The 144,179-nt window shown below is 37.9% G+C and overlaps 2 protein-coding genes across 6 annotated transcripts in view; both read left to right on the top strand.

Moving 5' to 3' along the window:
- Positions 1 to 42,305, top strand: part of DAB2 (DAB adaptor protein 2) — a 52,378-nt gene extending 10,073 nt beyond the window's left edge. For 2 of the 5 annotated variants that reach the window (XM_009240646.4, XM_024246607.3), the window contains 14 exons: positions 20,870 to 21,061; positions 21,898 to 22,037; positions 22,821 to 22,919; positions 24,727 to 24,858; positions 25,372 to 25,452; positions 26,185 to 26,211; positions 26,456 to 26,509; positions 26,944 to 27,006; positions 32,060 to 32,713; positions 33,704 to 33,866; positions 38,051 to 38,683; positions 39,226 to 39,335; positions 40,244 to 40,314; positions 41,909 to 42,305. In XM_009240646.4, the coding sequence (XP_009238921.1) occupies positions 20,971 to 21,061; positions 21,898 to 22,037; positions 22,821 to 22,919; positions 24,727 to 24,858; positions 25,372 to 25,452; positions 26,185 to 26,211; positions 26,456 to 26,509; positions 26,944 to 27,006; positions 32,060 to 32,713; positions 33,704 to 33,866; positions 38,051 to 38,683; positions 39,226 to 39,335; positions 40,244 to 40,309 (2,313 nt within the window). In that variant the 5' untranslated portion in view covers positions 20,870 to 20,970 and the 3' untranslated portion in view covers positions 40,310 to 40,314; positions 41,909 to 42,305. 5 annotated transcript variants of the gene reach the window in all.
- Positions 42,306 to 51,621: 9,316 nt separating this feature from the next.
- On the top strand, positions 51,622 to 130,380 carry C9 (complement C9). Its single transcript, XM_002815511.4, has 11 exons — positions 51,622 to 51,729; positions 73,861 to 73,966; positions 74,357 to 74,501; positions 74,764 to 74,911; positions 82,726 to 82,864; positions 98,508 to 98,765; positions 103,153 to 103,393; positions 106,169 to 106,297; positions 107,729 to 107,904; positions 125,565 to 125,793; positions 129,294 to 130,380. Exons 1-11 carry the CDS (start codon positions 51,653 to 51,655, stop codon positions 129,326 to 129,328), a joined length of 1,683 nt encoding a protein of 560 aa, XP_002815557.1. The 5' UTR covers positions 51,622 to 51,652; the 3' UTR covers positions 129,329 to 130,380.
- Positions 130,381 to 144,179: the final 13,799 nt, after the last annotated feature.

The following is a 144,179-nucleotide window of genomic DNA, read 5'->3' as shown; positions in this document are numbered from 1 at the left end:
CAATACCCTCAGGTATAACAGAATTGCTTCCTTCTGGTACTGCCATACAGATGGTCCTTCAGATTGTAATGTGGTTATAGGAGACTCACAAATATTAAATGTAAATATCCCCTCAATTTGTGTCATAATTTAAAAACTGTTGAAGAGGGTTATTAACCCTTCAGACAACATTTGCATCTTTCCATAATTGATATCAATACAGCAATTTATATATAATTCCTTGATGTAGTACTACTTTTTCTTCCTTTTATGAAGTATTATTAACAGCAATGAAGCTTTCTACCCTAATCAGAAACAATTCCTCCAAAACACATAGCATCAGTTATAACTGTGACCTGCTTGTTCTTTCTCCCCTACCTATCCTCTAAGCCCCTTGAGAGTAGAGACCATGTCTATTTTGTCACTCTATACATAGGATAATGCAGTGCTTGGCATATAGTAGGTGTTTAATAAACAATAACCAGATGGCCACGTGAGTGAGTAACTCAAGCCACTTTCATTTGCAACATCAATTGCAATTTATTACAGAGTGAGCAAAATGGAAAACTTTAGCTTGCCTTATCATCTGTTGGTATAAGTAAAACAGTTCTGACCCCCCCCCTTTTTTTTTTAACTTTAAGGTTATTTATAATGAGCAATATCCATATGTTCTTCTAGTTTATATCTGCTCAGGGCCTGAGGAAGGCAGACAAGCTGTTACTGAAATTCTCCAGATGGTGTGGTCTTTCCAAGTTGCTAGTTTAACTTCTACCAATGGAATATTCATCGTTGCTCATATATCTGTCTGACCTGATGGATGTAATCACCTGGCTAATAAGAATTGTGGTGAATAGATTTCAGCCTGATATTTTATCCACAGACAACTTCTTATTCTCCTTCTGTTTCTCCTTTTAAAAGTGTCCACCAAATTGTTTATAAAATTACTAATAAAATTTGAGAAAGTAGATGAGACCTTTGGCTTAGCACTGGATAATTAAGGCTATTGTTTTGACTTAACACAATTTCCGCCCAAATCAAAGAAACTTGTTTTGTTTTGTTTCTTATTTCCCTGTGCAGCTGTATTGTGAATTAAGATATCCATTAGGCTCTTTAAGATGCTAAAATTAGGTCACAAACTCATTACTGTCTGCACAGACCCCAGCATTTCCAAGAACCCCAGGCTGGAAACCAACTATAGGCCATCCACTGACCAACTTTCAAAATCCTAGCATAAGAGTTTTTTGACTTCTACTTATCATTTGACTGAAAACTTACTGTTGAATTTTTAATATGTCAGGAGCTTTCCCCAACAACTCTGCCTAGGTATCATTTAATGATGCCTAAGATGAAACTATTGACAGCTGACTGTGGGCAGTATTCTATGTGATTTCAGATATACTCATGTTCTATGTGTGGTTTCCCTTCACTTTTGAGTTTAATTGAAAGTGACTGAATCCTAGAGCATCTTCATGATTCTGTCTTTAGCCCAAGTTAGACTATAGACTTATGCCTACATTTTAAACTTTGCTGTCTACCAAATTAGCACATCTTTAAGGAATTTAATTTTTAAAATACAGAAAAGCACATCGCCCCAATGTCACTTATTCTAAATGTATAAGAAGCAGAAATCTGTCTTTACCTTTCCTACTGCCCTTCTTAACGAGCATTTTCTTGGCACTGGTCTTTCCAGACTTTCAACAGTTTTATGAAAAAACATATATAAATTGGGAAAAATCATATTAATACATTCTGCTTCATACAAGAGGCTATAAATGCATGACTATCTTAGTAAATAGCTGCCATTTACAAAAGATGCTCTTTTTTTGTTTTTAGGGAGCTCACATTTCAAAATATCATTTCACTTCATATACATTTCTATAAAGCAGACATTAGGGGAGCCCTTTTGTATGATGAAATCGATCTTAGAATGTAGGGTGTAAGACATAATGGCCTTTGACCTTTTAAAAAGCCACCTTTAAGACATTATATTTATTTGAAGTTTGAGGGTCACTAAGCATCAGAGCTTGGCAAGATGGGATAACCTTGACTCTAATGTTTGAGATTGTTAGTCCTTAACCTTTCAATTAAAAGCCTTTGTTTCCAGAAGATTATCCAAATATTTGAAAGAAACCGGCAATGTTGAATCACTCCAAAGGGCAAGTCTGTGCAACTGTCATACTGCAGAGCTCTCTGACTCTTTGATGCTGTGTCCCTGTACTCGGATTTGTCACCACCCCAACCTCCACACCATCACTCAAAACCGGAAAGTCCTCCCAGTCCCATCTAGACAAAACAGAGTGCTATCGCCCACCCTAATCCAGTTTGACCCAACTTTTAACCTTTCCCTGGTATAACCTAGCACAGGCCGTATATTATAGCCAAGCAGACATGAATATCTTTTACACCTTGCTATTAGTTCCTCTTTCCTGAAAGTACTTTCTGGCTATGCACGTTGCCCCAGTCTTTGAAATTAATTATCTCTTTTGTTGTAAAGCAAAGACATTAAAGCATATGTATTAGGCTGGTGTGACTTGCAGGTTGTTGCTTCACTCCTGTGCTTCAGCCTCCTCTCCTGTCAAATAGGGATGATACTGTCCAGGATTAAATGAAAATGTCTTAGCATCACATCTGGTATATAATAAACATTCGGTAAATTTAACTTTTAAAAATCTAATATTCTGTGTTTCTAAGGAAGATGTCTGGGACATTCTCAGTCCTGGATTCCCAGATCTACTTTCCTCTACTCTCCTTTTTCCCGAGAGCATTTTTCATCTCTGAAAGTCTGTACTCCACTTACGTTTTGCTCCCTGTTAGACCCTATAAGGGAACAAATCTTTATTTTGCTCACTGGTATATCCCAAGCTCTAGAAGAATGCCTGGCACTTAGTAGGGATGCAGGTTTGATTACATGAATTAACTTGCTGGTAAGGATCACTGAAATTCAGGGGCAAACTTGGTTTCCAGTCTCTAAATTGTAATGGCTTTGAGTTGGGATCAATCACCAGACCCCCATGTGCTCTAAACAACAACAACAACAAAAAAGGCTGTCAGTGTCTGCAGGCTTTTCAAGTTTTGTCATAATCATGGTTTCACAGCAAAATCTAGGGTAGCTAGTGGCCTACCATTTGCGTCATCTCTCTGGCCATGCATAATATAAGCGAAATGACATACTCTTAAGAGTCAAAAGACATTTGTTTTTTCCCCCTTAAGGGAATGTTTTGGACCCAGGTGCAAATATAAAATAGCATTTAGGGTAGGAAACCACCTCAGCTCCGAGAGCAAATGACAGACTCGGAGAAGGGAACTTTATTCACATGTCACCTCTGATAATTAACTCTAAAAGTAGAACTTTGCTTATTTTGGAGGGACTATGCAAACTTGGTAGTGTTGTTTCTCTCACTGTTTTCCTTGGTGGAATTAATCGTTTATATGCTTCTGTAGTATGTTAATTAAGGAACACATTGCTAGTTAAAGAAACATTGCAACTGTAAATGTTTTTCTAATTTCACATTTTGCTTTACTAAAAGGCTTCTGTGGAGAATGGAAGGGCTTGGTCCTTACTTTTGGAGGATTTGTCTTAACTTCCTTGTCTGCAATATTGAGTCTTTTTAATAAAGATTGGATTAGGAACTTAATAGTGGCTTTCAAAGAAGACTTGTCTTTGCACAGGGCTATAGAGTTCAGCTAAGGAAACAAATGATCGAATTGCATTCTCTGATGCTAAAAATGCCTATGTAGGAGGACTAGAAAAAGCATATGCTACCATGGAGTGGATCTTCTAAGGCTTCAAGGACCAAATCAAGTTACTTTTATTTAATGACCATAGTAAGAAGCATACAGAGAGGCTACAAATGGAGCCTCTATCTAATCACTTGTGTCCATCCCACATTTCCCTTAAGTATTAAAATGGCAATTGCTAATAGGTACAGAGTTTTGCAACAGGTCATTAGTGGTTCAGAGAACAGAAGAGACTGCTCTGAAAGAAAATAAAAGCTAATGAAACATCTTGCTTAAGTATTACATTTTTTATGAACCAAGGAAACTTCCTTTATTATGACTCATTGATGTTGACATTCCCGGGTAGACTAACCAGAAACCTTTTTTTAGTTCAATATAAATATGAGTATTTCATAAAGGGCCAAGAGGTCTCAGCTGACACTCAGCTAAGTGTCATTTGATAAAGAACCATTCCTATTAGTTCACTTCATGCTAGAACTATAAACCAGAGTGGTACCCCCATGATTAGTTATCTTAAAGACTGGTGTGCATTCAACAGGCCTGGAGAAAGAAGAACCCTCATCCCATCTGCTTGCTCTGGGAAAGTCTCCCAGTGGTAAGTCAGATTTTTTAACCAACCTTTTGCCCTAAAGTCAAACCTGGACCATTAATGTGATGATATGTGTGACACTGAGGGCTAGGCAGGTATGTAAATGATAAATTTTAGTGAAAAGGAAAAATACTCAATACAATTTCTAGCCAATACTCTGCAAACTAGAAAACAATACAATTCATAGGTTTTTTTTTTTTTTTTAAGCAGGATAGTTAGACGATACAGTAATCTCACCATTAACATAAACCAAACTCATTTAATGTGGAAGGAGTAAAGAGCTGGCCAGTACTAGATACACTGTAAAATTATCTACAGCTGGAGATGATTTTGAAAAACACATATTAAAAGATACACACATAGATCTAATAAATGAGTCTTTATAGCTTAGAAAACCAGAAAAACTAAATTGTCCTAGTATATAAATTTTTCATGTCAAATAAGTTCAGCCCTTAGGGAAGTAGCAGTGTATTTGGTACCCTATGATTTGATGATTTGTTTAACTAATGCATTGCCTTTTAAAATATCCCAACAGAGTTGTTTATCAGGCCAGTAGCATAAGGTTTATAAGAAACAACATCTTGCATGGGCTATTATCTCATATTAATATAAAGTTAAGATACTAATTACTTCAATCTTACAGATTATGTCCAGATCAAAAGTAAGAAGAATATGATGTTGCCTTTGGGAAAGAAAACTAGATTTTTCTACGATCCTCAAAATTTGTTAATACCAAAATGGTTAATACCATCTCAAGAGCTTATCTTAAAAAATGTAAATGGAGTAGTCAAGACTTGAGCTTTTGAAACTGTTGCCTGATGACATAACCAGGTAGCTTTTCTAGGATATCTTGTTTTTATGCAACTCATACAAAGTTTATTTTTTCCCCTTCCCCACCCTGGATTAATTAGAGGTGGACTAAAATAGATGACTAAAGAAAACAATCCAGTGGAGTATACATATTAGAAAATCTTCAAAGTCCCGCTATAAATCCTAGAATAAACTTTCTGAAATCTATACAGATTAAGGTGAAACTTGAGATCTGTCCTTGTATTCTTGGAGTATTACAACCAAGAAAGAAGATGTGTGAGCTATTTAATATATATTCATTCCTAAGAAGTCTTAGTTCTCCAAAACACTATCATTCACTTTAATCTTATCTGTAGAGGTCATCTAAATGACTTGTGAAAAATGGTACAGAAATTGAATTCCTGAGGTGTTCTCTGGATTAGGAACAATGTTTAATGGTTGGGGTCACCAAGAGGTGGTTCTTTTCTGAAATCTCTACTAGACACAAGGTTCCTTGAATTATGCTTCCAAACTTGCTGAGTGTGCTTCCTGATCCCAAAGATAGATGTCTAGCCATGTTTGTGAAAGGGTAGACCAGTCAATGGTGATTACTTACATGATCCTAACAGGTGTGATTTTAGGTATGTAAGCTTGGATTTATATAAAGAATTCATGAAACAAAACCTGTCTCACTTACAGACTTTATAAGCAAAATTCTGGTATTAAGTCATAGGTATTTTGTTGTATTAATAAGTGAACCTTTCTATGCTCATCTATTTCTGCAGTTACTGAACTATACACAGATATTTCAATACATTAGAACACTTTGTTGTTCAATGTAATTGCTCCAATTGTGCAACAACTAATCTGTTTAATTCAGTATAAACTAGAATACTGTCATTTGGAACTTTTACATCCCTCAGTTTAAAAGTGCATTTATTTATTCCCACAAAACATATTTGTTCCAATACTGTTTCCCAACAGATGAGAGAATAATGACAGATGTGAACTTTAACTCAAGAATACTTGTGCATTTCTGCCAATTTTGTTCATCTTGTACTCAATCTGCAGCAGCTTTTTAGAGTTTTTTTTTTTTAATAATCATAAGCACAATTTCAAGCAGGTAGGCTAACTATTGGGAGGCCTTCTTTTGGATCTGGAATTCGACTCATGTGGTATTATTATATGATCACAAAAAGCAAGACACCAATTTGACAGATGCACCTCTCTCCCTTGTATACAAAAACCAAAAATTACCCAGGGGGGTTTCTTATCCATTAACCTATTTAATTTGTCCAGTAACCAAGAAATAAGCAAATGAGAAATATATTCTTACTTGTAGAAGAGCTCTCCTGGTCTTTTAGGAAGCACAGTCTGATGTTGTATATGCTAGGAAACAAACTGCCAAGATTCTGACCTTCAGCCTGCTTGAACACTGGTATCAAGAGGAGAGATGGCTGGTTGTCAGGCTGCTGGTTCTCTGCAAACCTGAAATTTGACAAATAAATACCAAGTCACTTTTTGTTTTTAAATGACTCCTTTTTCCTTCATCTAATTTGAAAGCAACCACTTCTTGTCTAAAGGAAATTAACTAAATCATGAAGAACCATTTTTTAAATGATAATATTTTGAGCACACCAGATAACAGTAAATAGTAAGCAGTTTCAGATCAAAACAAACATAGCTATTCATAGCCACTGGGATTAGCAAGGCCACCAATATTCCTGGGGATGAAGCCTAACTGCCTGTTGGTTGTGGATGTCTTCCCCAACTCGAATAGATCGTGTCAGATGTGGAAATGTGACCCAATGGCAAGTCTCTCATGGAAGGTTAATGCCAACTCTATGGGTAGGTTGAACATCAAAACAAAGGACATGCCACCTAGAACCTAGAAACAACATATTCGAATTAGATTAGTTAAACTGATCTTGTTTTGAGTCTGCATAACTATAAGAAGTGTTTTCATGGTTTTGCTCTCTATACAGAAATGCAACAAAAAATACTTTCCACCTGTCTGTATACAATCACTATGTACATCCTAGTTTGCTCTGTGCTGATTTACAAGGCAGCTGGATTCTTCTTCCTTCAAACTCTTTAAACAGTGTGTCCTTGAAACATGAGTTACAGGAAAGGGTACAGCAACACTCAAGCAATGGCTTTGAGGATTATATAAATGTGGGGCTTTGCCTGGAAAGGGAAACCACATTGGGATTTTATATAATTTAGCCAGGCTATTAAAGAAGAAACCAAATATCAGGCAGTATTTCTTGCACTGGTTTTTGGAAGAGGAGAAGTTTAAGATTACCTGCTTGTTTTAAAGTGCCCTGGTGTGGTATATGTCATAAAATAATTCTACTAGTGTATGTGGCCCTTCATTTATAGCTTAATGTTTATAGCACAGATGCTTCTAAATAACATGCTTTTTAAAAACTCTTCTAACATCCGCATAGACTTTCAAGCTGACTACTGTCATGGCACTTGAATAGAAAGTGGTAAGTATTTAACAATTAGGATTTATATGCATATGCATCATAGGTGAAGTAACAGAGGGATGTGGATGAAGAAATGATTATATCCTGAAGTCCACAAGTGAGGTATGCTGCACATATTCAGGATTATTTCATACGGGGATGAGAATGCACAACCTAATGTTGTATATTCTAGGAACAAACTGCCAAGATTATTTGTGTTATTCATTTTAAAACTAGCATGGTGGGCCGGGCATGGTGGCTCACGCCTGTAATCCCAGCACTTTGGGAGGCTGAGGCAGGAGTTTGAGACCAGCCTGTCCAAAATGGTGAAACCCTGTCTCTACTAAAAATACAAAAATTAGCCAGGCGTGGTGGCAAGCACCTGTAGTCCTGACTTCTCAGGAGGCTGAGGCAGGAAAATCGCTTGAACCTGGGAGGCGGAGGTTGCAGTGAGCTGAGATCGCGCCACTGCACTCCAGCGTGGGCAACAGAGCGAGACTCCATCACAAACAGAACAAACAAACAAAAAACCTAGCATGGAAATAGGAAGAGGAGTTATTTTTGGTAGAAATATCTAACCTAGCTTAGAAAGGACAGACATGAAAACAGTAAAACATTTGCCTGGGTCAGTTTGGGTAAGTATATGATGAGGGAGGATTGTAGTAAAAGCTATGAATGGTGTGAGTGCGTTGCCTCTGAGTCTTAACTTTTTGACTACCTTTTCCTGCCAGGATCAAGCATAATACATTGTATATTTAGATGCCAAATTTAAAGTAAAACTCATGCATTTACTGTGTTTTGTATCAGTTCCAGAGTGCTTCTCTTCAAGTCACTGCCCCAAAGACACTGCAATAGAAAAATTCTAGAGATTTCTATGTCAGTAGTATTTTTTTTTAACATTAAAACTCTAATATTTTTCATGTAAGTTGTTCGTTCTTTAGAATATTGTATGCCCTTGGATTTAGGGTGGGAGGGAAGCAGAATGAAATATAATATCCTACTTTACCATCTAATGATACAAAATAAAGTTCTTCTAAATTCAAATTTTAAAATGAGTTTATTCTATTGACCCATTCCAGTTGCCTATGAACACTTTAGCTTTCTAAAGTCTTCTTCCAAAAGTGCTTTCTTGGTATATGTTCTGATTAATATCACTTCAAAACTAGAAATACGAAGCCCTCCTCGTCTTGGGGTCTCCTATGAGGGTCCCTTCCTGCTGTTGTCACCATGGTGTGATGTCTTCAGCCTCATCACAGTCACCTAGTGCAAGTGACTGGGCTACCACCAAAACCTGGTGGGTTTTAGCCACTGAAGAAAGTGCTCTGGTGACCGGGGCAGGTTTGGCCATCTCTGGTCCTGCAGTAGTGTCTCCATGTATGGGAAGTGCTCAGTAGAGTTCCGCCATGTGCCTACAGGCCCTCTGGTCACACGGCTCTTTCAGTGTGATAATGCATGCCACCCACCAGCCACTGCACCAAGGCATGCCCATGCTGCCCGAGTCTGCTTGGCTGGGTCAGATTGGACACCTAATGCTTGTGCCAGGTCTTTAGTTAAGACTACCCACCTTCCTGTTATGGGAATTCTTCCCTTGGGCCCTCCCCACTGTGTCAGACCACTTCAGCCCATTGACCATTTCCCAGAAGTGCCTCAGCTTACTCTGTAGACTTGTTCACCAGCTTCCCAGATACTTTTGAGCTCTAAAGCCTAAAGTATATGGGAAAGAGTAGCCTTTGCCAAACTCCTCCAACCCCATAATAAAGCCATATTATCCTTTTCCCCAGAACAATGGTTTCATAATAGCTTTTCCTCAGAAGTAATGGGAATCACTCATGGCTTCTTCCATAGGTGACTTGATATTTCTCTAAGTAGAAAGAGAAGCAGCTAGTGAGGTGGTTCGAGATGACATTTAATATCACAACTCTGGGCTCAAGGATGTAGTCATTACCTTGCCAGTCTCTCTTCCCTACATCACTTCCCAGGGACAAGTACAAAAGTGAGAACAGCATATAAGGAAAGACATACCATATAAGGAAAGAATTATGCAGGGGCATAGGTGCCTAGCAACCTCCAAATACAGAGCTCTGCAAAAGCTATGTTGCAGCATGCTGTGCACTAGACTGTAATTCCCCATTGTTTTTCCATGTCAAGTTGTGCCCACAACATTGTCCTACCCAGCTCGCTTGAGATATATGAAACTCACGTACCAAATGGTCCCTGATGTAAAGCAGATCATAGCCCAAATGATTCAGTGCCAGCAATGTAAAGCAATGACAGAAATGCGATTTTTAACCTCTGTAGTTTCCCTGAAGTTTCAATGTCACTTCCTTTCCTTTGTAGAAGTGAGTTAAAGGAGAAAGTTGGATTCCTGTTCTGTGTAGTCTAAGCCAGAGGAGGTTATACTTGAGAACTGGGGTGGAATATGTTTCTTCTCCCACATTAAGGCTGAAATGGGACATTAAAGCTGAAATGGGTGTATACTCTCTAATGCCAATTAATTCAACTTCAAGCCTCATATATGTCCATATTCACAAAAATTCCACGTGATCAAAAGACCAAAAGGACATTCTGACACTGCTCTCTTTCTTAGAAGCTGAATAAGTGTAAAGAGGGATTCTAGAATCAATCGTCTCTGCATGTCTGTGTTCATACAAGCATATTAACTTACACCCAGCTTTGCCGAGAGGCCAGAACATGTTCTCACTGTGAAGACTACACTTTCTATTTTTTCCAACTCTAGTGCAGTTAAGTGTTCAAACTAATAGCCCTTGTGCTGAAACAACAAAGCAAAAATACAATTGCAAAATTGATCATAACCTTAATACTTCTGTTCAACTTGTGAACACTTTCAGACACTTGCCGTGAATTGGGTGGCACTGCCCAGTCTAAAGGCCGAGTGTGGTGGCTCACGCCTGTAATCCCAGCACTTTGGGAGGCCGAGGCAGGTGAATTGCCTGAGGCCAGGAGTTCGAGACCAGCCTGGCCAACATAGTGAGACCCTGTCTCTACTAAAAATGCAAAAATTAGCTGGGCCTAGTGGTGGGTGCCTGTAGTCCCAACTACTTGGGAGGTTGAGGCAGGAGAATCGCTTGAACCCGGGCGGTGGAGGTTGCAGTGATCTGAGATCATGCCACCGCACTCCAGCCTGGGAGACAGAGCAAGACTCTCTCAAAAAACAAAAAACAAAAAACAAAGAATGTGCCCTTATTTGGATGCATAAAGCTTCTTTAAAGTTTAAACTCTTTTAAACATTCTTTATAGAGAGGACTGTTTTTTATTTTTTAAGATAATAAAATGTGCATTTATTTTTTATTTATTTTTTAAATTTTACTTTTTCTTTTTTTATTATACTTTAAGTTTTAGGGTACATGTGCACAACGTGCAGGTTAGTTACATATGTATACATGTGCCATGTTGGTGTGCTGCACCCATCAACTCTTCATTTAACATTAGGTATATCTCCTAATGCTATCCCTCCCCTCTCCCCCGACCCCTCAACAGGCCCTGGTGTATGATGTTCCCCTTCCTGTGTCCATGTGTTCTCATTGTTCAATTCCCACCTATGAGTGAGAACATTGACCCAGCAATCCCATTACTGGGTATATACCCAAAGGATTATAAATCATGCTGCTATAAAGACACATGCACATGTATGTTTATTGTGGCACTATTCACAATAGCAAAGACTTGGAGCCAAGTCAAATGTCCAACAATGATAGACTGGATTAAGAAAATGTGGCACATACACCACGGAATACTATGCAGCCATAAAAAATGATGAGTTCATGTCCTTTGTAGGGACATGGATAAAGCTGGAAACCATCATTCTTAGAAAACTATCACAAGGAGAGGACTGTTTCTTATGCCCCAATAAGAGACATTCCTAATAACAAGTTATTAAAAAAAAACAAAATGGGTAGAGGTGGGTACAAAATTAGGATGGGTTATAATGAGTCCAGAGTATTGAAAGTTGCCAATTCAAGAGCTTAGACTTCCTATCATGCTCAAAAAAAAAAAAAAAAAATTACAAAAAAACTAAAACTAAAAGGCCAAACCCTGAATAGTAGAGAATGTACCGAAATAAATTTAAATGCTTTGATCTGCAAGTCTCAGACCTAGGCAAAGCAGCCAAATCAATATTAATGAGACAGTTTGACCAAGTAACTCCTGCTACCTAGGCAAAAAGGAATCTAGTGACAATGTATAATGAGACCATGTAAAATCCTTTTTCTATTTTGATTCAGAAAACATCTATTAAATACTATGTTCAAATTACCCTGCTAAGCTATCTTCTTGTTCTTTTGCTTCGTATATCTGCTAAATGGAAGGCATTCTTGGTTCAGTCTCCATGTAATGGGCTTTGTACATCCTGTTTTTAAAAAATGGTTTCTAAAAACAGACACATGTGATCTCTAGGAATAAGGCATTACAGTCTCATGCTAGATCTTTCCTGGTGCCAGCTTTGTCCCCTCCAGCTCTTTCACAATTAGACATGTCAAACTCTCTTTCTTACTTTCAGTTTTCTAATCATTATAATAAAATGATATGGCCAAATTATTCTCTAGTTTTCTTCCAGCTCAAGTCTAACCCACTTGGTATTTCTTTAAGCAGACAAAGCGTTGTTAAAGTAAACCATCGGACCTCACATAGGTCAGTATATTGAAATGATCTAGGAATCTTTAAAATATATTGATACCTGGGTCTCTATGCCCAGAGACTGTGATCTAATTTATCTGGGAATGCCATGAATATCAATGTTTTAAGAGTTCCACAGTAAAATTTTCCCAGATGATGTGAAGCAGAGCTTCTAAACTGTCCGTGATAATGATGTAGGCATGAATTTTGACTCAGGATTCATTGGAACAGGCATTTCTGGGTAACTTAGAGTAGATTTTGTTCCCAGAGTCTGTTCCTATCAGAACCCAACTTTTGTAGGCTCAGAAGGCAGAGCTGGGCAGGCGGTGGCTCTTACACTGGCAAACCATCTCACTTTTCCACCTGGGCTTTACTAGTTAAAATACTAGGCTGGATGCAGTGGGTCATGCCTGTAATTACAAGATTTTGAGAGGCCAAGGCAGGTGGATCACCTGAGGTCAGGAGTTTAAGACCAGCCTGGACAACATGGTGAAACCCTGTCTCTACTAAAAATACAAAAAATTGGCCAGGTGTGGTGGCTGGCTGATGCCTGTAATCCCAGCTATTTGGGAGGGTGAGGCAGGAGAATCACTTGAACCCAGGAGGTGGAGGTTGTAGTGAGCTGAGATTGCACCACTGCACTCCAGCCTGGGCAACAAGAGCAAAACTCTGTCTCAGAATAAATAAATAAATAATTACACCATTCCACCTTTCCACTTATTAGTCATTTGAGTATAGGTTCTTATTGTTCTAAAAGTGTTTAAACACTTACTGTGGAAATGCAGTGTTGGGAAGAGCACAAGACTACACAACACATAGCTTCTGTGACATAGCTTTGGTTTAATAGTAGCTACTGATATGGTTTGACTTTGTCTCCACCCAAATCTTATCTTGAATTGTGGCTCCCATAATTCCCATGTATTGTGGGAGGGACCTGGTGGGAGGTAATTGAATCATGGGGGCAGTTTCCCCCATACTGTTCTCTTGGTAGTGAATAAGTCTCATGAGGTCTGATGGTTTTAAAAGGGGTTTCCCTTTTCGATTGGCTGTCTTTCTTGTCTGCCACCATGTAAGACGTGACTTTCACCTTCTACCATGATTGTGAGGCCTCCCCAGCTACGTGGAACTGTGAGTCCATTAAACCTCTTTTTCTTTCTAAATTACCGAGTCTCAAAAATACAAAAAATTAGCCAGGCATGGTGGCAGGCGCCTGTAGTCCCAGCTACTTGGGAGGCTGAGGCAGGGGAATGGCGTGAACCCGGGAGGTGGAGCTTGCAGTGAGCTGAGATTGCACCACCGCACTCCAGCCTGGGCGACAGAGCAAGACTCCGTCTCAAAAATAAATAAATAAATAAATAAATAAATAAATAACCCAGTCTCAGGTATGTCTTTAACAGCAGTGTGAGAACAGACTAATACAGCTACCATTTGTTAAGCACTTTCTAAGCCAGGTGCAGCTGTCGCTATGTAAGTTCTTACTGATTTTTTTTCTAACAGCTCAGCAAACTATATTCTCATTTTACCGATGAAGAAATGAACATTAGATAAATTGCCTCAAGCCACAGAGCAAGGAAATGATGAATCCTGGGTGGGTGGGACTCACAAGCCTGAGCTATTAGCTGCTATGCTATCCTACCTCTACCCAAAGTTAACTGTTTGATAGAATCTTAACTCTGGTCTGACTTGGTTCCAAAAACAGGGAAAGCATCTTGGTTCAAGGTTTAATAAGTCCTCTGAGTCCTGCCATATTATTTTCAAAGGTTAAAGGAAATGATACCTCCTCGCTGTAAATGCATAACTTGTGGATAGCTCATTGACTTGGGCTTGTTCTGTTAGTGAGGCCCCTACAGCAGTGTCAGCATTTACAAGAAAATCTTCTAAGGACTCCTTTTCAGTATGCATTAGCATAGTCTCGTTCCTCAGTGAAACAGGCTGTAAAAATCTTACTGTCTGCTCAGTTTGGTCTTTGCGGAGCAGAAGAGCCTTCCTAAAAGCATAAGAATCCAAACAAGCAGTTAAAGGAAGGATTTGCATAAAGTATCAGAAACAGTCTAACTTTGCTACAGCATCACTGGTAATGACCCCTATTCTTAAACAGCTACTTTGAAGATAGCAGTGAAGGCTGTTTGCTGCCCTCTTGGACCCCGAGGTCTGTCTTAGAGGTTAATATTTCACATGTTGTCCTAATTCCGCACTTTAGCTGAGGCAGGCAGAAAGTTCAAAGAAACAAGGAAGCACATTCTCTGTCCAGTACAAAGTACTGGACATTCTAAACAAATATGTTTATGTTGCTTTCTTCTTGAGTCTCCTTAATTCCTTTCCCTGTGTCTACTATATGTGGCTTCTTCTGAAAAATTAATGATGTGTTAATGTCAGTGGGATGATGACTTTTTGACAGTAGTTTATAAAATCCAGGTTAAAATCAGTGGGATTCAAGAAAAGACAAGAGAGACGGTATATATAAGAGAAGAGGAAACACATACTATGCTCACTTTGAACCCAACGGCTTATGAGGGATTGATTTTCTGTTGCTGTGTCCATTTCTTATTCAGAAAATAGAGACACATTCAGCCGGGTGTGGTGGCTCACACCTGTAATCCCAGCACTCTGGGAGGCCGAGGCAGGTGGATTACCTGAAGTCAGGAGCTCGAGACCAGCCTGGCCAACATGGTGAAACCCTGTCTCTACTAAAAATACAAAAAGTTAGCCAGGCATGGTGGTGAGTGGCTGTAATCCCAGCTACTCGGGAGGCTGAGGAAGGAGAATGGCTTGAACCTGGGAGAAAGAGGTTGCAGTAAGCCAAGATTGCACCACTGCACTCCAGCCTGGGCATCAAGAGTGAAACTCTGTCTCAAGAAAAAAAAAAAAAAAAAGAGAGACACATTCTGTTTCATAGGCCTTTCGGAATAAGTGTTCTTAGTGGTTGGCATGCTAGGTGTTTGTCCCATTCCCCTTAATGTTAAAAATAAATTCCCTACCATCTGTCGAATGGGGCTACCACTAAGTCCTTAACTCAAGTTATTCCTTTCACCAGCATTTTGAGATTGACAAAGCACTTTTCCTGCCTGCTCTGTATAATTAGGGCAAGAAGGTAGGCTTGAGAGTCACAGGGGAGGATGGTTGATACTTGTATTATGATATTGCTTCAAAACCTTGGAATCATTAAGTAGTACCATTGCTGATGCCAACACATTCCTACTGGTAGAAAGGGTAAGGATATATAAGAAGTGCCAGCCAACTTTACCCCTACAAAGCCTAGACTAATCATTGTCCACCATGCTGGCAATTGAAGGATTCAAAACACTAGACATTTTATATGAATCACTAAGGACTAAGCAATAGCTGATTTTTATTATTGCAAAGCCCATAGTCATTCTAAGATGACTCAAGCAGTCTTCCAGAATAAATTTCTCAGAGCCTTCTCAGAAACCAGGAGAGATGTTGCAAGCTCCAGAATCTCTCGCAGTCATCTGATGCTAGTACCACAGAAGGGGGAAGTCTCTGCATTCTTTCAGGGAGATTTGTATTAAGTCCAAAATCCAAGTTAGAGATCTTCACTCAAATGGAAGGTAATTTTATTAATATAGTAGAGTTTCCTTTACAGCTTTGTGTTCTGAGGCCTTAAAAAGGAGTCAGGACTATAAGATAACTTTAGATCCTCCTTTGTTTTTACATGTGTCATCTTACTTCTCTTTTCAATCTTCTAATGAAGGAAACAGCCTGTCCCTGAGAACCAGGATAACAAACTAGCTATTTTTACATGGGGAACTGTGCTTGTGAGCCTTTTTATATGTTTTTGAGCTTTAATTTGTAATCCTTGCCTTGTGATAACACCCCTTGGGTGTATTTCCTGACTAATTTTGCACTTTTTGAACTGAAGGGACCTGAGACTACACCCAACAAGTGAGAAAATTGTATACTTCCTCCTTGTGCTACACTCACTTGCTTCCCTTCCTAAGAAATTTTTACCATCCTAGAGCTTTCAAACAGACCCCATTGCTTAACATAAGCTAGACACTTTTCTTCAACAGAGCCCCAGTTTGGAAAGGTAATCAAAGGAATTAACTAGGGGTCTTTTGGTCCTCAGATCCCTTTTCCAGGCCCAATCCCTTTTTTAAATTCAACTCAATAAAAACCCTGCTAAAAGTTTTATGGATGAAATTGACAATATTCAAATGCATTACATTTGAATATTGAATATTAAGTTTAAACCAATTATTCTCTACAGAAGGATCTAAGTCTGTAAGTGAGCCACCTTCTATCCACTGCATGTTAAATGATAACTTGCCTATTTGACAAGTCTGTGATGGGGACTTGCTCTTTAAACCTTGGGAGAAATGTGAATTATCACTCTGGTATATGCATAACTGGATGTACACTTTTGTTAAAATCTTGCAATAAGTCTTGAACATTTTTTTTGTAAAGGGGTTTGTAGTCTTGGGGCCTATAGGCAGAATCTACCTTCTGATCATTTCAGGAAGTAGAGATAGATACATTTTCAATTGTATGGCCTGCAATGGAGACTTACCCTTGGCTATTGCAACTCAACATACACATCCATTTTCTTCAGGGAATTTGTATTACAGAAACTTCTCCTCCTTATTTTTTTCTTCCTTGTCCCTTGGAATTGCTCTTACCCAAATGGCAAAAGGATATAGTCAAAGGAAATCAAATACCTTTAAAGCAATACCAATGCTATGAAAAGCTGTATTTAAATATCTGAACAGAGAAATTTTTGCTATAAAAACTTACAGCAGGGTAATGCCACTCACCTTTGAATCCTTCCACTTGGCCCAGTCTGCCAATGCTAGATTCAATACCTGGTCTTGAGCTATGTCTTGTATTACTTTTATGACTAAACCCAGATGCCACCGTTCCCTCCCCCAAAACCCCTCAAAGTGCTTTGTGGCACTTCTCAAATTCTTTTAAAATAGTCTCATGTAAGAATACAAATTGCCAAATTTAATGAGCTAAGTCTTTTCATGTTAGAAATAATACTCTGCAGTAAAGTATGATATCTGGCTTCAATGATGGGCAACAAACTCTTAAGCCCAGGTCACTTTTTCAGCCAGTGGTTCTAACCCAGTTCTGGGCCATCTTGCTGCTGCTATCAACACATGCATTGATGAACTCAACATAATACTGACCTAAGCAAGACAGATCTGAAGGTATAGTCACACACACTTCAATTGCCTCCCATGAAGAAAATAGAATGTATTCTGTTTTGGAATATATTGTTGCAGTTCTTGTTCTGGGCCTAGGAAGTTAAAAGTAGATATCGAAGTATATACATATAGCCTTGAAAGCCAAAATAATATGGTTTTCAAAAGCATATAAGGATTAATATTCAAGTGAAACACTTGAATCTGCCACATTTAGGGTAACCTTAAAGAATAGTTTTTTGATCTGGAAAATCAAAACAGAGTAGCCTTACCATTGTGTCAGTTGGAGTTCAGTCCACACCAGTTATTTTAAAAGATTTTAATGTTAAGCATTAATTCCCATTCGAATACTAACCAGGCCTGACCCTGCTTAGCTTCCAAAATCAGGCTTGTTCATGGGTTGTATGGCCACAGATATTAAGTGTTAACTAGGTATAAGTTGTTAGCTAGAAAACTGAGAGAGTAAGAAGAGAAGATCAAGTCATCACTGGGTAAGTAAACTACAGAAAGCAGCTACAACCTCTAGGGCTGAGGGGACAAAGTTAAGACATTGGAACCATCGAAGTTTATAAAGCTTGCAGGAGGGGGTCTCATGGTGCTGCTACTGAGGCCTCTGAGAAGGGAGTACTGCTTAGCTAGGACTGGGGTCCCTGTGCTCTGAGGGCCTGGGACCTGTTGGCCTGGAGAGAGTACGCCAGAGGGCTGATGCTGGTGTCTCCAAGACAGGCGTGATGATACTAGTTCTGCAAGTGTTAAAACTGGATTCCGGGGCTGTTTTAGGAAGAAATTCTTGCTGCTGGAGTGAAGAAGTTCTACTAGAGTCACACTCCCAGGAGCCTCAAGTCATAAGGAAGTCCATGTGGAGCAAGCAGACATGTCCGAGTCCCTTCACCAGCTTGGCAGTTTCCCTCCAGCGCACCTTACTGGCAGAGCCAACATGCAGCCAGCAGGCAAAGCAGGAACGTTTGCACAGTCTAGCTCTGGCTTCACTAACCGGGGATAGAGGTGGTTCTGAAGCCGAGACAACTTAAATGGCACAGGTCACCCCTCTAGCTACTCAGCATCCACATACACCCTTCCACACCTTTCAACTTTTCCTCCGACAGCCACACAAGTGTTTCCATCTAAAAAGGTGCAACTGTCTTTCATTCAGAGAAAGATGTTCTCACCCTCTCCCCAAACTGGGAAGCTGCAAAGACCCCATAGGCATCACATTCATTTCTGGAAAACGATTACTGTCTTTGGGCTACATTTACCACCCCTAGACTTCAGTTGCAGTCCCATCTGAATAATTCACTGCCTAAAGACAAAATTGTACATTTAACTTCAAAAATACTTGCATTAAAAGAGAAGATAGAGAGATAAGAAAATAGGTAATACATACCAGTGTATACACATAACAAGCAAGGAAGAAAATACACATAGCTACGACTGTCTTCATTACCATCTACATGAATCCCGTCTCTATCCCAGACATTGAGAAATGAGTCTCCTACCTTCAAGGAGATTATAGTCCAGTGTGTGGGCAGACAAGCAAATAGACTTGTGTGTAAACCATGCAATGGGCATGTGTATTTCAAGAGGACTACATGAAGCTGTGCTGGAATACAGCTTCTCAGCTGAGATTTGTCACTGCAGTGTTGAGGAACTCTGGTTTGGGGCCAGACAGTCTGGGTTACAAACCTGGTTCTACCACTTAGCAGGTATGTCGTTTTAAATATCTTTGCCTTCACTTTGGGAGGCCGAGTCAGGCAGATCACGAGGTCAGGAGCTTGAGACCAGCCTTACCAACATGGTGAAACTCCGTCTCTACTGAAAATACAAAACTTAGCCAGGCGTAGTGCCCCACACCTGTAATCCCAATCCCAGCTACTCAGGAAGCTGAGGCAGGAGAATCGCTTGAACCCGGGAGGTGGAGGTTGCAGTGAGCTGAAATCACGCCACTGCACTCCAGCGTGGGTGACAGAGCAAGACTCCGTCTCAAAAAAAAAGAATATCTGTGCCTTGGCCTTCCGTCTGGAAAATGAAATATCATGATATAGTAATACTCACAGGACTACTATGAATCTTTTAGAGTTATACAATTAAAAGGTTAATAGTGCCTGGTTCCCACCTAAGTCCTGAGTTAAGAACGGCTCTGAGTCTCCTACTGTGTAAGACTTTCATCTGTAAACAGACTGTCTCCCTGGTTGCCAACCAGCCGGGTGTTTTTGAGCAAAATTAACTACTAAATCTCCAAATGAAGCAATTCAGATAACATTACTCATACATAGATTGCATGAATGTATGTATTTAAAGACTGTTCAGATTATAAAGACTTTTAAAACTCACAGTGGGAGAAATTAAGTACTGACCCCTATGAAAACATGTTGACATTTGTAAGCAAGCTAAGTGCAATTTAAATTGAGTAAAAACTTGAGACTTACTTTTTATTTAGATACTCTTTAAGTATCTAACAAATGACAGTTATTCTCATGTGGTGGGCTTGGTCCTTCAATTAAAATGTTCACTTAAATGGGTGGTTTAGGCACGGAATGAAGAGGGCTTTTGGTGAAGGCGGGGTTGTGGAGGAGTTAGTGTGCCAACCCACAGGTTGTCTTAATACGATTACAAAACAATGAATGGCTTTTCTTTGCCTTTGGTCATCAGTCAATGTAGAAAGTTAAACTACTCGCTCTAGCTCTCTCTACAGCTATATAGAAACATTGGTTCCTGGGAAGTGAGAGAACCTTTTGGAAAGTTAGCTCACTTCTGTGTGGTTACAATGACTGCGTTTTCCTGTTTCTCCTACTATGATACATTGTGGGTAGGGCAGAGGTTGTGAGAGCACATGACAGACTGTTTGGAGTATGGTGATGCTGAATAATAGCATAAAAATGTACCAGATGAATTGCACAATTGCCCCCCCCAATCCATTATATCCCTGATACAAATAAGTGTTAATGGCAAAAAAGGATGTCTTTTATAGTGCTTGGATAGCCCTGGGTATCATATGCAGAATCCTAATACTTAAAACCAATTTATCAATGTGAATAAGATACAGTTCATAACTCTACTCTAGTCGCTGCCTTTACAGTTAAGCAATTTTGTGAAGAACTGAAATTTATAATGCCCAATCTCAAATGGCATTTGCAATCTTACCAGGCTTAGCATTCAGTTTATTTCTGTTTTGCAATAATACCTAGCAAGTTTTCGATCCCTATCTTTAATACTTGATTTTTATGCCAAAGTTCTAATAAAAACTGCTTAGCTAGATAATCATTAAATGTTACTAGATATCAAGTGCTTAAAGAAAAACCTAATAGGCACACATGTTCCATTTTGGAAACTACAAAGCAAACAGTCCTACCCACTCCCCTGCTTTCAGTCTTCAGTCTAATACAGAAGGAGAAGGAACAAAATGAGTCCAAAGAACTACAAAAGAAAGTCACTAGTTGTAAGCCTATTCTGGCATAAAGTCTGGGTCTGCTGTGTTCTGATCTCAATATGCCTCTAAACTCTGCCTACAGGTGTCTGTGGGAGGTTATGTTTATTTGAGACTTCTCCATCGGGATCACCTGGTGTCACCAAGTGTCCACTGGTACTGGGGTTTGCTGCCTACCTTCTTGCCATGTCTAACGAAGTGGAAACAAGTGCAACCAATGGTCAGCCCGACCAACAGGCCGCACCAAAAGCACCCTCAAAGAAGGAAAAAAAGAAAGGTATGGAGAAATCCACTTGAAGCCAAGGAAGGGAGCTAGAGGTGGTTACCCCTGGAGAAACGTGAGATTCAGAATAAAGTAAGGGCTGGCTCTTATCTTCCTTCAACCTCAGCTTAGTCTCAAGTTCTCCTAATAGGAAAGTTGTACCTTGGGAGAAGAGACTGGTTCATCTCACATGTAATAAGACATCTCTGGAAACCTGCGATTATACCCACTTAGGTCCAGTTGGGAAATACTCATAGCATCTTGTTCAGTTAATAATGTAGTCGTTAATTATTATATGGTTATCATTCAGTTATTTATTTACCATTTGATTTTACTGAACTCATTGGGAATGGGACTACACAGACCTTGTAAAAGGAGCAAAAGACATTATAAAGATGGGATAATTATCTTAATAATTTTCAAGAGAACTTAGGCATAATTCCTTTCTGTTTTATTGATAATTTAAAATGTTGGTAAATTGCTTGGCAGCTTATTTTTCTTATGTTAAAAATACATATATTATCATCTTTATATTCCTTTAAAGACTTAAAAAAAGCTATGATGAAAAATGTCCCCAACTCCCACCTCCCATATTCCCATAAGTTTCCCATAACACTGTCAATTTTGTACTTCTAACAGTTGATTTTCTCCCCACTCCAACTCCATATACAGTTGATTGTGGAACATGATTTTGCTCAAAGGAAGTAAGAATAAGACAGGATAGAATATTACATACATGATCAGTTGTAGTATAATCAGGATTTATACTACTTAAATTTTGGAGAGTCTAAAGCATATTTGGTCATAATTAGAACTGGCATTCTTTATCCTGTATTCCTTTCCTTTCTCAGGCCCTGAAAAGACAGATGAATATCTCTTAGCAAGGTTCAAAGGTGATGGTGTAAAATATAAGGCCAAGCTGATTGGCATTGATGATGTGCCAGATGCAAGAGGGGATAAAATGAGCCAAGACTCTATGATGAAACTAAAGGTAAAAGGGAAATGAATGCTTTATCTGTATATTAAGCAAAAGTCCAAAAGAGGGAATTATATTAGAAGCTGTTGTTGACCTATTGTTCAATTACTTGAAAACCCCTTTTAATCACATTATCCATCAATAGTGCCCCATTTTCTGAGAAATGTTTGCGTATTTGGAGGGATGTCCTAGATACCTAATTTTATCAAGTATAATAGGACTCTAGATGCCTTTTCCTTCTGGCAAACTCAACATTAGGACGAACCAAGCGTATTCCTATTTCTATTCCTATAAAAGCTGTGTGCAAATATGTGCATTGTTTGTCTTACTATATGTGGAGAGCATGGAATATCCTGTTTTAGACCTGGGAATTGTTCTGATAAAATTTAGGATTCTACTTAGACATTGGTGTTCCTTAGTGTTAGCCTTTCCGTTTTTTGAATTTAAAAATTTAGTACTATGGCACTATGTGAAACTGACTGAATAAATAATACTTGTTCAATAGTTCAAAGCCTAGAAGAAACATCTCTAAAGATCTACTAGTTGATCTTTACCAGTGACTATTCTGATGCCAAGATAATTAGAGTGACTTGTCCGAGTTCGCACAGCTAACTAAGGGATGCCCTGGTTCAACGTCTTCTATGCCGTCCTTCTGTCCCTGATGAAAAGTGCCGAATCCTTTCATCGATGGCAAACCAAGTTGAAAACAAAGCTGACTGACTTTGAAAATGTTAATATTAAAAGCATTGTAGAACGTTTTTAAAAATTCAACTTCTCTTGTTTTTCCACCCTCATCAGGGAATGGCGGCAGCTGGTCGGTCTCAGGGACAACACAAACAAAGGATCTGGGTCAACATTTCCCTTTCTGGGATAAAAATAATTGATGAGAAAACTGGGGTAAGAATTCACATTTGCTGATATCTCTCTGACCACCTGAGTCTGACCAACAATTTGCTGCTTGAATTTCAGCTCCCCTTCTTCTTTCTCAAAGTTCTGTAGGGAACAAATATAGCATATATTACATCTCCAGAAGTAACAGGCAGAAAACAGAATAGGAGGTAAAAGTCAAGATACTTTATTTTGAATTTGTGTTCTATAATAAATGTGAATCTAAGTCTGTTATGTCTGTTAATAGGCTTAGATTCACATTATGTCTGTAATATATAAATATATATATTAAATTAAATAAATATATATATAATTTATATACTATATAAATATTTAAATATATACTAAAATATAAATAAATATATAATTTATAAAGTAAAACTTCTATATTTATATATATTTTTTGACCTCAGGTATACAGAACTAGATTAATTTTGACCCTAGTTTGTGACACTTTTATGTATTGCTTACATGTGAACTTACCGGCTAACCTAAAGCTAGAACCTCACCCTTAACACATCTACCTCTTTTTCATTTCCTTTTTCCCTGCCTTCTCACCTCACAGATGTAACCTTGTTTTTGTTGGTTCCTGTTGTTCTATCACTTATGAACAGTCTTACTTATTTTGCCTTGTTTTTAAGCCTTATCAGAAAGCTATTTATCATACGTCAAGTCTTCTGTGATTTTTTTTCTGTACTCAATGTAACATCATAAGACTCATGTATTTTAAAATGTTGTGTGTGGCTCATTTTCATTGCTATAAAATACTCTCTTGCATCATGACCCTGTGGGGAGACCTCTAGTTACTATTCATCCCTTTCTAGAGTGCCCATTATCTACTATGCAAACCTAGGGCCCTGGCACCCTAGTGCGCCCCACTCAGCCTGCTGGTGCTGGGGTCCTCAGGCACCACTCTCTTTATCAGTCGCCTTTATCTCTCAACTCTTATTTTCCCAAGCCCATCAGAGAAAGGTGGCATGTTTCTCTCACCCTTCTGTCTCTCCTCAAACTTTCTAAGATACTCTAAGATACCTTAGACATTCAGGACAAAAAGCCAAGACACACTCTGCCACCTATCCCTATATGCCTATATGCCACAAATATCCCTAAAGTGTTGAACCTTATTAACTGCTTGAAAGGATCAAGAAAAAGGAGGGAAAAATAGAAGAAAAGACACTAAGCCAATAAAGTCCCCACCCCTTATAATTCCTGGTTAATGACGTAGTCATTATGTCATTAACAAAGTGTAGTTATTACTACATTATGTTACTATGTATTAGGCTGTCTAGGTGAGGCTGAGAAACACTTGATGACAGTATTTGGTATCCTCCAGAATATACTGGGAATACGGTTCCAATAACACATAGGATGGTTCCTTGGCCACTCTGAGTCATCGTCAATGAATCCCTGTGAACTCTCCTCTAGCTTAGTTATGCTGTTCTTTTAAGTTTGTCTTTGAGTTGGGAAAGTAGACCTATTTGGCTTGGCTTAAGGGCTAAATGTCTCCTCTTCACTTGGTCTTCTAATCCTCAGTCCTTCCTGGCTATGTGGCATCATGTCTTTAAAGCAGGGAGAGTAAAGTATCAATATTTTAAGAAGGAACATTCTTCCCACTTTTGTTTTCTATTCTTCTTTCTTTTGGAGCCCTTTCTAGAAAGAGGGATGCTCTAGCCTTCAACCAGAAATGAAAAGTCTTTCTTCAAATGGTTTAACCTTTTCATATATGCCTTCATATATGTGTCTGAGGCTTAGGTGTGCTAGCCTGCAAATAGATTCTAGTTTTCTTAATAAATTACTCTTTATGTTCTTTTTTAAGGTAATAGAGCATGAACATCCAGTAAATAAGATTTCTTTCATTGCCCGTGATGTGACAGACAACCGGGCATTTGGTTATGTGTGTGGAGGAGAAGGCCAGCATCAGTTTTTTGCCATAAAAACCGGGCAACAGGTGAGCTCTAAGTCTTGACATAGACCTGGGGACTTGTCCTCTTTTGACATTGGAGTGTCTGTCACTCAACTAAAAGATTTACTGGAAATAATTGGATGTAAGAGGGCTAAATAATGATTCCGAGAATGACTATTTTTATTGGCCTATGGAATCTTTTAAAAATGTCATTGATAGCCATGTACTGCTGTGTGCCATAGGATTGTGAGAATGGACCTTCTTATAAAGTGAATACTGACTTCAGAACAATGGTGAATTATTCTCAGAAACCTTAAAGGACTTCGAAAATGATCGTGATACCTTTTATTTTGTCTAAATACTTATTAACCCTGTTGTCCTTTATATACCTAAGGGTGAGGATTGGGTTGGTGGTGATCCCCTACAAGCCAGGGGAGGGTAGTAAGGAGTTTTAAGGTTAAAAAAAAAAAATCCCAGTATGAATTATAATTGATAGGAGACAAAGGAAATAAAATACTAAAATCAAAATGCTGATAACAGTGCTTTCCCTTACTGCAGGCTGAACCATTAGTTGTTGATCTTAAAGACCTTTTTCAAGTTATCTATAATGTAAAGAAAAAGGAAGAAGAAAAGAAAAAGGCAAGTACTACCTGATTAAGGCTCTATTAAATTTAAAACTGGCCGGGCATGGTGGCTCACACCTGTAATCCCAGCACTTCAGGAGGTGGAGGTGGGTGGATCGCCTGAGGTCAGGAGTTCAAGACCAGCCTGGCCAATGTGGTGAAACCTCATCACTACTAAAACTACAAAAATTAGCCAGGGGTGGTTGCGGGCACCTGTAATCCCAGCTACTCAGGCATCGGAAGCAAGGAGAATTGCTTGAACCCGGGAGGCAGAGGTTGCAGTCAGCCGAGATGGTGCCACTGCACTCCGGCCTGGACGACAGAGTGAGACTCTGTCTCAAACAAACAAACAAACTTAAAATTGTACTCAGGACTATGTTTAATATTATGTATAAATATGGTCTATCTGAAAATTTGGCTTCTATATGTATTGCCTATTCTTCCCAATAGGGCAATGGATACATTTTTATGGTTAGGCACTTCTAATCTGCACTCCCTGGCTTTTATTTTTTTTCTCTCTACGAGATTCATATTAATTCTAGGAAATATACAGGACAACCAAGTTTAAATCCAGTAATTCTACTCAAACCTTATATTGATATGAAAGGAGGAGGGGAACGGAGGGCAGAAATAATATACAAGACTTATTCTTGCCTTAAGCCTGTGAACCATAGGCATACTTGTTTGTGTATTTAACTCCCTTTCACTATAAATATGAAGATCGCTGAATGTGTATCTTTCTTTTTAGATAGAGGAAGCCAACAAAGCAGTTGAGGTAAAATTGCATCTTTACTTCTTGTTAATCATGTGTGTGACATGTGTAAGCCCCTGTTTGCTACCTGCCCAACCACTCTCGCTACCTCACTTATTTCTATGTGTTTGTGATTTCTCTGATCATGAAAGATGTTTAGTTAAAAGATGATACCAAAACCATTGCTGCTTAGCAGACTAATACAGTGGACAAATACATTTTATAGAGAAAGCGCAACTAAATCCTTAAATATTTGCTATATTTTCAGAATGGGAGTGAGGCCCTAATGATTCTAGATGACCAAACTAACAAACTGAAATCGGTATGTATTAATATGTGACGTTTGACAGTTCTTACTTATCTGAACATGGGTTCTACTTCCTGTAGATGTTGCTGATACCAAATCTGTATTGAATCTATATGAAAATCCAATTGGGACAACTGTTTTTCAAAATGTTAGTGTAACATCTATGTCAATATACAAAAGTAGTCAAAAAAAGATTAGAAAAGTAATCTTTTTAGTAGCCACACCTGAATCTAATCTAATACTTTTTAAGGTTGTGGACAAGATAGATTTGCTTTGAGACATGTCTACACTTCCTGACCTAAACAGCTTAATATGAAATCTGTTAGTTAAATGGAAATTAAATTGTGACAACTACTTTCCTAAACTTTAGGAAACAAATGATTACAACAATATACGAAGTAATCTTTTTTAGTAGACACATCTGAATCTAATCCAAATACTTTTTTAAGGGTGTTGACCAGATGGATTTGTTTGGGGACATGTCTACACCTCCTGACCTAAATAGTCCAACAGTAAGTGTTTGTTTTTAAATTTGCAATGTAATAAAATGACATCTATAACTCAAATTGGCAATAACCAGAAATCTTAAGCATCTCATTGAAACTTGGAAGGTGACTGTTGATTTTTGCAAATGAAGTGTCAATGGTTTTTAGAATAAATGTGACTCTTAAGTCACCATGGGAACCTATCCACACTAATTCAGTTATATTAATATTGCTTACAGGTTAAATCTGAACAATAGGTCAGCAATGTAGTCCTTCTTGATATCACTTAGGATTAGAAGGAGGAGCTGAATAATAGTCCTTGAATAAGTCTACTTGAAGAAAGTATGATTGTTAGATGGTTAATCATAAAGCCTCCTGGCCTCTTCATTTCTTTTCCATTCTGTCTGTTGCAATTTAGCAGCATAAATGTGGTGTGAAGTAAGATTTAAAACAAACAAGTGGCTCAGTTATATTCCACCAAAGCTTGTCCTTGTTAGAAAGCTGCCCATTCTCTTAGGATTGTATACAATATCCAGTCTGCTCAATATTGAATGATCTGTAACAACCCTGTAAGAACAGAACAGTATTTTCCTTTATAAATTAAAAAAAAAATGGTGGTTCAGGGAAAAAAAAGGAGAAGAAAAAAAAATAAAAAGGAAAGAGGTCCAGATTCAAGACTTAGGCCCAAGTCTTCTGACCTTCCAAAACATACCTCTAATGAAAATGTCCATGACATTTTGAATGACTTCTTGCAACTTCTTTTATTTATGTAACAGTTTCCTGAGCACCTGCTATTTGCAAGGCATAGCAGTAAGATGCACAACATCAATGACATCATGGAATTTACTCTCTGGCAGGGAGACCAACATTAAAACTAATCACATCATTAGTAATTGATGTTACTACAGGGTATTTATCTAGTTCAGAGATTCAGGTAATGCTTCTGCAGAAGTGAGTTTCTAGATTTGAACATAAAATATGAGAAGGCAATAAACAGACAAAAAGAGAATTAGTCTAGAATAATGGGGGGAAATGTCTAGAAAGGACTCTTGTATCAGGAAATTATCATGGAAGCCTATGTGACCAAGGTTACAGGAGTTCAAGCAACACATCAATGACTGGGTAAAATTCTCACTTCAGACTTCTGCAGAGAATTCGAGACCTGTGAATCCTCACTGCATAAAACTTTCAGGTCAAATGAGATGCAGAGGAGCAGGGACTTCATGCATTCTTCCCTGACCCTAACCATATGAGTATCACAATGCATGGTAGCATTCTAAAATGCCTGTAAGAGAGAAGCCTGTTTAATATTCATTTTAGCAGCGAGCCCTAACTCACTTGCCTATAGAACCTTTCATTCTTCATAATGTTTGTTATAGTTCTGAGGATAAACTTTTTAAAATACTAGACTAGATTATCCTGACAGGTCCATCCTAACTGTGAGGTCCTTTTGATTTGTAGTCAACTTTGCCCTCTCCTCCAAATGATGTGATGCTTTCTCCAAAATAAATCAGTATCTGAACTCCTTACTTCCCAAGTATAAATGACATTCAAACAAGTAATATTCAAAGAGAGCAAAGCACTCAAGATATGAAGTGGAATTCTACTGGAATAGGCAAGGAAGTACTGCCTGTATAATCTACTTCTGTAGACTTCTAGAATGTTCTAAAAAAGGAAATGGAAAACAACATGGATAATCTTCAGTCTCATTTTTATTAGACTTTATGAAGTCTAAGAATTTTTTATTTATAGGAATTCAAGTTTTAGTTAAACTAACAATAAAGTAATAAATACCATCAAAATATATACTCTCTGATAACCAAAAGAAGGCTAACAGATCTAATTATATGCTGGTTAGGTTTTGACATGTTCTTATCTATTGACTCTATAGTTATAGGTCAAAAATAGATTTATCTCTACTTGGTAAAGCCAGCATGTTTAAAAATATTCAACTCTTTCAACAATTGCTCTGAAATATGTAAAGAGAGAAAGAAATCTAAATTACCTATACTTTATTATTGGTCCTAGATGGTTGTCACTCCCCTCAAATTTATACAGAAAAGTTTTATGAATTTCAAATAATGCTCATGTTGCAAACTATGTGGTATCCCCTAGAACAGAATTTTTATTGGCAAGCCCCTTGAGCATTATCCTTCAACACTGCATCTCAAAAAAGGAAAAGAAAGAAAAACACAAAAACCCATGTTCTGTAACTTTAACAACTTAACCACTTGAAAGCACAGTTACTATGGGAAGAATATAAGACATGATCTATGATCAAGGAGATTAAATCTGGTACAAGGGATGGGATCAGGATACAAAGCACGAGTGTCACTTATGTCCTTGTATACATGCCATAAGATAACATGGGTGGGCACAGAGCAAGTGCAGACAGAAAAATCAATGCTAAAAGCTTTGTAAAGAATCTGAATTTGAGTTGGGTCTTTGAAGTGTGTAGGAAAATAGATCATAGTTGGGCTAGAAACAACGTGGGTCTTACTGTGGATCATTTGGAAATTTGGCCTAAGGAGGCTTGTTTTAATATAGGGAGCAGCAGTAAGCCACTTAAGGCTTTGAGTAGGGAAGTCCTCAGTCTGACAAACTGGAATGGTTAGGTGAGATTAGCCACCCAGAGAAGAGCTAGGCTATGGAACTCAGGATTTATGCCCACTTACTGGAGCTCCCTACGAGTAGGTTCTGTAACCCATTGCCGTGTCTCCAGTGCCTGAGGCTCAGGTGCTCAAACAGTGGCCAACTGGATGCAGTGTTGACAGTTCGACAAAGAATGAATGAGGCTCTGACCAAGGGGGTGGATGAGGAGTCTTTGGGCTCTCAGTTGTAGTCTGTGAACTACACTTTTAATCTTGGATTAATAACAAACCCAGCCTGAGGAGAGCCTTATACATTTTACTTATAGGGTGACTATTCAGAAGTCTAACATTGTGGCTCCTGTTTGGTGTCCTAAGAACTTCTTCTGAAGTATTTGAAAACGAGAACTCTACCAGCTGTGAACACTCAACTGTTCTAACCAGAGGTGGCTCAAAACAAATAAATAAATATTGAAATCACAAGCTTTTGCAATACATTTTATCCTACCTTTTGATTGTATAAAGATCCCTAGATTAATAGCTCTTCCAATCCATTTCTCTGATTAATTTTTTTTTAATTATAAGCTCTTTCTCGTGACAAATTCTTCTTTTATAAAGAGAAAGCCTGGCTTTGGCTTATAAAAACTGTATTTTTGTGCCTCACAGTAAAGGAATCCAAAAGATAGATTACCACTTAGGTCTGATTTTGCTGTCTCTTTTGTGGCCATGAAATAGGACTTAAACTTGCTAAACAATTGGGTATTTTTTTTTTCTTTTAAAAGCCAAGGAGTTCTATTTGAACCCTTTTGTATTTACTAGTTTGCAAATTTTATATTCTCTCGAAGTTGTTTATTTTCCCCAATGATCAAAATATTTAGTATTCTGCCCAGGGTAATGCAAGATAACTACTATAACTTCCACTTCAGCAAGGCATTTTTTATCATTCATGTTCTTCTCTGGGTAGCATAGTTAAGTATTTAATGGATCATAGTCAAGCAGAAGGCAGTGATGTCTGTATGAAAGTTCTGTTCTAGGGTGAGTTATAATTCTGTCTTCTACTGGAATAAAGACATGTCGGATTCATCAAATTTACTACTTTTAAGCTGAGAATTTTTTATCAAACAGTTGAAAATCCAAAAAATTAACACACCAGAGAAATGATAGAGAGGGGATAGAATTAGTAGAGCTATATATTTAATATGTCTGTCAAATTAACTCTTAAACCCATGTCTCTACCTTGTACAATAGTCCCCCTTTATCTGCAGTTTCACTTTCTGAAATTAAGTCCGTGGTCAACCTTGGTCTGAAAATAAGTGAGTACAGTACCATATGGTATTTTGAGAGAAGAGAGACAGAGGGACCACATTCACATAACTTATTACAGCATATTGTTATAATCGTTCTATTTTATTAGTAGTTATTATTGTTAATCTCTTATTGTGCCTAATTGATAAATTAAACTTTATCATGTGTATGTACATGAGAAAAATACTGTATATAGGTTTTGGCACTATGTGCCATTTCAGACATCCATTGTGGGCCTTGGAACATATTCCCTGAGGATAAGGAGGGATTACTGTATATAAATTAAAGATCAGTTGTTGGTTGACTTTAACCACTAAATAGATGAGATTACTGTCACAACACAGGCAACTCTAAGCAATGTTATGAAAAGATGTACAAATAAGAGATCTTAATGTGTGATTGACTAAATTAGATCAGTATTGAGTGTCTCTTTCAGAGGACATAGACAAAAAGGGTAAGTCCAGAAGAGAGACTGGGATGATGAGGATGAGCTCCTACTTGATTTTCAGCTTCAGCAAGAGCCTTAAATATTAAGAGACATACCTGAAGCCCGTGATATAAAAGAAAAGCCTCTCTCCCACCTCTAGAGGAAAGAACCGGACCGATTTTAGAGAAACGCATTTGATCTTAAATTTCATCATAGCCAGAACTATAAAATATGAATGTATTAGTCGATGAATTTTCTCATTTAGAGAGATGATCCTACATGACTCTGGGGGTGCAATAGAGAGGACTGTATGTGTATCAGGTAGGAAGCTGAGATAAGCTTCTGAAATCACTTACTTTCAAGCTCAACATACTTTGATAATCATTTATAGTGACTCACAATCAATTCCCTTTAAGACTTTCAAAGTCACAAATTGAAACAATGCTCATAATGAATTAAGCCAGTCTGTATGGGTGAACCAGGGTGAGCAGAGACATGAAGTAAGCAACAGTAAGATTTCACCTAATGAGGCTGAGACTTAAATAAAAGCGCATGATATTGGGGAGGAATAGAAAGGACCTAGTCTATACTAGGGAGTAATGGACTACGGGGGTTGATGGAAGGAGGTAATGATCAACCGATTTATCAAGACCAAATTCAAATGGAAATTCTGATACTCCTAGTCATCTTATGTAATTTTCTCATTTGAAGTCACAACATGCACTAACACTTTCTTTTTTTTTCTTTCCAAATGTGATAGGAAAACAAAGATATCCTGTTAGTGGATCTAAACTCTGAAATCGACACCAATCAGAATTCTTTAAGAGAAAATCCATTCTTAACAAACGGCATCACCTCCTGTTCTCTTCCTCGACCAAAGCCTCAGGCATCCTTCTTGCCTGAAAATGCCTTTTCTGCCAATCTCAACTTCTTTCCCACCCCTAATCCTGATCCTTTCCGTGACGATCCTTTCACACAGCCAGACCAATCGACACCTTCTTCGTTTGATTCTCTCAAATCTCCAGATCAGAAGAAAGAGAATTCGAGTAGCTCGTCTACTCCACTGAGTAATGGGCCCCTGAATGGTGATGTTGACTACTTTGGTCAGCAATTTGACCAGATCTCTAACCGGACTGGCAAACAGGAAGCTCAGGCAGGCCCATGGCCCTTTTCAAGTTCGCAAACCCAGCCAGCAGTGAGAACTCAAAATGGGGTATCTCAAAGAGAACAGAACGGCTTCTCTGTCAAATCCTCCCCGAACCCTTTTGTGGGAAGCCCTCCCAAAGGACTATCCATACAGAATGGCGTAAAGCAGGACTTGGAAAGCTCTGTCCAGTCCTCACCACATGACTCCATAGCCATTATCCCACCTCCACAAAGTACCAAACCAGGAAGAGGCAGAAGGACTGCTAAGGTGAATTGTCTTCTCCACATATCCATTAGCAGAGTGCATGTTCGGTACCAAAGGGTGGTGTGATGCAAGCTCTCTTTCCTGCTGCTCTTGTAGTTTCCTGTGTGGCTGTGAAATAGAAGGTGGGATAAGGCACTTTGGTTCTCCAGGAGTACTTTCCTCTAACTGCCACCGTTTTTAAGCTTCTCAGCAGTGTTTGTCACAGCCTGCTTTCCGTGTGCATGTCTTGTCAGTTATGATTAAACTAAACACAAGTTTTTCCATTTTTAATGCTGCTATGCTTCTATACCTCTGGTAAGTTTGATCATCATGTTCTGGGTTGGGAGGGTGAAAGTTCTTGTGATTCCCTGTGTACTTCCTTAACACTAACACATGCCCTGCACACCCATATTGCATCAGTGTCCATGGTGGTGGTGTAAAATTCTCGAGCTTATCTCCTCTTTTAAATACTGACTAAATACATAAGCTTAGAAAAAGCTTATGTATTTACTATTACCACTATGATCTCAGCTTTATTTAAGAGCAATTTAAAATGCAGTTCCCATAGGTGTCTTTTTTTACCTCTCCTAAGAATATGCAGGCTTGCCTGGATTAAGACCCTATGATTTCTATGTAGACTGACTTAAAATCCAATGGAATGAACAAAAATATTTAGGATGCTTATTGGTAGTTTCCCCTTTTACACACTTGCTCCCCCAACTTCAAGCATTTAGCTGATGAGACCAGACCGATATGAGTGGGTAAATGAGTGTGGTAGATTTCACTTTGCAAACCCTAGGTAGTATCAGACACTAAATCCGTCTGTTGTAGGAATCTGTGTCTTTTTTTGGAGGACTCTTTTTCTGTAGTAGTAGTTGTTGTTGTTCATCTGTCAAGAAAAAAGTTTTCCTTTTTGTGGCTCTCAAATTGGGGTATAGAGTAGGAGACAAAATGAAGCTGTATTTCACTGTTAGTGAGTAACTAAGGCTTCTCCCTCCCTCCCTGTCCTGTCAGTCTTCAGCCAATGACTTGCTTGCATCAGACATCTTTGCTCCTCCCGTCTCAGAACCTTCAGGCCAGGCGTCACCCACAGGACAACCTACAGCCCTGCAGCCCAACCCTCTGGATCTCTTCAAAACAAGTGCTCCTGCCCCAGTGGGGCCCCTGGTGGGTCTAGGTAGGTGCCTAGAGATAAAATTAAGTATGACTCTTTTGCTTTTGCCCATAAAATGATGATGCATCGGAAGACATTTCATACTCCCAGAGGATTTTACAGCATAAGATTTGAGCATCCCAGGGAGCCCTTCTCCCACTTCTGCTATACAACCCCACACCCATTTGATATTCTTGACTTGTAACTCACATTTGGCTCCTCAAGGCAGCATGAGACAAGAAATTCATTTTCAGTATTGTACTTACTTGAACCAACTGGTCATGGTTTCCTGAAAGACAATTGTAAGGGATTCTAAACTCAGACCAGCTTCAGTAGCAAAACAGGGTTGACATAAGAGAGGGTTGACATAAGAGAGGCTTGTCTGTCAACATGCATGTCTTCCATGTCTTTTGCCATAATAGATCGAAGGCCTATGTCCTTTCAACATATAGCCCTCTTCGAAGGAATATATGCCCAAAAAGGATATAAGTTAAGTCTGAAGCAAGAATAAGTCATAGAGTGAAAGTCCTAGGTTCTGGGCCCAGCTGTGTTCCTAGGTGTATGGTAAGGGTAGATCAGGCACACACCCTGATCAGTCTCTGAGCGCTTCTGCCATAGGAGCTCCTTGCCAATATTTTGCCTAGCTTGAGTGTTTTACTGAAGCTAGAACATAAGTCCTAGAAAGCCAAAGCTGAAAAAAGCAGAGAAATAAGGGGAGAGATGGAATTTTATCAGACACCTAGGATGCATTGATGCTCTTAATTCCTAAATGTGTCATTAGCTTGTGTGAGCCACTGATCACTCTGTGGTAGGACAGTGGGAAAGTCCACTTGACTGAGGGCTGGCCTTGCTATTCTTAGTCCATAGCCTATAGTTCTGTTCAGACTCCATGGTACAGTTTTCAGAAACCCTGACAATAGTTTTTGCTGTCCTGCTGTGGACTCTATTTTTCTGCTCTTGGCACCTCTACAAACTCCAAATGGACTCTGGCTTGGGAGGTGGAGGACTGTAGACGAGGAAGGACTCTCCTCTCCTTTGGTAAAATCTGACCAGGGATCCTGGCTTTCTCTGCCTCCTGCAGTCAGTCATCAGGATCTTTGTTTTGTTTTCCTCTCTGTCTCTGTTGTTTTCCTACAAAGAAAAATAGTTTGGTTCTTTTACAAGAAATCTGTTTAATCATATCTAGAATAGGGTGGCCAGAGGAGGACTGTTACTCAACTGCTGAGTGGAGAAATCCATGAGGGTATGAAAAGCCAGCTTGTCCCAGGTCTCTGCTCACATTTACCCCATCAAGAGGCTCTCTCTAAAGACTTCATGTCTCGTGGGGGCTTCCCCCTTTCTGCGTTGCTCTTTTCCTTGCACCCCCAAGTGGAGCTGGTTGGTACCCTTCCCTCACAGAAGACCAGAGTACTTGCAATGCAATGTCTGCAGCGAGATCACATCACAGAGCTTTGTATCTAATATCAATGCCCTTAAGAATTTTTGCAGCCAATATTTAACAAGTCAGCCTGAAAATACAGCTGGACCCTATAACTGTTTATTTATTCAGACGAAGTGAAGCTTTTTGGCTAGGTGCCCCTGTTGAGGCCTTGGGGTATACAACTGCAGAATACTGATGATTGTTCCAAGTTTGGACATGGGACTCAAACTGAGCTCTACAGTATAGTCCCTGTCCACTAGCAGGGATCCTCAGCCAAACCATGGAAGGTTGTAGGTCTGGCTTCCGCTAGACCCAGCTGGGGGACTGTCTCCCCTGGAGAACTGGGGGTGGGGAGAGGGTATTGTAGAAAGCTGAGCCCTCAGATTCAACTTGCTTGTATTTTAATCTAGCTTCAGAAGGTAATAAAATTAATGTTCTATACCCATGTCCCCTTTTTCCTTATTCCTTGCCCCTACTTTGTCAATGTGTTCAATGTGTTCAATGTGTTGAAACACAATGTGGGGATTTGGTGGGTAGGAATGAAGACTGGTATGAGTATATACTGGGAAAGCCTTGAATTCCTGACAAATGTAATATTTTTCTCTCCTTTTTTTTTTTTTTTAGACAGAGTCTCACTCTGTCACCCAAGCTGGAGTGCAGCGGTGCTGTCTCAGCTCACTGCAACCTCTGCCTCCCAAGTTTAAGTGCTTCAGCCTCTCTAGTAGCTGGGATTACAGGCATGCGCCACCACACTCAGCCAATTTTTGTATGTTAGTAGAGACACGGTTTCACCAAGTTGACCAGGTTGGTTCTGAACTCCTGGCCTCAAGTGATCCTCCCACTTTGGCCTCCCAAAGTGCTGGGATTACAGGTGTAAGCCACTGTGCCCAGCCCTAATATTTTTCTCTTTTACAAATACTATTCTCACTAATATGATATTTTCCTAAGTGAAGACAGGTTGTCCAACATGAAAGATGATAAAATTCTACCCTCCTTTTTGCACATCTAACTAGTGGAAATTATCAGCAAGTGATCTGGCTTCTGTTAATACAATTTAATTGAATGTGTTTTAAAATGCGAGCAACAACTTTGTTCAAGCTAAACCCATTTTTAGAGCCTGTATTGTAGAATATAACTTTTCTCTTGATTTGTTATGAAAGGAGTATATTCTTCAGTGAAAATGAAGTCTAATTTCTGTATCCGTGAAATAAGTATTTGAATTAACATGGCATTTGAAAATTAAAATTGCCCCATGCCTTGCTGCCAAGGAAGCAGAACAGGAGAATGGGGTGCCGGATTTAGAGCCAGTGTGCCTGATTTTCAGTTTCTACCATCCCAGACTGTGACCTTCCCAATTTTAATTAATATTCTTGCACCCAGTTTCCTCACCTCCAAAAAGCATGCTGATTAAGTGAAATGGCCTGTTCTGAAACCCACCACTCTGTGAGTACACCATGTGTGCCCATGGCCAGATGGCCAGCATGCATGATGAGAATGGAGCCAGGTAATACCAATGTCTCAGACTAAGAAGCTCGAAGATACAATCTCATGCTCCATCACTCCTAAATACCATTTTCAAAGTATTCTCTCTTGGAAACATAAACATCCCTAACCCAGGTCTGAAGAAAACTTTCATAACTAAAGAATGTCGTGCACCAAATCTCAAAGCAAGTAGATTTCAAGAGCGAAGCATCACCCACTAATAGATATGAGGCTGAATTTAGGTTTCCTTCTTAGCAGTGACAGTTTAGCTGAATCATTAATGCACTTGGAAAGAGGCAGGAAAGACAGTGCCCTGTATATTAGAACAAGATGTAGGGATCGAGCCTCTCAAGAATCAGAGGCCATCATTGGAGAGGCCGGGATTCTGGCAATTTAACGAATTCCTGATGACATAGCAAGGTCGTAGGAGATGGAGCCATTCACCACAAAGATCAGATGCCCCAACACAGGCCATTAGTTACCTTGAAAGATTTTTGTTTCCCATTGTTCTCTCTCCTCTTTTAAATTCTCTGTTCTAACTTCTGGCAAGGTTTAGTGAGTGGCACATGGCAGGAAGCACTTTTATTTGAAACAGTCCTCCTAGGATAACATCCTTTCTTCCATTTTTATATATAAACGTCTAAAACTATCTTGGCATTGGCCAAACTTTATCTTCCCTTTATGTATATAGCTGTATCAGCCTTGACAGCATTAAAAAGTGAAGAAACTTTGAAATGGTTTCTTCAGGATGCAAGCATGTTGAGGTCTTGTGCACATATGTGATTGCTGATTTCCATAAGACTCCAGACATGAGCCAGTTGCCAAATGAAAAGATCAAATCCGTGACTCAGAGAGTACAATGGATTATCTTAATTAACTACATCATAATCAGCATGGTTTGTGCATAAAAATATATTCACTTAAATAAGTTCCTGCTATTAACAGGCTCTGTTCTAGTTGTTTGAGCTGTATCAGACAACTAGTGTCTGTATGATAAGGGCTTATTTTTTTGATGAGTAGGTACTTATGGACTGTATTACCCTTCTAATGAGGAAAGTTAAAAAGACATGGTGGAAGAACATGGGCCTCCAAATGCAACCAGCATTTGAATGCTCACTATACAGTATTAGCTGGCTAACTTTTATAGTGATTAATCTGTCAGGGTCTTTATTCTTCCCATATCAGCCTCAGGGCTTGATGAAGGTGTTAGCTGCATAGAGGCTTTCCAGAGAGTTGTGCTCTCTGAAATTCAAGAATCTTCTTCAAGCTTCGCTCCTGATAAGTATTTTTCTTCCTCTTACTTCAGGTGGTGTAACTGTCACACTCCCTCAGGCAGGACCATGGAACACAGCATCTTTGGTCTTCAATCAATCCCCTTCAATGGCTCCGGGAGCCATGATGGGTGGTCAACCTTCAGGTTTTGGTCAGCCCGTCATTTTTGGTACAAGTCCAGCTGTTTCAGGTTGGAACCAGCCTTCACCCTTTGCAGCCTCAACTCCCCCTCCAGTGCCTGTTGTCTGGGGCCCTTCTGCATCTGTGGCACCCAGTGCTTGGTCAACAACAAGCACTTTGGGGAATCCTTTTCAGAGCAATATTTTTCCAGCTCCTGCTGTGTCCACTCAGCCCCCGTCCATGCACTCCTCTCTCCTGGTCACTCCTCCTCAGCCACCTCCCAGAGCTGGCCCTCCCAAGGACATCTCCAGTGATGCCTTCACTGCCTTAGACCCACTTGGGGATAAAGAAATCAAGGATGTGAAAGAGATGTTTAAGGATTTCCAACTGCGGCAGCCACCTGCTGTGCCCGCGCGGAAGGGAGAGCAGACTTCTTCTGGGACTTTGAGTGCCTTTTCCAGTTATTTCAACAGCAAGGTTGGCATTCCTCAGGAGAATGCAGACCATGATGACTTTGATGCTAATCAACTATTGAACAAGATCAATGGTAAGCCACTCACCACTCTGCCTACTGTTCCAACAACTATCTCCACTGCCACATGGACCTAAATGAGTTCGCCAAATGAACCCTCTCCCGCCCACCAACAGCTTTGCTCTTGCTTCTGTTGGTAATCAAGGGTTACGGAGACAACTTAACCGTTTACCTTTTGGTGATAACTATTTACCCTAGTCATTTCTGAGGACTGATCCAATGCTGCCCTCTAGTGATAAACCTTAAAAGGGCTGCCATGAGCTATTGAAATGTGATGACTGGTGACTCTTGGGGGGCTGTGTAATAAGGCGTCATCCATGTCCCATGGCTTAAAATGAGGGGATTCTGAATCTCTTCCACTTCAGATAAATATGCATGGCTTTCTCTTCCGAGAAAGATAATAATTATTGGGATACCTAGTATTTGGTGTTGATTTTTGTTCCACTGATGTAAATTTCAAAAGTATAGGACTAAATTTCAAAGATAAGCTGACTAGGGGACTGGCCTATATTTGGGGAAAGCTTGTCTACTGATTGCCTGGATTTTTTGCCTTCTAGAACCACCAAAGCCAGCTCCCAGACAAGTTTCCCTGCCAGTTACCAAATCTACTGACAATGCATTTGAGAACCCTTTCTTTAAAGATTCTTTTGGTTCATCACAAGCCTCTGTAAGTATGAGCTACTAGAAGCTGTTCTCCAAAGTACAAGCCACATAGAGCTCCAGCCTCCTGAATTAACCTTGCTTTTATAATGGCTTTTTTTTTTTTTTTTTAAGACGGAGTCTTACTCTGTTGGCCAGGCTGGAGTGTAGTGGTGCAATCTCGGCTCACTGCAACCTCCGCTTCCTGGGTTCAAGTGATTCTCCTGCCTCAGCCTCCTGAGTAGGTGGGACTATAGGCAGGTGCCACCACACCTGGCTAATTTTTGTATTTTTTTTGTAGAGATGGGGTCTCGCCATGTTGGCCAGACTGGTCTCAAACTCCTGACCTTAAGTGATCCATCTGCCTTGGCCTCCCTCAGTGCTGGGATTACAGTCATGAGCCACCGCACCTGGCTATAATAGCTTTTTGATGGTAAAACATGTTTAGCTAAGATTTGTCACCAAGAACCTTCACAGTATAAACATTCATTTAAACTGGAGAAAGATTATTTGCACAAGAACTATTATCTTCTGAATTTGAGAAATAATATCACATAGAAAACATCCTTCATATCTCACTTAACCTGACCCATGAAAGCATTTCGGGAGAAAATTGAGCCAAAATACTGTCTTGAAAACCTTTCAAAAATTTAAATTCTTAATTTTCCAACAATATTTCTATAGCTTATGAAAATAATACTTCCCATTTGGGGGAGGCAAATGAAATGCATCTGAACCTTGATTTTCACGTAAATAATATACACTGCTATCTGCAAGCAAATGAAAACAAATCACTGTAAGCCCTATATGATGTTTGATCGGCCGATTGGCCTACGACATAAGTGATTTTTAAAAGAATTTTGGAAGTCTTCATTGCAAATTTTTTTTCTTATGACTTTAACTGTATTTATTGACTAGATGATTTTATCTTCTTAGGTGGCTTCTCCTCAACCCGTATCTTCTGAGATGTATAGGGATCCATTTGGAAATCCTTTTGCCTAAATTATGTAAGTAGAAGATCCTAATAAGCCTATCTCAGGGGTTTTTGTGAGAAAGGTGACATGGAATAAAGAGTGAAATTTTAATTTTAGAATTGAGAAGAGGGTAAATATCTATAATTTAGGGAGTAATCAACATGAAAATCTCTACTGAGATCATTCAATAATGACTAGGCTGGGCACTTAAGAATAGAATTCCTAAACACATCAAAAAATAGTAATATACCCTTGGGGATGTGGATTTTTATCTTATCCCATGTTTTTGGTTTTTCAGTTCTGTGTGGGAAGTAAAACTCAAAACAACACATCACAGGTTTCTAACTTTTTTACTTTCATATTGAAGTGGTTGCAAAACAACCTAGTAATAATTTGGTTTCCTATAAAGGGTTCAGATTCCAAAGACCTTCTGAAGCCACCAAGTCAGCAAAACAGATTATGATCATTACTCCTCTACCATTTATTACTCTGTGAGCAATCTCAAAGTTAGTCTGAAAGAGTCTGATGGTATTAAATCTGAAAGTTTTAACAACTATTAAAGATCTCCTTCATAGGCAGTAGGAGCTCAAAATGAGTCTGAAGGTTGATTCTTCTGTCTCATGAACTTTATCTTAGATAAGTGATTAGGTAGAATCACCCTCAGCTGAAATCCTGGGAGGGCTCAGTGTAACTCTTCTCAACAGACGGTGACAGCAACTTTATTCTGATCTCAAAAGACTGAATTTAGTAGGGAAAGGAACGCTCTCCCCATTTTACAGCAGGTAGGCCAGCTGGTAGGGGTAGAACAATAGAAATAATGAAAAACAACAACAACAACAACAAAAAAAAACCAAGCCCATTTTTTTTCCAATCTTGTCTCATCCAAACAGGACTACTAAACTGTGATTTGGCTCATCTAGAATGTAATTATTTTTAATAGATAGATATCTTAAATGTGGCGAGAACAATAAGATTGAGCTTATAGGCATCTAGATCATTTCCCTCAACTCCAGTTCTACAATGACTGTGTTTCCCACAGTACTTTTCCATAAACTGCTTCAGAGAACTGGGTAAATCATTAAAAATGCAAATTCCTGGGTCCTACCGCAGCCCTAAGGAATTTCTCTTTGGTGCCAAGGAAATGCTTCCTTTTAACAAGAGTGCAGGTGATTCTAAAGGTAATAAAGCAGTAAGTAGATATTTAAGAGCTAGAAGTCTTACCAGAGATCATTCTCACCTTCCATTCAAGGGGAGATATACCCAAACCAATAGAAGGAGTAAACTACACTCGGAGTCAAGATTGATTGTATGGACTAAATTGAATGAACTAGACTTCTCTTTGGAGGTCCTTCCTTCTTTAGGTCATGAAGGAAGGATAGTTTAGGTCAACCTGCTACATCAATAGATTGGGTAAGGGGAACTCTCATGGGATAAAATAACTAACATTGTTGAGCACTTGCGCTAATCATTTTATTAGATGCTCTACATTTATCATCCTCATCAATCCTCACATCAGCCCTAGGAGATACTATTACTGACATCTTTAATAGTGACTTGATATTTAATACATTGATATTCAGTTCAAAAATTCTAACCACAAGTTTCTTTCTTCTCCATACCTCTCTAGGAACTTGGTCTGCAGACCATCCAGAGGAATAAAAAGGTTGGCCTTAGTAGTCAAAAACAAAGCTGATAGCCAGACATGTTCTGATTTCTGCCCTTGTTCCAGCTTTGACATATTATCTGTTGCCTTATTTCTCATTGCCTCTTCTACTTGTAAAATGCTTTTCACTTTCTGTCTAGGTTAAAGCTAAACTGAATCTACGGCTTTAAATAAATTAAGATCCTAAACTCTCTAGCTTAAGTGTAAATGAAGTACAGTAGTTTCCCTACTGAACCCTGCCTATTGTGTCCCTGGAACTTTCTAGAACACCTGCCTTCTACCCTCTGGTTGGGAGATGCAGCCACCACATCCCTTCATATCATACTGTTTTGAATAAATTTTCAAATCCTTATTGTTCAAAGTTGTTCGGGGGTTCTGTTTCAGAGCATAAAACCTAAAGGTTATAGAACAAGGCACCTTCTTAAAAGAAATCTTGCTTCAGACCATAAGTTACACAGAGTTTCTAAAGTAAAATTGAAGCAACTACAGCTTCTCCTTAGACACTTTGGAATCTAACCACTTAAGGACCTTTTTAAAGAGATAGCTTCTCTTCTTTCTGAAGATCAATTTCCCCCAAGGCCAACCAAGATTGTGCTTTTCTCCCATCTCTTGCTAGCTATTGCAAATGAGGGAAGAACATTATTCATCTCTCCTCTCCTTTTCTTTCTGATTCTTTTTTCAGTCAGTTTTGCTCCTGGGTTCAAGTAGCATTACCACCCTTTCACAAGCAACAGACTCTCACAGGGCAAAAAAAAAAAAAAAAAAAAAAAAACCAAACAAACAAACAAACAAAAAACATCTAATGATTCACAGGCAGATCTGGAGCCTCTATGCATTCTCAGTAATTGCTAGTCCCAAGAACAAGAGTTGCAAATGGGCACAACCTATATCCTTCCTGTGGAAGAGGAGGCCATTCTCTTGAGCTGAAGTTCCAGAAGAGCAGTTAATGTTCAAGAGAAATTGAACTCAACTCAGCAACAAAGGACTCTATTTTGAAGAGCAACATATCACAAAGCTAAATGTGATTGTGCCAAACACATTAGGTGCTTATTTGGGGTCATACTAGGCCTTTATCAAGTAACTGGAAAACTTTCTTGCAGCCACAATCTCATCGCCGTTAGTAGGAAGATGGGAGGAAAAAGCTGTAGAACAAATGTTTGGGGTTACCATTGAAAATCTAATGTCTGCAATATTTTTCTCCTCACAACTTGGAAACGTTCCCAGTTCATTTTCAGTCCTGTTGTGAGCACAGTTCTGAAGGGTTTATTATTGTCAAAATAAGTTTTGTTTTGTTTTGTTTATGTTGAGTTTTTAATGTTGTCTCTTGACCCTTAATGCTCAGGTTCTTGTGGGAGTTAATCAACCACATCCAATGTTACCTTGAGGGGGAAGAAGAGGGTGATGCTCAGAAGCTAAACAAGACGGGCCACATGACCCTCTATTGATTAGCCCCAAGTAGAAAGTCCTGTGGTTTTATGTTTAATGGTAACAGTTGATCATATATGGCATAATTTTCTATCGGCTTCCTACTCAGTCACTATAAACACAGACTTGAAATAGTACTTTAAATGTCCAAATACCTAAATGTGCTAAACTGGAAGTAACTATTTCTAGGTAGTTGAATTTTTGAAAGTCATGATCAGCCACACAACTGTTTTGTACACACTTATTTTCTCATGCACTTTTCTGTATGCAAATAAAGCTATAAATTTACTCATTTCAATAAACTGGAGTGGCAGAATATCATGTGGTACCATCAGCTTATTCTACCTGCTTTGAGTTGACATTAGAGGCAAGCTATAAAACATACCAGTCTGAAGTGGAGAAAATGTTAGCTATAATACATTCTGGATTGTCACAACAATGAAGAGAAAGTGGAAATCCATGAAATAGGACTGTGAGTAAATTACCATCTGATCTATTTCAGCACCTTCTTCTGTCTCAAACCCACACACACTCCCTTTCTGGGAGTGTAAGGAAGACTAGTAGATAAGACCTGTACCAGAACAACCTCAGCTGATATCCACTATAAAATCACTCATTAGTGCACTATTGGTTCATGCCTTTTACCCTTGGCTGCCTCTTGTTTCTTATTCAGTCATATTTGACCTCACCAAGACACAACTGTGTGGACTGCTCTAGGCTGGCATAGGCCCCTCTGGAGAGCTGTTGCATGAGGTGAGTGGGCTGATGAACAGATGTTTTTAGCATTAGAACACTCTTAAACTCTCTCACCTAGTATAAAAGTTCAAGGTTCTCATTCATTTCAAAAAGACCTGCAACTACAAGAAAGAGAATCCCAAGGTGGGCTTTGCATGATATAGAAGTCTTGATGTTAAACCTAACTTTTCTAAGGAATAAGACTTTTTGGGGAAGGATTATCTATTGGTGTATAATATTTTGGAATGTTCCTTATTACTGCCTTACCTTTCTCCTTGACTGAATGAAACGTTTGGTCTCTTTCTAACAATAGTGAGGTGGAATAGAAATACACTCCATACAAAAGCAGGTTCCGAGGAACTGAAAGTAAGCCACAGATGAGCTAGAGAAGGCTGCTTATAAGAACATGTTGCACAAATTATCTGGCTTATCCAGGTGCTCTGCAGTGCGTCTAACCTGTTGAGCCTGTGTGTTATCTCCACGTGGCTTAATCTGTGAGATCTTGCCAGAGGTTAACTTGCTCCTGTGTACAAGAGGAGGACATTCCTTTCAGTGCATTCGGAACTACTGTTGATCAAGCAGAGAGTGGCAGTTACTGAAGTGTCCCTGCAAAGTGGAAACACACCTGTTCCTTATATAGTCGGCTCTCCTAACCTCAGATTTCGCATCTGCAGATTCAACCAGCCACAGATGGAAAATATGTGAATAGAAAATAAAATAAGATAAAAATAATGCAGCAATTAAAATAATACAAATAAAAACAATACAGTATAACAACTATTTACACAGCATTTATATTATATTAGTTATTATAAGTAATCTATAAATAATTTAAAGTGTATGAGAGAATGTACATAGGTTATATGTCATTTTACATAACGGACTTGAGTATCCACAGATTTTGGTATCTGCAGGAATTAATCCTCCACAGATACCAAGGGACAACTGTAATTTCTTTAATAAGCAGTGGTATTCACACCTGTGTGCCAGAAGTTCAGCTTTTCATGGTAACCCTATTATCTTGGAAAGAGAGTTTCCTTTACATATCAAATATATCTAAGCTAAAAGCTGAACTTTAACAGCCAGCATGCCCCTAAATTTCTGACATAAAAGCAATACAAAGGGAGAAGGTATAGACTTTCCCAAAATAACCTTGCATCTGTGAAGTACTTTACCATTTATGCAAAATAACTTTATTCCATTGATGCCATTCATAATCTTTGAGGGGGGATCTGTTACTGTTGCAAGTCTTACTCAAGCAAGACTGGCATCCATGCTTTAAAAAAAGCTGCACTCTACCCCAACTCTTAAGGGAGTGTTTTTCATGGTATTTTATTATAAAACTGTGTGTTGAAGTAGAGAGATCCTTTCATCAATTGATCTCAGACTTTACCATCAAAATATTAACTGTGGTGTCTAGAGAGAGCCAAACAGAGGGTAATTTTGTGTCTTTCCTGAGGTGGAAGCAAAAAAAAAGCGGGGAAGGAACAGAGGATGTAGCTAACTTAGAAGTTTGGTTGACCGTGGAATAACCTGATGAGTGAGGACTCTGACCCTCATTCCCGGAATACATTTAATACAAAATCTAGGAAACGATGGGAGCTGCCCCAAAGCCCCTGGTAAATATTTAAGCTATTACCATTTGAGGAGGTTGCTAAATAATAAAACAAATAATTTATTGCTGGGAAATGGTATGTTTTGAACTAATTCCCTCTGCTAAAAATAAAAACTCATGTTCTAAGCTGATATGACCAATACGGACATGTACAAGGCTATGTACTGGCAGCAGCTCTGTTAACATGTTGTAATTACAGCAATGCTGATGGACAAGGGCCAGCCATTTGTCATCTCACCTGATGAGTGGCCAAGCCCCTCATTTGCCCTTGCTTGGAATTGTGTCCTGCGTTTAATTACTAAACCTCTACCACATACTGAAATCATACAAGTGCTTGTCTCCAGCAAGACCATGGTGTGGGCTGCTCAGTGGCAAAGAAGCTGGCCTTCTGCAGAGATGAAAGATGAAGTTGTTAAAAATGGAAGGAAAAAAAAACCCAGCTCTGAAATTCTTTATGACTAATTTTTCCTTGTGATATTGGTTGTGGAGTTTTCTGTCAATTCTTTATTCACTTGGTTGATTTCAGTCATTATTTTATCTTACTTATAAGAAAGCAGAATCATTGCTGCTCTAAAAGTTACAGGGTAACATGACTGGGATGGAATTGAGTAGAGGATGCTTCTGGGGTGTGTCTGATGCTGCCTCTACTTGTACCTACTTAGACTAATTGATCACCGTAGAAATGGGGTATAGCAGAGGGCTGAATGGAGTTAACATAAATATTGACAGAGTTGGCAAAATCAGAAAACAGGAGGGCAGAGTGGAGTCCATGAAAATACTAAAATGACTGGAGCAGAGGCTGGAGTCTGAGTTGGGAGGGAGACATACAAATTGTCAAGAGTGTTGGTGAACAAAAGGGTAGGACATGGCATAGGCAGATACTGAGAACCTCAAAAAAGAAGAGGATTGTGCTGAGTCTTCCTTTAAAATGAAATGTTGTGTTGTAATCGAGTGGGCCCTACATAGTTCCATGTGACGGTAAACAGATCTAAGCCACAAGAATCCTTATTACTGTAAACGGACAGCCAGACTTACATCACCTCAACTGAACTTCACAAACAGCTCCAGAACCACTCAGTAGAGAAATTTGTTCTTTCCTCCTTCATTATAAAAGAGTTCATCTGAAAGTGCTAGAAGGAAAATGGCACAAGACCAGCAAGGAAGAGAGCTGGGCTCTGATGCTTCCCCTGCCCTAACCATTCGACCTTAGGGACATGGACGTCATTTTCTCAATCTGCATTCATTCATTCATCTATTAGTGCTTGTAATTCATAATGTGCTAGACGCAATGCTAGATGTGAGGGGCATAACAGCAAACAAGACACACCTAAAACCTGCAGTTGACGGTGATCTCCAAGTTCTCTCTATTCGATGAGTCTAGTTATCTCCACTGACTACACAGGTTATAAGTGGAAGCCCTAAAATTTCACTGTGGTATTGCAAGACCTGTGGATCTTTGGACAGTAGGTAAGAAACAGCTATGGAATGGGGCAGGCATTCCTAATGAGATCCCTGGATACTAAGATCCCTTAACTTACTGCTAAGGAACTTTCAAGAAACTGTTTCCATCACTATAAAAGAGTCAAATGGAAATGACCTTCAACATATTTATATCAAATCAGTAAAAATTAAGTGTTTCTGCCTGCTGGTCAAAGTTTTAATGTACATATGTCTATGTCTGCCTTAAAAACTGGGAAAAGTATTATTAAGCAAAAAACTTGGTTCACTATCACAAAGTTCCCAAGCAAATTGAAACTAAGAAGGGAACAAAGGGCAACTGAATGTCGAAAACCCTCAGCAGAGTGGAAAACCCTGGAATCAGAATTTAAAGACATGGTTTGTTCAAATCTCACCCCTGCCTCTTCGCTGTAGCCTTGCAGGTATTTCTCTGAGCCTCATCTGTGAGACTAGAATAAAAGCTTGCCTTCTATGGAGTTGGCGGGACTCAGTAAGGAATTTTATAGTAAAGTACCCTATAAGCAACATGACATAGTTAAAATAATAACAATAGTAGTGATAGCAAGGTAGGAAAAGCCTGAGATGTGGACCCAGACATAGCAGGTACAAATTTGCAGTTACTCGTCCCTGGCTGATGCTGGACAAATGATGTAATCTCAATGTGTCTCCATTTCCTCAGCTGTAAAACAGATTATTTTCAGGATTAAATGAGATTGCGTATATAGATATGGCCTGACACATATTAGAAGTTCAATAAACATTTATTTTGTTATTTGGAAGCCTTTAGGTATTATACAAATGAAAATGTTACTATTTTCACTGCTCTAGTCTAATGCATGATGACGCTTTATTTCTCTGACATACACACAGAAACATAAGCCTCATTTCAAAACACGTCAGACATATGATAGATGTTAAGGACAAGAAAGAGTTAAAAGCATAAAAATGTAAAGCATATTATTCATATATTTTAGATATTTATATTATATATGATTATGTATTATAATTATGCATTATAATATGTAATATATGATTACATATTATAATTATAATTATATAATTGTAATATGTAATATATAATATAATTTGGCTCTGTGTCCTCACTCAAACCTCATCTTGAATTGTAATCCCCACATGTTGAGGGAAGGACCTGCTGGGAGGTGATTGGATCATGGGGAGGGTTTCCCCTATGCTGTTCTTGTGATAGTGAGTGAATTATGAGAGCTAATGGTTTGTTTGTTTGTTTGTTTTTGAGACGAAATCTAGCTCTTGTCCCCCAGGCTGGAGTGCGACAGAGTGATCTCGGCTCACTGCAACCTCTGCCTCCTGGGTTCAAGCAATTCTCCTGCCTCAGCCTCCCGAGTAGCTGAGATTACAGGCGCCCGCCACCACCCCCGGCTAATTTTTGTATTTTTAGTAGAGACGGGGTTTCACCATGTTGGCCAGGCTGGTCTCGAATTCCTGACCTCAGATGATTCGCCAGCCTCGGCCTCCCAGAGTGCTGGGATTACAGGCGTGAGCCACCACGCCCAGCCAGCTAATGGTTTTATAGTGTGGCATTTCCTCACTCTTGCTCTCTCCTAATGCCATTTACGAAGTGCCTTGCTTTCCTTTCACCTTCCACCATGATTGTAAGTTTCCTGAGGCATCCCTAGCCATGCAGAACTATGAGTCAATTCAACCACTTTTGTTTGTAAATTACCTAGTCTCTGGTGGTATCTTTTTTTTTTGAGACAGAGGTCCACTCTATCACCCGGGCTGGAGTACAGTGGTGCAATCACGGCTCACTGCAACCTCCGACTCTGGGTTCAAGCAATTCTCTTGCCTTAGCGTCCCAAGCAGCTGGGATTAGAGTCACCCGCCACCATGCCTGGCTAATTTTTTTGTGTTTTTAGTAGAGATGGGGTTTCACCATGTTGGCCAGGCTGGTCTCGAACACCTGGCCTCAGGTGATCTGCCCGCCTGGGCCTCCCGAAGGGCTAGGATTACAGGGGTGAGCCACCATGCCAGCCAGGTAGTATCTTTGTAGCAGTGTGAAAATGGACTAATATAATATATAGCCAATATATAATATATAATTAATATACTATTAGTATACTTTACTGCTCTCATTATTTTTCTACATTACATTTAACCTGAACTATGGTGATAAAATAAATACAACTGAGCAATTCAGAAAAGCCTGCCAAAAATATCCCCTCTCTCCCTCATCCTCCTTCCACTGATTTAGTCCCCAAAGAGACAGGGGATTTGTCAATCTCCAGTCACATCAACTTATCAAGTCTAATCATCACAACTTCTAATCAATTAGCCTCAAATCTAGTTAGTATAAAGCATCCCATCCTGACTGCTTTTCAGTCTTTATTTCCATAAGTATCTTAATAGGGTCCAGAGAGGCCTCATAAGAGCTCTCAACATTGCTACAGCATTTTTCTTTTTTTGAGACAGAGTCTCACTCTGTTGTCCAGGCTGGAGTGCAGTGGTGCCATCTTGGCTCACTGCAACCTTTGCCTCCAGGATCAAGCAATTTTCATGTTTCAGCCTCCCAAGTAGCTGGGATTACAGGCACACACCACCCCACCCAGCTAATTTTTGTATTTTTAGTAGAGATGAAGTTTCACCATGTTGGCAAGGCTGGTCTCAAACTCCTGGCCTCAAGTGATCCGCCCACCTCTGCCTCCCAAAGTGCTGGGATTATAGCTGTGTGCCACTGCGCCTGCCCTGCTACAGCATATTTGACAGATTCATACTGTTTCCAAATGTAGCCCACCTGTTATTAGCCAAGACTCACAGGAAGTGTCTTTCAGGCATGGACTCATCCCATGACATAGTTACAAGAGTTGTGGCATCCATTTGAATCATCTTATTACTTGGCAGTTCTGCATGGCCTACACTCCACAGCAAGTTCAGGAAGAGGTGAGATCAGTCCCATTAAAGACCTCAAGTTCTCTGCATAAAATGGAGAGGGGCCAAGAAAGTGGGTGAGAGTAGATACCTTTTACCCCAGGTAGGAATATCAGTGGAAAAGGTAAGGCAGTACTGGAAAAAATAGCTGTATATTCTGTCTTCCCTCAACCCCACCCCTTGCTTTGCAGGTCTTTATATGTGCTAATGTTTGAAATTTGCCTATAAGTAATAATAATACTTATGAAGTCCCTTTAAGAACTATATCCAGAGATATCCGTTGTCTTTCTTCTCAAGGTGGTCATCCTCAGTCTCAATCCTGGCTACACGTTAGAATGAACTGCAAAGCTTTTAAAAGCATGGATGCAGGGTCTCATCACAAGTCAATTAACTTAGAGCTGAGTGGACAGCAGGCAGCCATCACTACTGTTCTCAAGAGTCCCCAGGTCATTCTATTTTTGCAGTCAGTGCTTTAAGAGCAGTTGTGATGTCCACATTCTCTGGTGGTCCCAAAAAGGCACTGCTCTTCCCACAAGTGCTGGGAAGCATGAAATGTGAGGGAAAGACTATTTTTCATGGGTAGGAACAAGTTTTTCTATCTCAGATTCTACCTTGTTGACATGTGTGATGCTGAGATAAGGAGACCACTCTTTCTGGTGGACGCCCTTAATGCCTTCAGGAGTTTACATCTCATTCTTCAAAATGGTCCACTCTGCCTATAAGGAAAGCCAGGATTGTAAATGCATTTGCTCACATGGAAATAACCTACATAGCCCATTTGCAGATTAAAAAAAAAAATGAGGCATCTACATCTGTGTCATCCTTTCCATTAAGTGCAGTTCTTTACTAACTTTGACTTTATGCCTCCATGAGAAGCATCCACAGGCTTTTTTTTCCCCAAAATTGTATACTCCTTCATCTTCCACCCAACCCCTCGAGTCTTGCAAACTAAGAACTGCTGGGGTTTCTTCATTTTTGTTTCTGTTTTTTGTTTTTGTTTTTGTTTTGTTTTGCCGCAATTTTGCTCTTGTTGCCCAGGCTGGAGTTCAGTGGCCCCACCTCGGCTCACCGCAACCTCCGCCTCCCAGATTCAAGCAATTCTCCTGCCTCAGCCTCCAAAGTAGCTGGGATTACATGCGCCCACCACCATGCCTGGCTAATTTTTTGTATTTTTAGTAGAGATGGGGTTTCACCATGTTGGCCAGGCTGGTCTCAAACTCCTGACGTCAGGTAATCCACCCACCTCAGCCTCCCAACATGCTGTGATTACAGGCGTGAGCCACTGCACCTAGCCTTTGTTTCCATTTCACATGGTACTGCTGTCCATCTTAGAGACTTTAGCGTTCACAGGCCCATTGCCCCACATCTACTTGTCAATATGAGAAAGCAGGAGGCCAAGAATTACAAAATGATTCTCCTTTGGTTGGACTTCAGTACCCAGGCCACCCAAATTGACAAAAACTCTGAATGCAGACAAACAATGCTTGTTCCCTGTCCTCTGGCCCTTTGCAAATAAATGCCTTACCAGACCTGCCCTGCCACCCCACTCGCAGCCACCCAGCAAGAGCAGCATGTCAGCCTGCAGGAGCTTTGCTGTTGCAATCTGCATTTTAGAAATAAGTGTCCTCACAGCACAATACACGACCAGGTGAGTCAGTTACTCTTCTGCTTGTCTCTGGAAGTTTCCTGTAGGATTAGCATCTCAAGGTCTTCTTAGCAGCAAAGTACATAACAATGTTAATCCACATGGCAATATACAGAGCCCTAGCATTTAAGCTTTGAAAAGAGATAAGAAAATACATAGGGTGCATCTTTACGAGTTTTCTGTGGAAATCTGCTGCTGTTTCTGGGGATTTATTTTCAACAAGGCACTCAAATGTTAAGATTGAGGTATTCTTTAAATATTTGAAATTATAAAATAAAGTTTATTTTCACCAGTGTGTGATAAACCTGGATTTATTAGTGCCTGATGTCTGAGAAATTTAAAATTAAGGAAATTAATCTTTCCCTCACTCTGCCTCAAATGTCAAAGGTGTCTGACACCTTTGACACCTTTAACAATTGGATACATCACTGTTTTGCCTCCACCTTAAGCAAAGGTTAACTATTTTGTTTCTTTCCCTTGACATCCTGAGTTGTGTTCAGAGGCATGCGTTTTGTTTAGGGTCATTTGGGATTTAGGTCATATTTCTTCCATTCCAGAATTGCAGTGATGCAGACCTGTAACTCAGGCTTCCACCAAAGACACTTTTTCTCCTTTTTCTCTGATCCTAATTGGGATTGCAAAGCCCAAGGCAAGTCATCCAGGAAACAAATCACCCAGATAATAAGTGTTTATTGAACACCTACACTGTACCTAGAAATGGTGGAGGTTAGGGTAACATGAGGCATCCTTCCTTCCATCCTGGAGTCATCGGAGTAGACATAGACCTGTATAATTCAATACAGGATGATCCGTTCTGGGGAAAGTACTGAAATATTCCTCACTTCAACAGTATGGCTGGGGGGAAATGTCTGCCCAAGCCCTGTTCCTCTGCTCAGACATAACCATAACCTGCTTCCAATTCCTCGTTAGTCATTTGACTCTTGGTTTACCCAAATGATGTTTTGAACTTTGATGTCCATCTCCAGTACATCTTTGCCTGCCTCTTGGCTGCAGTTGGAGGCCACCATTCAGCCTGGGCTCCACTTACCAAGTGGGTTATTCACAGGGCTGTATCTTTCAGGAGGGGGCACTCAGAGGTGCTACACTGACGAACATGGGCCCTGGATCCAGTGCTCGACCAGACCTTTCCTTCATCCCTCCTCTTTCCATATTATCTGTAAAGCATTGTACCATTCAGGAAATATTTTTGTTTAGTGGGCATCTGGGCACAAAAGGGATTTGGAAAGGCAGTTCCTCCAAGTTGCTTTAGCTCTCTTGAACTTCACCTGACCCTTTCTTAAGCTAAAAAAATAATAATAATAATTCAAACAACCCACATTCCTAGATTGCGGCTCCTGCTGATCAAAAATGAGAGGCTGTGGGGAAGCTTCGATTGCTTTGAAGTGCGTACCCCCTGGGTCCTGGCCACACTCAGCTGCTTCAGGGAGGACCGGAAAGCCCCCTTAGCTGGACCCCAGCTCCAGCAGCTGCATGGCTGAGTTTGGTTTGGCTTCGTGGGCTCCCATTGCTATGCCCTCTTGAGTTTGCCCCGGTTGCCCTGCTCTGAACGCTCTGTGCTTTGCCCTTTGACGGGGGTTGAGGTCAAAACAGAGTGTTCAGAGCCCTCAGTCATGAAGTGAGACGATTTGTTTGAATAATAGCTAACTGAAATTTGCAAAATAACTTTTAAAAATATAAATTTAATCAGAATAAAGCATTCCTGTGAAGCTAGACTTCCCAGGCTCAGGTCAAGGCGCCATTACTTACCAACAGCGTCATTTTGGGCGGGTTGCTTGGCCTCTCTGTACCTCGGTTCCCTCGTCTGTAAGATGTGGTTTTATTTATGTTCTGGGACTACTGTAACAAAGCACCACAAGCTGGATGGCTTCAAACAAAAGAAATGTATTGTCTCATAGTTCTGGCGGTTAGAAGTCTGAAATCAAGGTGTTGGCAGGGCCGTGCTCCCTCCGATACTCTGGGAAGGGTCCCTCCTAGTTTCTGGTGGTGGCCAGCCCTCCCTTGTATTTTATTTTTTGGTTTCTGATCATTTCAGTCTCTGTTGTCTATCATCACATGGCCATCTTCACATCATCTTCCCATTGTGTATGTCTTTATAAAAATGTCCCCTTTTTAAAAGGACACCAGCCATATTGGATTAGGGCCCACCCTAATGACCCTATTTCCAAATAAGGTCTCAGTCTTATTTTATACTTAGGACCAAATAATTATCTGGGGGTTAGGACTTCAACATACCTTTCAGGGATGGTGGGCAGGCACAATTCAACTCATAACAGTGGTAATGATAGCATCTATCTAATAAGGTTTTTGTTGTGAACATTAAATAGGTATACATGTAATGTACTTATGACATCTGTGCCTGGCGCATGGTAAGAACTTAATAAATGCCAGGTATTTAAAAAAATAATAACCTTCCTGTGCTTTCACTTTGCTATCTTTCTTGTTTAGGACGGAAAGGTTGGAATTACAGCTAGCCTTCAGGGCTCTCCCATGGCTGAAGACATCTTATGCCACAGCTACAGTGACCTATTATTACTGGAGAACTGTCAGGGATTTCTAACTATTGTTTTTTTGTTTTTTCTTTTCTTTTTTTTACAAAGATTAATGTGCCCATGAGAACTGGCCATGAGGGGGACATCATCTCTTATGTTTCTCAAGGTAGAGCATCAATGTTAAAAACCACCATGAGAGTGAAATAGTAGCTCAGAGCACTGCTTCTGGAGCCAGGCAACCTGAGTTTGATCCCAGGCTCCACAATTTACTGGCTCTGCACCTTAAGTAAATTCGTTAACTTCTCTAAACCTGTACCTCACCTGCTAAATGGGAATAATAATGTGTCCTGCTGTGAGGAATACCTGAGATAACAAAGACAACATGCTTAGCACAGTGTCAGGCAAACAGGAAGTGCTCTGTGAGTGTAGCTATCATTACCTTTTCTCTCTAATTTGTAAATAACAAAATATGCACATGGTTCAAAGATCAAAAATAAAACAAGGTAAATATTGAATATCTTACTTTCCCCACTCATGACTTTCCGTGAGATTTGTGTTATTATATGTAAAGTATATATAAAGTGTTTTAAAAACACTTCTTCACTCCCACCTCATCCTGCCTCTACAGGTTGTCACATATATGAGTTTCTGAGTATCCTTCCAGTACTTCTTTAGTAGATTAAACCATAGACACATATGCAATCTTATTCTCTCCCAGTCTTTTACAAATGATATCATATTATATATTATATATACTATCTTTTACTTTCTTTTTTTTTTTTTTTTACTTCATGGCATACCCTGGATAACTTTCTGAGTCAATATGAGGGAGCTTCCTCATTCTCATAGCTGATTAATTCTTATTGATGAACATTTTGGTGTTTCCAATCTTTTGCACTAGAAATAATGTTGCAATGAATATCCTTATTTATATATCATTTTGTAAGTGGTTAGGTGTACCTGAGGATTAATTCCCAGAGTGATCTGAGTCAAAAGATAATCACTTTGTGACAGTGCTAAAATTGCCCTATTTGTATTATTTTGCACTTTCACCAGCAGAGTAAGAGTACTTGTTTCTCACAGGCTTGCGACAGGAACCACAGGCCAACCTTTTGATATTTGTCAACTTCATAGGTTAAAAAAAAAAAACAAAAAGGTATTTTGGCATGGTTTTAATTTGCCTTTCTCTTATTGAGTCAGATTGCACATTTTTTCATACACTGAAAGGCCATATATATGTTTTTCCTCACGAACTATTCATTTCCTTTGTCCATTGTTCTATTGAGTCTCCTGTCTTTCTCTTACATATTTCTATGATCACTTCATAAATTAGTCTTTGTCTCTGATATGAATTACAAATATTTTTCCCAGTTTGTCATTCATCCTTTGACTTTATGTGGTATGTTTCAGTGGAGTTATTTTCATATTTAATTTATTCTTCACTTTTTAAATAGCTAAGGAGTACTAGACTGGGGGTTAGAAGGCCTGAAAGTGACTAGTTACCTGGGCTCTGGAGAGAAGTTGTCTGGGTTTCAATTCCAACTCTGCCACCAAGTAGCTGCTGTGTAATCTGAGGGCAATTCCTTACTATCTCTGGCTCAGGTCCTCATCTTTACAGTGTAATAATAATAATAATAGTAGTGGATATTTAAAGGATGATATAAGAATTGAGATGATAAATATAAAGACTTAAGAGAAGAATTCCTGACACATATAAGCACTCACAAATGTTAGCAATTATTATTTATTTTAATTCAATTTATCTCAACAATCTGGAAAAATATCCAAACATTCATTAATAGAAAAGTTTTGGATATCTAACAAACTGAAGATATTTAAAATGTCACTTTTTCCTCCTACTTTGGTTATATTTGCCCAAGTTTTTCATTTTTATATTCCGTGCCAGTGAACAGATATTTATTTACGAACTACATTTGGCCAAATAGGATAATTTGTTTATTTGTCCATTTAATACAGCAAACAGTTATCAACTTTGTCAAATAAGCCAGACGTTGTGTCAGGAACTGCAGTATAATGTTGAACACATTACGGAGGGTCCCTGCCCTCACTGGGCTTACAATCTAGTGAGGAATGCTAACAAGGAAATGGCAATTACAACTCAGTCACGTTCCCTTGTTGCACCTCAGCCAAGTGAGGCCTGTAATGCTCCTGTGAAGCTTCACCAGTCCACTTGCATACCGGCTTCCTCTGCTCTAGCCTAATCGAGGACTTTGCTCCAATAATTCTGCCACTTTTCTCCCGCAGCATCAATACCTCCCTTTTACCAAATCATTCTCAATGGCATACAAACATGTTTTAACTTAAAAAAAAATGTTGGCACATTTCTCCACATTACTCTAGACCCACTCCCTTGCATCCGGTCTCATGGTATGAAATAGGCTCTTATATTCTGACAACATCACATCTATATCTATGGTGAAACACCACTTATATGCCGACATCCCCACATCTATACCTGTGGTGAAATACCACTTAGACTCTGACAACTCACACATCTGTATCTCCAGTGCAATTGCTTCCCTGAGCCCAGTGACCAATTGCTTAGTCAACATCTCTTGAAAAATCTAATAGGCATCCCAAACATAACATGTCTTGAGAATACCTATTGATTTCTCTACTCGTCTCTACCCACCCTGCACCACCATTCACCAAGTTATTTAGATTAAAACCTGGGAATCATACCTGACACCTCTACGTGTGTCATTCCCACTTGCAACTTAACAGTGAGTCCTGTTGGTACTATCTTTTGTTTTTTTAAATTAATTAATTAATTTATTTTTTGTGACGGGGTCTCGCTCTGTCACCCAGGCTGGAGTGCAGTGGCGCGATCTCGGCTCACTGCAAGCTCCGCCTCCCGGGTTCACGCCATTCTCCTGCCTCAGCCTCCCGAGTAGCTGGGACTATAGGCGCCCGCCACCTCGCCCGGCTAATTTTTTGTATTTTTAGTATAGACGGGGTTACACCGTTTTAGCCAGGATGGTCTCGATCTCCTGACCTCGTGATCCGCCCGCCTCGGCCTCCCAAAGTGCTGGGATTACAGACGTGAGCCACAGCGCCCGGCCCGGTACTATCTTTAAACATATCCCAAACCTGATTGCTTTTCACTATCTCCGTGGGCACCACTCACTCCAGCCCAAATCACTATTATTTCTTGCCTGCCTCCATTTTTGTGCACTCCCCAGTAGTCAATTCTCCATCCAACAACCACAGAAATCATTGGAAAATACAAACCACAGAAATCATTGGAAAACACAAACCTGTGTTACTTCTGCTCCCCATCTCTTCTAAGTATTCCTTGCAAGCTCAGAATCAAATCCAAATGCCTGTCCATGGCCTGCAAGGTAGAGCTGCATCCTTCCCTGTTCCCCAGGGCATTTGCACTCTCTTTTTGGCTCACTCTGCTCTAGCACCATGCTTGCTGTGCCTCCAACATGCCACATCAGGGCCTTTGCACTTATTGTTCCCTTAGCTTGGAAAACTTTATCCAGACCCTCACAGAGCTTCCTCTCTAAATTAATTCAGGACCTTAATGGACTATCACCTTCTACTCTCTTTTTGTTTTTTTTTTTTTTGTTTTTTTTTTTGCTGTGTAACAACTCATTCCAAAATAGTATCTTAAAAGAATAGCAATTATTTCTTTTGCTTATAAATCCAGGGGTTGCCTGGGCTCAGTTGAGCGGTTCTCATGGACCTCCCACATAGGTGTAGTCAGATGGTGGCTGGGGCTGGGGTCATCTTGATGGCTTATTCACTCACATATCTGTCACCTGGACTGGGAAGACTCAACCAGCTGGGGAGCTGAACAACTGGGTGTCTTTAGGAATCTCTCTCTCTCTCTCTCTCCACCCCCATGCTCATAGGTGGCTTCATACACAGTGGTGAAAGGCTTTCAAGCAAATATCTTTAGATAAAGCAGCAGAATTGGCATGGCCTTTTGTAACCCAGCCTTAAAATTCATACAGTGTTACTTCCTCTGCCTTCTACTCATCAAGGCTGTCACAAAGGCCCAGCCAACTTCAATAGAAGCACACATAAACCCTACTTTGATGGGAAGAGTGTCAAAGAATTTCTGGACATATTTTAAAAGCACCACACCACCTGTGAGAGGATTATTTTACTGCCCTCCCTCCCAACTCCAGTCCTAGGGCAGTCTCTATCCTCTTACCCAGCCTTCTTTGTTTTCCTTCATAACTCACGTGTCTTAAGAAATATTGCATGTTGTATTTTCTAGCATACTTGCTTATTATATCTCACCCACTAGAGTGTAGGCCCCATGATGGCAAGGATATTGTCTGTCTTGCAACCTTAGCCACTAGAACAATTTTGGACATGTACCAGGTCCTCAGTAAAGGTTGGTGACCCTTGGCTCATTTAAAGCACATGAGAGAAGCTCTGAAATAAGACTTGAGAAATCAGGAAAGGTTCTTTAAAAACTTAGTGTTTGACACTGCTGGTATATTATCTTTTCATCTTGACGAGTTGCATGAACTAAAGAAACTTCACCAGATCCATTGGTTAAAAATGTAATCCTAATTGGCTTATATTTCTCCACTCAAAGAAGCCACATTATCTTATTTATTGACAAAAAGATTCCTTCATAAAGTAAGTGCTTCCCTGCCTGGGCCTACCACAAAGTATCCTGGAATTCAAGGTGCTACTGAGGCTTTCTTTTTCTAAAACTGGAAACTTTTCTTCGTGGCAGGATAATAGGACCAGACGTATATCAAAACCCTTCATTTGGTGCATTTCTGGCCCAGAGGTAGATCTCCTGCCATGTTGATGTACATCACTTTGATCTAGGAAGTGACTGTAAAGCTGAGATTGAAACACTTGGAGATATGTTTTATTTGATAAACACATTTCATCTAAGAATTCAGAAAGTGCTTCACAAATACTTCTCCACTCAGCCTAATAGCACAGCAGGGTGATAGGCAGGTGGTAAGTGTTGTACATATGCAGTCCTTGAACTACAAAAGATGATCTGCTGAGTGAGTTAAGTGGGCTGAGGAGGGGGTGTTGGGCTCAGAGGATGAAAGACAGAAGAAGCTATTCAAGATCACCTATGTTCTTTCTTAGTATTTATGCAGCATATTCTTTCAATAATATATTCTTTTTGCATGACTTGTTATTCTCTCCTAACAATTCCCATGAGTTCTGCCTTCACTGTGCTTCCAGTGAGCCAGGTAGCTGGCACAGTGAAGGCAAAACAACCAGGTGTTAAAACAATTTTCAATTTATTTTTGCCTAATTTGACATCATTTAGGTGTAAGCTTAAAGTAGGTACAGGCAAGAGTCAGGCTGTCCAACTGACGTGCTTTGCCTGGGGCTGCTATATGTTTAAAAATACTTGCATTCTTGTTAGCTTGTTGTATCTCAAGATGTCTAAAAGGCATGAGGCTATTAGATGCAGAAATTAGTAAATATGCTATAACCACTCAGCTTATTTCAAAGAGGATTTAGGTTGCGGGGGGAAAGCCAGCACAGGAGACAGGGAAACATTGCACTGAACTAAGAGATAAGAGTTGTCAAGTCTAGACCCAGTTTTCTACTAACTGTTTGACTTTGGTTAAGTAGTGTAATTCTCCATTTTTAGTTTCCCATCTATAAAAAAGAACTAGTAATGCTTACAAAGTTTACCAAGAAAAGGTAGAGTAAAGGTTAATGAGAAAATGAGCTTTGAAAATTGTCTAGTGAAATGAATAGACAAATATAAGGGTTTACTTAATCAAAATCATTTATGAGTGTTATGGGCTGATCTCCCCCCATCCCCTGCCACCACCACCACCATTTCATATGTTGAAGTTCTAACCCCCAATACCTGTTAATGTGACTGTATTTGCAGTTAAGGCCTTTAAAAAGGTAATTAAGTTAAAATGAGGTCATTAGGGTTGGCCTTAATCCAGTATGACTGGTGTCCATATAAGAAGAGGAAATTTGAACACGGACACCAGGGAAGGCCGTGTGAAGACACAGGGAGAAGATGGCCATCTACAAGCCAAGGAGTGGGACCTCAGAAGGAGTCAACACAACCATATCTTGATTTCAGACTTCTAGCCTCTAGAATTGCAAGAACACAAATTTCTGTTGTTTAAAGCACCTAGTCTGTGGTACTTTGTTATGGTGGCCCTAGAAAACTCATACACTGAGCTTAACATCCAGAGAATGTAAATCCTAGTCCCAGGGCAAGAGAGTGATATGTAAGAACCTTCTTATGGTGATAGATTGAATCATTCAAGGAATGAATTCAAATCACTGTCTGGGAGAGCAATAAAAGATAAAAGGCAAAGATCTGGTGCTTTGTACTAAGTCCCAAGTGTGAGTCATACTTAGTCAAAAAAACAAAAAGGAGTCCTTGGGTTAGAAGCTAAGAAGGAAGTAAATAAGTGTACATATAGTCAATGTGGGCCTATTATTATTGCAAATGATGTTAGAGAACTGTCTAGAGGTAATGCCAGTATCATTGGAGCAGGGTCTAGTCATTTACATGTGGGAAAGATGAACAGCCCTGGTTGGGTTCTAGATTTATCCAGTAATGTACTGTAACTCACTCTGGAGTATTTGCAGTGAGTTTTACCTTCCATGCATGATTCTCCAGTCTATACAGTATCCTCTGAACCAGCATTCACTGAGGCTTGTCTGAATGGCAGGTGAGAAAGATGAGGTTTCTGGAACCAGGGAAGTAATCTATCTTGGGGAAATGTTGAAACAAAATGTTAACATATTCATCTAAGTAAACGACAAATACAAAAGTAATAGATGAAAACAGATAATCCAGTTCAAGGCAACGCACTAATACTGGAGAAATAAGACATTAAAAAGATTCATAGAAATGTTAATAGAGCCCAGGGCAATTCCTGAAACCAATGATGTTCCAATGAGATTCCTTTACCTCCTAGTGTAATTTAGTTTTCTATGTATATATTCTTATAGCATCTTGTCTCATATTTCATTTGATTAAGTATTTAGTTATTCACTCATCTATTCATTCATCAAACATTTATTAATTTCCTATTATTGGCTATGCAGGGGGATTACAATGGTATTCAAAACAACAAAACAAAACAAAAACCATGATCCTCAAACTAACTAGCTAGAGTTTACACTCTAGCTAAAAATATCAGTGAGCTTGGGGACATTTCTGTTTTGTTCAGCTTGAATATCAAATACCTGGAACATAGTAGGTACTCAGAAAGGATACCAGCTCAGTGACAATTTTAGGTCCATGGTGGTTTCAATCTTGGGTAATGATATAATGAGTATTCCTACACCTACTTGAGGTCCACCCTTCAGATATCATGGATTTCCACCAGATGTTGCAGTGTTTCTCAACATTGTTTGAACGTAAGAATCACCTGGGTAACTTTTTAAAAACATTGATGCCTACAGCCCATCCTCAGAGAGCTTGATTTAATCAGTATAGAATAGGGATCACTATTTTACAATTCCTATTTTTAATATCTAAGGATTATGATATGTACTTGGTATTGAGACCCACTGCTATAGGGCATTAAGGTGTATGTGCTATTGCCTCTTGATGTGGCCTGTCAGTTCCAGACGAGGCTGTAGTTTTATGGAAACATTCTGGCAGAGAATTTCTTAGTCATGTGGTTTCAGATACGCACTAGTACTCAGACTTCCAAGAAAGCAGGTTCTTCTAGAAGTTTTAGCATCCCATGTAATACATTTTTAGCCTGCAATTTTAGAAGATAAAGCTCATCACACCTCCTGATATTCTGGAAGGTGTAGGCAAGGGCCAGGCTTACAAAAATGTCACCTCCAGCCAGGAAGCCTGCCTTGCAATCCTTGCTCAAAAACCATGTGGATGATTCCCCAGGAGATCACACCCTAGAGAGATACAGGCCTAGATTTGGCCAAAACCCCATGACTAAGGACTTCCTTCCTCCTCTTTCAATTATTCAATTATTCATTTTAAAAAACCCTTCCTGAGTACCTATTATGTTCCAGGTATTTGATATTCAAACTGAACAAAACAGGAAAGCCCCCAAGCTCACTGGTATTTTTAGCTAAAATGTAAACTCCTACTTTGGGGATCATGCTTTTTGTTTTGTTTTGTTTTGTTTTGAACATCATTATAACTCCCATGCTTAGCCAATAAGAGGAAATTAATATATATTTGATGAATAGATAAATGATGAGTGAATAATTAATTCAATGAAATATGAGAACAAGATGCTATAAGAATACGTACATAGAAAACTAAATTACACCAGGAGGTTAAGGCGGATTCCCAGAAAAGTATAATGTGTGTCCAAGATGAGATCAATGTAGTGAATAGGGAATAGCATGGTTAAAGGCCTGAAGACATGAGAAAAATTGGCTTGTCTTGAAATTTTAATGTTCAGTGTAGCTGGAGCTTAAGTGGAGAAAAGTAAAGTTGGAGAATTAGGAAAGGGATAGGCCATGTAGAGCTCTCTAGGCATTGTGCTTTTGTTTCCTATCACGGCTGTAACAAATTACTACAGACTTAGTGGCTTAAAACACAAATTTATTATTTAACAGGTCTAGAAGTCAGAAAATTGAATTAGTTTTCACTAGACTAAAATCAAGGTGTTGGCAGGGCCAGATTCCTTTCTGGAGGCTCTAAAGAAAAATCATGTCCTTGCTATTCCCAGATTCTACAGCTGCCTGTGCTTCTTGGCTCATTGCCCTCTTCTTCCATCTTCAGAGCCAGCAACAGCAGGTGGAATCCCTTTTCTTGCTTTGAATTTCTCCTGTCTTTTCTGTCTTCACATCTTTCTCACCCACTCTTCTCCTTTAAAGAGCCCGTGTAATCAGAGTGGGCCCAACCAAATAATTCAAGATGATCTCCCCATATTCACATTTCCAAAGCCCCCTTTGCCATGTAAGGCAACATATTCACAGGTACCAGCAATTGGAACAGGGATATCTTTGAGAGTCCTTATTCTGCCTATTGCATTATGTTAAAAAAAAAAAAAACTTAGACTTCATCACAAGAGTGATGGGAAGCTACTGAAGGTTTCTCGTAACTGAATGGTAAGATCAAATTTGCATTTTTAAAAGACCCCTCTGGATGCCTTCTGGAAACTGAATTAGAGAGTAATTTTTGTAGTCATCTAGGAGATATATAATGTTGGTGTAGACAAGAAAAACATCTGAAAGAGATGAAGAGAATGGATGAGTTTGAGAATTACTTACAAGACTGTAAACAGCAAATCTTTGTCGTTGATTAGATGGCATAGATGAGGATTGGAGTGCAGGATGAGACAAGCAGCACCAGGTCTCTGATTAGAATGACTGCATAAATGGAAGTGCCATTTGCCAAGACAATAAATACAAGGGAGAAGCATATTTGAGAGGGGAGAAAAATTAATGCACTCATTTGGGAATGCATTGAGTTCAGTAACTCATGAAGACCTTCAAGTGCAAGGTCCAATTGGAAGTTGTATTCAAAAGTTTAAAGTTCAGGAGAGATGTCTGGGCTGCTGACTTATCTCTAGGTGTCTGATATGGTTTGGCTCTATGTTCCTACCCAAATCTCATGTCAAATTGTAATTCCCATGTGTTGAAGGACAGGCATAGTGAAAGGTGATTTAATTATGGGAGTGGACTTCACCCTTGCTGTTCTTGTGATGGAGTTCTCATGAGAGCAGGTTGTTTAGAAGTATGTAGTACTTCTCCCTTCACTCTCTGTCTCCTGCCACTATGTGAAGATGTGCTTGCTTCCCCTTCACCCTTCCACCATGATTGGGTTTCCTGAGGCCTCCCCAGCCATGCCTCCTATACCACCTGTGGAACTCTGTATCAATTCAACCTTTTTTCTTTAGAAGTTACCCAGTCTCAGGTAGTTCTTTATAGCCATGTGAGAACAGACTAATACAGAAAATTGGTAACAAGAGTGGGACATTGCTTTAAAGATACCTGAAAGTGTGGAATTGACTTTGGAACTGGGTAACAGGCAGAGGTTGGAAGAGCTTGGAGGTCTCAGAAGAAGACAGGAAGGGAAAACGAGAGAAAATTTGGAACTTCCTGGAGACTTGTTGATTTTGGCCAAAATGCTGATAGTGATATGGGCAATGAAATCCAGGCTGAGATGGTCTCAGATGGAGATGAGGAACTTATTGGGAACTAGAGCAAAAGTCCTCTTGCTATGTTTTATCAAAGAGACTGGTGGCATTGTGCCCCTGCTCTAGGAATCTGTGGAACTTTGAACTTGAGAGAGATGAATTAAGGTATCTGGTAGAAGAAATTTCTAGGCAACAAAGTGTTCAGGATATGGCCTGGCTTCTGCTAAAATCCTGCGCTCATTTGCATAAGCAAAGAGAACTTATATTTAAACGGGAAGGAGTGTGTAAAAGTTTGGGAAATTTGCAGCCTGACCATGAGGTAAAAAAGAGAAACTCATTTTCTGGGGAGAAATTCCAGTCAGCTGCAGATATTTGCAAAAATAAAGAGGAGCCAAATGTTAATAGCCAAGACAAAGGGAAAATGCCTCCAGGGCATTTCAGGGACATTTGTGGTAGCCCCTTCCATCACAGGCTTGGATATCTAGGAGGTAAAAATGATTTCATGGACTAGGCCCAGGGCCCCACTGCTCTGTGCAGCCTTGGGACATCACACCCTGCATCACAGCTGCTCCAACTCCAACTGTGCCTAAAAGGGGCCAAGTACAGCTCAGGCCATTGCTTCAGAGGGTACAAACCCAAGCCTTGGTGGCTTCCACATGGTGTTGGGCCTGCAGGTGCACAGAAGGGAAGAGTTGAGGTTGGGGACCTCAACCTAGATTTCAGAGAATGTATAGAAATGCCTGGATGTCCAGGCAGAAGTTTGCTATAGGGACGGTGCCCTTGTGGAGAACCTCTATTTGGGCAATGTGGAGGAAAAGTGTCAGGTTTGAGCCCCTGCACAGAGTCCGTACTGGGGCACTGCCTAGTAGAACTGTGAGAAGAGGGCCATCATCCTCCACACCCCAGATTGGTAGATCCACCACCAACTTGCCCTGTGTACCTGGAAAAGCTGCAGGCACTCAATGTCAGCCCATGAAAGCAGCTGCAGGGTCTATATTATGCAGCGGCACAGAAGCAGAGCTGCTCCTTGCATCAGCATTACCTGAACATGATTAATGGAGCCAAAAGAGATCATTTTGGAGCTTTAAGATTTAATGACTGTCCAACTGGGTTTTGGACTTGCATGGTGCCTGTAGCCCCTATCTCTTGGCTGATTTCTCTTTTTTGGAAAGGAACGTTTACTCTATGCCTGTACCCCCATTGTACCTTGGAAGTAATTAACTTGTTTTTGATTTTACAGGCTCATAGGCAGAAGGGACTTGCCTTGTCTCAGAAGAAACTTTCAACTTGGACTTTTTAGTTAATGCTGGAATAAGTTAAGACTTTAGGGGACTGTTGGGAAGGCATCACTGTGTTTTCAAATGTGAGAAGAACATGAGATTTTGGATGGGCCAGGGTGGAATGATATGGTTTGGCACTGTGTCCCCACTCATCTCTCATGTTGAATTGTAATCCCCATGTGTTCAAGGAGGAGCCTGGCGGAAAGTGATTAAATCATGGGGCTGGACTTCCTTTTTGCTGCTCTCATGATGGAGTTCTCATGAGACCTGGTTGTTAAAAACTGTGTAGTACTTCCCCCTTCACTCTCTCTCTCCTGATGTTATGTGAAGATGTACTTGCTTACCCTTCACCCTTCTGCCATGATTGTAAGTTTCTGAGACCTTCCCAGTCATGCCTCCCGTACAGCCTGTGGAACTGTGAGTCAATCAACCTCTTTTCTTTATAAGTTACCTTGTCTCAGGTAGTTCTTTATAGCCATGTGAGAACAGATTAATACAGTGTCATTAGCATAAACATGAAAACTAAAGTTCTGGGGAAAATATAGAGAAAAATAAGAGAGAGAGAGACATCCAAGTAAAGGATCTCGAGGGAAAATAAGTATTTCAAGGACTATCAGAATAGTCCTGCATAAAAGAGTAGGAGTACCAGGCAGAGAAGAAAAAAGAAATGAAAGAAAGGCCCTATAATCCAAGAGAAGAGAATGTCCTGAAGAGCAACAGTGGTGAATACATTGAATACCATGAAGCAGTCAGTAAGATAAAGACTGAAAGGAACAGTGAAGCACATGGCAGTCATCATGGAGTTGGGCAAGAGCAGTGTTCACAGGGCAGGAGGGTTGAGAAGTGTTGGGATGTAAGAAACAAGAGATGAGGGTGCTCACTACTTTCTCAAGAAACTTGGCTAAAAGAAAAGAGAATTTAGAAGTAACTAAAAGGGCATGTAGCGTTTGACAGAGGAGATAAGACTTGTTCTTTGGATGACAGAAAGACATAACTGTGCTTCCAGCAATTATTCTAAGAAGTGTTATTGTGAAGGGCAGGAGGGAGATGGGAGTGGCTGGAAGAAAATGTGTAAGCAGGGAGGGTGCATGATTTGTTCATCCCTTGGCTTTTTATGTTTAATATCACAAGCTTGAACACTTTATACTACAAATGGAAAGGAGATAGTAGAGAGGGAGAGTTTAAAAAGAAGGAGATATTCAATGAATCAGAGTCTCCAAGGGGAGCTGGGATCTAGAGCATTTGAGGAGAGATTGGCCTCACCTAGCCTTTTCTGGGTTTTTTTTTTCCTTTTTTTTTTTTAAATTATACTTTAAGTTCTAGGGTACATGTGCACAACGTGCAGGTTTGTTACATATGCATACAGGTGCCACGTTGGTGTGCTGCACCCATTAACTCATCATTTACATTGGGTATATCTCCTAATGCATTCTTTCCCCCCTCCCCCCACCCCACAACAGGCCCCAGTGTGTGATGTTCCCCTTCCTGTGTCCAAGTGTTCTCACTGCTCAATTCCCACCTATGAGTGAGAACATGCAATGTTTGGTTTTTTGTCCTTGCGATAGTTTGCTGAGAATGATGGTTTCCAGCTTCATCCATGTCCCTACAAAGGACATGAACTCATCATTTTTTTATGGCTGCATAGTATTCCATGGTGTATATGTGCCACATTTTCTTAATCCAGTCTATCATCGTTGGACATTTGGGTTGGTTTCAAGTCTTTGCTATTGTGAATAGTGCCACAACAAACATACGTGTTCATGCGCCTTTATAGCAGCATGATTTATAATCCTTTGGGTATGTACCCAGTAATGGGATGGCTGGGTCAAATGGTATTTCTAGTTCTAGATCCTTGAGGAATAGCCTCACTGACTTCCACGATGGTTGAACTAGTTTACCGTCCCACCAACAGTGTAAAAGTGTTCCTATTTCTCCATATCCTCTCCAGCACCTGTTGTTTCCTGACTTTTTAATGATCGCCATTCTAACTGGTGTGAGATGGTATCTCATTGTGGTTTTGATTTGCGTTTCTCTGGTGGCCAGTGATGATGAGCATTTTTTCATGTGTCTTTTGGCTGCATAAATGTCTTCTTTTGAGAAGTGTCTGTTCATATCCTTCACCCACTTTTTGATGGGGTTGTTTGCTTTTTTCTTGTAAATTTATTTGAGTTCTTTGTAGATTCTGGATATTAGCCCTTTGTCAGATGAGTATATTGCAAAAATTTTCTCTCATTCTGTAGGTTGCCTGTTCACTCTGATGGCAGTTTCTTTTGCTGTGCAGAAGCTCTTTAGTTTAATTAGATCGCATTTGTCAATTTTGGCTTTTGTTGCCATTGCTTTTGGTGTTTTAGACATGAAGTCCTTGCCCTTGCCTATGTCCTGAAAGGTATTGCCTAGGTTTTCTTCTAGGGTTCTTATGGTTTTAGGTCTAACATTAAAGTCTTTAATGAATCTTGAATTAACTTTTGTATAAGGTGTAAGGAAGGGATCCAATTTCAGCTTTCTACATATGGCTAGCCAGTTTTCCCAGCACAATTTATTAAATAGGGAATCCTTTCCCCATTTCTTGTTTTTGTCAAAGATCAGATGGTTGTAGATGTGTGGTATTAATTCTGAGGGCTCTGTTCTGTTCCATTGGTTTATATTCTGTTTTGGTACCAGTACCATGCTGTTTTGGTTACTGTAGCCTTGTAGTACAATTTGAAGCCAGGTAGCGTGATGCCTCCAGCTTTGTTCTTTTGGCTTAGGATTATCTTGGCAATGAGGGCTCTTTTGTGGTTCCATATGAACTTTAAAGTAATTTTTCCAATTCTGTGAAGAAAGTCATTGGTAGCTTGATGGGGATGGCATTGAATCTATAAATTACCTTGTGCTGTATGGTCATTTTCACAATATTGATTCTTCCTATCCATGAGCATGGAATGTTCTTCCATTTGTTTGTATCCACTTTTATTCCATTGAGAAGTGGTTTGTAGTTCCCCTTGAAGAGGTCCTTCACATCCCTTGTAAGTTGGATTCCTAGGTATTTTATTCTCATTGAAGCAATTGTGAATGGGAGTTCACTCATGATTTGGTTCTCTGTTTGTCTGTTATTGGTGTATAAGAATGCTTGTGATTTTTGCACATTGATTTTGTATCCTGAGACTTTGCTGAAGTTGCTTATCAGCTTAAGGAGATTTTGGGCTGAGACAAGGGGGTTTTCTAAATATACAGTCGTGTCGTCTACAAACAGGGACAATTTGACTTCCTCTTTTCCTAATTGAATACCCTTTATTTCTTTCTCCTGCCTAATTGCCCTGGCCAGAACTTCCAACACTATGTTGAATAGGAGTGGTGAGAGAGGGCATCCCTGTCTTGTGCCAGTTTTCAAAGGGAATGCTTCCAGTTTTTGCCCATTCAGTATGATATTGGCTGTGGGTTTGTCATAAATAGCTCTTATTATTTTGAGATACGTCCAATCAATACCTAATTTATTGAGGGTTTTTAGCATGAAGGGCTATTGAATTTTGTCAAAGGACTTTTCTGCGTCTATTGAGATAATCATGTGGTTTTTGTCTTTGTTTCTGTTTATATGCTGGGTTACATTTATTGATTTGCATATGTTGAACCAGCCTTGCATCGCAGGGATGAAGCCCACTTGATCATGGTTGACAAGCTTTTTGATGTGCTGCTGGATTTAGTTTGCCAGGATTTTATTGAGAATTTTTGCATCAATGTTCATCAGAGATATTGGTCTAAAATTGTCTTTTTTTGTTGTGTCTCTGCCTGGCTTTGGTATCAGGATGATGCTGGCCTCATGAAATGAGTTAGGGAGGATTCCCTCTTTTTCTATTGATTGGAATAGTTTCAGAAGGAATGGTACCAGTTCCTCCTTGTACCTCTGGTAGGATTCAGCTGTGAATCCATCTGGTCCTGGACTTTTTTTGGTTGGTAGGCTATTAATTATTGTCTCAATTTCAGAGCCTATTATTGGTGTATTCAGGGATTCAACTTCTTCCTGGTTTAGTCTTGGGAGGGTGTATATGTCCAAGAATTTATCCATTTCTTCTAGATTTTCTAGTTTATTTGCATAGAAGTGTTTATAGTATTCTCTGATGGTAGTTTGTATTTCTGTGGGATCGGTGGTGATATCCCCTTTATCATCTTTTATTGCATCTATTTGATTCTTCTCTCTTTTCTTCTTTATTAGTCTTGCTAGTGATCTATCAATTTTGTTGATCTTTTCAAAAAATCAGCTCCTGGATTCATTGATTTTTTGAAGGGATTTTGTGTCTCTATTTCCTTCAGTTCTGCTCTGATCTTAGTTATTTCTTGCCTTCTGCTAGCTTTTGAATGTGTTTGCTCTTGCTTCTCTAGTTCTTTTCATTGTGATGTTAGGGTGTCAATTTTAGATCTTTCCTGCTTTCTCTTGTGGGCATTTAGTGCTATAGATTTCCCCCTACACACTGCTTTGAATGTGTCCCAGAGATTCTGGTATGTTGTGTCTTTGTTCTCATTGGTTTCAAATAACGTTTTTATTTCTGCCTTCATTTTGTTATGTACCCAGTAGTCATTGAGGAGCAGGTTGTTCAGTTTCCATGTAGTTGAGAGGTTTTGAGTGAGTTTCTTAATCCTGAGTTCTAGTTTGATTGCACTGTGGTCTGAGAGACAGTTTGTTATAATTTCTGTTCTTTTACATTTGCTGAGGAGTGCTTTACTTCCAACTGTGTAGTCAATTTTGGAATAAGTGCAATGTGGTGCTGAGAAGAATGTATATTCTTTGATTTGGGGTGGAGAGTTCTGTAGATGTCTATTAGGTCTGCTTGTTGCAGAGCTGAGTTCAATTCCTGGATATCCTTGTTAACTTTCTGTCTCGTTGATCTGTCTAATGTTGACAGTGGGGTGTTAAAGTCTTCCATTATTATTGTGTGGGAGTCTAAGTCTCTTTGTAGATCTCTAAGGACTTGCTTTATGAATCTGGGTGCTCCTGTATTGGGTGCATATATATTTAAGATAGTTAGCTCTTCTTGTTGAATTGATCCCTTTACCATTATGTAATGGCTTTCTTTGTCTCTTTTGATCTTTGTTGGTTTAAAGTCTGTTTTATCAGAGACTAGGATTGCAACCCCTGCCTTTTTTTGTTTTTCATTTTCTTGGTAGATCTTCCTCCATCCCTTTACTTTGAGCCTATGTGTGTCTCTGCACATGAGATGGGTCTCCTGAATACAACACACTGATGGGTCTTGACTCTTTATCCAATTTGCCAGTCTGTGTCTTCTAATTGGAGCATGTAGCCCATTTTGCATTTAAGGTTAATATTGTTATGTGTGAATTTGTTCCTGTCATTATGATGTTAGCTGGTTATTTTGCTCATTAGTTGATGCAGTTTCTTCCTGGCATCGATGATCTTTACAATTTGGCATGTTTTTGCAGTGGCTGGTACTGGTTGTTTCTTTCCACATTTAGTGCTTCCTTCAGGAGCTCCTATAGGGCAGGTCTGGTGGTGACAAAATCTCTCAGCATTTGCTTGTCTGTAAAGTATTTTATTTCTCCTTCACTTATGAAGCTTAGTTTGGCTGGATATGAAATTCTGGATTGAAAATTCTTTTCTTTAAGAACGTTGAATATTGCCCCCCACTCTCTTCTGGCTTGTAGAGTTTCTGCTGAGAGATCTGCTGTTAGTCTGATGGGTTTCCCTTTGTGGGTAAGCTGACCTTTCTCTCTGGCTGCCCTTAACATTTTTTCCTTCATTTCAACTTTGGCGAATTTGACAATTATGTGTCTTGGAGTTGCTCTTCTTGAGGAGTATCTTTGTGGCATTCTCTGTATTTCCTGAATTTGAATGTTGGCCTGCAATGCTAGGTTGGGGAAGTTCTCCTGGATGATATCCTGCAGAGTGTTTTCCAACTTGGTTCCATTCTCCCTGTCACTTTCATGTACACCAATCAGACATAGATTTCATCCTTTCACATAGTCCCATATTTCTTGGAGGCTTTGTTCATTTCTTTTTATCCTTTTGTCTCTAAACTTCTCTTCTCACTTGGTTTCATTTATTTGATCTTCAATCACTGATACCCTTTCTTCTGGTTGATCGAATCAGCTACTGAAGCTTGTGCATTCGTCACGTAGTTCCTGTGCCATGGTTTTCAGCTCCATCAGGTCATTTAAGGACTTCTCTACACTGGTTATTCTAGTTAGCCATTCGTCTAATCTTTTTTCAAGGTTTTAGCTTCTTTGCATTGGGTTCAAACTTCCTCCTTTAGCTCGGAGAAGTCTGATCGTCTGAAGCCTTCTTCTCTCAACCCATCAAAGTCATTCTCCATCCAGCTTTGTTCCGTTGCTGGTGAGGAGCTGTGTTCCTTTGGAGGGGGAGAGTTGCTCTGATTTTTAGAATTTTCAGCTTTTCTGCTCTGTTTTTTCCCCATCTTTGTGGTTTTATCTACCTTTGGTCTTTGATGATGGTGACGTACAGATAGGGTTTTGGTGTGGATGTCCTTTCTGTTTGTTAGTTATCCTTCTAACAGTCAGGACCCTCAGCTGCAGGTCTGTTGGAGTTTGCTGGAAGTCCACTCCAGACCCTGTTTGCATGGGTATCAGCAGCAGAGGCTGCAGAACAGCGAATATTGCTGAACAGCAAATGTTGCTGCCTGATCATTCCTCTGAAAGCTTCATCTCAGGGGAGTACCCAGCCATGTGAGGTGTCAGTCTGCCTCTACTGTGGGGTGCCTCCCAGTTAAGCTACTTGGGGATCAGGGACCCACTTGAGGAGGCAGTCTGTCCTTTCTCAGATCTCAAACTCCATGCTGGGAGAACCACTACTCTCTTCAAAGCTGTCAGGCAGGGACATTTAAGTCTGCAGAGGTTTCTGCTGTCTTTTGTTTGGCTATGCCCTGCCCCCAGAGGTGGACTCTACAGAGGCAGGCAGGCCTACTTGAGCTGCGGTGGGCTCCACCCAGTTCGAGCTTCCTGGCCGCTTTGTTTACCTACTCAAGCCTCGGCAATGGTGGGCGCCCCACCCCCAGCCTCACTGCCGCCTTGCAGTTTGATCTCAGACTGCCATGCTAGCAATGAGCGAGGCTTCATGGGTGTGGGACCCTCCAAGCCAGATGTGGGATATAATCTCCTGGTGTGCCATTTGCTAAGACCATTGGAAAAGCACAGTATTAGGGTGGAAGTGACCCAGTTTTCCAGGTGCCATCTATCACCCCTTCCCTTTGCTAGGACGGGAATTCCCTGACCCCTTGCACTTCCTGGGTGAGGTGATGCCTTGCCCTGCTTCGGCTTACACTTGGTGGGCTGCACCCACATCCTGCCCCCACTGTCCAATGATCCCCAGTGAGATGAACCCGGTACCTCAGTTGGAAATGCAGAAATCACCTGACTTCTCCATCGCTCATGCTGGGAGCTATAGACTGGAGCTGTTCCTATTCAGCCAGCCTTTTCTGTGGTTTAAGAGGATTAACTATAGGAAGGATCAGTGTCAGGCCAGGCAAGTAGAGGTAGGGAATTTGTAGAATTCTTGTTGGGTGGTTTCTGGTTCTGATGTGTTTTCTTTTTTATATAATTATCCTGGGTGATATTTCAACCAGAAGAGACTCAAATGGTGAACTAACAGAGAAAGGAAAGTTCAAAGCCAGGAAAGCACTGCTGAGCAGTGGGCCTGGGGGTGGAAAGGGAGGCATAAGTGCCAAAATATATGATGTGAAAACTCAGAAAGATCAGGAATAAGTCCTGAAGTGAAGTGTGAAGTGGCAAAGAATCCAGTTTAGGGCATACAGAATACCAGAGAGGGGAAACCTGATTTATGAGGTGCCCGCTACAGGAATTGCTGGGCCTGGGCCGGCTGGCTTAAATTTGCAAGAGAATGAGGTAACTTAGCCTCACCAGATTCTTGGGAGGGGTGGGGTATGGTGGATGGGAAGGAAGACACACACACAAAAAAATCAGACTTCTAGCTTCATTAAGTTCATAATCTATTTAGAAATATAAGATTAATCTATGTAAAACACCTGGAAAGATGCTTTGCTAGTTTTCCTCATTGCCGTTATTTTGTTGTTTCAAATATTTGCATTGCTAGGAAGTTAAAAGTTAACTTACAATACAGACAAGAATTAAACAAAAAGATGAGTTGAAAATACAAAATAGCATGCAATTAAGGGTGCAATGAGAGATATAATAAAAAGATAAGTGGTATAATTTGAGAGGGGATAAAGTGCAAAATGAACTGTGTTTGTGATGACTTCTTGGAAACAGACATACACAATGGTCATTATAAACTGGGATGTTCTATTATCTTAGTTATGACCCAGAGCTAACAGAAAGCAGTGGCTCTGCATCGCACATAGATTGCAGAATGAGCCCCTGGAGTGAATGGTCACAATGCGATCCTTGCCTCAGACAAATGGTAAGTGTTCCTCTCCCTTCCCCACTGACCTCCCCAAATGGAAACTATATTGCTAGCCTCTCCAGAAAAATGACTATGAGGCAGGGACCCCCACAACTGAGTTCCAAACCCAGAAAGAGAGATAAACATGTAAATGTATGTTGCTAACTTTTCCAGGAAATCTTTATGTTGTACAGAATACTAAATGAGTGTCCAGAGGAATCATCTGTATAAAAGCCTGCCAAACCTAGAATGCATAGTGTTACCCTAAATAACATCAGTGACTTCTTCCACCACTTCTATCTTAAAACCATTGACTCATTGCAGGGATATAGTTGTATGGATGCACCTTTTGACCATACCCTTTTTTTGACATTAGAAATTCTAATCATTCCAACTGATATTGTGCAGTTTCGTTCAAGAAGCATTGAGGTCTTTGGACAATTCAATGGAAAAAGTTGCACCGACTCTGTGGGAGACAGACGACAGTGTGTGCCCACAGAGCCCTGTGAGGATGCTGAGGAGGACTGCAGAAATGACTTTCAATGCAGTACAGGTAATCTTTGTGCTCCAATTGCTCATTATGGGTTTCTGTGTGCCTTCCTGAATGAAAAGAAAAAAAAAAGCATATGCTTCTGGACACTTGGATTTCCAAGTGTGAAAGGCCCCAAAAGGGGCCATCTATATATTCTGTACAAAGAACTCAAATATGTTTTTCTGATACCTCACCTCCAGGGTTAAAATGCATTTGATAACTTCAGAAAGAAAGAGAAAATTTGACATTAGATACATTGAGTCTTTCCTGATTTTGATTGCAGGCAGATGCATAAAGAGGCGACTTCAGTGTAATGGTGACAATGACTGCGGAGACTTTTCAGATGAGGATGATTGTGAAAGTGATCCCCGTCCCCCCTGCAGAGACAGAGTGGTAGAAGAGTCTGAGCTGGCACGAACAGCAGGCTATGGGTCTGTATTTTACTTGTATTTTTTCAGATGAAAATGAGTGAAAATGATCTCCATCTCTCTCACTGTGATAGACTGGTAGAAGCATTTGTGCGAGGGACACAGGTGATACAGCTGATGGGTCTGTATTATTTTTGAACTACCTTTGAGCTTAAAGGAAGTGCTAAATAAGCATCTCAGGATAATTTGGACAAATTGCCTGGCCTCAGTAGGGGTCTGTACAGTGGACTAGATGATCAAGATGTTAGATGATTGTCTCTCAGTGGAGCAAGAGATGAAATCTCTCATTTAGGAACCTGTGGGAGACCACAGCAATATTGACATGACATGTTAACATTTGGAATGAATTTCCAGTAGGAGATCTAGCAATTCAATTCAAATATTTACATTGCTGGGAAGGCTGTCTTCCATTGGAACTTATCCTGGATCTTGGGAGTTTCCAGCATTCTGAAGCTGACCCAGGAGGAATGTGATCAGAGGCAGTAGTTTTGATGCCAGAGGATGATTATGTTGAGGTTCTGGTTCTCATTATAGAGAGCTGACATTTCACTCATTTTCCATACAAAACCTAGGGGCTCTGGACAGGTGGCTGTAAGCTCAGATGGGATGTCTTGGAGTTTAGAACTCAGGATTATACAGAATAGAGACTATATGCAGAGAGATTTGGTTCTATTCTGTTCTGTTCCATATATAGTCAGAGGGCATCCTAGGAAGATCTACTACATGACCTCTCTTACTCATTCTGAGCTGCTTTTGGTAAAGGTGGATTTGTTGCTGTTTTTGGTAAAGGTGGGTTTGTTGGAAAATTGTCCCCAACAAAGACATGGTTATTCTTCTACCCAGTAGTATATTGAAAGAGACGGTATATGGCTTTATTTCCTCACCTATAATGTAATGTGTTTCTTTATGCTCATAATTCCAGTGCCTGGGTCATAGTAGGTGCTCAGTAAATACTTGGTAGGTGGATAAATAGGCTAATTATTAATTAATGAATATCCATTAAGTGCTTTCTAAAATATTGTCAATTGGCATCAGGTAAGACTGAATTTCTTTTCAGGGACAGGACTCCAGTCCTGGATATGGAGATGGGGAGAGAAAAAAAGATAGGGGTGATGGTAAGAGCAAAGCTGGTAGAAGGGTAAGGCAGTAGTTCTCAATCAGTGGTAATTTTTCCCCTAGCAGACATTTGACAATATCTGCGGTGGGTCACGCCTGTAATCCCAGCACTTTGGGAGGCCAAGGCGGGCGGATCACGAAGTCAGGAGATCGAGACCATCCTGGCTAACACAGTGAAACCCTGTCTCTACTAAAAATACAAAAAATCAGCCGGGCATGGTGGCAGGCGCCTGTAGTCCCAGCTACTCGGGAGGCTGAGGCTGGAGAATGGCGTGAACCTGGGAGGCGGAGCTTGCAGTGAGCCGAGATCGCACCACTGCACTCTAGCCTGGGCGACAGAGCAAGACTCCGTCTCAAAAAAAAAGAGAGAGAAAAGACAGTATCTGAAGACCACTGTAGCTGTGACATCTTGGAGGGGGTGAGAATGGGGAGTGCTATTGGCATGTAGTGGGTGGACGCCAGAGATGATGCTAAGCACAGGACAGCGTGACCCAAAGCGTCAGTGCGGAGGTTGAGAAACCCTACACAAAGTTACTAGGCAGTTCCTATGATAAGACCTCTATCAAGTTTAGCTAATGAAGGAGACGTCTCCTCTCTCTAAGCCAAATGAAACTTCTACTTCTTAAATCTAGATAAGAAAAATATCCCAGGATACCAAGAGTCAGGCACCAGATAAAGCATTTTACGTGCCCTTCATGCACTTTATAAAATCTTGTTCAAGCAGCATTTGAAATTACTTACAGTGCCTTTGTCCCTTAGCCTAAAGGTGGGAATCTCGAATCAAATGGATGGTCTTAGGCCCCTAAGCTCAGCAGGCCCTCTTAGTAAATTTTAGGCAGTAAATGGCATGGGAGTTTTCCCAAATCTTCTAACTAGATCATGGTGTGCTCAAATGAGTCCTGATTCTTTTTATTTATTTCCTCAGGGAAAGATTGTGAGTCCATAGTGAAAGCCCATTACTACTTTATTTTGCTTTAATTGGGATCCAAGAAACAACTTTCTCTTTAATCTAAATAAAACAGCTTAACGTATGTTATTTATTCTCATTCAATGCAAATTTATAGTTTGTCTTATAGGAAAAGAATATAGAAATATTGGCCCATTTAGCTGAAAAACAATCATTCATAATCTCTTGGTTTCCTTTGTTCAGCGAAAAGAAAAATTTGTTGCATAGCATTTGTCAGGGAGTTTCATAATGAAGCAGGGCTAGCTAGGAATTCTTACATACCTCGCGCTTTACCACAGTCAGGGTTGCTGTTAGGCACCATCCCACAGCTGAGTCTTCAAGGCTGTGTAAGAAGGTGGTGCCCCAGCTATGGGGAAAGTTCAGCTGCAGAAATGGAAAATGAAGTAGATCCTGATAGAATCAGTCCATCAACATTTTTTTATTAAATTCCCCATTACCATGAGTAATAACCTATATTAAATTTAGTCTTCATAAAACCTATTATTCTATGACAACTTTCATTTGCATAATACTTTAAACTTTCCAAAATATTTTTCCACACTGCATCTCCATAGATTTTCCAAATAATCCTGGGAGATTGTTAGAAGAGGTATTATATTCATTTTATAGATAAGAACTGAGTGAAATAAATAAGGCCATTTGACTGATTAGTTTTAGTAGAGCTGAAACAAGTTTCTCTGAGTCTCATAAAACTATATTTTTCTACCATACCACCTTACCCTCTCCTTAAAACCCCAACCAACACCCACAGCAGTTCTCTCACATCACTACAAAATCCGTAAGTCTTAACTTCAACACCTTAACTTCAAAGCAAAACTAACCTTAAAAAATGAAATTCCTTAAGTAGCTACTTATCACACAAATATTTGAATTAAGGAATATAGGAGAGTTGTATAAATCAGTAATTAATATTTAGGAAGAGGTTTCAAAACAACATATGTTGTTATATTTGTAATATTCTTTCATACCATTAATGTTGCATATTTACTTACTATAAACCTCCAGTATTCTTATGTAAAACTGTGGATTCTTTGCAAAATAGAAGTAATAGGAGTACACTCCCTAATCATAGCAACATGCTTGTAAACTACATCTACCCAATTCAATCTGGACAACCTCAAAAAGTCCTATCAATAGTCACATACAGTTAGATTCTTCTACATGTGAAAGTCACAAGCACTCATGGTAATTAGTTTATACTGTTTTCATTTGAAGGCCTCTCACATCTATGTTCTTATGCCAGGAGAACTGAGTTGTATCACAAATGTTTCAGCCTCTTATTTGTAGGCATCTGAGGTTCTCCAGAAGTGTTTAGGGAAATCCCCCAACCCATCTTGCATTCATTGAAAAGGCATGCATCCAGCCAGCTGTAAGTGATGTACAATATGCAAGGAATTATTTTTTGTGATCTAAGCATAACACCACTTCCGTGAAGGGAGCTTTCTCTTCAGTTCACCTGGTAAATTGGAACTGCCTGTGGTTCTAGATGCAGGTGTGAAAGCAGGTATCTCTAAGCACTGCCAAAGAACATTTTTTTTTTTTATTTCCCAGGTGATGACTTTCCATCCATGAGAAGTATTCATGTTTCTTGGCAGAAAAAATTGGCTTATTCTAGACTAGACTGGCTGTCTCTGTAGTAGTGGAACCAAGTCCAAAGCTTTTGAAACATTTCTTCCTTAGTTGTGCTTTAGACTGAGGATCAACTTCATTTTAACTTTCCAGATGGGTCCAGCCAACTGGCCAATTTGATGATCTATAAAACAATAACCCTCAAACTAGGATATGCATACCACGGAGTGCACAAAAACTTTCCAAGGGCAGACAAATAAGTCTTAAGGTAATAGTTTCCTCAACTATTAATTATGTAGCTAAGCTAATAGTAAATCCTCAACTTCCATATGTACATGTTTTTCATAAAATTAATAAGCATGACAATTCAGCTGCATCCAAGTTGTCAAGCCCATTCTCCTTTCTTGCTTTTTTAAACAATCACTTACTTCTTACTAAGAGCAGAGTATACTCCTCACCCATCTCACATTTCACTATAGAGAGGGAAAAAAAAACAACAAGAAACAAATCCAAATGTTAGTACTCAAAACTGGACTCTGACTCCTTGAAGTTTTGTGATCTCTAATTCTTTTTATCAACATTGAAAGATTACCTAATCAACTTTTAGATAATGGAGCATAAAAATAATTTTTGAAGAAAGATCACCGACTATGGGATCTCTTTTTGGTATATAACTCAGAAAAAGGGATTAAAATTATGTGACGTTGTTATAATAAAATTTCTTTTATTCTTATCTACTTATTTATGTGAGTAAAGCTTCTCAGCACTTACAACTATAAAAATGAAAAGGAGGACTCAAATTGATACTGAACGCCGTCTCTTCCTAGCACCGTGAATGAATGAATGAAGTAATATTCATTCATGGATGCAGGAACCAACATATTAATTTAAAAAGAAGACTCATTCATTTCACTAAGATAGCTTTCCAATAAAATTTTACTTATGTTTAGTAATGATTTTTAAAAATTTAAGATACTTATATATGCTACTATTAATAAAGAATTTTTAATATTTAGACCCTACGGTCAAAGAGTATTTAATATTTTTAAATTTCAATTAATATCTTTTTGGTACAGAAAAGTATGACAAGGTAATCAATAAAAACTTTCAAAAATAAACTATATTACATTAGGTTAAAATTCTGTGAGGGAAATGGAATAGAAATATGGATTCAAGAATAAAAAGGGGCATAGAGTATATAGGAAGTCTGTGTGCCTTCTGTTCACTTTTGCTGTGAACCTAAAGCTGCTCTAAAAAGTAAAGCCTATTTAAAAAATAAATAAAAAGGAATAAAAATAACTAAAAAATTTCCATCTGTTAGAAGAATATCAATGCTGTATGATGCAGCATCACTATAGCATTTATATTTATTGATTTTATCTTTAAAGTGCTAAAATAATTATATGTTAAAGTACAAATAATGACAACATTATTAGGAATTATATTCTTTGCATCTACTTAATCTTAAGATGAAAAATATTAGATGTCACGCTAAAAATGTGCAGGAAAGTATAATTTATCAAAATTCCTTTACAGGGGAGACAGAGTATCTGAAGACCATTACCCTCATAACATGCCATTTCCATCTCTGAGCTCTTACCCACACATTTCTCCTGCACTAGCCCCATCCCAAGTTATCCACCCCTCAAAACCCATATCAAATCTTTCCTCTTCTAAAACTCTTTTAATGACCCTCCCATGGTGATTTCTTCCTCCAGAAGACTCAATGTGTAAAGCACTCACGTGTACCACTCATTTGGCACAAGTACAATCCTCCCTTTCTACCCATCAGGGATTGGTTCCAGGACCTCCCACATGTACAAAACTTTCAGGATGCTCAAGTCCCTGATATAAAATGACATAGTATTTGCATATACCTATGTACATCCTCCTGTACTCTTTAAATCATCTCTGGGTTATTTATAACACCTGATACAGTGTAAATGCGATATAAATTGTTACTATACTATAAGAGAAAAAAAGTTTGTACATGCTTATCATGTACTTTTTTTCCAAATGTTTTCAATCCATGATTGGTTGAATCCACAGGCACAGAGCCCACAGATATGGAGGGCTGATTGTGTATTCTTCCTCAGCCTAGTTTTTGAAATTGGTCATTTTATGTTCTACTCCTTAATTTGAACACAATTCGCATGGAAGCAGACAGTGTATATGAACTGTCTTAATATTCCCCCCTGCCAATTGCAAACGCTGTATGTACAACACATAGATATAGTAGTCACCTAAGAGCTAATCATCAATATAAACAAAGGTTGATTTTGTTCACTGAAAATAAAGAGGTACAATGTCTCTGTTAAAGTAGCTACACCAGATATGTAGTTCACTATCATATAAAGAAAATGTAGCTGAGGTCTTGTTTAAGAAACAACCCAGGTCATTTGCTTCCAGTATTTTATGTCTTAGTGGTGGAGAGCTTGTGTCAAAACCTTAGTGATACAAAAATAAGTGTTTATTTCTCACAAGACTGGGCTTCACTGGGGTGGTTCTGCCTTTCACTGGGATCACTGGGATAGCCAGGCTGAAGGGGCAGCAGCTACCCATTAGAAGCCCTTTTCAAGGCAATGGCACAAATACACGAAAGCAAAAGCAATGAATGAGGCCTCTTCATGCCCATGCTTTGAACTGGCCCACTGTCACTCTCAACTACATGCCATTGGCTTAAAGTAAGTCACATGTCCAAGCACAAAGCCACTAGGGAGGGAAGTATACTTTGCCCATGATGAGGTCATAGCAAGGGTGTACATGCAGAGATGGGTAAAGAATTGGGACCAAAATTTTAATTTATCCTGTGGAATAAGGTGTTTAAAAAAGTAAATCAAATATAGAATGTTTTTTTCTTTTTTCTCATATTCAAATTAATGGGTCTAATTTTTGACCCTATATTAGAACTTTAAGGCCATATTTTTCATGAAAGGTATTTTGGTGGGACAGGCAGTGGGAGGTGGTCAATTTTATCTATATGTCAGCCTTGAGAAAGATATTCATGCGTCAGTTTCTTAACTTGCCTTCCATTAAAGTTGAACCACTTTAGATTCACTTTGGAACTTTGTAGATTCAAAGTTTATGTAAAATGTGCTATTTATATAAAGATGTTGTTTTTAACTAACCCACTACGAGTAGGAAACCCTTTCAATTATTTCTCTTGCATAAGCCATGGGTTTATGGTAAACTACCCACTCTTTGACAAATTGGTCTTAAAACCAACATCCAGATTTGTAATCCAGTTCATTGGAGTTAGGAGTGTGGCCTAGAGCAATGAAGAGTTTGTGTTTTTGTGCCAAGGTAAGTTATAGATTTGATCCTCAAACCTATTGGCCTCACTGGCTTAGGGCCATTTATTCCAGATACAGCCTAGACAGCAATGACTGTGTTCCTCCAATGAACAGAGGTGTATTTCACAAGGAAATAACTGCTTCTTGTTCATATATTGTTTCTAAACCTACAAGTAAAGTTTAACTTTTTTAAAAGCTAAATAAGAATTATATTTATGAATGAAAGCTTGCCAAATAAAAATATTTTGCTATGGGAAAAAATAGAACTTTTGAGAATGCCTTGCCAGGATGCTAAAATTTTTGTGTTCATCTTGGAAAGTGTAATGGGAATAATATAAGCCTGGAGGGAATGAGGTTCTTGACAAGCAATGAGACAGCTGGAGGAAAAGGCTTAAGTTTAAAGAGAATGGGGTGAGAGAGAGAAAGCCCCAATGTTGATTCATAGATGAAAAATTACATGCATATGTTATATTGGCCCCCTGAGATGCTCTGTTCTCAAATAATTTAAATAGTTGGTATTACAGCATCAGTTATTGGTTCACTAAGGGAGGTTAGGTAAGAGTTACAGCAGTGAAGTTAAAACTCCAGGAACCAGATGGTCCCATGTGCCTTACTTATTGCATTTCTTTCATTGCACTCTAAACAGTGCCTTAGTTGCCTAAAAGAGTTCATAAGGCTCTCCTAAGGTATGCTTTCTGCCAGAGACACTGAGCCAAGGTGAACAGGCTCTTGCTTCTGTTCCTGATTATAGCACACACATATTGGGTAACAGTGACATGCACTGAAGCTGTCTCACTTTTTCCAGCTACGGAGGGCTGCCTTGCATTATGTTGTGGTATTTCCACTTCTGATACTACTCTGTTCATTCTCAGGATCAACATTTTAGGGATGGATCCCCTAAGCACACCTTTTGACAATGAGTTCTACAATGGACTCTGTAACCGGGATCGGGATGGAAACACTTTGACATACTACCGAAGACCCTGGAACGTGGCTTCTTTGGTCTACGAAGTAAGTCTCCTCAGAGGAAAACACATTGTTCAACTTTTGCCTGAAAAATTGCTTCAATAAGTTTAGTACCAAACAATGTGAAAAACTCAGTAGAATAATAATTTCACATGAACACAAGACTTAAAGAAGAGGCGATGTAGTTTGGATCTCTTTAGAAACATATAATTGTGTCTTCTCAATCCTCAGTAACATGCACCTAGTGATAAAGATGTGGCAAATACCTAGACTCCATAAAAAGAATTATCTAAAGATCTAAGATAACTAAAAATTAAATCAGTGCTGATCTAAGTAGTGATAACACTGCTTACGTGCTACTTGAGTTTTGCTGTTATTGTTTGCTAGCCTCCTGATGAAAACTCATCTTTGCGTTGGTTTTCCTTCAGAATCCCCTTATGAAGAGCCTGCTTGACTAATGGGAGTGGCTATTTTCACTCACCTTAAACTCCTCTACCTCTTGAAAATGATTTATAAAAATGAGTTTTACTCTACACAACACTATTCCAAACTTAGCTATCTTTCTTAAAGTCACCTAATTCTCTAGAACAATGACAGACTGTAGCCCTCCACCATTAAAAGGATTAATATTTATCACCTTTAGAGATTCTTTCTTTGTTCCAAGCAAAATATAATGAAGAATAATAAAAAGCTTGCTCTGACCCAGGAGCTACAAGAGTCTGTTTCTTAAAATGGTCCCATTGGTAAAGAAGACCCATAAGGTCTGCTTTATTCAGTTATTACAAGGCTCTTATTGTTATCGGTCCCACCAGTTTGAAAAATGTGTATGCTTTTAAATAAACATTACTTTCTGAAAATATCATAAATCAGTCCCTACATATTGCAGCCAGAAGCAATCATGTTTTCTCATGAATGCTAAAGACTGTCATATCTTGACCATTTGACTGGCATGTTTTTTTTCACATGTGGTCGTGTTTCTTATACCTATAAGTCAGAATATAAGTCAGTTGCCAACAAATCTGAGGAAATCTTTTGGGCTATTGGTTTTCCCCCATAATGCCAGGTTAAATTTCTTTAAGCACAGATTTTTTGTGATGGAAAGATAACAATCGTTTTAAAAAAGTGTTACATACATTCTCCTTTCTTAAATAGAAAATACCAAACGTGGTCACCTTGGTCATTGCTGATGGGAGAAGGATTATTGTTGTGTTGATTTACTTTGTTTGGAGTTTAGTCTGCATTTTACAGTTTTCCTGTCTTCACCACTGTGATCAGCTCTTAGCTTCTCAAGAGGGGTAATAACTTGTATGACATAGAATAGTGAAGGCTAGGGGCTTCCCAGGACTGATCTTGAAGCCACATTTGGAAAGGAAGCACTGCTTTCCCTTATCCATAACCCTGGAAACAGATGTGTTTCAGCATTTCAGAATGTTTGGGATTTTAGAAAGGTGATGTGGTGTGATATAAATCACAATGGAGCTTGGAGCAGCATCGCATAATCTAACACATCAATATTTCTGTAGCAAAACTAATCTATGTTCACATATGGTGGGAAAAATGAAGACTATAGATACCTTTTACTAGTTCAGGTGAGATTAATACCCCCAAAAGAGTTTGACATCAAGCTTATTGGAAAGAAGATAGGAATTGTGGACTTGAATATTTATTTGTTGCCAACTGGGGCAGTGGAAGTTGAATAGGGGTTGGCTAAGGCCTCCAAATCATTCCCTTGCTGCTGCCACTGCTGATAATCCCCTTATTCAAATCTGTTATGGTCTTGGAAAATAAGTAGCCAAACTCATTATTATTATACATAAAAGAACACAAACTTATATTAGGGGAAATATCTACTTTAACTCCTTAGAGAGGATTTTTTTCTTTAATTCCTGCTACTTAATGAAATATGTCATTTACTTTCTCATGTGTATCAGTAGTACCTGAAAGCAAATTATACATATTATACCTCTTTATAGCTTATTACCAATACCAACTCCATATAATACTCACCAGTTTTTGTTGGATGAAATAATTTTTTAACTCTTGCCTTAGTTACTTATTGGCAATAATTTATTGGCTTTCATTTTTGACAGAATTATACTGCTCCATCATAACATGGGAATGCACCTAAATAATGACATCTTATTCTCGTCCACTCATACTCTCTCATTTAGGGTCTTTTGTCTCTAATGTGCTGTGGTTCTAGAGCCACTCTGCTTAGGCTGAAATCCCACCTCTGCCCCTTAGTGCTATAAAATCTCAGGCAAATTACTTATCATCATTGTGCCTTGGTTTCTTTATCTATAAAATAGAAATAATAATGCCTACCTCATGGAGATAAATGGGTCTAAATATGTGAAACACTCAGAAAGTCACTGGCATATAGCAAGCCCTCAATAAATATTAGCTATTATTCATTTTAGAGTATAATTAGTAAAAGACTTAGCCAAAGCTAGGTACATAATTAGTGGTCACATAGTAGGTCAAGATTTACTGACCACTTTATAAATTAGCAGTAATGACCAAGAACAACTGTAGGCAGTAAAAAGGGGAGGGGGGAGTGATGATTGCCTTTATAACTTAGGTCCTTTTCTACTTACTTTTCTTTGGTTGTTTCTTCACTTTTGTTGTTGAATAACAATTTGTAAGCCTAAATCAGGTTTCAGGTGTTCATTATAATTCTTCTTAAATCTGAGTCTCCATGAAAATGTAAGATTTGGGAGATGAACAAAAATTTGCAAAATGCACGCAGATTATAAGCATACTTTTCACCCCAATCCTTCCAAAATCCTGGGTGACTTCAATATCATGTGGACTGCCAAGTATTTCTTGTTGCCTCATAACTTCCTATACCATTTCACTGTAGCCACTCTCATTTCTAGCCACCTAACCCTTGGCTTTGTCTTTACCCGAACTTTGCTGTCTCTGAAATCTGAAAATCCAACTTTTAACCCTCTCATCTTATCACAGTTGTCTAACCTCTCAGCTCTCAGCCTCATTTATGCCCACAAACCTCTTCTTGGCCTCATCTAGACCTTCAGTCTTTTTGGAATCTTTTTTTCTCCTGGTGTATCTTGCTCTTCCTACTTTAAATTATTTTGTTCATCCAAGCTGGATCCATTTTGACTACATTTGCCAATATCAGCAATGTCCTTGCTTTCCATTCCTCCTACAATCCAGAAAAACTCTGATTTGGCATGAACCTTATTGTTTTCTGCCCTACTTGTAAATTTACACTGCTGAACACTAAAGAGAATATTATGCTCACACAAAAACGGCTAGCATTATAATTTCAACTGAGTCCTCCACATTGTTCAGTAGGTCCGTAACACCTTCTGAGGCTTTCCTCATTCTCGTTTTTCACAGGAGCAGGCTCAATCTTTCAGCAACACCCTCAAGCCTCTTACTCTTACTCACCATTTTGATCCTGGGTTCAGCAGATGACATTAGCCACAACTTGACAGAGAATACCCAAGTCATAGGCAGGAGCTTTCCCAGTTGTTTCTTCGAAGTTATTCTATGCACTTACTTTGCTACTCAGTCCCTCTTTACATCCTCCTATTCTCTCAGTAGGAAGTTATTCTTTTTCCTCCCTAGCCTGGATCCCACTCCAAGTACCTTGCTAGACATTCTGCTAAGCCTCCACTCAACCTTTCCTTCTTTTTCCTTCCACTCTGGCCTTCATATATAAGTATTTTTCAAGGGTCTCATCTATAAAGAAACAAATGAAGAAACCTCTCTCATCTCTATATACCCATGTTGTCTACACTTGCTATCTCAACATATGTCATTGCATTTATTCCCCACTCTCGTTATCTTGTGTCTATGCATTTTTCAACCCTCTTCAAGCCTATCTCAAGCTTATTTTGAGCTCCCTTTTGGAGAATCCTTAAATAGTATTGAACTCTTTCCAGAGTTCCTACCTTGCTTCACTGATTTCTCTCTATATATTCTTCTTGAGTGATTTCCTTTTCCTTTTCTCCTATGGCTTCAATTTTCACTCTATTCTGATTGCATACAAATCCTATATTTCCAGACCACATCTCTGTCTGAACTAGATGCTTGTATATCCAGTTGTCTGCCATTGTCACAGAGTCAACATACCTACAGCTGATAACCAATCTTACTCCCAATTTCCTGCTTCTTGCTCTTGAATTCTCTGTCTTGGTAAGTGGAAATAGTATCAACCTAGTCATCAAACTCAAAACCTGAAATCCCTCCTTAAGACATTCTTTACAGACTCATTTCCCTCAAAACCCACAATATCCAATCAATCTTCAAGTTCTATTATTATAATCTCTTTTAAATCTGTTTCTTATTCCCCATTCCCACTGCCACTCTCTTAATCTCCCATCACTTCTCATGTAGGAATGACTCAAAATCGTGTTCTTAGTTTATAGCCTCTAGCTTTTCTCAACTTCAATTCATTCCCTACATTTCAGTGTAAAAATAATAAATCTGATCATTTTCCTTGCAGCTTAAATTTGGTGAGTGTCTATCTATAGCCTGCAGTGTAGTAGTCAGTCTCCTTGGCAAGGAGTACAAAGTCATTCCTGATCTGATTTTTGATTGCCACTCCACCCTCAGCTTCCTCCATCTTCTAAAATGCTTCTCCTACAAATAAATGCAATATGCTTTGATTTTTTCTCTATTTTGGTATATATTTTGCTGTATAATACGTGCTTTTTGGTTGCTATCTCAGTCTTTTATTTACCACAGAATCCTGAAAAATTAATATTGTATACTATGCTAAATAAATGCCTATTGAATGAATAAAAAATTCATGCCAGCATATTAACACTCTAAGTTAATATTTCTAATGAAGGCAAAGAACAAATATTTAATTGGAATTGCCATTAAAGTTGACAGCAAAATTGCAAGCAGAGCCTTAATACACATTCCAACTATTCTTTCTACTGACAACTTAAGCCCATTTAGAAAATCTAGCAGCAGATAAAGCTTATTACATACCTGGTCATTTGTCCTATGTTGATGTTTCTCAAGTGGAAAATATGTAGTCTTTCCCTATAGAAACTGCTATCTTGAAGGGGACTCTGTTCTACAAATAAACTCATACATTCAAGGTTGAAGTCATAGGCAGGGGTCAAATCATGAAGGCACTCATGTACCATAATAAATACACTGAGCATAGTCCTGAGCATGATGAGGGAGCCACTCCGGAGAGCAAGACACTGAGAGTTTCATTTTAGAACTTTGTGCTTTGTGGAAATAAATTTTAAGGGAACAAGACAAGAGGTAATGAGAACAGAAGGAGGCTATTTTATGGTCCAAGAAGCAGATGACAAAAGGCTAATGTGGGTCTGTAATAGTAGAAATGAAGAAGAAGAGATAAAATCCAACATTTTAAGAATTAAGAAATTATTAATAAATTGGAGACAGTACAGCCTATGATCAATCACAAGGTTCTGAATTAAGATTCTCTGGGTTTAAATTTTGGTAAGTTCCTCCACTTTCCATCTATGTGAATTTAGGCAACTTAGTTATATTTCCTGGATCTCAATTTCCATGAGAAAATGGCATGATAATAGTATACACTTCACAGGGTTTCAGAAAGATCAAATGTGTTAATAACTGTAAAGTGATTCGAATAGTGCCTATCACAAACTAAACTTTCTATAGATGGAACCTATAAAAATGGAAAGCAAAAAAACAAAACAAAAAAACCCCACACACACAACCAGTGAATTATAGGCCATCAAAAGAGATGTGGGAAGTTGGATGTGCAGGAAATCTACCAAAGAAGGAGTGGGTTCTAAGAAGATAATGATTCAAATGCTGGTAATTTTGAGTTTGAGGGTCTATATGAAATTAGATGGAGTTATCCTACAAGGAGATTATTTGAATCAAAATGGAGAGAATGATCTAAATTATAAAAAGAGATCTAGGTGTTAATTAACATACACATGATCATTGCATCCTTTTTTTTTGAGATGGAGTCTCACTCTGTTGCCCAGGCTGGAGTGCAGTGGCGCAATCTTGGCTCACTGCAATCGCTGCCTCCAGGGTTTAAACAACTCTCCTGGCTCAGCCTCCTGAAGTAGCTGGGATTAGAGGCGTGCGCCACCGTGCCCAGCTAATTTTTGTATTTTAGTAGAGACAGGGTTTCACCATGTTGGTCAGGCTGGTCTCTAACTCCTGACATCATGATCCGCCTGCCTCGGCCTCCCAAAGTGCTAGGATTACAGGCATGAGCAACCACGCCTGGCGATCATTGCATTCTTGAGAGTGCCTGAGATTACCCAAGAAGTGTACAATGAGGGAGAAGAGAAGAACATAGAGACTGAAGTCCTAGAGCACACAAACGTTTAAGATTTAGGCAGAGAAAAAATATTCTATAGACAATAGAGATGGATTGTACTTGTTATCCTTTACTGTCAAATTACCCCAAAACTTAATGGCTAAAGAGTTAAGAATGTGACAGTAGCTTGGCTAGATGGTTCTGGCAGAGGGGTGCCTCAAGAGGTTACAATGAATCTGTTCTTCATAGGTTTCTTCTCTCAATTAGTGAGAGATGGCTTTGATAATAATAACTAATATGTGGTTTATGGTTTTATTATCCATTTGTACAAATAAAATTTTAATGACATCTTCAACAGTTTTCTCTACGTGCTCTCTATTTACAACTGCTCTCCAAACCTCCACAACTTGAACTCTGAAATATTTCTTGATTGTGTCTATCTCTTTGATTTTTAGTGCCATAAGTAATGTTTATTTCTTTTCAAGGAGCATTATATGAACAAGTTCTTAAACAGGATAACTTCAACTGACCCTTATAATATGTCTTGCTTCCTAGAACATGCAAGCCCCTTGATTTTCTCTCTCTGAATCTAGCTTCTCCAACATCTGTTTATTCAGTACTCATAAAGAAACTTGCTTCCATCTTTGTGTTTTTCTGCTTTCTGTAATCTTGCCCCTTGGTCTCTCGTCCAAGACTTTTGCTTTTCTCTCTATGATGCTTACAAGTATTGGTCCATTTCTGAATGCTTAACATTGAGCCTAGACTTCTTTTTGCATGGATGGATTTTTGCATTTCCCAATTCAGCTTTCGTTCCTATGCTTTCTGGGATGACTCCATCCTCAGAGTTTCAGGCTGTACTCGCCACTACCATCCTGGCATAGTGAGAAAAGCTACTTTTTCTTGAGCCATTCAACAACATCCTAACTGATACCCTGACCAACAATCTGTTATATCTGAAAGTGGCCCTCTGCACTGCTGAGTTGATATTTGCCTTATGCCATTTCCTTTCTAGTCATTTCACACACAGGTGCAGGTGCCTACAAATTACACCCCCTCTATCAGAAAGCATGGTGCCACCAGTATTGTTCTTTTTCCTCAAGATTGCTTTGGCCATTCGAGATTTTCTGTGGTTCTATACAAACTTTAGGATTGTTCTTTTTATTTCTGTGGAAAATGACATAAAATTATGATAGGGATTGCATTGAGTCTGCAGATCACATTGGGCAGTATTACTATTTTAACAATATTAATTCTTCCAATCCATGAATATTGGATATCTTTCCATTGATTTGTATATTTTCCATTTCTTTCATCAATGTTTTATGAATTTCATCATACAGCTCTTTCACCTCCTTGGTTAAATTTATTCCTAAGTGTTTTATTCTTTTTAATTCTGTAGTAAATGGTATTTTTAAAAGTTTCTTTTTTAGATAGTTTGTAGCTAGTGAGTAGAAATGCAACAGCCTTTTGCATGTTGATTTTGTATCCTGCAACTTTACTGAATTTGTTAGTTCTAACATTTTTTGTCTTGTTTTGTTTTTTGGGTGGAGTCTTTAGGGTTTTTTACATAAAAGAGTATCATCTGCAGACAATTTTACTTCTTCCTTTCTGAGTTAAATGCCTTTTATCTCTTTCTTTTGCCTAATTGCTCTAAGACTTCTAGTACTATTTTGAACAGAAATAGAGTGGGCATCCTTGTCTTGTTCCTGACGTCTGATAAAAAGTTTCAGTTTTAACCACTGAGTATAGTGGTCAATGTGGGCTTGTTGTGTATGGCCTTTATTATGTCGAGATACATTCCTTCTATACCTAATTTGTTGAGAGTTTTTCTAATCTTTAAATTGTGTTGAATTTTATTGACTGCTTTTTCTACATCTATTGGGATGATCATATAATTTTTATCCTTCATTCCATTAATGTGGTGTATCACAATTATTGATTTGCATATGTTAAACTATCTTTGCATCCTAGATATAAATCTCACTTGATCATTGTGTATGATCATTTTAATATATTTCTGAATTCAGTTTGTTTATATTTTATTGAAGATATATATACATATATGTTCATCAGAGATATTGGCTTGTAATTTTCTTTTCTTGTAGTGTTCTTGTCTGGCTTGGATATCAGGGTAATGCTGGTCTTATAAAATGAATTTGGAAATATTCCCTCTTCTTCAATTCTTTGGAATATTTTAAGAAAGTCTAGGATTAGTTCTTCTCTAAATATCTGGTAGACTTCATTAGTGATGCCTTCAGATTCTGGGCTTTTTTTTCATGAGAGACTTTTTGTAGTACTGATTCAATCTTTTTAATCATTAATGGTCTGCATTTTCTATTTCTTCATAATTCAGTCGATAGATTGTACGTTTCTAGGAATGTATCCATCTCTTCTAGGTTATTCAATTTCTTTGTGCATAATTTTTCATAGTAATATCTTATGTTTATTTATATTTCTGTGGTATCAGTTGTACAGCTGTCCCTCAGTATCTATGAGGAATTGGTCCCAGGACCACTCACAAATACCTAAATTCTTAGATGCTCATATGACATGGTGTGGTATTTGCATATACCCTATGCTCAGCCTCCAGTATAATTTAAATCATCTCCAGATTACTTAGAATACCTAAGTAATGTAAGTGCTATTTAAATAGTTGTTATACTGTCATGTTTAGAAGATAATGACAAGGGAAATAGTTTGTACATGTTCAGTACAGATGCAACCATTGTAGGCCCAACTACATTTTTGATCCAATGATGGTTGAATCCATGGATGCAAAACCTGCAAATATGAAGAGCCAACAGTAATGTCTCCTTTTTCATTTCTGATTTTATTTGAGTCTTCTCATTTCTTCCTGAGTTAGCCTAGCTAAAGTTTTGTTCATTCTGTTTCTTTTTTAAAAAACAAACTCTTGGTTTTGTTGGCCTTTTCTGTTGTTTTTCTACTACCTATTTTATTTATTTCTGCTCTGATCTTTATTATTCTCTTACTTCAATTGACTTTAGTTTAGTAAGCTTAGTTTGCCCTTCTTTTTCTAGTTCCTTAATATGTAACAATAGATTGTTTATTTGAGAAATTCTTTTTTGATGTAAGCATTTATTACTATAAACTTTTCTGTTAGAACTGCTTCTGCTGCATCCCATAAATTTTGGGATGTTGTGTTTTCATTTTTATTTATTTTAAGATATTTTTAAACTTTTAATCTCTTCATTGACTTATTTATTGTTCAGGAACATGTTAATTTTTCCATATTTGTGAATTTCCCAAAATTTCTCCTGTTATTGATTTCTAGCTTCATACCATTGTGATCAAAAGAGATCCTTAATATTATTTTAATATTCTCAAAATGTTTAAGACTTTTTTTATGGCCTAATATATGATCTGTCCACGAGAATGTTCCATGTGTGCTTGATAAAAACATGTATTATGTTACTTTGGATGGAATGTTCTGTGTATATTTGTTAGGTCCATTTGGACTAAAGAGTAGTTCAGTTCCAATGTTTCCTTAACAATTTTCTCTCCAGATGACCTGTGTATTGTTGAATGTGGAGTATTGAGAAGTCCCCTACTATTTTATTGCAGTTTGTCTCTCCTTTCAGATCTATTAACATTTACTTTATACATTTAGGTGCTCTGATGTTGGGTGTCTAGAAATTTAAATATTCTCTGGCAAAATTGACCCCTTCATTATTATATAGTGATTTTCTTTGTCTCTTCTTACAGTTTTTGACAAGTCAAAATTTTATCTGGTATGTTTAGCTATCCCTGCTCTATTTTGGCACTTAAAGGTGAAGTGAGTCTCTTAGGCAGCATATATAATAGTTGGGACCTGCTTTTTAATCCATTTAGCTACTCTGCATCTCTTGATTGAGTACATTTAAGATAATTATCAGTAGGTAAGGACTTACCACTGCCATTTTTTTCATTGTTTTCTGGTTGTTTTGTATGTTCTTTCTGGTTGTTTCTTCCTCTCTTGCTATCTTCCTTTGTGATTAGATAATTTTCTGTACTGATATGCTTTAATTCTTTGCTTTTATGTTTTCTGTGTCTGTTATAGGTGTTTGCTTTGTGGTTTTCATGAGTTACCATGCAGCTTACATAAAATATCTATAGTTATAATAGGCTATTTTAAACTGTTAGCAACATAAATTCAATCACATTTTTAAAACTTCTACACTTTTCCTCCCCACATTTTGTTTTTGATGTCACAATTAACATCTTTTTATATTGTATATTCCTTAACTATTATAGCTATTATTATTTCTAATAGTGTTGTCTTTTAATTTTCATACTACAGATATACTTGATTTGTACATCATCATTATGGTGTTAGAGTATTCTGAATTTGACTATGTACTTAATTTTACCAGTGAATTTTATAATTTCATAAATTTTTTATGTTATGAATTATCATTCTTTTCTTTCAACTTGAAGAACTCCCTTTAGCATTTCTTATAGGAAGGTCTAGAGGTAATGAACTTCCACAGCTTTTGTTTCTCTGGGAAATTTTTTATTCCTTCATCATTTATGAAGGTCAGAATTGCCAAGTATACTATTCTTGATTGGCAGTTTATTTTTCTTTCAGTACTCTTGACTATATCATCTCACTCTCTCCTGGATTCAAGGCTTTTGCTGAAAAATCTGCTAGTAATCTTATGTGAGCTCCCTCATACGTGACGAGTTGTTCTTCTCTTGTTTTCAAAATTCTCCTTATTGTATGACTTTTGAGTTTGATTATAATATGTCTAAGTGAAGATCTCTTCATATATAGTCTATTTGGGGTTCTTTGGGATTCATGGACCTGGGTGCTCCTTTTTTTTTCTCCACATTGGGGAAACTTGCTGTCATTATTTCTTTAAATAAGCTTTCTACACTTTTGTGTTTCTCTCGTCCTTCTGGGGCACCATAATGCATATACTGGTTCACTTGATGGTGCCCCATAGTTCCCACAGGACTTCTTCACTATTTCTTTTTAATTTTTTGTTTTTCTGATTGGTAATTTCAAATGAACTGTCTTTGAGCTCATGATTCTTTCTTCTGTGTGATAGAATCTGCTATTGAATCTTACTACGAAATTTTTCAGCTGTGTTCTTTAACTCCCTAATTATGTTCTTTAACTCCCTAAATTTGGTTGTTTGTGTTTTTTTATGCTTTCTGTCTCTCTATTGAACTTCTAATTTTGTTCATGTATTTTTTTCCTGATTTCATCTAGTCTTCTGTCTGTATTCTCATGTAGCTCACTGAGCTTCTTTAAGCTAATTATTTTGAATTCATTATCAGGCAGTTTGTAAATTTCCACTTCTTTAGGGTCAGTTACCAGTGCTTTATTTTGTTCCTTTGGTGATGTCATGTTTCCCTGATTATGTGTGATCTTTGTGACCATGCATATCTATGCCTTTGAAGAAGTAAGCACTTATTCCATTTCTTAAAGACTGACTTCAGCAGGGATAACCCTTCATTAATCAGTTTGTCCAGAGATTCTGGGCAAGTCATCTGGCATGGTCCACAAGCAGGCTTGATGCTGGAGTCCTTGGGTAGACGTGATTGGTTCCTTGGTTCACTGGGGAAGGCCTGGAGCTTGGGTCTGCCAGAACGAGCCTGGTGCCTGTATCCATAGAGGTCAACCTAGCACTGGAGTCTACAGAAGTGGGCCTGGATCCTGGGTCCAGTGGGTCCACTGGATCTTGAGGCTGTAAGGACCATCCTGGAGCCTGAACTCATGAAGGCTGGCCTGGAGCCTGGGGCCAATAGGGCTGGCTTTGCACTGGGATGGCCCTAGAGGCTGGATCCCTGGTCTCATGCCTGATTTTTGGCTTTTCAGTGGCCATTCTGGCACTGGGTGAAACTGGAGCCTGAGTCTGTAGTGATCGGCCTTTGAGACTGAGTCCCAGGTGCTGGTCTGGTACTTGAGGTCATGGAAGCTGGCCTGAAGCTGAGGTATACGGGTGCTGAACTGGCATTGGGGTATAGCTGGAGTCTTAGTCTGCAAGTAAAATCCTGAGTCTAGGGCTACAGGGACCAGCCTCATTCTGGGCCTGTCTAAAGCCTGAGTTGAGGCTGGAACCTTTGTCTGTAAAACTGGCCTCGGGCCTGAGGCCATGGAGGCTGGCCTGGCACTGGTTAAGCCTGGACCCTGTATCTATAGGGTGCTGGGATGTAGCTAGAGTCAAACGCTAAAGTTTTATTTAATAAGTAATTATACAAGAAGTGGTTTTCATTTTATTTTGTTTTAAAAGAGGAGCCATAAAAGCTTGTAGCAAAAATATTTGTTAGTCTGTTATATCAGGAGAGGCTTTCCTAAAGAAGTGATGTTTCAGGTAAGACTTGAAATAGGAGTGGGAATTAATCAACCCGAGGCCTATGTTTTGTGTGTATGTGTGAGAGGGAGTGTGTGTGATGTCTGTGCTATGGGAGGGTTGGGGGGAAAGAGTAAGAGAACATTCTAGAAAGTAAAAGCAGCATAAAAGGGACTTATGGTAAGAACAGCATGGGATGTGGAACAGCTAAATGTCTGACACACAGTCAGGGAGAGATTGACTAGAAATAAATCTAGTTTAGACTATATTAAAGTCATTAGAAATACATTGGAAGGATCTAAGTAGGGAAGTGGCAATGGTTAGTTTGCTTTTCCCTGTTATGCTAGGCAGTTTCTTCAACATGTCTTGTTTTAAAGATAACTATATACATTTCAGTCTTTTCGTGAGACAGTAATAACTTTAGGTTTCCCATGCAGAACAACCACTCAATACTAAATCCAGTCCATGACACTGTCTGAAGATACAGGTGTCTCCTTCCCAGACAAGAGTTACACCTAATTCAGAAGATCTCTGAAAAGGGAACTGAACCACTTATATAACAAGCCTCTCACTGACAACAACCTGACAATAGCCAGGTTGGCAAAAAAAAAAAAAAGTTTTAACTGAAAGTTTAGTGTTGAAGGAACATACCTCAAAATAGTAAGAGCTATATATGAAAAACCCACAGCCAATATCATACTGAATGGGCAAAAGCTGGAAGCATTCTCCTTGAAAACCAGCACAAGACAAGGATGCTCTCTCTGATGACTCCTATTCAACATAGTATTGGAAATTCTGGCCAGTGCAATCAGGCAGGGGAAAGAAATAAAGAGTATTCAAATATGAAGAGAGAAAGTCAAATTATCTTTGTTTGCAGATGACATGATCCTATATTTAGAAAACCCCATTGTCTCAGCCCAAAGGCTTCTTAAGCTGATAAGCTACTTCAGCAAAGTCTCAGGATGCAAAATTAATGGGCAAAAATTGCTAGCATTCCTATATACCAACAACAGGCAAGCAGAGAACCAAATCATAAATTAACTCCCATTCACGATTGCTTAAAAAAAAATCCCATAAAATACCTAGGAATACAGCTAACAAAGCAAGTGAAGGACCTCTTCAAGAACTACAAACTACTGCTCAAGGAAATCAGAGAGGATATAAGCAAATGGAAAAACATTTCATGCTCACAGATAGGAAGAATCAATATTGTGAAAATGGCCATACTGCCCAAAGTAATTTATAGATTCAATGCTATTGCCATTAAACTACCACTGACACTCTTCATGGAATTAGAAAAAAAAAACTATTTTAAAATTCATGTGGAAACAAAAAAGAGCCTATATAGCCAAGACAATTCTAAGCAAAAAGAACAGAGCTAGAGGCATCACACTGCCTGACTTCGAACTATAGTACAAGGCTACAGTAATCAAAATAGCATGGTACTGGTGCGAAAACAGACACATAGACCAATGGAACACAATAGAGAACTCAGAAATAAGACTGCACACCTACAACCATCTAATCTTCAACAACTCTGACAAAAATAAGCAATGGGAAAAGGATTCCCTATTTAATAAATAGTGCTGGGAGAACTGGCTAGCCATATGCAGAAAATTGAAACTGGACCCCTTTTTTACATGTTATACAAAAATTAACTCAAGATGGACTAAAGACTTAAATGTAAAACCAAAAGCTATAGAAATCCTAGAAGAAAATCTGGGCAATACCATTCAGGACACAGGCATGGGCAAAGATTTCATAAAATGCCAAAGCAATTGCAACAAAAACAAAAATTGACAAACGGGATCCAGTTAAACTAAAGAGCTTCTGCACGGCAAAAGAAACCACCATCAGAGTGAACAGGCAACCTATATAATAGGTGAAAATTTTTGCAATCTATCCATCTGACAAAGATCCAATATCCAGAGTCTATGAGGAACTTAAACAAATTTACAGGAAAAAAACAAACAACCCCATTAAAAAGTGGGCAAAGGACATGAACAGACACTTCTCAAAAGAAGACATTCATGTGGCCAACAAATGTATGAAAAAAAGCTTAACATCACTGATCATTAGAGAAATGCAAATCAAAACCACAATGAGATACCATCTCAAACCAGTCAGAATGACAATTATTAAAAAGTCAAAAACAACAGATGTTGGCAAGGTTACAGAGAAAAAGGAACGCTTTTACACTGTTGGTGGGAGTGTAAATTGGTTCAACTATTGTGGAAGACAGTGTGCCAATTCTTCAAAGATCTAGAAGCAGAAATACCATTTGATCCAGTAATCCCAATACTGAGTATATATCCAAAAGAATAGAAATCATTCTATTATAAAGATACACGCATGCATATGTTCATTGCAGCACTATCCACAATAGCAAAGACTTGGAATCAACCCAAATGCCCATCAATGATAGAGTGGATAAAGAAAATGTGGTACATATACACCATGGAATACTATGCAGCCATAAAAAGGAACAAGATCACATCCTTTGCAGGGACTTGGATGGAGCTGGAAGCCATTATCATCAGCAAATTAACACAGGAACAGAAAACCAAACACCTCATGTTCTCACTTGTAAGTAGGAGCTGAATGATCAGAACACATGGACACGTTAGAGGAAAAACACTCACTGGGGCCTGTTGGGGGTAGGGGTGGCAGAGCATCAGGAGGAAAAGCTAATGGATACTGGACTTTATACCTAGGTGATGGGTTGATCTGTGCAGCAAACCACCATAGCACATGTTTACCTATGTAGCAAACCTGCACATCCTGCACATGTACCCCACAACTTAAAATAAGTTGAAAAAAAAGTTTGCTATACTATAAGTCCTTCGTATGCATTATCTCACTAAATTTTTATAAGAACCTTTGTGCTAGGTATGATGAATATCCCTGTTTTATAGACTAAGAATCATACTAAGCACACAGAGATTATAGCATAATCACTTCAAAGTGACAGAGTCTGTATTTGAACCCCAGGAATCTGACTCCATCACTTTTGCTCTTAACTCCTTTGTTCTACTGCCTTTCAAAGAATTGTTTGATTTCTCTTTGGTTCTGTTCTGCTTGTTTTTCCTTTTGTTTCGTATCTTGTTTTTAACAACACTTTTTTATTCTCTTTTAGACCAAAGGCGAGAAAAATTTCAGAACCGAACATTATGAAGAACAAATTCAAGCATTTAAAAGTATCATCCAAGAGAAGACATCAAATTTTAATGCAGATATATCTCTAAAATTTACACCCACTGAAGCAAATAAAGTTAAAGCTGAAAAATCTGAGGAAACAGCCTCCTCAAATTCTTTACATGGCAAGGGTAGTTTTCGGTTTTCATACTCCAAAAATGAAACTTACCAACTATTTTTGTCATATTCTTCAAAGAAGGTAAGACCAAACAGTTAATATAGGAATATAATGGAAAGGTTCCAAACTAACCAGACTCTTTATTTTAAGTATTTAGAGCAAATAGAAATCATAAAAAGGAAAAGAAACATGGATCAAATTCTCAAATATGTAGCTGGCATGTCAGAAAGAATACTAACTGGAGAAAAGTCTGATAGAATCGTTGGCAGTGGTAAATGAATCATATGTCTGGTGGTAGTGAGCAGAAAATGTGTATTAAGAATTTAGAGCATTTTTTGACTGAGATTGTGGTAATATACCATTCAATTTATATGATCATCAGAATTTTAATGAAGAATTATACTGAAGAATTCTGGTAATTCATTGCAATGCCTTACCTAGAATGATCACTGTTTATTAACTACAAACTGTGTCTCTAAAGAAATGATGCTATGAAATTATACACATGCACATAAAATTGGTCTGATTACTTTGTAATCATACGTTTAATTTGAGACTTTGAAAATGTGGTTTTTAAAATATTTAGCCAGATTTTGAAGTTTGTTCTACCACTGTTGGAATAAATATAAAATATACTCTCTGTAATCAGCATGATGCCAGTAAAATGCTCATTCTTCCTTTTCTGATACCACAGTCACTTATTTAGACAAGCTTCTCCCACATTAACAATCATAATTCACTCTTAGAACTTATATTATGCCTAACTACATAATTGTTTTGTATGGGTCTGTACATTACCTCTCTATTTACATGCATACCCACTCAAGTGTACAGGTGGAAAACTCTTTAAATCATTCAACAAATATTTAATTGTGACCTATCTGGCCTAGGTACTTAGAATATATTTGTGAACCAAGCTGATGAAAATTTGTGTCCTCATGGAGTTGAAAGCTCCACAGAAAGAGACAGCCAAAAATAATACATATAATAGCAAAAAAGAAGTAATATGGTATTTAGAAAGTATTAAGTGCTGTGGGATACAAGGAAAATTAGAGTAACATGAAGGAAAGCAGGGATGCCTGCAGGTGGCATGATTAAAAAGGAAGCTCAGGCTCAGCTTCATGGAGATGAGAGCTAACCAAAGCTTTGGAGGAGAGGAGATAGCCAAAGAGTAAGATTTCAGATTATTTATCTGATGGAAGGGACTGTTAGAGAAGTCTCTAATGTAGGAAAAACCTGGTGTGATAAAAGTTAGTCAAATTGAATCAGAAGGATAAAAAATTAGAAAAGTTACCTTGAATCAGATCATGAAGAACTTCAAAGTCCATTCAATGTGGCTTTTTTTTCTGAGTGACACGGGAGGTCACTTGAGGGTTTTAAATTTTAATTTAATTTATTTTGAGATAGATTTTTGCTCTTGTTACCCAGGCTGGAGTGCAATGGTGTGATCTTGGCCCACCAAAACCTCCGCCTCCCAGGTACAAGCAATTCTCATGTCTCAGCCTCCCAAGTAGCTGGGATTACAGGCATGCACCACCACGCCTGGCTAATTTTGTATTTTTAGTAGAAACAGGGTTTCTCCATGTTGGTCAGGCTGGTCTCGAACTGCCGACCTCAGGTGATCTGCCCGCCTCGGCCTCCCAAAGTGCTGGGATTACAGGTGTGAGCCACCGCACCCGGCCTACTTGAGGGGTTTTCATAGAAGATTGACATTCCCTATTATATTTTAAATGATTACTCAAGGTATTCTGTCAAGAAGAGATCATAGGTGCTAAGAGCCAAAGCAAGGAGTCTTGCTAAAAGTTACTGAAGGAATCCAGGTGAGACATGATGGTAGTTCAGATAGGACAATTATAGAGTCAAACATAAGTCCAAGGTTTTTGGCCTGAGCAACTAGAAAAATGGAGTTGCTGATGGAGAAAGCTTCGGATAGAGCAGATTTGGAGAGGAAAACCAGTAGTTAAATTTTAGTTAGGTTAAGTTTGAGGTGTTTATTAGACATCCAATTGACAATGCCAAGTAGGAGTTGGTGTTATGAGGCTGGAGTTTGGGGAAAAGACCTGGAATTGAGCTATACATTGACTTGTTGACTTAGTCATGGGGTCACTAACAGAGTTAGTGTACACAGAAAATAGAATACAATCAAATACCAAACTTGGGGAATTTCAATAGAAAACAAGTAAAAGAAACCAAAAAGTGCCCAAGAACTTTGCTACTTAGAGTGTGGTCTATGCAACAGCAGCATCAGCATCGCTGGGAAGCTAGAATCTTAGACTGTGCTCCAGAATTGCATTTTACCTGACTCAGTATTGCATTTTAACAAGATTCTCTAGGTGATTTGTTCACATTTTATAGTTTGAGAAGCACTGGCCTAGAAGACAAGAAAATAGTCTCTATTAAGAAGAAGAGAGTGATGAACTGTGTCAATTGTGCTAACATGTCAAAGAAGATGAGGGCTAAGAAGATGAGGGCTAAGAAGTGATCATAGGCTTTAGGATTATGAAAGTCATTGGAGACCTTGATAAGAGACATTTTGTTGGAGTAGTGAGGTCAGGAGCATGTATAATTTAGATTTAAGAAAAACTGGGAAGGGGAGAATTCGAAATATACAGTATAGAAAACTGAATAAATTTTGCTTCTAGTGAGGGCAAAGAAATGGGTAGTGGCTGGTCAGGCAAGCGAGGCCAGGGAAATTTTTTGTTGCTTTAAGATAGAAGAAACAACTGCATATTTGGATGGTAATGAGCTAAGAGCTACCTTTGAAGTAAATTGACCCAAAGAACATCACATGTCTTTCTTACCCCAAATCCCAAGATATACCTCCCAGTTTTAGCAAAACTGAAAAGAAATCCAAATATGCTTTGAATAAAGCATATTTGAGAATTCTTGTGCAAGTCAGGAGATGAAGAGCTCATATGACCTATAACATACAGGCTAAGATTTTTATTAAAGACTGGATCACCCACTGTCACCTAAAGTTAAATCGTGATGACAGCAATGTGCTTTAGAACACAGATAGTTTGGTATGATGTTCATATACCACAAGATACACCTTTAAAAAGAAATAAAATATTTTAAACTCCACACATAATCATCATATGTTAACCACAGCTGTTAGAAGACCCTCAAAAGATCCATTTGCATAATTGTGGGTGTCAATTGTAGTTTAGTTTTCATCAGGACAAGCTATGGCATTGAATCACACAGTTCACTGCCCTAGTTTTCTCCGGGAAAGGTAAGCCATCAGCCCCAGCCCTGGAAACATTTAACTGTTGAGTTGCTTAGGCTGGCTTGAGTTCAACATTTCAAAATATTGTCTGTCCTGTCTCTGTCATTAAAAATTGATTGGGTGGACTGGAAGGGACAAGGAGGCCTGAGACTTAGGTTTCTAGTATCAATGCTGTCAAGTATTATTCATATGTTTTGGGCCAAATAACTTGATATCTTTAAATTAGTTTTCTCATCTGCATAATAGCAAGATTGGGCTTTATCAATAATATCTCCATTTCCTTCCACTGTTGTTTTTAAAACTTAGTGAGGTATAATTTCATAAAATAAAATGCAAAGATTTTAAGTGTATAGTTTCATGAGTTTTGATAATTATGTACATTAGAGTAGCCACCTCCTTTAGCAAGAGAATATTTTAAATGTTTTAACATAGAAGACACAACAGCATATTTAGATGGGAATTATTTAAGATCTATGTTTAAAATACATTGAGTTAAAGAACATCACACCAAGAAAATTCCATCATGAAGAGACACTCAGGCTTCTTACCCCAAGAAAAATTCCTTATGCGCTTTTCAGTTCCCTACCACCTAAGAGGTGACCACTGACCAGATTTATCTGACCACAGCTTAGTTTTGCCTAGTCTAGAACTTCATATAAATGGAATCATATAGGATATACTCCTCTATGTCTGACTTCTTTTACTCAGTATAATATTTTTGAGATTTATTTGTGTTGTTACATGTATCAGTAGTTTTATTTTCCTTTTTATTGATGATTAGAATTCCATTGTATTAATATGCTATGGTTGTTTATTGATTCCTCTCTTGATGGACATTTGAGATGTTTTCAATTTTAAGCTATTCTGACTAATGCTGCCATGAAATTCTTATACAGATACTCTTGTGAACAAAATTTTTATTAGGTAAATATATAGGAGTGGAATTGCTGGCTGGTCATAAGCAAATGTGTATTCAACACTATGGGAAACTGCTAAACAGCTCTTCAAAGTGGCTATCTAATTTTACCAGTAATGTAGGAGAGTTTTAGTCACTGCACATTCTCATCAGTAGTTGGTGTTGATAGTATTTTACATTTAGCCATTCTGGTGGATTAGAGTGGTATCTCATGGTCACTGCTAAAACATTTAGTGCCTATGGAAGTTCTAAATTTCATAAATTTTCATTTGAAATGGTGGATAAAACACATGTTTCTCTTCTTCATCTGCTCTACAACACAGGAAAAAATGTTTCTGCATGTAAAAGGAGAAATTCATCTGGGAAGATTTGTAATGAGAAATCGCGATGTTGTGCTCACAACAACTTTCGTGGATGATATAAAAGCTTTGCCAACTACCTATGAAAAGGGAGAATATTTTGCCTTTTTGGAAACCTATGGAACTCACTACAGTAGCTCTGGGTCTCTAGGAGGACTCTATGAACTAATATATGTTTTGGATAAAACTTCCATGGACCGGAAAGGTATGCCTAGAAACAGAGCTCTGACTTCAAATACTGTTTTGACCAAACATTATTTTGTTCACAAACCTCTTTCAATGGTTAAAGTCTTAAGAATGCAAAGCCCTGTAACCTGTTCCTTTGAGAGGACTCTCTTCCTGACCTTTGGCACCTAAAACCCTGTTAAATAGCAAATTGACTTCCATCTCAAATAAGCTGACTTCGTCATATTCTACTCAGCAGTAGCACTGAGAGATGGATCAATTGTATTGCAGCTTCACATCTATTAGAAGGTGGTACTTTTAGTGAAATACTAAACAAAAGGTGAAAGAAAGTACAGACATAATTTGTATAACCTACTTCTTAATCAGTAGACTAGTTCAATTTCTATATCACAGTTATCTTCCAGAGTGTACTTCAATATTGGAGGGAAAATATTGTTCTAAATTTTCTTTTAGAGGGAAAAGAAGAAGCAGTGTTATCATATAAATCTAACATCTTAAAGCAAGGGTGGAAAATTAGTTTTACCTCATGTGATGACACTTCTCATTATATGGTGGTGGTTAAATTGGGCTCATGTTAAGTAGGTTTCTGGTCATGAGGAAATCATGGGGAAAAGGGCCATGGTTAATTATCAATGTCTGTCATAGATAGAAGATAGGCCTACTGATACATAGTTATCAGCCTGGCCTAAAGGGTTCGTCTAAGTCTTTTAAGAAAAAAGTAAATGCAAAGTGACTATATTAATAAGTTGTAATCATTCATGTTGTGAGTAATTATGGCTAGTTATAATATTCCTTAACGAGGTGATGGATGCCAGGATGCCTCCTCTCTGCCCTTGTAACTATAGGTGTGTCTCTTAGGGAGGAAAGCGTTGCTAAAAACCACTTTAATGGCTTTTACGGGGTCAGTGTCAAGGTGTCAGGTGTTAAGTGAAGGGTGGAATGTAACTATGACGTAAAAGCCTGATAGTCTCCCCAAGGTCAGTAAATACTTTATGGATAACAAAATATGACATAGCCAGAACCAGCTGGTCTTGATGCCTCAGTCTTGTTTTGGGCAGAGAGAAGCTTTCCTGGGGGGAGTGGAATGTAATGTTACTTAGCTTACACTTTCACAGGGCTACATCCACAGCATAGTGAAGTTGCTGTGAGCTCCACCTGGAAGCTATATTGATGGAGATATCACATAAGGGAAGGGTATAAGAGGACACAGGTCTTGAGTAACCTGAAAATGAGAAGAGAAAGGCTTATGAGTGGTGATCAAAACACAAAGAAATCTTCAGACTAGGAGTTGCTTTGATGAAAAACTCCACAGGATGAGATCTTTAATCCTGAATAACTCAGAAGCTACTTACCTTCCAGCCTTAATAGACAAGGATCATCAGGTCAATTCTAGCGACTTTGAAGAGGAAGTGCTCTTTCTCACTTCTCCAGTGCCAATATCTGAGGACCAAGCCATGTCCTCCGCCTCAATTTAAGATGTCTGGACATGAGTGTCCACTGCTAAGGCAGAGAATCTGAGCCCTTTTGGGTCACCCAGGTTATCTTTCACCCTCATCTTCAGAAGCAGAGTCCTCACACTTCTTAAGGATAAGGTTAGAAATCTAGAATTATGGATTTCTAGTATTGTCTTCGATTTTTATCCTCTCTCTTCCCTTCCCATGGGAAATGCCACCTGATAGTTTCTAATTTCTCACTAATTGTGGGTGCATGAGAAATATTTGATAGATGAATAAATGCCTAAATGCCCCCAGATGTCTACCCCGATACTCCTTGTAGACCCCCGTGATTAACCTCATTTCATTTTTTTCTTTCCTTTTTCATAAAGCATTTTGGCTCCCAGAACAAATAATCACAAATTTGTGTGTATGTGTGTGTGTGTGTGTTTGCGTGTATGAAATAAGAAATGATAAATAATGGCAAAAACTGACATTGTCAGTGAACTGTGGTCTGGGCTGTTTACCCTTAAAATAAAGGAATAATTATTTTTTTCTGAATTGCGAAAACAGATAATAACTGATAGACTTTGAAAATATTAGGATTTTTCTTTCTAGTAACTGTTTGGGCATCTACACACCATAATGAGTCAGCTTCCAAGACTGATATCTACCAAGTAGCATTCATAGGATGAAAACAAAGTGGCCACATACATCAGCCATCTGTCCAAAGTGATGAACCAGCTACATTAAGGATGAACTGAGTCTTCCAAAGAGGATCAGGAGATGTTGATGTATCTCATCCAAATTATGAAGTTGATACAGAGAAGTGCTTAGTAGCTAGACAGCTCTGGGTTCAAATCCAAACTTACTAGCTGAGTAATGAGCCATTAGTAGGTTATTCAACTGCTCTGCAATTCCATATTTTCATCTGTACAATGAGGACAATATGGACTTACTTCATAAGGCCAGTGTGAGGATTAAATTAGTTAAAGCACACAAAATGCTTAGAAGGATGCCAGACACATGATAAGCATTCAATATATGTGAGACATTGTTGTCCCTCTTCTGTTATTACAGATAAAAGACTTTACTATAACCACCATAGTCTGACCTATATCCCTTTAAACCATGTGGTAGACTTAATGTGTCCTTTGCCATTAAGTTGACAAGCAAAGTCAAAAGGAGGTCACTATAATCTAATATGAGGACAAAGCAGGACAAACATGATGGCACATTTGAATTTAGTAATGGTATATAGGAACCTAAGTAAGGATGTTTCTTGAAAATAGCAAAATTGGAATTTATTTGTGATGTTGATAGACATTATCTAATAATTTCCAAATAAATTCATTAAACAGGTGTTGAACTAAAAGACATAAAGAGATGCCTTGGGTATCATCTGGATGTATCTCTGGATTTCTCTGGAATCTCTGCTGGAGCTAAAGTTAATAAAGACGATTGTGTAAAGAGGGGAGAGGGTAGAGTTGGTAAGTGTGGCCTCACTTGTTAGATTTTGTAAAGCCTGGGGGTAGATGTCAATGAGCACTGCCCTCTTGCAATGAGCCCTCTTAATTGTCTATCCTCTTTGTGCTTAAAAACTATCTTATATTTAAAGCGGTTTTCAAACCACTATAAACACAGATGGCCCACGGACATGTATTCACCAGTATCGCTATTGTGCCAGTTGTACAGTACACAACTCAAGGGGGTGTGATTCACACGGTAGTCGTTTTAGACTTGTATACTTATTATGGCAATAGTAAAAAAGTATCTTCATAAAAAGTTTCCTTTCTTCACCCTAATTTTAACAAAGCTTCCAAATAAGCAAGTGACAATGTTCGTGCATCCATTAACAAAGGACAAGGCCAAAACCATTTCCCCAACTCCACCTTCCATCTAAATTGAAATCCCTAATTCATCCTTAACTTTAAATTGGTGCCTAACCTTTTCAAAGATACAAATATGTTTGGTATAAATATTACTTCCTACTGTTAATCTTTAGCAGATTTACAAGCATGAATTAGTGCTAGAGTTCTCAACTTTTCCTCTAATCAGAAATACCTGAGAACATTTTTTAAACACAAATGCTTAAAGCTCACCTTTAAAGAAAGAGTCAACTGGTAGTGGGGAGGCAAAAGTGGGGAAAAACCTGATATATTTAAAAGCATACCAACCAATAATATGTGTCCGTGATTGAAAAACTAATGATGAAGTAGTGGAAAAAAGCTGAATTTGCCATTATATGGTATAATTTCTATATTTGGTCCTTAAGCTAACTGTGTGATCTCTGGCTAGTCACTCCACCGCTCTAAGTTTCCAATTTCTCTTCTATAAAAATGAAGAGGGGATGACAAAAATTATCTTGAAATTTCTTTCCAGTTTTAAAAATTCACAGCTGTAAAAGACTTACAAAGTTTTGTTGAAAGTGGCTTCGTCTACAGAGAGACACTGAGGAAAAGATGGGTAGGATTTGGGAGTGGAAAGAAATGTTACTTTTCACTTTATTCTTTTTTGATCTCTTCTTTTTGTAATATTAAAACATATCAAAGCAAATGTACACAATATAATTATGAAGGTAAGTTTGCAACAGAAAATATGTATTACACCCAAAGTCATATTTAGTTCCCATGTGTACATGTTTGTATGTGAGGAGCTGTGAAGTAGCAGTGTATCTAGACCATGGGTATCATTTTTATTTTTTAAAAGAGATGATAGAAATCTACAATTGGTTACAAATGTAAATTTCCATTGTAAATTTGAGGTGAAAAAATGCATAAGCAATATTTACAATTAAAATTTAATAAATACATTAGGCTGTATTTTACTAAAAGGACTCAATAAATGTTTATCGCATGTCTTTTTGATAACTGGCCATAGAACTACAACTGCTTCTCTTTAAATCTTCCTTCTCTCCTCAGTAAACATCACCAGTGATAACCTCATAGATGATGTTGTTTCACTCATAAGAGGTGGAACCAGAAAATATGCATTTGAACTGAAAGAAAAGCTTCTCCGAGGAACCATGATTGATGTGACTGACTTTGTCAACTGGGCCTCTTCCATAAATGATGCTCCTGTTCTCATTAGTCAAAAAGTAAGAGACGTGTTTATTTTCAAACAGAAGACTGTGTCATTTTTTATTAAATGTCACATTGTTTCAGGTGAACTGTTAACTTCATCTGAAAGAGACGTGAACATTCAGATACACTCCCATCTCTTCCTCAAAAGGAGGCATGGCATAGAGAAAAGGCATGGTGTAGAGTCAGACCATCCTGGCTGACTTCCTGTCTCTGTCTCTCACTAGGTGTGGGATGTTTTCTGACCTCTACAACACTGAATTCTCTAGGACTCCATCTTTGTTCTGAGAATTTAACAAAATTGCTTATATAGAGCATACAGCACACACTGTAACAAGATAGGTACTCACGTATGATTAGTTCCCTCCCGTCGGCCCCTGGCTGTTCTTGCCTTCCCATGGTGTTCCACTATCACGTCTAACACAGGAGAATTGTATTTACTAAGTGTCCTTTTTTTTTTGAGACACAGTCTCACTGTGTCACACAGGCTGGAGTGCAGTGGTGCGATCTCAGCTCACTGCAACCTCCATCTTCCGAGTTCAAGCGATTCTCATGCCTCAGCCTCCTGAGTAGCTGGGATTACAGATGCACACCACCACATCCAGCTAATTTTTTTGTATTTTTAGTAGAGACAGGGTTTCGCCATGTTGGCCAGGCTGGTCTCAAACTCCTGGCCTCAAGTGATCTGCCTGCCTCAGCCTTCCAAAGTCCTGGGATTACAGACGTGAGCCCCTATGCCTGGCCTAAGGGTCTTTATAAAAGAAATGTTCATAAAGTCTACAAGAAAATAAGACTAACGGTGAACAATTCTTATGGTCAGTATATTTTTTCCTTTTTCTATCTTGATTATAATAGTTTTCAGCTTACAAACCCTTTGGGAGTTCATAGTCAATTTCTTATTCCTAGAGAAAAAAAAAATATGTTATCATTGTAAAGATATAAATGACAATGTTATTTAGCCTCATCTTTCTTTCCCCAAGCTGCCTAAAACTAGTATGCATTTTTCTTTACTTCTTTTACTAATACTATTAGTAAGTGCTTTTTTTCTACTTCCCTTTATAACTTTCAATTTTCTCCGTATGTTTTACAATTTGCTTTCCTCAGGTCACATTTATTTTTGACTGCTCCCTACTCCAGTTTGATTAACTTGAGTTACAGAAATTTTAACATTTTCATAGGACTAGTTATGGGAGAATTTTATTCCTTTATCCTATTTTATTGTCTTTAAAGAATGAGTGAAACCACTAAGACTATCTCCTTTATGTGAAGAAGGAACTCAGAAACTGAAAATTTTTATAATCTATTCTCCCTTTATGTTACAGAAATACAGCTGTTCGTAGATATGCAATGTATTTATGAGTTAAAATATTTTGTCCCAAAGTAGGACAAAAAGGGGAAAAAAAGCTGGTGAAATTCCATGTATGAAATTAAAATCAGAGGATGCTTCTTTGATCTTATTAAATTTAAATCTTACATAAATTCATTATCTTGAACTCAGTAAAATAAGTTTATGTTGGAAGATCTTAAATAAGAAAAAAATGGGTAATTTAGGTGAATATTTACATCCAGGCGAACATCCCAGGAGGCTTATTTTCTCATCTCTACAAAGCAAATTCAACTGTCTTTCTACAAATTCAAGAGTGTTCTCTGAAGAGGTCTTAATAATAGTTCAGCATGTTCTAGAGATAATTTTTTAAATCTCAAGTAAATAAGGCAGCTGCTGAAGATTTACTACTAGATTTATTAAAACTATTCAAAGACCCTCATCAACTTTGTTGGTGCAGTCCTTCTGTATGGATGCACAATATAGTTTATCCCATTTTTAGGGACAACCATTTACTTCCCCAAATTTTCAGATTGGTAGGCATTCCATTTAGACTATCTGTATAAGTTTCTTTCTTCATAAACTGGAAGGCTGGCCTTTTCATATCAACATTCTACCTAAGGAAATGGTAGCTATAGTTAGTTCACTATGGACCACTTTTTAAATTTATCTTCTTGTAGACAGAGTTGAGCAAAAGCAAAATTGTGGGTTTTGTTGACTTTGTATGACTTTTAAGTCTCTGAAGAAACATGAGATATAGTTAAATTTGATCTTGAATTAGATTCCAAGTTATTTTACTCTCATAATTCAGGTAGAAGCGGACCTCTGGTTAACTTGTAGCTATTTCCAGGAGACAATTACACAATCTATGATCACTAATTCATTTTCGGGAATTTGAAGCATTATGTTGTCTGCAGATGACATGTTCAAACATTGGGGATGGTCTTTTAGAGAATTACTAGAACCTCTCCCCACCCACCCTAAACTATAAACTGATCAATATTAAATCTTCTGTAGAAAATTAAATCAATTATCTAGGTATTTATGTTGCAAACCTATTATCTTGGAGGAAAGACCAGAAAGTTGACTGTACGTTCTCACTTAATATTATCAATAGGTTCTTGGAAACTGTGACCTTAACCAAAATGACCTGTAACAAAACCAATTTTACCATAAGCTAATGAATGGGTTAAGTTCCTGTACTGTATTTCTGGTCACAAAAACATCACCAAACTTCTAAATAAAAACTAAAACACTTCTAATATTAAATTTTGAAATACCTGTAAGCTATTCACACATTTTAAAAAGATTAATAAAAACAAGTAAGATAATGATTTACCTGTTTATTCCTGTTCAGGGTAGTCTATCCCAGCAGCTCAGGGTGCAAAGCAGGAATCAGCCATGGACAGAGCACCGTCTCAACACAAGGCAAACTCCACACACCCACACTCACTGAGACTAGGACCATGTAGACACACTGATTTGTCTAGCATGACTATCTTTGGGATGTGGGAGGAAACAAGCAGAACCAGAAAAAGCCCACACAAACATGGGCAGAATGTCAAACTCCCCATGCAGACAGTGACCCCAGCTGAGAATTGATTTTTTTCTCAATATTACAAAGAAATGACCTTGAATGAAACAACATTATTCTGGGACCTGCTGTTTTACTCTAAGTGGAATGCTGTATGAATATGTTACTGAGATTTTCTAAGTAAACTATGTGGTAAAATATATATGTTATAAATATATAGTATATATAATTTATAAATATAATTTATAAAATACTATAAAATAATATAGTTTATAAAATCTATAAATACAGTTATATATGTTTCCATACTAAAGTAACTATAGCCATGCTCTGTTAGGTAGAATCGGTGGTTTTGAGGCCCCATTTGTCTGCTTTGTCAAACCCAAAACCACTTCTTGAGGAATGTCTTGGCCCAGCCCAAAAATCTCTCCTTGGCTCTTCTCCATGCAGAGGACATAGGCTGGCCTCCTCTTTCAGTACCTACTTTTGTCATGGTCTTCAACTTCCATGAAAGTATATTAATTCTATTGCCAACTTGCCTGAATGTTAACACAAGTGGTTCTACAGTTTAACTCAACAGAATAGCTGCACTTTGTTTTCCTCTTAAACCTACTGCTACAAACTAGTTATTAAAATATCAGCTAAGAGAAATTACATTTATTATAGATTGCCTGGAAGATATAAAGATTATTATTTCCTCTAGAGCAATAGCGGCAAGATGAGTACAGCTACAATATTGGCTTCCTGTAAAGTTTTGTTTTTCCATTATTAGAAACAAAGTTATGTAATCTACTGTTTTATTTACTAAAAGGTTGTTATGTAATGCTGTGTCCTCTTTATGAGACTCACAAGAAATATTACTCTTTAATCTCATTTTGTTTCTCTTGGGAATCAGGTGAGTTTTTCTACCTGATTGGTAAGAAATGCATGAGATCAGTAAATTCAGTTGTGTCTTACTCAATGCACTAGAAAATAAAGCTAAATTTGTGACCCACTTCATGCAAAGGGATGGGTCCTCCTGGCGTGAATGTAGTTCATTTTTGTTGCTTTTGCCTCCATCTTGCTTTTTCTGTATTCAGGTCTCCTTTCCCATTTCCCTCAACCACTCATATGTCTATATGTTAAGCTGTATTAGTTCTTCCAGAGTTACATGATATAGTAATTCATGAATTAATTAACCCGTCATTTTTGCTTTCTTGTGTAACTCTTAGCAGTTATGAACCAGATGTTAAAGAGCATCAATATTTTAAAGGGTTGTAGTACCAGTGAAAATCATTTCTAACTCTCTTGTTTAGGGATAAAAAACAACACTCATTCTGTCAACAAACTATAGTTGGTATACATAGTTTATTTTGGATGTCTGAAGGAAATCTCCACCTATTTATTATTAAACTATATTATCAACTTATTTATACTTTAGCACTTTTATGGTAGATTGTATCCTACCATAAATGTATCAACACATGGTAGAAAGATAGAGTTATGTAGTATAGGAGAAAAAGTAAAATCATTTTCTTATTTAATAGAAGATAAAAGTTCATCAGAAAAAGATGGAAACCTTCAGGAAAACTTCAGAAAGTACATTTTAATTTTCCTTTGTCCTCCTGTGGAATTTTTAACTCCAGGATTTGAAGCTCCTCTGAAACTATTGCCATTGCATGTCCTTCATCTTTAACTCTTCCAACACTGTTTATACATTTAATCCAAATTGTATTTCCTTCATGACCCTGTATTCCTGTATCTTAGACTATCTGGCCTTGACTTTCCTTTGAAGGGTATAACAAGATGAATTTCTTTAAAAAAAAATCAAAATAATTCTACCACATGCTTATGTTGTTTGTGCCAATGTGACAATGTTGGTGAGAGATTTCCTTCTTTCAAATAAATATGACATGGTTGAAATCTGAATCCTATATACTATACACTAATTCATAAAAGACTACACTGGTTAACAGTTATGCTGACTTTGTAGAAGTTCTTGATATATTCCATATATGAGCATATTCACAACTAAAGTTTTGCAAATATCTTCTCCCACTAAAGAATTTCATCTTTAGTGGTGTTTTTGATACAGATGTCCTCTTATGTTCTTTTTATTTTGAACAAATTTTAGACACAGCAAAATTACACAAATAGTGCAGATAGTAATATTGCAGAAGTAGTATTGCAGAAGTAATATTGCAGAATAATATAGATAGTAATATTGCAGAAATAGTAGAGAGAATTCACTTATAAGCTTCATCTCCCAGCTCTTAATGTTAGTAATTTATATAAGCATAGTAAAATTATCAAAATCAGAAAATTCACACTAAGTAATTAGCTAAAGCACAGGTTTTACACAAATTTCACAAGTTTTTCCCTTAATCTTTTTTTTTTTTCCTGTTTCAGGATCCAGTCTAGGGTCCCACAGTGCATTTAGTTGTCACATCTCTTTACTGTCTCCCAATCTGTTATAGGTCTTCAGACTTTCCTTGTCTTTCTCAACCTTGACACTTTTTATGAGGACTGGTCAGTTATCACATCAAATGTCTCCCAATTTAGCATTCAAGTAGGTTAAGGTTATGCATATTTGGCAAGAATACTACAGAAGTAATGTTCTGTTATTCTCAGTGCATCATATTATGGGTTATGATGTTGATGATTTTTTTATTTTGACTTAGTTAAATGTGTCTTTCTATTCACTTTAGTTAGTGCTTTTAATGTTTTAATTAAAGTTTTTTCCTACCTCAAGGCCTTGATACTTTCCTATGTATTATCCTTCAACAGCTTTATTATTTTGCTTTTATATTTAGATCTACAATATTAAACTTGGTCTCACTAAAATAAGGAATACACAAAAAATATTAACTCTCATCATTTTTATTTCACATTACACTAAGTCCTAGCCAGTGAAATAAAGCAAGAAAAATAAATAAAATACCTAAGGACTGCAAGAAGAAGTTAAACTATCTTTCTATACATGGTATGTTGTTTAAATATAAAATTCTTAGAAATCTATAACTCTACACTACATTTGTGTATTTATTTCTCCTTGTACTTGGATCAATTTTTATTTTATGTATTTTAAGGCATATTACCAAGGGCATACAAATTTAGAATTATTACATTTTCTTGGTCAATTAAAATGTCTTCCTTTATTTCTAGTAAATGTTTTCTGCCTCAATTTTTTTTTAAATTACCTATGTTTGCCAGACATCTCTGTTGGTATGCACATAGCACACATTCTCCAGTCTTTTTCTCTCAATTTGTTTGTGTCCTCAAGTTTTGTTTGGATTAGTTGGACTTTTTAAATCAAATGTGATGATCTTCGTTCTTTTCTTTTCTTTTCCTTTTCGCTTCTTTTCTTTTTGTTTTTGTTTTAAAGATCGAGTCTCACTCTGTCACCCAGGCAGGAGTGCAGTGGTGCAGTCTTGTCCAACTGCAACCTCCGCCTCCTGGCTTCAAGTGATTCTTCTGCCTCAGCCTCTCAAGAAGCTGGGATTACAGGTGCCTGCCACCATGCACAGCTAATTTTTGTATTTTTAGTAGAAATGGGTTTCACCATGCTGGCCAGGCTGGTTTCAAACTCCTGACCTCAAATGATCCACCTGCCTTGGCCTCCCAAAGTGCTGGGATTGCAGCCAGGAGCCACTGCACCCAGCCTATTTTCATCTTCGACAAATACTTCTTAGGCACCTGCAGTGTACCAGGCTCTATTGTGGCATTGAGTCTAAAGCAGTGAATAAAAGAAGTAAAAATCTCTAACCTAGCAAACCTTTTCTAATATAATCCAAAAGCACAAGTGAAATAGATATCATAATGTTAACATTTTAGTGTACATTTTCCAGTCATCAGAGTCTTTATCAGAGGTATAGTCAGCCAATTTGAATTCATATAATATAATTTTATATCTTGGTTTTCAGTGAGTAGTATATAGATACATTTTAATGTAATTAGATTTTTAAAAATAGACATTACTTATGTAAAGTAAAATTTATTTTTTTAGTGTAAAGGGCCCTAGGTTTCCACAAACACTTACAATCATGAAACCACCATGAAAATCAATACATAAAACATTTCTACCACACAGTTCTATCATGTCCATTTTCAATCAACTCCTCTTTCCTGCCCCACTTCTACATAACCACTGATCTATTTATTGCCATATAAATGTAATCATGTAACTTTTTGAGTTTGGCTTCTTTCACTTAGTGTTACACGTTTGAGATCCATCCACATTCACACATTGACATTCTTGTATGTATGAGTAGTTCCTTTCATTTTCATTGCTCAGTAGTATTCCATTATATATAGATTCCATGATATAGATTAAACAGTTTGTTTATCTAGTCATCTGTTGAAGGACATTTATTTGTTTCCAGACGAGGATATTTTTTGGTGATTATGAATAAAACCATTATAAATATTTAAATACAGAATTTTGCATGAACATATTTTTCTTTTCTCTAGAAGAGAGATTGCTTGGTCATATCATATGTGTGTTTATACAAAATTACATAAGAAATAGCCAAATTTTTTTCCAAAGTAGTTGCATTACCACCAGAAGTATATGAGAGTTTCAATTCCTTAGATAATCATGTCATCTGAAATAGAGATTTATTTTCTCAATTTCTATGTATTTTATTTCTTTTTCTTGCATTATTGCATTGTCTAATGCATCTAATATGATACTGCACCATTAAGTATGATGTTAGCTGTAGGTTTTACATAGATGATCTTTATCAGGTTGAGGAAGTTCCATTTAATTCCTAGATTGCTCAGAATTTTTATCATAAATAGATGTTGAATTTTGTCCAAGAATTTTTCTTTATTGAGATGATCATATGGTTTTTCACTTTTAATAAGTTGTTATGGTGAATGATATTATCTAAATTTTGAGCAAACCTGGTGCTTAAACACTATTGTATCTGATTTGCTATTGTCTTAGGATATTTTACAAATATGTTCGTGAGTGATATTGATTTGTAATTTTCTTCTCTTAACTATTTTTATTTGGTTTTGGTATCAAAGTAATGCTAACTGTGAAATAAGTGAGAAGTAAATTCTTTTCTATTTTATGAAAAAGTTTTTGTAGAATTGATATGTCTTTTTTAAATGTTTGCAGAATTCACCAATAATGCCATCTAGGCCTTCTTTGTTAGAAAAAATTTAACTCTAAATTGAATTATTTCAATAGATATTAGAAGTCCAATTATGCATTTTTTCTGATTGAGTTTTTATCAATTGTCTTTCAAGGAATTTTTCCATTTTATTAAGCAGCTGATGTCTGTAGATTCTATAGTGATATCCTGTCTTGGATTCCTAATATTGTTAATTTTAAGTTTTTCCCTTTTGTCTTACTTTGTTTTATTTTTAATTAATCTGGTAGAGGTTTATCATTTTTTGTAATCGTCTCAAAAAAGCAGCTTTAAAAAAATTTTCTTTATTTTTTTCCCATTTCAATTTCTATTTCAATTCTTATTATTTCCTTCCTTATGATTTATACTTAAATTTTTCTTCTGTTTCTAGTTTCTTAAGCTGGATGCTGTTATTATTGATTTCAGATATTTTTTTCTTGTCTAATGTAGACATTTTGTGCTGTAAATTGACCTTTAAGCATTTCTTTAACTGTGTCCCGCAAGTTTTGATGTGTTTTCATTTTCATTCAATTTAAAATATTTTCTAATTTTTTGTGACTTCCTCTTCTACACATAGGTTATTCAGAAATGTGGTGATTAATGTATAAATATTTGGGGATTTTTCAGATAGCTTTCTGTTACTTATTTCAACTTTCATTTTGTTTGGTCTGAGGACGTACTTTGTATTATTTTCATTATTCTCAATATATTGAGTATTTTTAAGGCATAGATATGCCTATGTGCACTTGAAAAGAATATGTATTCTGCTGTTGTTGGGTAGAATGCTCTGTAAATGTCAGTTAGGTCAATTAGTTGATAGCACGGCCCAGGACTTCTTTTCCTGTGCCCTTACTCTTTCAATTATAAAGAGCAGAACTTTGAAATGTCTAGGTATATTTACTATTTCTCTTTTCAGTTCTATCAGTTTGAGCTTTATGTATTTTACAGTTCTATCATTGGGTGCATACACATTTAGATTATATATCTTCTTTGTATATTGAAAACTTCATCTTTTTATTCCTAACAATATTATTTGTTAAGAATTTTTTGTATGGTAATATAGCCAAGGAGGTTCCATTTAATTAATGTTGTATGGGATAACTTTTTCCATCCTTTTACTTTGAACCTAGCTACATCTTTGTATTTAAAGTGAGTTTCTTGTAGACAGTATATAGTTGGGTCTTGCTATTTTTATCTAAAGTAACTATCTGTATTTTAATTAGTGTATTAAATCTATTTGCATTTAATGTAATTAATGAAACAGTTAAATTAAAATCTGTACTTGCTAGTTGTTTTTATTTGTTCTGTATATTCTTTGTCTCCTTTTTGCTCATTTCCGACATTTCTTTTTTAAACTGACATATAAGAATTGTACATACTTATGGGGTACATAGTGATATTTTGATAATGATAATGTATAGTTATCAGATCAGGGTAATTAGTGTATCCATCATCTAAAACATTTGTCATTTATTTGTGTTGGGAACATTCAATATTCTTCTTCTAGATACCTGAAACTATGTATAATAACACATAATTGTTAACTATAGTAATCCTACAATGTCATAGAGCACTAGAACTTATTCCTCCTATGTAGTTGTAATGTATCTTTTAACAAATATCCCATTCAGTATGCTTTTTCCCATTCAGTATGATGTTGGCTGTGGTTTTGTCATATATGGCCTTTATTGTATTGTCTTTCCCCTACACTTCCCAACCTCTAGTATCCTCTGTTCTACTTTTTACATCTAAGAGATCAGTTTTCTTTTTGCCTTCCACATATAAGTGAAAACATGTGGTGTTTAGCTTTCTCTTTCTGGCTTATTTCACTTAACATAATATCCTCCAGTTCCATCTATGTGGTCACAAATGACAAGATTTTGTGCTTTTTATGGCTTAATAGTATTCCATTGTGTACATACATTATTTTCCTTAAAAAGAAAAAACATATTATTTATTTATCCATGTGGCTACTGTGAATAATGCTGCAATAAACAGAAGGGTGCAGATGTCTCTTTTATATACTTATTTTCTTTCCTTTGGATAAATGCCAGTATTGGAATTGCTGGATCATATGATAGTTGTGTTTATATTTTTCAAAAGAACCTTCATATAGTTCCACATAGTGACTATACTAGTTTACATTCCCACCAACAATGTTATGAGTTCCTTTTTTTCCACATCCTTGCCAGCATTGTTTATTTTTATCTGTTTGATATTGAACATTTTTAAATATACTTTTTGGCCCTTTGTATGTGTTCCTTTGCAAAATGTCTCTTCAGATCATTTGTTTATTTTTCAATCAGATTATTTATTTTGTTGTTGTTCATTGTTTGAGTTCCTTCTAAATTCCAGATATTAGTCTCCTGTCAGATGCATAGTTTGAAAATATCTTTCCCCATTCTGCAGGTCATGTGTTGATTGTTTTATTTGCTGTACAGAAGCTTTTCAATTGGATATAAACCATTTGTGTATTTTTGCTTCTGTTCCCTGTGTTTTTGAGATCCTATTCAGAAAATCTTTTCCCTGACCAATGTCCTGAAGCATTTCCCTTATGTTTTCTTCTAGTAGTTTTATAGTTTTAGGTCTTACAATAAAGTATTCTATATTGGGTTGATTTTGTATAGGACAAAAAGTGGGGGGTTAATTTTATTCTTCTGCATATGGACAATCAGTTTTTCCTAGTACAATTTATTGAAAAGATTGAAAAGAAACCAGTTATTTTTCTTGGTACTTCTGTCAAAAATTAGTTGACTGTAGATAGATATATTAATTTCTGGTTCTCTATTCTGTTCCATTTGCTTATGTGTCTGTTTTTATGGCAGTACAATGCTGATTTGGTTACTACAGCTTTGTAATATATTTCGAGATCCGATAATGCGATACTCCTAGCTTTTTGTTGTTGTTGTTGTTTTTTGTTTAAGATTGCTTTGGCTATTTGAGGTCTTTGTGGTTCTACACAAATTTTAAGATTTCTTTTTCAATTTCTGTGAGCAATGTCACTGTCATTTTGATAGAGATTGCACTGAATCTGTAGATTGTTTTTGGTAGTAAGGCCGAAGCCTGGAGCATGGGATTTCTTTCCATTTGTTTGTATCCTCTTCCATTTCTTTCAATAGTGTTTCATAGTTTTTCTTTTACATCCTTGGTTAAATTTATTCCTAAGTATCTTCTTTTGTAGCTATTGTAAATGGTATTGACTTTTTGCATTCTTCTTTGGCTAGTTTGTTGTTCTTTAATAGAAATGTTACTGATTCTTGCATGTTGATTTTGTGTTCTGCAGATTTACTAAAGTCGATTGTCAGTTCTAAGTGTATTTTGGTAGAGTCTTTAGGATTTTCTACATATAAGATCATGTCTTCTGCAAACAGGGACAATTTAACTTCCTCTTTTCCAATTTAGGTTTCCTTTATTTCTTTTTCTTGCCTAATTGCTCTGGCTCGGATTTCCAGTACTATGTTAAATAAGAGTGGTGAGAGTGGGCATCTTTGTTTCAGTTCTTAGAGGGAGAGCTTTCTGCTTTTTCCCGTTCAGTATGATGTTGGCTGTGGGTTTGTCATATATGGCCTTTATTGTGTTTAATTACTTTTATTCTATGCCTAATTTATTGAGAATTTGTATCACAAAGAGATGTTAAATTTTATCAAATGGTTTTTCTGCATCTATTGAGATGATCACATGGTTTCTGTTCATAATTTTGCTCATGTGATGTTTCTCATTGATTGATTTCCATATGTTGAACTATTTCTCGGATAAATCATGCCCACTTGATCATGCTGTATTATCTTTTTGATGTATTGTTGCCATCAGTTTGCTAATATTTTGTAGAGGACTTTTGCATCTATGTTCATTGGGGATATTGGTCTGTGGGTTTTTTTTGTGTGTTGTGTCCTTGTCTGGTTTTGATATCAGGGTTATGCTGGTCTCATAAAATGAGTTAGGAAGAGTTCCCTTCATTTCAGTCTTTAAAAAATTTTTTGAGAAGAATTAGTATTAATTCTTGTTTAAAGATTTGGTAGAATGCAACATTGAAGCCATCTGGTCCTGGACTTTTCTTTGTTGAAAGACTTTTTATTACAGCTTCAATCTCTTTACTTATTATTAGGCTATTCAGGTATTCTATTTATTCTTGGTTCAAGCTCGAGAGGTTGTATGTGTCTAGAAATTTATCCATTTTCTCTAGGTTTTTAAATTTATTGATTTATAGTTGTTCATAGCAGGATCTAATGATCCTTTGTGTTTCTGTGGTATCTGTTGTGATGTCTCTATTTTTGTTTCTGATTTTATTTATTTGGGGCTTCTTTTTTCTTTTTCTTAGTCTAGCTATTGTTTGTTTATTTTGTCTTTCTTTTCAAATAAAAACCTTTAATCAACTTTTTGTTTCACTAATCCTTTGTATTTGTTTTCAGTCTCAATTTTGTTTATTTCTGCTCCAATCATTATTATCTCTTTCCTTCTACTATTTTGGGGTTTGGTTTGTTCTTGCTTTTCTAGCTCCTTGAAATGTATCATTAAGGTGTTTATTTGAAAACTCTCTAGATTTTTGAAGTAGACATTGGTTTCTATAAACTTCACTCTTACTACTGCCTATTCTGTGTATCTTCAGTTTTGGTATGTTCTGTTTCTATTTCCATTTATTTCAAGAAATTTAAAACATTTCCTTCTTAATCTCTTAATTGATTTAATGGTCATTCAGGAGCATGTTGTTTAATTTCCATGTATTTGTACAGTTTCCAAAGTTTCCCTGATTATTGACTTCTGGCTTTATTCCAAGTTGTCTTAGAAGGTATTTAATATAATTTCAATTTATAAAATTTTTTAAGACTTGTTATGTTTTCTAACATATGATTAATCTTGGAAAATGTTCCACGCACTGATTAAAAGAATGTGTCCTCTGCAGCTCTTCTGCAAAAAGTTCTGTAAATGTCTGTCAGGTTCATTTGGTCTATGGTGCAGCTTAAATCCTGTGTTCTTGGATTTTTGATTTTTCTGTTTAGATAATCTCTCCAACGCTGACAGTGAAATGTTGAAGTACCCAAATATTATTTTATTGTTTCACTTTAGATCTAATATTTGCTTTATGTATCTGGGTGCTCCAGTGTTGGGTGCATATATATTTAAAATTGTTATATTTTCTTGCTGAATTGATCCCTTTATATAATGTTATTCTTTTTCTCCTTTTTACAGTTTTTGACTTGAATTCTGCTTTAGTCTGATATAAGCATAGCTACTCTTGCTTGCTTTTAGTTTACCTTTGCATGAAATATCTTTTTCCGTCCTTCACATTCCATCTATGTATGTCTTTACAGGTGAAGTGAGTTTCTTATAGGGAACATATAGTTGGCTATTATTTCTTTCTGTCCATTTAGGCTATCACATCTCTCAAATGGGGAAATTAATTTATTTACCTTCAAGGTTATTATTGATAGGTGAGGACTTACCCCTGTCTTTTTATTGATTGTTTTCTGGTTATTTTGAATATCTTTTGTTTCTTTTTTCCTTCCTGGTTGTTTATCTTTGCAGTTGAATGGCTTTCTGTAGTAATCTGGGCATGTAAGACCCCCTGGGCTTCCAACCACCACAGATGCCTTTCTGCTTCCCCCTGAACTCCAGCACTCTCCCTTTAACATTTCAGTTAAATCTTGTTTATTCATTACATTGTTCCTTTCTTGTCCTGACTATTCTTTTTTATTCAGTATGTTATATGATTCCATTTTATTTCCAGTATTGGCATATTACTCATGTCTCTTTTAAAAAATATTTTTTACTCCATAACATATGATTCACAATATGCATTCTTAATTTATCATAGTCTGCCTTCAAATGATATTATGCTGCCTTATGTATAGTGTAAAACAAATACAACACTATATTTCCAAATCCTCCCTCCCATTTTTAATGCTATTTTTATCATACTGTATCATGAGTTTATAGTGTATGTATATTTTACATACATTTTAAAAAAATTTTTACATACACTAGAAACTCATACTACAATGCAACAACATTTGCTGTAGATAATATATGTTAGAGCAATTAAAACTAGAAAGGTATATTTTTGCCTTCATTTTAGTTATGCTCAGAGCTCATGATTACTTTATGTAGGTCCAAATTTCAGTTCTTTGTGGTAATTCTTCTGCCTGAAAAATTTCCTTTGGCATTTCTTTTAGTGCACGTCTGCTAGTATCAAATTCTCTTGGTTTTTTCTTCTCTGAAAAAAAAAATATTTTTTTCAATGATATTTCATTAGGTGTAAAATTCTAGGTTTACAGTTTGTGTGGGTTTTCTTTTTTTTTTTTTTTTTTGTCTTTCAGTACTTAAAGATATTACCCCTTTGTCTTCTGGCTTGCATAGTTTTTAAATAAGCAGTATGCTGTAACTCTTATCTTTGACCTTCTGCTTGTAGCATTTCCCTTTATTGTCATCGCCTTGAAGACTTCATTTTAATCTTTGGTTTTCCACAGTTTGAATGAGATGTATATGGATGTTTATTTTTTATTCTGCTTGAAGTTCCCTAAATTTCTGGAGTCTATAGTTTGATTATTTAACTACTTTTGAAAAATTCTTGGTCATTGTATCTTCAGATATTTCTTCTGCCACAATCACATTCTCTTTCTCTCCCCCTCTCAACCCCTTCTTCTAACCTCTTCACTTTTTTCAGGGATTCCAGTAATACATGTGCTAGTCTCTTTCATATTGCCCCACACTCTTCGATGCTCAGTTCTGGGTTCCCTCCCTTCAACTCTTTTATCTCTTTGCACTTTAATTTGGCTAATTTCTACCAACCTTTTATCAAGTTTACTGATTCTTTCTTTTGCTGTGTCAAATCTACTGACAAACTCATCAAAGATATTTTTCATCCCCTTTACCATGCTTTTTATTTTTTACATTTCCATTTGGCTCTTTATAATATTATTGATTGTATCTAGTAAAGTCAAATTTAGTCTACTTTCAAAATACTAAGGCTTTTTACTAAACTGTTTTTAAGATTTTCTCCATTATCTTTGGGTTTTTTTTTCTTTTTGGCAATTTTTCTCTGATAATACTTAGGTGCAAAATTATTTTTAACCATAGTTTTTATTCATAAGATATCTTGTTGTTTTTCACCAGGTCTGGAATATTCTCAGTCATTAGCTTTTCAAATATTGCTTCTTATTTATTCTGTCCTTTGTTCTCCTTCTGGGGCTCAAAATGAATGGATCTTTTCCCTTCCCTTCCCACACTATCACTTATGTTTCCCGTCCTCTTTCTGTGTATCCCATCCTTTCGTCTCTTAGTGCTTTATTGTCAATATTTTCTTCTTACCTATATTGCAATTCATTAACTTGCTTCAGCTTTATCACATTTGCTATTTAACTAATTCATTAATTTGTGTTCTAATATTGGTTTCTTTTTTTAAAATCTATTTTTAATAACTTCCAGTTCTTTGCTAAAATTTTCAGTCTTGTCTCTTATCTCCGTTTATGCAAACAATTGGTTTAAAGTCTGATAATTGTTTGAAGTCTGATAGCACAAACATTGGCAGCCACCATAGCTGTTTCTATTTTCCATTATTTCCACTGGTCTCATTCATGTTGTCTTATTTCCTTGTGTGCCTAGTTATTTTTACTGTGGGCTAAATACTGTACTTAAAATTGTTATAGGAGTAGCCTGATGCCTGGGATAATTTTGTATATTTATATATTCTTCCAAACATATATATTTATATTTGAAAAGCTTCTAGGATCCTCACTAATGATCCAAGATTATTTTAATCCAAACTGGGCTACAGTTTCTGCCAGAGATATCCTACTTCCACTTCCCTCTTAGTCCCCAAATCAAAGGAGAGAATGTCTACCTTGGTTGACCTGAATTCCAATGTTTTTTCCTCAGCCCAGTAATGTGTTGCTCTACCTCCTAGTCTCTCTACTACCTCTTGCTGAATTAGGAAATGTGTCAAGAGGACTAGTGGCCCTAGAATACTGGGCCTACCTCTTGGATTTCCACCTCCTCCCAGATCTTAGATCAGTGATTTTTTATTTTCTTATTAGTTCTCCAGGGCCTTTTAGCAGTTTTTTAAAAAATGTTTGGTTTTATTTTGTTTAGCTTTTCTCATTGTCCTTAGGGAAAAGATGAGTCCACATTATTTAATCCATCATTATTCTTCTGCAGGAATCTGTGGGGTTTTTTCAGTGTTTTTGTTTTTGTTTGTTGTTTATTTGTTTTAGCTCTGGGCTCTTTAGATTCTCATTTCTTTTAAGTGTTGTGATCTCTTGTTTTAAAGTGCTCTGCCACCAAAGTGCCTCTATTTCTAACAGTTTATTCACTCAAACAGCTCTTGCTAGTTACACAATTGAATTTGCTTAAATTAAGTGAACATATAAATTTCCCTATATATTATGATATCTCCATTATAAGAACTTTTTAATTTTTTTCTATGATCATCAAGCTGCACAATAGATCTTCTGAACTTACCCCTTCTATCTAATTAAAATTTTGTATCTTTGGAACAACATCTTCCCGACTTCCTCCTCCATTTAAAAACTTTCAAAATTCTTTACTGTATGCCTGGAATAGTCTTCTCTCTGCCTTGACACCTTCAAATCTCAGCTCAATATTTATTGTCAAAGCTTTCCAAACTTCCTTGATTTCAGTGTAGCAACTGTGTATCTTACTGCAGGAATTTGAGTGTGCCAAATAAATACATTTACTTCAATTTCTTTACACCTAATTAAATTTGATTTTGAGGTCATGTCCCTCCATGTTGCTAGAAAATTCACCTTTCATTTATTTGTTGGATGGGGCTCAGGAAATTTTTTCCCTGCTGTCTAAATTGGTACAAGAATCCTAACACTTCCATCTGGGAAATGGAGATATAATTTACATATGTCTTTAGTTCATCGTAGTCACCTCAATAACCTTATTGTTCAGGCTCACATGTTCACTAGAAGTCAAATATTTCCAAGCCCTCCATGCCAGGCTTGCAAATGGAAATCACTGACAAGACTGGATTCCTGATACTTCATATGCAGCTTCCTTAAGGCACCCCAAAATACCTGCTATCTCCCAAAATACCTGCTAAATATCTAGCTATGGTTTCTTGTTACTTGAGGTATATACTAACTTCAATACCCTTTCTATTCTGGAGGAATCTCTTTCCTTGGTGGCATTCTTCTATATTCCTTCCCTCAGCAAAAATTTCTCAATGAATTTAGACTTTTAGAGGAAAAAAAAAAACAAGAAATAAGAAAAAGGTTGCCTTCAGGGGCATTCTGGACTTGGCCTTGCACACAACCCTCCTCTTAGGCAAGAGATAGCAAGCATCTGGTTACCTTCTGGAAGAGAAGGAAGAAGGCAGCAAAAACAATTCACAAAATAATATGTCAATAAATTATCAAGCCAGAAGTTTAAGTCCCTCAGTTGTTCATTTTTAAAGCACATATACTTGTTTTTTTTGGTAGCACCTATCACAGTTTCTATTTGAAATTTATGCATCATTTTTATTAATATCAATCTCCTTAACTCCATAATATGACCTCCCTGATAGCAGACATCTTGACTAGTTTTGATTGTTTAAAAGCTAACATCACATCCGGTAATAGTATACATTCAATAAGCCTTTGTTGAATTAATGAATCAGTGAATGAATAGTTAAGTAAAGTGTATTCTACAAGTTCTCTCAGTTAAAAAGGACCTAAAATTAAATGTTTTGCTTCCTTTCAGCTGTCTCCTATATATAATCTGGTTCCAGTGAAAATGAAAAATGCACACCTAAAGAAACAAAACTTGGAAAGAGCCATTGAAGACTATGTCAATGAATTTAGTGTAAGAAAATGCCACACATGCCAAAATGGAGGTACAGTGATTCTAATGGATGGAAAGTGTTTGTGTGCCTGCCCATTCAAATTTGAGGGAATTGCCTGTGAAATCAGTAAACAAAAAGTTTCTGAAGGTGAGGACAATTTATTTGATGTGATTAAAGACAAAAATATGCACTTTGGGGTTATCTAATTTGAAAACTAGCTCTTGAATTACTTTGTATTAAATCTCTAGATTATTTATATAAACAGAGGATAAAGATTGAGTGAATAGTGAAAATGGGTAAATCAGCCTTTATGTGTCATTTTAACATATTCTATTTGTATATATTAAGATAGAATTATAAATAAATAAATTATAATTATTGTATTACTCTTTAATTATAAAAATATTCTTATAGAAAGTTTACAGAAATATAACAAACATCAGTTATTCACTATATAGAAATGATGCATGTTAATACATATATATCATATACACTTTGCATATATTTGTGTTTATGTGTATAGACATAGACATATATACTTTAAAACCCTTTTTTTAAGAAGCAACAATAATACATCCAATTAATTACTTTGTAGCACATCCCCACCCCCCAAAAAATTCTATTGCCTTTTCTCTCTTCTACTACTCAGATACAGTCACTTTCATTAAGTTAGTATGTATCTTTCCAGTTCATATTTTTGTGCTTGTACTAAATATGTATGTACCAATGAAAAATATGTGATATTGTTTTGTATGTTTTTAAATTTTATATAAATGTTATTCACTAGATTTTTATTTTGCGTTTTTAACTGTATTGGTGTTTTTGAAAGCTGAGATTCTGTATTGTATTTTAAAGTTAATCATAAGGAAACATATTATTTTACATTAAAGATATTTTTATTATGAATTTAAAGGGTACTTGTGAAGGTTTGTTACAAGGATATATTGCATAACGGTAAGCTTTGGGCCTCTAGTGTACCCATCACCCAAATAGTGAACATTGTACCCAATAGGTAATTTTTCAACCCTCATCCCCCTCCCATCCTCGCCATTTTTGGAGTCCCCACTGTCTATTATTTCCTTCTTTATGTCCATACATACCCATTGTTTAGCTCCCACTTATAAGCGAGAACATGTAGTATTTGATTTTCTATTTCTGGGTTATTTCACTTAGGATAATGACCTCCAGCTCCAACCATGTTGCTCCAAAAGACATGATTTCATTCTCTTTTATGGATGAATAATATTCTATGGTGCATATGTACCACATTTTCTTTATCCAATCATCCATTGATGGACATGAAAGTTGATTCCATGACTTTGCTATTGTAAATATGTATTGTAAATATGTGCTATTGCACATAAAAAATATGTGCTGCAGTAAACATATGTGTGCAGGTGTCTTTTTCATATAAAGATTATTTTCCTCTCGGTAGATACCCAGTAGTGGGACTGTTGAGTTGAGTGGTAGTCCTATTTTTAATTTTTTGAGAAATCATCTCTATTCTCTTACCATATACAAAAATTAACTTGAGATAGATTAAAGACTCACATGTAAGATCTGAAACTATAAAAATCCTAGAAGAAAATCTAGGAAAAACTCTCCTGGACATTGGCCTAGACAAATAATTTATAACTAAAACCTCAAAAGCAAATGCAATAAAAACAAAAATAGACAAATAGGACTCAATTAAACTATTTTACTTCCTACAAGTAAACATGACTTTAGTCATGTTTCTAATCCTAAGAGTTTATGCTTAGTATTTCATTCTGGTAGAATTATTCAGACTCCTAATAGATTAGTGAGATCTTAGTCCAAGTGTTAATATCACAAGATTAGCTATTAAGATTAACTTTCTATGGCAATCATTGTTTGAACAAATACAGTTTCCTGAAACAAAATTCTAAAACAATTATGTAGCAAAGGTTCACAGCCTCGTTTATCATTCAACCATACTTTCATCTCTTACAATACAAATTTTTAATATTTTATGAATTTTTTACACTTCTCAGCAAATGGCTTAGAAACTCAATCATGTGGTGACAAAATATGTAAGTTAGAATTTAATTTAAATTTTAGAATGATTGATTTATAAATGTATGCTAACTCTGTCTCTCATCTGTCTAAAGTCTCAATCTAGTGCTTTGCATTCCAAAAAAAACTCTCACTCTCCAAAAATGTATACTACTTAGTACTTGGAACTTCTATTTTCTACCTAGTTCTCTCTATGTAGAATATTCTGCTGATTTCTCTGTGATTTCTTTAGTTCTATCTTCTAATTTTCCAATTATTTTATTCAACTTTGTATAGTCGATCCATTTGCTGACCTATTGAGATTATTTTAAAAGTATTTTTCTAAAATTTTGATTTGGTTATTTTTCAATTTTCTTTTGTCTAGTTTTTTCTCTTGTCTAGTTTAATGGATTATTTTCCTACCTTTATATCTTTCAGCATGTTAAATATATCTTCACGGAATTCTTTCAAATTGTTCCAGTATATATTGTTTCTGCAGTGCAATTCCCTGCTAAGTCTACCAATTCATTCTCATGGCATATTATGCTTTCTTCAGTACTTAGTGATTTTTTATTACAGGCTTAGTTTTTGGTGGGAATTATTTCCTGTGGAAACCCTGTCTTCCCTAGATAATGAACATATTCCTAGGGTTAGTTTGTTTCTTAGGAGGTCCTATCATTTTCATCAGTCTTGCACTAGATTTTTATGTAAAGTTCTTGGTTCGGGTTCCATATGTTGTATTTCATAGATAATGAATATTAAGGTCCCTTCCCCAACATATAAAATTATCTTTGATCACTAGGCATTGTTTGGTTGACCTTTCAAACCTGACCCAGGATGGCCCACAGCTTCTTGCTGAGACATTACACATTTTCTTGCTGAATTTTTCCCTCAAGGTAGATCTTCCAAGCATCCATTTTGACATAGAATGTTCTAGTTTCCAATTTACACTAGCCTACACCCATGATGAGATTGAAAACTATAACACATCAACTTTCTTTTTCTATACCATTTACTTAGCCTGGAATGCTTCCAACTTTCTCTCCCTCAACTAACTGAACCTCTTTCTCCCTTATTCCTTGTGTGTGTTTCTACTTCTAGACCAACGGCTCTCAACCAGGTTGGTCATTGGATTCATCTGGTTCACTTCCTTAAAGGAAAAAAAAAGAAACAAAACAAAAAAGATGTCTATCCTAAGCCAATTTTAAAAAAGCAGCTATGGTAGATCCTGCCTGGGCATGGATTTTTTGTTTTTCGAATTTTTTAAAAATCTACTGGTTATTCAAATCTTTAGCCAGGGTTAAAAACCTCTATTTTGAACCCAGTCCAATTAGTATATCTTTGATGAAACCTTCTCCAGTTTCTCCAGGAATCAGTTCTCTATCTATGCTGCCTGAGAACTTTCCCTCTGTTTTTCCAGCACTAATCACATTGACTCTCTGTATACAAGACAAATAGCCCTTTCTGGTATGAAAATGTGCCTTGTACCTTAAACCACATTCTATTCCCAGTACCTAGGCAGTATGGCACAACGTGGTGCAACAGGATAAGAAGGTGAAAAAGTGGATGGGTGGATGTACCCAAAGTAAAATCCTATTGATGATTAAGATTTGATACTCGTTTGTTTTCTCTAGGATTGCCAGCCCTAGACTTCCCCAAAGAAAAATAGAGCTGTTGGCTTCTCTGAGTTCCAGCGAAAGAAAAGAACACTAGTACCTTCAGATCCTACCCCTGAAGATAATCTTAGCTGCCAAGTAAATAGCAACATGCTTCATGAAAATCCTACCAACCTCTGAAGTCTCTTCTCTCTTAGGTCTATAATTTTTTTTTAAATTTTTCTTCCTTAAACTCCTGTGATGTTTCCATTTTTTCCTAATGAGGAGTCAACAGTGAAATATGACAGAACTGCTTTCTCCCATGGAAAATGCCAATCTCTTCTAAAAAAAACCAAAATTAAATTAAAAACAGAATGTTGGTTTAAAAAACTTGAAAGTAATTTTCAAACTGCTTTGTATGGTTAACATATTCAGCCAGGTCCATGACCACACATCTGTACCATGCAATTTAACTCTTATTTACATTGTTATGTTTGGTTTGGTTATTTGCTTAGGTGTGCATACATTCATTCAGCAAATGCTCAGCACCAGCCACCTGCACAGCAGTTGCTTTTACTAGTCTTAGCTCTACCATTTAAATCTATGTGTCCAAGGGGAAAAACGTATTATATTTGTAACCAAAAACTACTAGTTTACCAGAGGACGGAAGGGAGATAAAGAGGAGTTGGTTAATGGGTACAAAAATCCAGTTAGATGAAAGGAATAATATATATAGTGTTCAGTAGCAGAATAGAATGAACATAAACTATTAGTTTAAATTATGTGAAATTGCTTCCATTTGATCATATTTTACAAGAAAAAACATCAATTTTATATGGTCCAACTTAATACCTAGCCTTATGAGTTGTATAAGGTAAGGTTACCTACCTGAGAAGCTAATTAACATCGGTTGTACAATCTTATTCATTAGAGAACATGGTACTTATGGTCTGAGACCTTTTGAAAAGGTCTGAAAACTCTTTAAAAAAAAGAAAGAAAGAAAAGAGAAAAAATATATCAAAATAAAAAAATGCAAAATCAAAATTAATAAATGCTTAAACATCAGCATGTATCATGTTAACTTTATTGTTACTATTAATAAACATTTCACACATTTATAAATAAATTATGTTAGTTTCTCTCACTTGGCAGAAATTCTCAAGAATGCATTTGATTGCTGGGATATAACAGTAACCAAATTACCTACATGAAAATAATTTCAAAAGCAAAGTTTTTAAAAATAATTTTCAAAATTGTTTTAAATAGCAAATAAAAAGATTGCTGGATGTGGGATGTATTTTAATATGTTAGGTATGATATGGAGATCATGCTAATAAATGTGCCCTGGCCCTTAAGAGTCTTGCGTTTGTCCTGGGAGCTCCAGAGAAGTCCTATCCCCTGCCCTTCAAAACACTGTGCGAATTAGAGAGGAGTAAGATTTGTTAAATGTGTATAAATACTGAACTCTGTTCTTGAACAATCCACTATTGAGAGAGTTTTTGATGGAGAGCATCTGGCTCAAGGCTGTTATGAGAGTAACACCTGAGAATTCCTTCCACCCTTAGGAGTTACAAATGTCAAACAATAAAAGAGCTGAGCCTTGACCAGACCCCCTAGGGCTAGCTTAATGATTTATCAGAGTCCTTTCTACGGTAATGAATAGCAGGAACAGCCCCGGTTCACACTTGATGGAGAGTCCTCCGACTTCTTGCCAAAGGTGGTATATCTGATGATACAGCATCTCCAGCAGGGAGCACTATTGAGACACCAGAAACTGCTCAACAGTAATCAACACAGAGCAGAAAGTCTCCAGGCCTAAACTAAAGGAGAATCTCTAGAAACCTGGAAAGATGAGGACCTACTAAGCCTAGCATGTGTCAGCGTGGACTGTTGTTTGGAGAGAGCAGATGTAGCTTAGTTTGCCGAAATGGAGTGCATTATAGGTGCTCCCTACCCCACATGCTGTCTGAGGGGGTGCATCACCAATTCAAGGAAAAGGACAGGTGAAAACAACAGCCCTGTGAAGCCCAGTCCAGAAAGTTGAATTGTTATACTAAATCACTATCGAAAGAAACCAGTATCAAAAGAAGTTAGAGAAGTGGGATGGGTGTTTATGTTCACTAGGGCCTGATGGATAAAGGAAGCTCAGAGTCTTGCTACATTTTTACACTTTTCCCTTTTTATACTCAAAATTCAGGTCACTTATTTATTCTACTGATCACAGAGTAGACAGTCATCATACACCTGTTGTCTAATGTTCGACATGTGGGTCAGCATTCTCACCCTGGCTTTAAACAATTGTCTCCCCTGCAAGGACTTTTGATTGTTTAATGGGACCCAACAATATCAGTTCCTAAATTAGTCTCCCAATATTTACTTATGAAAACAGCCCAAAATGGTAGATGATATGGTCTGGCTCTGTGTTGCCACCAAAATCTCATCTCAAATTGTAATCCTCATGTGTCAAAGGAAGGACCTGGTAGGAGGTGATTAGATCATAGGGGCAGTTTTCCCCATGCTTTCCTTGTGATAAGTGAGTCAGTTCTCATGAGAGCTGATCAAAGGCTAGTTCAGTTTTTTTCCTTAATGAAACAATTTTTATACACACACACATAATTCACAGGACAGTCAAATATCTGTCCTATGTCAGATATTTGGCCCCCACCCTTTGCTCTTCCACCCCCACCTCATGCCTGTTACTTACCATTATGCTAGGAGCAGCAAAACAGCCCAAGAAAAGGGGATGGCATGGCTATTTAACAATGGGCAAGTTACTAAACCCTTAAGCCCTAAAATATGCTTAGGGAAAATAATATCTCTTTCCTAGAATTGTTAGGTTGATTTACTGAGATCATTTATACTGTAACCAACTGGAAAAGCAATAAATAGTAATAGTGGCTATTACTATTATTGGAATGCAGGACTATTAGTCAAAAATCTTCAAAGTGTAACTCTAACATTTGTGACATTAGATACATCAGTGTATTTTCCAACTTTTTTGGCCTAATCTTCCGTTGGGACAAAAACTGGGAATGAAGAAAGGAAGGAAGGAAAGGCAGAGACAGACACAGACAGAAGAAGAAAGAAAAAGGAAAGAAAGAAAGAAAGAGGGGGGAAGGGAGGGAGGGAGGAAGGAAGAAAGGAAGAAGAAAGAGAGAGAGAGGGAAGGAAGGAAGAAGGAAGGAAGGACGGAAGGAATGGAAGGAAAGGAAGAAAGAAAGGAAGAAAAAAGAAAGGAAAGAAAGAGAGAGGAAAAAAGAAAGAAAGACAAAAAGAAAGAAAGAGAGGGTTGGAGCCAAGATGGCCAAATAGGAACGGCTCCATTCTACAGCTCCCAGCGTGAGCGACGCAGAAGACGAATGATTTCTGCATTTCTGACTGAGATACCAGGTTCATCTCACTGGGGCTCGTAGGACAGTGGGTGCAGGAGAGTGGGTGCAGCACACCTAGCATGAGCCGAAGCAGGGCGAGATATCGCCTCACCCAGGAAGCACAAGGGGTCAGGGAATTCCCTTTCCTAACCAAGGAAAGGGGTGAAAGACAGCACCTGGAAAATCGGGTCACTCCCACCCTAATACTGCACTTTTCCAAGGGTCTTAGCAAACGGCACACCAGGAGATTGTATCCTGCGCCTGGCTCGGAGGGTCCTAAGCCCACAGAGCCTCGCTCATTGTTAGCACAGCAGTCTGAGATCAAACTGCAAGGCAGCAGCGAGGCTGGTGGAGGGGCACCCGCCATTGCCAAGGCTTGAGTAGGTAAACAAAGCTGCCAGGAAGCTCAAACTGGGTGGAGCCCACTGCAGCTCAAGGAGGCCTGCCTGCCTCTGTAGAGTCCATCTCTGGGGGGCAGGGCATAGCCAAACAAAAGGCAGCAGAAACCTCTGCAGACTTAAATGTCCCTGTCTGACAGCTTTGAAGGGAGTAGTGGTTCTCCCAGCACACAGCTGGAGAACTGAGAACGGACAGACTGCCTCCTCAAGTGGGTCCCTGACCCCCGAGTAGCCTAACTGGGAGGCACCCCCCAGTAGGCGCAGAAGGACACCTCACACGGCTGGGTACTCCTCTGAGAAAAAACTTCCAGAGGAACGATCAGGCAGCAACATTTGCTGTTCACCAATATCTGCTGTTCTGCAGCCTCCACTGCTGATAACCAGGCAAACAGGGTCTGGAGTGGACCCCAGCAAACTCCAACAGACCTGCAGCTGAGGGTCCTGACTGTTAGAAGGAAAACTAACAAACAGAAAGGACATCCACACCAAAACCCCATCTGTACGTCACCATCATCAAAGACCAAAGGTCTTTGTGTTAAAACCACAAAGATGGGGAAAAAACAGACCAGAAAAACGGAAAATTCTAAAAATCAGAGGGCCTCTCCTCCTCCTCACCAGCAACGGAACAAAGCTGGATGGAGAATGACTTTGACGAGTTGAGAGAAGAAGGCTTCAGATGATCAAACTACTCTGAGCTAAACAAGGAAGTTCGATCCAATGGCAAAGAAGTTAAAAACCTTGAATAAAGATTAGACGAATGGCTAACTAGAATAATCAATGCAGAGAAGTCCTTAAAGGACCTGATGGAGCTGAAAACCATGGCACGAGAACCACATAATGAATGCACAAGTGTCAGTAGCTGATTCAATCAACTGGAACAAAGGGTATCAGTGATGGAAGATGAAATGAATGAAATGAAGTGAGAAGAGAAGTTTAGAGAAAAAAGAATAAAAAGAAACGAGCAAAGCCTCCAAGAAATGTGGGACTATGTGAAAAGACCAAATCTACGTCTGATTGGTGTACCTGAAAGTGACGAGGAGAATGGAACCAAGTTGGAAAACACTCTGCAGGATATTATCCAGGAGAACTTCCCCAATCTAGCAAGGCAGGCCAACATTCAGATTCAGGAAATACAGAGAACGCCATAAAGTTACTCTTCGAGAAGAGCAACTCCAAGACACATAATTGTCAGATTCACCAAAGTTGAAATGAAGGAAAAATGTTAAGAGCAGCCAGAGAGAAAGGTCGGGTTACCCACAAAGGGAAGCCCACCAAACTAACAGCTGATCTCTTGCCAGAAACTCTACAAGCCAGAAGAGAGTGGGGGCTGATATTCAACATTCTTAAAGAAAAGAATTTTCAATCCAGAATTTCATATCCAGCTAAACTAAGCTTCATAAGTGAAGGAGAAATAAAATCCTTTACAGACAAGCAAAGGCTGAGAGATTTTGTCACCACCAGGCCTGCCCTAAAAGAGCTCCTGAAGGAAGCACTAAACATGGAAGGGAACAACCAGTACCAGCCACTGCAAAAACATGCCAAATTGTAAAGACCATCGAGGCTAGGAAGAAACTGCATCAACTAACGAGCAAAATAACCAGCTAACATCATAATGACAGGAACAAATTCACACATAACAATATTAACCTTAAATGTCAATGGGCTAAATGCTCCAGTTAAAAGACACAGACTGGTAAATTGGATAAAGAGTAAAGACCCATCAGTGTGCTGAATTCAGGAGACCTATCTCATGTGCAGAGAAACACATAGCCTTAAAATAAAGGGATGGAGGAAGATCTACCAAGCAAATGGAAAACAAAAAAAGGCAGGGGTTGCAATTCTACTCTCTGATAAAACAGACATTAAACCAGCAAAGATCAAAAGAGACAAAGAAGGCCATTACATAATGGTAAAGGGATCAATTTAACAAGAAGAGCTAACTATCCTAAATATATATGCACCCAATACAGGAGCACCCAGACTCATAAAGCAAGTCCTTAGAGACCTACAAAGAGACTTAGACTCCCACACAATAATAATTGGAGCCTTTAACACCCCACTGTCAACATTAGACAGATCAACGAGACAGAAAGTTAACAAGGATATCCAGGAAATGAACTCAGCTCTGCACCAAGTGGACCTAATAGACATCTACAGAACTCTCCACCCCAAATCAACAGAATATACATTCTTTTCAGCACCACACCACACGTATTCCAAAATTGACCACATAGTTGGAAGTAAAGCACTCCTCAGCAAATGTAAAAGAACAGAAATTGTAACAAACTGTCTTTCAGACCATAGTACAATCAATCTAGAACTCAGGATTAAGAAACTCACTGAAAACCACTCAACTACATGGAAACTGAACAACCTGCTCCTGAGTGACTACTGGGTACATAACGAAATGAAAGCAGAAATAAAGATGTTCTTTGAAACCAATGAGAACAAAGACACAACATACCAGAATCTCTGGGACACATTCAAAGCAGTGTGTAGAGGGAAATTTATAGCACTAAATGCCCACAAGAGAAAGCAGGAAAGATCTAAAGTTGACACCCTAACATCACAATTAAAAGAACTAGAAAAGCAAGAGCAAACACATTCAAAAGCTAGCAGAAGGCAAGAAATAACTAAGATCAGAGAAGAACTGAAGGAGATAGAGACACAAAAAAACCCTTCAAAAAATCAATGAATCCAGGAGCTGGTTTTTTGAAAAGATCAACAACATTGATAGACTGCTAGCAAGACTAATAAAGAAGAAAAGAGAGAAGAATCAAATAGACGCAATAAAAAGTGATAAAGGAGATATCACCACTGATCCCACAGAAATACAAACTACCATCAGAGAATACTATAAACAGCTCTATGCAAATAAACTAGAAAATGTAGAAGAAATGGATAAATTTCTTGACACATACACCCTCCCAAGACTAAACCAGGAAGAAGTTGAATCCCTGAATAGACCAATAACAGGATCTGAAATTGAGGCAGTAATTAATAGCCTACCAACAAAAAAAAGTCCAGGACGAGAAGGATTCACAGCCGAATTCTACCAGAGGTACAAGGAGGAACTGGTACCATTCCTTCTGAAACTATTCCAATCAATAGAAAAAGAGGGAATCCTCCCTAACTCATTTTATGAGGCCAGCATCATCCTGATACCAAAGCCTGGCAGAGACACAACAAAAAAGAGAATTTTAGACCAATATCCCTGAAGAATATCAATGCAAAAATCCTCAATAAAATACTGGCAAACCGAATCCAGCAACACATCAAAAAGCTTATCCACCATGATCAAGTGGGCTTCATCCCTGGGATGCAAGGCTGGTTCAACATACGCAAATCAATAAACGTAATCTAGCATATAAACACAACCAATGACAAAAACCACATGATTATCTCAATAGATGCAGGAAAGGCCTTTGACAAAATTCAACAGCCTTCATGCTAAAAACTCTCAATAAATTAGGTATTGATGGGACGTATCTCAAAATAATAAGAGCTATCTATGACAAACCCACAGCCAATATCATACTGAATGGGCAAAAACTGGAAGCATTCCTTTTGAAAACTGGCACAAGACAGGGATGCCCTCTCTCACCACTCCTATTCAACATAGTGTTGGAAGTTCTGGCCAGGGCAATCAGGCAGGAGAAAGAAATAAAGGGTATTCAATTAGGAAAAGAGGAAGTCAAATTGTCCCTGTTTGCAGATGACATGATTGTATATCTAGAAAACCCCATCATCTTAGCCCAAAATCTCCTTAAGCTGATAAGCAAATTCAGCAAAGTCTCAGGATACAAAATCAATGTGCAAAAATCACAAGCATTCTTATACACCAATAACAGACAAACGGAGAGCCATATCATGAGTGAACTCCCATTCACAATTGCTTCAAAGGGAAAAAAAATACCTAGGAATCCAACTTACAAGGGATGTGAAGGACCTTTTCAAGGAGAACAACAAACCACTGCTCAATGAAATAAAACAGGACACAAACAAGTGGAAGAACATTCCATGCTCATGGGTAGGAAGAATCAATATCATGAAAATGGCCATACTGCCCAAGGTAATTTACAGATTCAATGCCATCCCCATCAAGCTACCAATGACTTTCTTCACAGAATTGGAAAAAACTACTTTAAAGTTCATATGGAACCAAAAAAGAGCCCACATTGACAAGTCAATCCTAAACCAAAAGAACAAAGCTGGAGGCATCACGTTACCTGACTTCAAACTATACTACAAGGCTACAGTTACCAAATCAGCATGGTACTGGTACCAAAACAGAGATATAGATCAATGTAACAGAACAGAGCCCTCAGAAATAATGCCACATATAAACAACTATCTGATCTTTGACAAACCAGACAAAAACAAGCAATGGGGAAAGGATTCCCTATTTAATAAATTGTGCTGGGAAAACTGGCTAGCCATATGTAGAAAGCTAAATCTGGATCCCTTCCTTACACCTTATACAAAAATTAATTCAAGATGGATTAAAGACTTAAATGTTAGACCTAAAACCATAAAAACCCTAGAAGAAAACCTAGGCAATACCATTCAGGACATAGGCATGGGCAAGGACTTCATGTCTAAAACACCAAAAGCAATGGCAACAAAAGCCAAAATTGACAAATGGGATCTAATTAAACTAAAGAGCTTCTGCACAGCAAAAGAAACTACCATCAGAGTGAACAGGCAACCTACAGTATAGGAGAAAATTTTTGCAATCTACTCACCTGACAAAGGGCTATTATCCAGAATCTACAATGAACTCAAACAAATTTACAAGGAAAAAACAAACAACCCCATTAAAAAGTGGGCAAAGGATATGAACAGACACTTCTCAAAAGAAGACATTTATGCAGCCAAAAGACACATGAAAAAATGCTCATCATCACTGGCCATCAGAGAAATGCAAATCAAAACCACAATGAGATACCATCTCACACCAGTTAGAATGACGATCATTAAAAAGTCAGGAAACAACAGGTGCTGGAGAGGATGTGGAGAGATAGGAACACTTTTACACTGTTGGTGGGACTGTAAACTAGTTCAACCATTGTGGAAGTCAGTGAGGGGATTCCTCAGGGATCTAGAACTAGAAATACCATTTGACCCAGGCATCCCATTACCGGGTATATACCCAAAGGAATATAAATCATGCTGCTATAAAGACACGTGCACATGTATGTTTATTGTGGCACTATTCACAATAGCAAAGACTTGAAAGCAACCCAAATGTCCAAAAATGATAGACTGGATTAAGAAAATGTGGCACACATACACCATGGAATACTATGCAGCCGTAAAAAAGGATGAGTTCATGTCCTTTGTAGGGACATGGATGAATCTGGAAACCATCATTCTCAGCAAACTATCGCAAAGACAAAAAACCAAACACCACATGTTCTCACTCATAGGTGGGAATTGAACAATGAGAACACATGGTCATAGGAAGGGGAACATCACACATCGGGGCCTGTCGTGGGGTGGGGGGAGTAGGGAGGGATAGCATTAGGAGATATAGCTAATGTAAATGATGAGTTAATGGGTTCAGGACACCAACATGGCACATGTATATATATGTAACAAACCTGCATGTTGTGCACATATACCGTAAAATTTCAAGTATAATAAAAAAAAAAGAAAGAAAAAAGGAAGGAAGGAAGAAAGGAAGTAGAAAAAAATGAGAAATAGATCCCTTTTGATGTGGGACCTTTTCTTTATTTTATTCATTAAAGAGCAAATTATCATTAACCAAATGGCAAAAGCAATAAGCAACCCCATGAGAGTGTGTGTCAGTTAAATCTTGTCTTGGAGACCCACTGAAGCAAAGGGATTATGACTTAGAATTCTGCTTCTTTGAAACATATTCAAGGACAAGCGACGTGAGAAATCATGAGAAGAAAACAGCAGGACCCAATAGACCCACAGAGTTCATGCATCCCCAAAGACCCAAAGAGAGGGTGTGATACAAATAATGGACAAAATTACAAAAAAACAAAGCAAGGTAAGGTATAACTTAGAATTCTTCTATAAGCTTTGTTCTTTGTCTCTTTGCTCTCCAGGTTAACTGGTTTGATAAAAACTCCTTAAGTGAAGTCTAGATTAATTTTTTCATTGTCCTATTTTAGCAGATTGTTTTTACAGTAGTAAACATTCACCTGGGATTGGGTTTAAATTGTAAAGACAAGTGCTCCCTTCTTTTCTTGAGTTTCAATACAATCTACTCATTCCATTAAAATGTGGTGAAAACTCTCTTTTTAATCAAAAGTAAGTTGATTAATAAGCTATTTCTTCCAGAGCGCTGATGTTCTGAAGAATTAAGACCCTCTTTCATTAAAAGTAGAAAGTACAGGAGTGAAAAAGTTCACTTTGTTTTTAAAACAAAAAGTGAAAGAGAAATAACCCAAATCAAGGAAGTCCCCACTTGCTCCTGTACAGCCTTCTTAAGCATGCCTGTTCTTATTCTGCTTTTTCCTGCTACTTCCCATTTGCTATTTCAAATCTAGCCAAACAGGGAGACTGAATTTCCTTGAATTTTTATGAATCTGCTTGTAAGTTTGCTTTAATTTCATGATCAAAGAGCAGCACTGTAGTGACCATCTCTTAGTATTTGGCAATATTTTAGCCAAAGTTTCTCTTACAGCTTCCCATAAATGATGGGCTTCAAGGAAGGTTGTACATGCAGAATCAGTGTACAAAACAAACATTGCTTTCATCTGCGGAACTCATGAGGCAAAAAAAAAGAAAAAGTGTTTTAAAAAAAGCTGACCTAGGACCTTAGAGTGAGAAAAAGAAGTATGAAAATTAATTCTCATTGGAGCAGTTTCCAATCTAGTTGAGGAGCCAAACCTAATACACCCAATACAATTAGAGAACCATAAAGGGCAAACATATTAAAAGAGCTTAATTTTGTAGTGTGGCCTGCAGGCTTCCAGAAAAAGGGGGAGATTAGTGAGCTAGCAGCAAAGAAGCCTTCCTGGAAAAGGTGAGATTCGACATCCCTCTGTTCTATCTCAGGGGTCTTAGCCAGGCACATTAATGTTGGGCACGTAGAGTAGATGGCTACTTGTTTCTTGTCTAAAATGTTAGACATTCAGGTTATAAAAAAGAAAATGTATCAGAGTTTATAACTATTTCTAACCTTCTATGCTAACAATTTTAATCATGCTTCTTTTAAAACCTAATACCTGTAATCTCAGCACTTTGGGAGGCCAAGGTGGGTGGATCATGAGGTAAGGAGTTCAAGACCAGCCTGGCCAAGATGGTGAAACCCCATCTCTACTGAAAATTCAAAAATTAGCCAGGAGACTGAGGCAGGAGAATTGCTTGAACCCGGGAGGCGGAGGTTGCAGTGAGCTGAGATCGTGCCACTGTACTCTAGCCTGGGGGACAGAGCAAGACTCCGTCTCAAAAAAAAAAAAAAAGCTTAATAGATAAAACACTGACAATGCTTCTCAGTAATGATCATTAATATTACTCAAATTTTATTAGTGTTCTCTCCTTTATCTACTTGCAAGTTGAGTTTAAAAATGAAGTTGGTTTTCCCTAGCCACCCCATTCTTCTAGACCTCACAGTCTCCACCTAGCCACCACCTTCAGTGAGTACTGAAGGGGCAGACTCATTCATTCCACCATTGACTGAACAAAAACTGTTTTCTAAAATAAAAATGTATGAAAAGAGAGTGCATGCCCCAGTGTTTAAAGAATTATAACTTCTTTTGCATTCTGTAAGCTACTTCTCCTTTCTACTAGCAGGAATAATTGAGGTGCCCATACTGCAAAAACATAGGTTTATCATTTTCAGATGGTATCACTATGCTCTCTGTCATCTTTGTTGCATTTCCTGTTTCAACTTCCTACTCAGGAACTTATGTACTGAGCTTTGGCTTCACAGGAGATATACTCACATATGTGATGTTTGACATATATTTTTAAAATAACATGATTATGCCTTAAAAACTAAACATGAAAATATACTTGTGGACTACAAGTTATAGTTGGGAGCTTCAACTCTTAACTTTTTTTTTCTTAGCCAAAAATACTTTTCTTAAATATATGTGTTTGAAAGACCAGTAAATTTATTTCAATAACAACTAAAAATTACCTTAATCTGAATTTGGAAATAAGCACAAATTGAAATGGAATTAAGATGGATGAATTGAAATTCAAAGTTCTCTTAACCAGAGACTTACCCAATAAATTACACTGTTAACTGAATAATTGCTAGATTCCTGTTTATCATGTAATTTGTGTCCAACTTACTGGTATAGACAGGAAATTGTAGCATGACTAAGATTAAGTAATTCTTTTTTTTTTTTTTTGAGATGGAGTCCGGTTCTGTCGCCCAAGCTGGAGTGCAGTGGTGCAATATCGGCTCACTGCAAGCTCCGCCTCCCAGGTTCACGCCATTCTCCTGCCTCAGCCTCCCAACTAGCTGGGACTACAGGCGCCTGCCACCAGGCCCGGCTAATTTTTTTGTATTTTTTTTTTTTTTTTTTTTTTGGGTAGAGACGGGGTTTCACCGTGTTAGCCAGGATGGTCTCGATCTCCTGACCTCGTGATCCACCTGCCTTGGCCTCCCAAAGTGCTGGGATTACAGGCGTGAGCCACCACGCCCGGCCCGATTAAGTAATTTTTATGTAGTACATGGGGTAAACATGTTGATTAACTTAGTAGTAAACAGTGTCAGAGTGTCACGATTATTTCTACCCACAAGACTGGCCTGGTGATCTGTTCACTATCTTGCTAGTATGAGTCACCTGCTCCTTCTTTTAGGGCAAAGCCTCTCAAATATGCACATACCTTGGAATCACATGGTAAGTTTTGAAATACACTGATGCCTGAGCTTCAACCCCAGATTTTCATATAATAACCTGGGGTGAAGCCTGGGAGCTGAGACTTAAAACATCCCAGGTGATTTTAATGTGCAGCCAGGTTGAGAACCACTGCTTTAGAGTGATTCTCTTTACCCTAAGCTGTATCTGCACTTCGATGATCTCTATTCTAACAGACAGTAGATAAGAGGCTTTCTAGTGAAGGTAAAGAATGTCTCCATTTCAAAGCATTCTGGAAAATGCCTGGGTTCCATACCTCGCTCTTGCTTTGCTCTTCCTCCTCTATTCATTCATTAAGCATTTATTATGTGTAAGATAATGTGCAATTTCAGATTCCTGACCATCCACCAGATTCTGACCATGCCTCACATCCCTCTTTATAATATGGAAAGTTTTCAGGACAATCTCAGTTTCTACTTCTGGAACTCAACCCCTACCCTGGCTTTTTGCCTGTCCTATTAATCTATATTTCTAATTATGTCTTAAATTTGAAAACATTTTTATTTTAAGGAATAAATAACACGTAACATCTTTTTTGAAAAAGGATTTTGTATGGATATAGGATTAATTAGTGTCTGGTCAGCATCATGTATAGAAATTTGGTGACCTTACACTAAATAATCACTGTAATACTTAAAACAAGATCTGGAAATTTGCAACCACCAAAAAAGGAATCATGCCTTTCCTTGGCCATGGAAAACAAAGATGATCTTCTACCCTTGAACTTACTTTAGTAGAAGGCCATATATTCCAATTAAAGGGGCCAAATCTGTATATCAGAATGTGTTCAGAGAGGTACGTGGATGATTGGAAAGTCTGACTACTTGGGATCAAATACTATGCCCTTAACATCTGATGCTAATAAATATTACCCCAAAATTAATACATGAACCTAGACTGAGCTGTACTTTTTTTAAGGGAAATGAATGGCATTCTATGATAAGCTTATGAGTGTTTCCTTCTTTTAAATACTGGTAATATGAATTTAAATATAATTGGAGTTGCTCATTAAAATTTTCATATACTTTTGTTCTTTTTAATAATGATTATAGTTATGTTTTTACACAAGTGCTATATACCCAAGATAGAAAACTTGAAAAACTCCAGAAAGTACAAAAAAAGATTATTTATAATAATATATCCACTCAAGTCAAATGCTATTTATATTTTGGTGTGAGTCTTTCATAGATGAGAGAGATGGAGACACACACACACACACACGCACACACACACACACACACACACGTATCCAAAAATATAGAAGTTATAAAAAACAGATTAATAATGTATAGCAAAATTTAATATCTAGGTACTTCTAAAAAATTTTGTGTCAATTTTTCAGTCTTCAAAGCTACACCTATACCTGTTCCTGTATTATGGAAAAATAATAAGATAAACCTGGCCAGCTATACAAATGCTCTGAGGGTTGAGATAACATGCAAATGTAGCCTCACATATCAATGTGTGAAAGCTGGACAGACCACACAGCTCAGAAAAGGAAGTACACTCTGCATAGCTGACTTGCACATTCACTATCCAAGCTGCACCATCTTCGGGGTCATTGTGTGCCAGGCATATCAACTCTTTTCAATAAAAATGGTAAGTAATAGATTTTATAACTCTCCTTGGTCTCCGGGCAAATGTGCTACTCTTCTCTGCATAGAACAGACAGGGTTGAGGGTGCTTCATAGTCAGGTCCTCCGAGCCTTTGGGATTTTGCTTGGCCACTTGTTCCTTGTGCTGATGAAGTCTTGTTCATGCCAGTTGAGAGACGTGGCTTCAAGAGTTCCCTTTTTTTGATTCTAGCCTTCAGAATAAGGGAAGAGCACTGTCTTGCAGAAAGAAAACATGCATTCCTTGTCTTTGCCTCCTAGGATAGCTTGGTGCCAGCCCCAGTAATTTAGTCGAGTTTCCTGTTATGAGCAGTTTGGATCCCAGGAAAGGACTCCAGTGGTGAATGTTGGGAAACATTAATGATGGTGATTGCCATTTTGATAACACAGTAGATTTTACGAAGGAAACTCTTTTGCTTGAAAATGCATTTTTGTTATTTTAATTAAGAGACGCAAAAAAAGCCTAAACGGTCTTAACCTTAAGGACAGATTGTGTTCCCAAAATTAATGGGAAGTCATTATTTGGAGCATAGTTAAAATGGTGAGTGGGTTCCCAGTACTATTTTAACCCATAACATAGCTGAACTACAGCAGTAATATTCTGCTTTATAATTTTCCATTATTTCTTTGAAAAAAAAAGGAGGGCTCCCAAAATATATGTGGTGTTCATATGCTCTCAGAGTATAGAAGAGAG

Source organism: Pongo abelii, chromosome 4 (genome assembly GCF_028885655.2).
Source record: "Pongo abelii isolate AG06213 chromosome 4, NHGRI_mPonAbe1-v2.0_pri, whole genome shotgun sequence".
NCBI classification, from domain to species: domain Eukaryota; kingdom Metazoa; phylum Chordata; class Mammalia; order Primates; family Hominidae; genus Pongo; species Pongo abelii.
The sequence above is the reverse complement of the archived record's forward strand: the minus strand, read 5'-3'. Positions and strand labels throughout refer to the sequence as shown.

Excerpts from the sequence above, each read along its gene's own strand:
- C9 (XM_002815511.4), top strand. The coding sequence starts at position 51,653 with ATGTCAGCCTGCAGGAGCTTTGCTGTTGCAATCTGCATTTTAGAAATA. Across the intron at positions 98,766-103,152 it reads TGTCATATTCTTCAAAGAAG|GAAAAAATGTTTCTGCATGT; the intron begins GTAAGACCAAAC and ends TCTACAACACAG. Across the intron at positions 103,394-106,168 it reads AACTTCCATGGACCGGAAAG|GTGTTGAACTAAAAGACATA; the intron begins GTATGCCTAGAA and ends TTCATTAAACAG.